General features: G+C 38.8%; 3 protein-coding genes and 4 pseudogenes across 5 annotated transcripts; 3 read left to right on the top strand and 4 right to left on the bottom strand.

The window, feature by feature from the left end:
• LOC107804462 (uncharacterized) overlaps positions 1-6,351 on the bottom strand; it is an 8,634-nt pseudogene extending 2,283 nt beyond the window's left edge.
• Positions 6,352-57,168: 50,817 nt separating this feature from the next.
• On the bottom strand, positions 57,169-109,409 carry LOC107804463 (uncharacterized; annotated as a pseudogene).
• Positions 78,855-83,816, top strand: LOC107763943 (uncharacterized; annotated as a pseudogene).
• On the bottom strand, positions 83,850-85,264 carry LOC107781360 (protein EXORDIUM-like 7; annotated as a pseudogene).
• On the top strand, positions 99,953-104,700 carry LOC107781359 (uncharacterized). 2 transcript variants are annotated; one of them, XM_075235122.1, is made up of 5 exons: positions 99,953-100,553; positions 100,686-101,561; positions 101,655-102,017; positions 102,108-104,096; positions 104,242-104,700. In XM_075235122.1, exons 2-5 carry the CDS (start codon positions 100,898-100,900, stop codon positions 104,589-104,591), a joined length of 3,366 nt encoding a protein of 1,121 aa, XP_075091223.1. In that variant the 5' UTR covers positions 99,953-100,553; positions 100,686-100,897; the 3' UTR covers positions 104,592-104,700. The 2 variants fall into 2 exon arrangements, with proteins under 2 accessions (XP_075091223.1, XP_016457538.1); XM_016602052.2 differs by lacking the exon at positions 99,953-100,553 and having other exon boundaries at positions 100,577-101,561.
• A 159-nt stretch (positions 109,410-109,568) lies between the features above and the next one.
• Positions 109,569-114,702, top strand: LOC107781357 (uncharacterized). 2 transcript variants are annotated; one of them, XM_016602049.2, is made up of 4 exons: positions 109,569-111,729; positions 111,859-112,335; positions 112,462-113,865; positions 113,970-114,702. In XM_016602049.2, the coding sequence occupies exons 1-4, from the start codon at positions 110,775-110,777 to the stop codon at positions 114,353-114,355; spliced, it is 3,222 nt and encodes a 1,073-aa protein (XP_016457535.2). In that variant the 5' UTR covers positions 109,569-110,774; the 3' UTR covers positions 114,356-114,702. The 2 variants fall into 2 exon arrangements, with proteins under 2 accessions (XP_016457535.2, XP_016457534.2); XM_016602048.2 differs by having other exon boundaries at positions 109,611-111,729; positions 111,859-113,865.
• On the bottom strand, positions 112,405-115,952 carry LOC107781358 (protein EXORDIUM-like 7). Its single transcript, XM_075235123.1, has 2 exons — positions 114,709-115,952; positions 112,405-113,198 (listed from the first exon to the last, which is right to left on the bottom strand). Exon 1 carries the CDS (start codon positions 115,726-115,728, stop codon positions 114,709-114,711), a length of 1,020 nt encoding a protein of 339 aa, XP_075091224.1. The 5' UTR covers positions 115,729-115,952; the 3' UTR covers positions 112,405-113,198.
• Between the last annotated feature and the right edge of the window lie 28,227 nt (positions 115,953-144,179).

Genomic DNA, 144,179 nt, shown 5'->3' with positions numbered 1-144,179 from the left:
TTGATCATAAACATGAGTATGCTTAACATGAACTTGATGAGCTTGAACTTGGTCTCGGACATATGCGAAATCTACAGCAACATGTTTCATGCGGGTATGAAATACTGGGTTGTGAGATAAATAAGTAACTCCAACATTATCACAGAAGATTGTTGGCATCTTCGGAATGGTGACATGTAACTCACGGAGTAAGTTTCGCACCCAAGTGAGCTCCGAAAGTGCATTGGCAACTGATTTATACTCTGCTTCGGTGGATGAGCGAGCCACGGCATGTTGCTTTTTTGATGACCAGCTGACTGGATTCGGACCAAAGAAAAGGATATAACCTGATGTAGATATTCTGTTGTTCGGGTCGCCTGCCCAATCGGCATCAGCATACACATACAGATTAGAGTCTGAGCTGCGAAGGATGCGAATGCCTGAACTTGCTGTTTCTTTGAGATACCGTAGTACTCTTTTAACCGTTTTCCAATGTTTATCAGTCGGAGCATGAATAAATTGCGATAATTTATTGACTGCATAAGATATATCAGGCCGAGTGAAGGACAAATACTGCAATTTGCCAAGGGTGCGTCGGTAGCACGTTGCATCAGTAGGGGGGGAACCATCGACTACCCGAAGCAGTTGACTGGAACATGTAGGAATAGAAACGGCTTTACAATTATCCATATCCAGTTCGGAAAGAATGTCCAAAATATATTCAGATTGAGAGAGAATGAGACCATCTGGTACTTGCTTAACTTCAACACCCAAGAAATAGTTTAAATGGCCAAGATCCTTCAATGAAAATCGATTTGCCAAGGAACTGATAACAAATTTAATCAATAGTGGATGATTTCCAGTGACCAAAATATCATCAACATAGACGAGCACATAAATAGTTGCAGCCGAATGCCTCAATACAAATAAAGAGGTGTCAAATTGACATTTAACAAAGCCCATCTTCTGTAAATGTTCATGCAAGGCAGTATACCAAGCCCGGGGGACTTGTTTGAGGCCATAAATAGCCTTTTTCAGTTTGCAAACATGGTATGGAAATTGGGGATTAACAAAGCCTCGAGGTTGAGACATAAAAACTTCTTCATCCAATTTCCCTTGCAGGAAAGCATTATTGACATCAAGTTGATGGATTGGCTATCTGTGTTGCACAGCTATTGATAACACTAGCCTTACCGTTATTGGTTTAACAACGGGACTGAATGTCTCATGAAAATCTAAGCCAGGACGCTGCGTGAACTCTTTTGCAACTAGACGAGCTTTGTAACGTTCTATGGAACCATCCGCTTTTCTTTTGATTCGGTACAACCATTTGAAGTCCACAACATTTGTGGTTGGATCTCGCGGTACCAATTCCCAAGTCTGATTTTTCATCAAAGCATCATATTCGGCTTTCATTGCTTGTCTCCACTCTTCATGTTTGTTAGCTTGTTTGAATGTTATAGGCGTAGGAGACAAATGGGTCAGAAAAAAGAATGTTCTTTTGGGCTTGAAAATATTATTCTGTGACCTGGTTATAATGCGAGTTGGTTCTGGTGGTATTGTAGGGGAGGGATCAATTGTAGATGGGTTTGTGGTATTTAGACTGTCAGAGAGTGCCGAAGTGGAGGTTGGAGGAGGGGCTTCTCTGGTGGTTGATAATGGTTGTTGGGATGGCATGTTGCTGGCTGTGGTTCTGCGTCTCTGATATGTGAGCAAAGGAGGAGGTTGTTGCTTATTTGTAGCAGTATTTTGTGAAGGAGAAAGTGCGGGGAGTTGCAAAGAAGAAAGAGCAGTGAGTTGTGTATTACCTGAATTCTCTGCAGCTGCTGGTACTTGGCTGTTGTTGTTGGAGTGAATATCTCTATTGGAATCAGTAGAATGTTGAAAGTTGGACTCTAAAAAGACTGGAATAAGCGATGGGATAGAGGGAGGTGGTATTTGAATTGTATTTGGACTGTCCTCTTTTGAGTTAACCACTTCCCAACATACTTTGGAAGTATTTTTTTGTAAATGTATGAACATTTTTTTAAAAGGGAAAATTTTTTCAAAAAATTGAACATCACGACTTATGAAAATTTTAGACTGTGTCGGGTCAAAGCAGATATGAGCGTGGTGAGTGTGAGAAATACCTAAATACACACACGAGGTGGATCTGGGTTCAAGTTTATTTTTGGTGTAAGGTTTAAGCCATGGGTAACAAAGACAACCAAAAACTTTTAGTGTGGTATAGTTAGGAGATTGACCAAATAACTTTTGGTAAGGTGACTGATTATTTAGGATGGGTGTGGGAAGTCGATTAATAAGGTAGACAACATGATGACAGGCAAAAGACCATAGTTCAGGTGGTAAAGATGCTTCATGAAGAAGAGTTTTAGCCGTTTCAATAATATAGCGATGTCGACGTTCAGCTATGGCAACACGTTGTGGTGTGTAGGGAGGTGAAATTAAGTGTTCAATGCCATTTTGCTGAAGATAGGGGTGAAGACCTATAAACTCACCCCTCCATCTGTATAAATTGAAGAAATTTTTGTTTTGAAGAAATTTTCTACCAAAGGATGAAATTGTTTAAATATCGATGCAACCTCACGTTTATTTTTAAGTATATACAACCAAGTATATTTGGTGTATTGATCAACAAAAATACAGTAATATAATTTTTTGTTTAGTGATAAAACGGGTGATGGTCCCCATAAATCACTAAAAACAATCTGAAGAGGAATATTACTGGACAAAGTGAGTCGTTGAAATGGCAAACGATGCGCTTTATTAGAAGAACAAGCATTACAAAATTTAATTTTCTTTTTTTGGTAGAAACAGGTAAAGAAAACTTTTTCAAAAAAAAATTTAAAATCGTAGAATGTGGATGACCCAATCGACAATGCCAGAGATGAAGTGGGGCTTTAATGGAGACAAGGCTGACTGATGGTGGTGTGGGTTGCAGATGCGGCCATTCATAGAGTCCATTTTTATTCTGGCCTTGTACCAGCGGCTTCAGAGTATGCAGGTCCTTCACAACAAAAGTAAAAGAAAAAAATTCAACAGATGTTAGGTTATCTTGGCAAAACTTAGCAACTGAAATTAGATTCTTTTTAATTGATGGAGCACAAAGAGTGTTAGAAAGCTTGAAAGCAGTTTTAGATGCTTGTATTTGAGTTGAACCAGTATGAGTGATGGGAATGGTTTTACCGTCACCCATGGATATTTCCTCATTTTCTGTATACTCTTCAAGGTTGTGAGGCTCTGCAGTAACATGGTGCGTTGCACCAGAGTCTAGAACCCAGGAGTTTCTAGTTGACTGCATGCTAGAAGCAAAGTTAGCTTTAGCTTCAAAGTGATTGTGCGACTTGGAGCGACAAACATCTGCCGTGTGCCAAATCTTTTGGCACAATTGGCATTTGACATATTGCTTAGATTGTCTCGAATTTTGCTGATTATTGGAATGCCATTGTCGAGGCTGAGATGATTTCCATGGCTGATTGTTGAAATGGCGGTTGTTCCTGTTGAATTGAGGAGGCGTGTTGGTTTTCTGGGCTACAACTGCTGTAATCATAGAAGATGATTTCTCAAGGTCTTGGTGTTTGAGGAAAAGCTCGTGATCTGTGAGCTTGTGAAATAATTCCTCAAAGCTCAGAGAGGAGTCTCGTGCGCATATCGCAACAGATATTTCGCGATACTCAGGGCCAAGGCCACTTAGAATTTTGACAACAAGTTCGTCATCAGTGACAGGTGAACCGACAACTTTGAGAGCATCAGAGAGAGAGCGGACCTCCTGTAAATACTCTGCAATGGATTTCGAGGCCTTCTTGGTGTTTTGCAATTGATCTCGCAAGCTAAAGATGCGAGTATGACTCTTGCTGGCGTAAGCCGTGTGAAGAAGTTCCCATGCTTTGTGAGCAGATGAACCTGTGGCAACAGTTGGAGCAATAGTAGGATCGACGGATGCCATCATTGCTTGTTGGATCAATTGATCCTGAGAGAACCAGATTTGATACTTGGGATTTGGTACAGTAAGATTATTTTGGATAATAGTAGGTGAAGGTGCAGTTATGGTTCCGTCAAGATGTCCCATGAGTTGGTGACCATTTAATAGCATCACAAGTTGAGCTTTCCAAGTTGAGAAGTTGAGGTTACCTTGTAGTTTAATAGGTAACTGAGCAACATGATTAAATTGTACCACATGAGTGGTAGCAGAGGCTGCAGGATTGCTGCTGGCAGCAGTAGCATCACCAGAGTTTATGACTGAAGCCATGGATGCAGGAAGTTTAAAGGGAATGAATTGGATCTAACTCGGTGGAGTTTATTGATGCCCTGATACCATATAAAGTTCAGTTGATAAGGAGGTCAAAGGATGATTGTATTGAATTTGATAACAAGCCTTAAATACATAAATTACAACAAACTAGAGCTGAAGTAAAGTTAACTGTCTTCTACAGAAGCTCCTATATAATAGAAACTAATATCTACTCCTAAAGATGCTCCAAATTATGAGGAGACTTATTCAAACTGTACCAATCAGTAACAAGAGATTAAGAAGATATTATACTATGGCTTAGTCAAGATAACCATAAGATAAGATGGTTAATACAGCCAACTCATTGTTTTGCAGACTCATCCTTGTCATTCCAGTAAGATTACCAATTTCTTCTGGAATGACGCCCTTCAGTTTACAACCCTGTCCTTCAAAAATTTGCATAGCAGAAAAATTTCCAACTGATGCAGGAAAAACACCATCTAACGGATTCTCAGCAAAACTGAGGACCCTTAATTTCCTACAGTTTGTCAAAGATGTCAGGAATCTCATTGCTGAATCACTGGAAAAATCGTTCCACTGCAAGTTCAGCATCTCAAGGTATTCTAAGTTACCAAGTGACTCAGGAATTGGGCCTGTGAAACTATTGATTCCGAGATCAAGACCTATAAGTCTTGAAAAATTTGAGATAGAAGCAGGGATAAAACCACTCATATGATTATATGCACAATTAAATTTTTCTATGCTGGGCATTCCATGGCCTAAATCTGATGGTAGAGTACCTCAAACAGGGGCCTATGTAGCATATAAGTAACAGGTTGAACTGAACCTATAACTTTCGATGCGGAGCATAAATTTATGTGTAAAATTTAATAAAATTTGAACCCATAACTTTAAAAATATAATGAGTTTAATGCTAAAAATCTTAAAGGCTGAATCCATAGAATTTAAATCCTGGATCCGCCTCTGACCTGAAAGCCTGTTTTGTTCAAGTGCTAGGTTCTGCATTGCTGATATGTTGAAAATACTTGCAGGGATAGAACCAGTAAACTCATTGTGGTATAATGACAGTGATCGTAGTTTCTTAAGATTACCTAGCTTCACAGGTATCTCTCCTATCAAGTGGGGAAAATATGAGTATCAATTTGATGGAAGAGAAAAAATAAGCAAACTTCAGTTTTTTCTTGTAAGGAAATATCACACTACCTCCCAAGTTTTGTACTCCAAGATATAATTCTGTAAGAGCTGTCAAGTTGGCTAACTCTCTTGGTACAGTTCCAATGAACTCATTATTAGACAATATCATAATATCAAGCTTTCTGCATTTTTCTAAGTTTGGTGGAATAACGCCACCTAGGTGGGTTTTAGAGATGGCAAGCACTTCCAAGTCAGGAAGATGGTCACATATAGTTGTTGGAACCTTACCAGTAAGATTGTTTTTGGAAAGAGCAATGATTTGCATTGTTGTAATGTTAAAGATTGATGGTGGTATAGGGCCTCTAAGCTGGTTATCTTGCAGAACTAGGATAGTCATATGACGAAGATCACCAAGTTCTCGAGGGATCTCTCCTTCGAGATAATTTCTAGACATACTCAACTCTTTCAGCTGTGTTAGATTGGAAAGGGAAGATGGGATTCCTCCGAAAAACTGGTTTTCGAATAGGTAAACAAAGCGAAGGTTTGGCAACAAACTTAAAAATTGATGGAATAGCAGCAATGAAGTTATTTCTTGAGCAACGAAACATTTTCAACCTCTGCAAATGAGCCAATTCTTCTGGAAACTCCCCATGGAATTTGTTGTTGCTGATGATGAGGGAAGCGAGAAATGAGAGGTTTCCAAGGTGTGGAGGAATAGTACCATAAAGTTGCATGCTAGAAATATCCAAAGCTGCGACTCTATGGTGGCGAGAGCTGCAAGTGATTCCAATCCAGCTGCATACTGGGCTGGAAGAAGACCGGTTAGTTGCTAAGATGTTGTTAGGATCAGAAGAAGAAATGTGAGATTTCAAGGCAAGAAGAGCAGCTTCATCAGTGCTGATATTGGGAAACTTAGCCAGTGAAGTATGGTGATGAAGCAAAATGAAAACTGCAAGAGCAAAGAGAAGACTGCAACTTTTGTCCATAATTATAAGAAGCAGGTTTCTCCTTTTCCTAAAACAAGAATGAACAATGCAAAGATCTTGGATGATCTATTTAATGATATAAATTCACAGGATACCAATATACTGTTGTTAGTGTTTGGAGTGTCAATATCAGAGTGGAAGTAAGTCAACCGCTGATGGAATATTTTTGACTGGTTGTGAGTTGTGGTCACAGGTGTCAGTCAACTAATGGACTAAACACTTGAAAAATTATGTTATTGAGTGGAAATGAATAAACTTATGGACTAACAGGTTTGAAAATGAAGTCCATATTATAAGAAAAATCAAATTATGGTGGATGTCTACTCTTCCTCCATGATCTTCTCAAATGTTTAATGACATATTCAATGATATATTTTTATGGTTAATGACATATTTAATGACATATTTTTCTTCACTTTTTATGCCTTTATAAAGGACTTGTAATAGATAGAAAAATATACACAATTGAAGAAGAAATACTCTTCCTTCTCTCTATCTCTATTTCTTGTTCATGTTTTACTAAATTGCTTTTATTTCATAACTTGTTCTTGTTCATGTTTTACTAAATTACTTTTATTTCATAACACGTTATCAGCACGACTGTGCTCCCATTTTTGTACACCCTCCATATAGGCATAGACTGTGCTTTGTGTTTGCTATCCTTATACCAACAATTCTGTGGCTATCAAACAAAATAAAGATAGAAGCCAATGGGCTGGATACTAATACAAGATAAGTTTTCATCTTTCTAGCTTATTCATATTTTTATTTTTATCTTTCACTAATCTCAAAATTTTTCTATTTTGCCATGATAACTCACAATAAGCTTTCAGTATTTTATTTCCATTTTGTTATAGCTTGAAAGTGTGCGAGCCCTGCATTGGCAAGTATAGTTTTTGCTTATTCTTTCTTGACGTCTGATATGAATTTTTAGTTATCGTTTGGCTATCCTTCAAGGGATCTATTCATGAACCAAATCAAAATGCATGAATATATATTTTGTTATTAAGTTTTGAAACAGGTACTCTCTACTCAATTCTTTAACTTATATTTAACGTGCTGAATAGTGCTTACATATATGTGCGCAGATATCAGACAACCAATGTGCCCTTTACCCTTTTCACGCTAAGATGAATGTTACTATGATAATATTTAATGAATAGAACTAAACTGGTACTATTCCTGCATAGTTGGTTAAATGCATGCATAAATAAACATAATATTGTGGCAGGATAGTTGTAAGCATAATAGATATTCTGATTTACAGTCAATCTTAGCCTTTGACTATCATCTATAATCCATATATTATGATGTGAATTGGATCGCATATGTAGATATTGGAAGTACTACAAGAATTATATATATGCTTCCAAGTCCTAGTCTTTATTCTTACTTTATTGATTTGCTTTATCGTTTACAAAATTGGTAAGTGTTCTAACAAATTATCTAATATTTATTTGAATGCACTTCTATTTGAATTCACGTAAATCTAAAAGTGATAACACTTAGAAGGAATGAAACGTTTTCGTCCTACAACCTTAAAAAGTGGTTATATTTTTAAATCTTGTTATAACTAATTTTGTTTATGTTTTTGACCACAAGATTGATAATTTAATCTTGTACTTTGGTCTATTATGCAATTAGTTAAGACATATTTAAGTTCTGGTGCACTATAATAATAAGAGTTAGGTTTGAGTCCCAACACATTTTGCCTAACATGCCTTTATATGGGTAAAGCATTGGATTTGAGTCACAATGCACAGTATAGATGAAAGAATTATGAAGCCCGCCTTACTTGATATGCTTCATTCAGTGAAGCGAATGTGGCAACAATATATGATAAGTTTGAAAGACGACAAAATAATTTTTCATGACTGTATGAATGTACGAAGACATGACAAGGGACGAAATAATAATTTGTCTTCATTATGGTAACTATAAAAGGAGAACAATAAGGGTTCTCGATGTAATCCTTCAAAAAGGTGAAGGAAATATTTACCATCAAAATGGTATGAAAAATTTATAAAGCATGTCACAATAATTATACTCCATTTTTTTTAAAGAGAATGTGACTTGTGATAAGCATTGAGAATGCAGACTCATTCCTGAAGGTGAATGTAGCAATATGTAATAAAAGTAATGAATAAATACAATGCATGATTGGATACATGCCACAACTCACCTCTAAGGGAGGTTTGAGACAAAGAAAGATAATGAATATTATTGTGTACTTACATGAATATATTATTGGTCGCATACATGTGATACGCCAAATATTTTGTCAAGCCTTATGAAAGTTATTAAAAGCAAAATTAAAGCAAGAAATTATTTTGCTTATGATGATTTTGAACATGACAATTATTATGATATGATTCTCTTTGTGAAGGAGACATTCATTATATGGATGGTGTGACAAAAGATCTTGTAGTACAAAAGCAGTTAAGAGCTTTGAAAGAACTAATTTGTTACTACCAGGATGAATCAAATTGTTCATGACATTAATATTGTAGAAAGTCTCAAAAGAAACATTTTGATTTACAAATATATTAGCCAAAGTGGTTGGCATATTGAGACTTTGAATAAAAAGAAGATTGAATATCTTTATATTACTATAATCATACCGGGTAAATATGAAAAGTTACCTGACTTTTCTTCTATTTGTAGTACACAAGTATAAGTATGATGATGCAATCACAAGCCACAAGTAAGCTAGAGGTTTACTAAAATAAATATTAGTTGGCATGACCGGTTGACCATCTCGGTTCAATTATGATGCGAAAAATTAATTGAAAATTACATTGGCATATATTGAAGAAATATAAGATTCTTCAACAATTGTGTTGCTTATTCTCATGATATACCAGTTGAGGTTGGGATTGAATCCCTTGATTTCTGGAACGAATAAAAGGTGATAAATATATGGGCCCAGTCACCTTCCACGTGGACCGTTTATTATTATATGATTTTAATAGATGCATCTATTCCATGGTAACATGTGCATTTGTTATCAACTTGCAGTTTGGATTTTGCAAGATTGATTGCTCAAATTATTAGAGCATAGTTCCAGAATATAAATTATGATGATTTATCTTGATAATACTGGTTTTAATCCAAGTTGGTTTAGCAGAAATTGTATGCCTCCAATTATATCTAAACCATTGGTTATGAGAACAAAACTGCCAAAATAAAATTTGGTATGTGATGTATTATTTAATATACAACAGCACTTGTACGCATCTAGCCAAGTTATGATAAGTTCTCCCTATCACAATCGGTTCAGGGTCAGGAACCAAATAATTTCCATCTAGAAATATGAATGTGCTATATGATTTAATTGTTCCACCACAATGCACAAAGATGGATCCCCAAATAAGGCTAGGGATATGTGTTGGTGATCCCAAGAATATGGGAGAAAATGGGCAGCTAAAAAAGTAATGCATGCAATGAATTATTATGAGTACATCTAGATCCTCGTATGCGAAAATATGAACTTGAAGTTCAAGTGATAATTCATTTGCAAAATATTACCAGGCGTATTTGCTGACCCAAGCTAAATGTCATATTCAGCTACTAATGCTCCAAATAAAATAAAGTTCATAATGAATAGAGTCTATGGCATGCATGAAGCATAATAGACTAATCGATTCCGAAGGATAAAACTCCTTGTAGAAGGAGAAGAGCAAATGTTCAAGATGGTTATAATAAGGAGGCAAGTGCTCTAAAAGAGCACCACGACATAACACTTCATAAGACCTCATAGGAGAGGCTCAGGTACCTGAAAATAATAAGATAAAAAGATCTCAATAAGTTATGTCTTTATTGGGTAATAGTAGAACTGATATAAAATGATCGTCGATGATATTGTAAATATAATGTAGCGCTCAATATTATTAATATTGACGAGGATCTTGAGATCAAATCTGTCATGAAATTTGGATAGTTTGGCCAAATAAAAAAATACGCAATGAAAACTGATTTCACCTGAAAAATATGAAGTTGGACGGATAGTCCCAACACCTAAAATTATAAAGCCAGTGGAGGTATAAATGTGTTCTTGTACGAGAAAAAGTCAAGTCGATAGACATAAAGACGACTTGTGTCACAAGAAGATTTGTAAATATCCAGGCGTTGATTATATAGAGACATGTTCCCCTCTGGTGGATGTCGCCATTTCAGGTTTTAATCTGGCAATACAAAAAAAAAACGTGATATGCGTATAATGAAAATCACTGAAGGATTTAAATTGTTCTGAAGCATATTAAGGTTTCCAAGAAATTTATTAAATAAAGCTTCAAAAATTCTTATACGGATTGAAATAATTAGGGCGCATGTGGTATAATCGCCTGAGTAAGTACCTGTTGAAAGAAGGGTACAAGAATGATTCAATTTGTCCTTGTATCTTTATAAAAAGATATGGATCTAAATTTGTTATAATCACCGTGTATGTTGATGATTTAAGTATCATTGGAACTCCTAGGGAGCTTCCTAAAGCAGTAGACTATTTAAAGAAAGAATTTGAAATGAAAGATCTTGGAAAGACAAAATTTTGTCTTGGTCTACAAATTGAGTATATGAAAGATGGAATTTTTGTTCATCAATCAACATACACTAAAAAGATTTTAAAGCGATTCTATATGGATAAAGCACATCCATTCCGACCTCATGAAAATAATGAAGAGTTTCTTGGTCCCGAAGTACCATATCTTAGTGCAATTGGTGCACTAATATATCTTTTTAATATTACAAGGTTTGGCATAACTTTTTTAGTTAATGTCTTAACAAGATATAGCTCTGCTCCTACAAGGAGACATTGGAATGGAATCAAACACATATTGCGATATCTAAAAGGAACTACCGATATGGGATTATTTTATGGCAATGATTGCAGTCCTGATCTTGTTGGTTATGCCGATGCTGGGTATTTATCTGACCCACGCAAGACTCGATCTCAAACATGCTATGTGTTTACATATGGAGGCACTGCCAATATCTTGGCGATCGACTAAGCAATCAATCGTGGCTACGTTATCTAATCATGTTTAGATAATTGCTATTCATGAAGCAAGTCGAGAATGTGTATAGTTGAGGTCTATAATATACCTTATTCGAGACAAATGTGGTTTGAAGTTTGACAAACTACCCACAATTTTGTATGAAGACAATGCAGCATGCATAGCCCAATTGAAGAGAGGATTCATAAAAGGGGATAGGACAAAGCAAATTTCACCGGAGTTATTTTTCACGCATGATCTTCAAAAGAATGGTGATATCAATGTATAACAGATCCGTTCAAGCGATAATATGGCTGATTTGTTTACCAAATCTCTACCGACGTCAACCTTCAAGAAACTAGTATACAAGATTGGGATGCGAAGGCTCAAGGATATGAATTGATGCTCTCATCAGGGGGAGTTAATACGTGTTGTACTCTTTTTCTCTTACACGATTTTGTCCCACTGGGTTTTTCTTGCAAGGTTTTTAATGAGGCAACCAAAAGGCATATTTCTAAACATGTGTACTCTTTTTCCTTCACTAGGATTTTTTTCCCATAGGGTTTTTTCCTAATAAGGTTTTAACGAGGCACTTTATCTATGGACATCCAAGGGGGAGTATTATAAGAAAAATCAAATTATGGTGGATGTCTACTTTTCCTCCATGATCTTCTCAAATGCTTAATGACATATTCAATGACATATTTTTATGCTTAATGACATATTCAATAACATATTTTTCTTCACTTTTCATGCCTATATAAAGGCCTTGTAATAGATAGGAAAATATACACAATTGAAGAAGAAATACTCTTCCTTCTCTCTATCTCTATTTCTTGTTCATGTTTTACTAAATTGCCTTTATTTCATAACTTGTTCTTTTCATATTTTACTAAATTGCTTTTATTTCATAACAATCCAAATGTTATTCCAACATAAATTATATTTTTGAACAAAGGTGCTGCATTATTGAGGACTGGTAATTTGGAAAATGGCATTTGGCGCTACATGCATTTATGGGTTGTGGCAATCTTCTCTTTACTCTATTCTATCTGGTCACTTGTGGAGTTGCATTTACAAGTTGACTATACGATGATACAAAAATTCTTTAAAAAATGAAGAGCGGAGAAGACAATTTGGTAAATATGAACCAAGAAATGGGATGTTGATACTAAACTTGATCCAGTTTCCCATTTGAAATAGAAGCAACGTCACCACTTTGAGGGCATAAGGGGTTGGAGGGGAGGGGGGAAGGGGGGGGGGGGGGCATGGTGCGAATCCTCTTGAAAGAGAGGGGGGCCTTCGGGAAAGAGTTTCTCATAAATTGTAACACTAAATGGCTTAAGCTCTTGGGACAAGAAACGAACACTAGACCTCAAACCACACTGAACCCGCTTGAATCATTGCACTAGAATATGTCGATCAACAAGTTGATTCAAACTGTGTCACTTCACTACTGTATAATCTTTCATATGCATAGCTGTATGCGGTAGAACCGAGCTCTATGCCTGATCGAGCATCTGGAAAAATAAGTCAAGGATCGGCACCTACGTAGGAGATTGAAGTCAAGATGTAACTGAGCTCGATATCGAGGATCGAAGCTCGAACAAGGCCACCAGGTTTGCCCTCGAGTTTATCGAAGGCATAATCGGTCTTGTTTCTAACAACCTCGAAGAAAAGCTTTGCCAACTCACCCGACAAGGGTCCATAATTCTCGCCATTAACCAATTATTATGGCAGATATTATGAAATTAGTCAAAAAAAAGGAGCCAACGGTCTTCAAAATCAAGGACTTATGTTTTTTATAGAATAAAATTATATCTTAAAAGGTAGGTCTCTCTTAATATATAAAGGGGACTTAGTGAATGGAGTAATTCAGGGGAGATACATTGTAACATACTTCAAAGAACAACATACTATTTTTGCCAGCTTTGTCCATATTATTTTGGCTTCAATAATATTCTAGTCTCAATAATACCACTCCTAGATTCGGAAGAATTTAACTTTGCAAGGCTTAAGTTGTTCGATCTGTGTGGTTTGCATTTGCTCTTCTATTTGTTTTCCCATATTAAATCTGATTTTTCACTTTGTATCAAATTATATCACGTATCCTTAAAATCACGTATAAATTTAATTGTTATTTGATTTTGAGGGTAAACAGTTTGGCGCCCACCGTGGGGGCTAAGGATAATAGTGGTTATTTGATATAAATCTCTATAACACACACAACTTTACACTTGCTCTTTAAAGTGTCTTTAATTTCAGGCTGAGAATGACTAACTCTCAACTATTTCCCCTGCTGCATATCGACAACGGATCTGGTCATCAAGGTGAAAATAACAACATGGAGCCCGGGGATGTAAGGCCACCCGCCGACCCCGTTGGGACTCGGGTCACAGATCCTATTGACGTTAATTCACATGTGGCCATCGACGCGAACCAACATACTGGTCTCAAGAACAACGTCTATGGTGGAACTCGATCTGCAGCTCAGAACACACAAAATATCGAAGAAGATGGGATCAACCTACGCATGATTTTCGAAATGCTGCAAGCTCAACAGGTGGTGATAGCTCATTTGCAGAGCCAAACGCAGGCACCGAGCAGGGTTGAATCCGGTACACCCCAAGAAGTCACCCACAGAACAGGGCCAGTCGTAGTAAGGTCAAATGAACGAGAGTCGGGGACTAATCCCGAAATTATAAAAATGCTCGAGGAACTGACAAAGATGATAGAGTCAAGGGAAAAGAAGATCGAAGCAAACGATAAAAAGTTCGAAACCTATAATTCCAGGGAAGACTAAATCCCAGGAGCACCCCTGATACTGAAGGGACTGGATTCTAAGAAGTTAGTGCAAAAACTCTTTCCTCCAAGCGCGGCCCCAAAACCTATCCCTAAGAATTTTTGTATGCTCGAAATACCTAAGTACAATGGAACGACCGATCCAAACGAGCATGTAACCTCTTATACATATGCTATCAAAGGGAACGATTTGGAAGACGACGAAATCGAGTCTATTTTGCTAAAGAAATTTGGGGAGACCTTGTCGAAGGGAGCCATGATATGGTATCACAACCTCCCCCCCTAATTCTATTGACTCATTTCCTATGCTTGCAGATTCTTTTGTAAAAGCACATGCTGGTGCCATCAAGGTCGAAACCAGGAAATTGAACCTTTTCAAGGTCAAACAAAAAGACAATGAGATGCTCAGGGAATTCGTGTCCTGCTTTCAAATTGAACGAATGGATCTGCCACCGGTCGCTGATGATTGGGCCGTACACTCAATATCCGAAGCTCGGTGGCTTCACAATAATTAAAGCAGAATCTGATCAAGTATCCTGCCATTACCTGGGGCGATGTACACAATCGGTATCAATCAAAAATCAAGGTCAAAGATGATCAACTCGGGGCCACTTCAGAATCTATTTACCCTACGAGGATCCTCGACAGAGTCAAGAGAGACTTCGATCGTGAACCGGGATCAAACAAGGAACATTACCGGGCATATAATAGAGATTAGAGGAGTAGTGGATCTGGGCGGAATCCCGTAAGAAGGGAAAGGAGAAATGAACAAAGTCAAATGAACCGGGGACTCATGACCAAAAACAGCTTCGACAGGATCGTCGAGACTAAAGAAGCGCCGAGGCTATCAGAGTAAAACTTCAACATTGATGCGGCCGCCATCGTATCAGCCATCGGGAAAATCAAGGATACCAAATGGCCTCGACCTCTACAATCCGACCTAGCTCAAAGAAATCCCAACCAGGTATGCAAGTATCATGGAACACACGGTCATAGAACGGAAAACTGTCGGCAGTTGAGGGAGGAAGTAGCCCGACTATTCAACAACGAGCACCTTAGAGAATTCTTAAGCAACTGGGCAAAGAATCATTTTAGGAACAAGGATTCTAATAGATATACAATTCAAGAAGATATCAAACCTCAACATGTCATTAATATGATCATCGGTGGAGTCGATATCCCACAAGAGCCGGTGACAAAATGCACCAGAATCTCCATCATCAGGGAGAAACAAACTCGAGATTACACGCTTGAAGGAGTCTTATCCCTTAGCAATAAGGATGCAAAATGGATCATGCAACCTCACAACGATGCACTGGTAATATCTGTACTCATAAATAAAACTAGAATTGAAAGTGTCTTGATTGATCCATGTAGCTCGGCCAATATAGTTTGGTCGATGGTCGTAGAACAACTTGGCCTGAAAGACAAAATCGTGCCTGCAGTCCGAATTCTAAATGGGTTCAACATGGCGTGTGAACCCACTAAGGGAGAGATAATGTTACCGGTTGGCACCGCCGGGATCATATGAGAGGCCAAATTTTATGTTATTGAAGGGGATATGAGGTACAACGCCCTCCTCGGTAGGCCATGGATCCATCACATGAGGGCAGTGCCCTCATCTCTTCACCAAGTATTGAAGTTCCCGACCCTAGGAGGGATTAAGACAGTCTATGGGGAACAACCGGCCGAAAGAGAAATGTTTGTCGTCGAATAAGTGATTCAGATATCAACATCCACTACATCTAAGGAACCAAGCTCGAACACGAGCCAAAAAGCCAAATAGCAATCACCGATACCGGTCGCGAACCGATTGGATAAACAAAAGACTAATGAAGACGATGATTATGGGGTTCCCCTATATTTCATAGCCCCCGATGACTCCGACGCAACAAAGTCAACGGTCGAAGAGCTAGAACAGGTTATATTGATCAAGAATTTGCTCGATCGGAAGGTATACCTAGGCACAAGTTTAATTCACGAGCTTAGGAAAAAAGTTATTCAATTTATTATAGTTAACATAGATTGTTTTGCCTTGTCCCATCTTGATATAACAGGGATTCCCTCGGAGATAACTACCCACAAACTAAGCATGGACCAAAAAATCAATCAGGTCAAGTAGAAAAGGAGACCCCAGTCCGAGGTTAAACACGCTTTCATCAAAGACGAGGTATCTAAACTCCTTTAAATAGGGTCCATTCGAGAGGTTAAATACCCAGATTGGTTAGCAAACATAGTGGTAGTCCCTAAAAAAGAGAATAAACTAAGAATGTGTGTAGATTACAAAGATTTGAATAAAGAATGTCCCAAAGACTCTTTTCCCTTTCCCAACATCGACCGTATGATCGATGCCACGACTGGCTACGAGATCCTCAGCTTCGTCGATGCCTATTCTGGGTACAACCAAATACAGATGTACCCGGGTAATTAGGAAAAATCTCCTTCATCACTAAAAATGACACATACTGTTATAATGTAATGCAGTTTGGGTTAAAAAATGCCGGTGCGACAATACTAACGCTTAGTGAATCGTATGTTCAAAGAAAAAATAGGGAAATCGATAGACATTTATATTGATGATATGTTGGTTAAGTCCCTGCGAGCAGAGGACCATTTAAAGCATTTGCAGGCAACTTTCAGCATATTGAAGAAGTACAATATGAAGCTGAACCCGGAAAAATGTGCGTTCGGAGTTGGTTCGGGTAAATTCCTCGGGTTTATGGTATCCAACCGAGGAATCGAGATCAACCCCGACAAGATCACATCCATAGAGGATATCACAATTGTGGACAACGTAAAGGCCGTACAAAGGCTAACCGGGCGAATAGCCGCTCTGAGGCGATTTATTTCGAGGTCATCCAACAAGAGCCATCGATTTTTCACACTACAGAAAAAGAAGAATAACTTCTCATGGACCCCGAAATGTCTACGAGCTCTGGAGGAGCTCAAAAGATACTTATCGAGCCCACCGCTGCTTCACACACCAAAGACAGATGAACAACTGTATTTGTACTTAGCAGTCTCGGAGATGAAACCCATATCAAGCAACTCCTGAAGTTATCCCTATCAGGTGGCATGCCTGACAGGTTAGCGATAAGTGGAGTCTTAGTTCGTGAAGAGCAAGGTACGCAATTTCTGATTTATTATGTTAGTAGGACCTTAGGTGAGGCTGAAACTAGGTACCCACACCTAGAAAAACTGGCGCTCGCTTTGATAAGCGCCTCTAGGAAGCTAAAACCATACTTCCAATGTCACCCCATATGTGTCGTAACTACTTACCCATTAAGGAATGTCATGCATAAGCCCAAACTCTCGGGCTGATTGGCCAAATGGGCCGTGGAAATAAGTGGGTACGATATTGAGTACCGACCTCGAGCCACCATTAAGTCTCAAATTTTGGCGGACTTCGTGGCCGACTTCATGTCGGCCCTAATACCCGAAGTCAAAAAAGAGTTATTGGTAAACTCAGGAACTTCTTCGGGAATTTGGACCCTCTTTACAGACGGGTCCTCGAATGCAAAAGGGTCCGGACTTGGTATCGTACTTAAGCCACCAACGGGTAATATTGTTAGACAATCTATTAATACCGTGAAATTGACTAACAACGAGGCCGAATATGAGGCCATGATTGCAGGCCTTGAATTAGCCAATAGTTTAGGGGAAGAGGTGATCGAACCCAAATGTGACTCCCTTATTGTGGTAAACCAAGTTAATGGAACATTCGAAGTCAGGGAAGAACGAATGCAAAGATACTTAGACAAGTTACAGGTGACATTGCACCGATTCAAAGAATGGACTTTGCAACATGTACTTTGTGATCAAAACAACGAAGCTGATGCCCTCGCTAACTTGGGATCGTCGGTCGAAGACCAAGAGCTTAAGACAGGAGAGGTTGTACAACTTATGAGATCGGTGGTGGAAGAAGGCCAGACCGAAATCAACTCGACGAGCCTAACTTGGGACTGGAGGAACAAATACGTGGAATATCTCAAGACTGGAAAGCTGCCCTTGGACCCTAAAGAATCGAGAGCCCTACATATAAAGGCAGCCCGATATATCCTATCCAAAGACAGAACCATGTTTAGAAGATCATTCGATGGCCCACTTGCAATATGTCTAGGGCCGGGGGATACCGAATATATTCTGAGGGAAATCCACGAAGGTACCTATGGAAATCATTCGGGCGCTGAATCATTGGTTCACAAAATAATTTGGGCTGGATATTACTAGATCGATATGGGAAAAGATGCAAATGATTTCGTCCGAAAATGTGATGGGTGTCAGAGATACGCTCCGATGATTCATCAACCAGGGGAGCTACCGCATTCGGTCTTGTCTCTATAGACATTCATGAAGTGGGGAATGGACATCGTCGGTCCTCTTCCATGGGCATCGGGTAAGGCTCAATTTATTTTATTTATGACTGACTATTTTTCTAAGTGGGTTGAAGCGCATGCATACAAAAAGGTTAGGGAAAAGAAAGTCATCGACTTCATTGGGGACCACATCATATGTAGGTTCGGGATGCCATCCAAAATTGTGTGTGACAACGGGAAATGATCGTATCGACACCTTATCGCCCTAGCGGGAACGGGCAAGCCGAATCAACCAATAAAACCATAATCCAAAACCTGAAGAAAAGGTTAACCAACGCTAAAGGGAAATGGAAAGAAATCCTTCCTAAAATCCTTTGGGCATACCACATGACTACGAAGTCCAGTACCGGGGCTACTCCGTTCTTATTGGTTTATGACATAGAAGTCCTAATACCGGTCGAAGTCGGGGAGTCAAATATCAGATTTTGATATGCAACAAAGGAATCGAATGACGAGGCCATGAATACGAGCCTGGAGCTATTGGATGAAAGGCGTGAAGCCGCCCTAGTTCGATTGGCTTCCCAAAAGTAACAAATCGAGAGGTATTACAATCGAAGGGCCAACCTTCGATATTTCAACATCGGGTACTTGGTACTAAGAAAAGTCACGTTGAGCACCTGAAACTCGAACAAAGGGAAATTAGGCTTGAACTAGGAAGGACCATACCAAATTATCAAGATCACCGGAAAAAGATCCTACAAACTTGGAACAATGAACGACGAACAATTACCGAACAACTGGAATATAACCCACTTAAAGCGATATTATTGCTAAGGTACGGCCCAAATTCTTTCATTTATTTATGTTTTAAACTGACACTTGCAGGCGACTTACAAAGGATGATACGAGATCCTAGGTCTGAAAGCATGCGTTGCACTCTTTTTTCCTTGGACCGCTTTTGTCCCAAATGATTTTTCTGGCATGGTTTTTAATGTGGTAACAAGTAAATCATGCTAACTTAGAATCGAAGGCTAGAAACAAACCGAGTGACAATGATCACAACAACATTCGAGGCCTCTCTTCGGTCAACCTCAAACGCTGGGGGGGGGAGGGGGGGGGGGCAAGATCCCCGAATATAGAATTTAACAAGGCATTTTGACTTCGTGATTAAAGGGGATCTCGATCAATAAAATTTATTGTAAGGGCCAAATGGTCGAATGAACCATTCCCTCTCAAGTCAATCGAGCCTCGACACTGAACATTTATACATGCACGACTATTATGCGCAAAAATAAAAGAGCCTTTGTTACATATAAACATATCATCCTCAAAAAGCATTTTTGCATTTCTCAAGAAATTCCCTACACTTAAAGATGTCGAGCCTAAGGGCAATCTAAATCCGAGTTCGAATATTCACTAGGGGACTGTCGATCGATACCGAGCCTAAGGGCAATCTAAATCCGAGTTTGAACATTCACTCGGGGACTGTCGATCGATGTCGAGCTTAAGGGAGATCTAAATCCGAGTTCGAACATTCACTCAGGGACTATCAATCGATGTCGAGCCTAAGGGCGATATAAATCCGAGTTCGAACATTTACTCGAGGACTGTCGATTGATGCCGAGCCTAAGGGCAATCTAAATCCGAGTTCTAACATTCACTCGGGGACTGCCGATCGATGTCAAGCTTAAGGGCAATATTAATCTGAGTTCGAACATTCGCTCGGGGACTAGGCATCGAGCTTAAAGGTAATCTTAAATTCGAGTTCGAATATTCACTCGGGGACTGCCGATCAAAAAATAATCTCGGACACTCCAAACTATCAGATTACAAGGGCAAAAGACGTATTAGGCAACGCCCTAATTTCAGTTGCCACGACCACCCCTTATCAGGAACAGTTATCCCAGGCATACCCGGATAACTTGGGATGACAAGCCCATTGGGCAACACCCTAATTGAAAAGGTTACGGCCATATTAACATGACTCAGAGACGTCCGAGGCTCGTAACAAATACAAGGCCTCTTATAACCGGTTCTAAAAGCTGCCCTCGGCAAGGTTATAAACCTAAGATATTTCGGAGAAAGATTTTCGGTTATACCTAACCCCTACAATGCCTTAACCTAGAAAGGTAGCAAAGGTTTTGTTCCAACCTTCTAACATAACCTCATTATTCCATGCTAAAGCATCTCGACCTTTGTAGATACAAATAAAGCAAAAAAGAAATTTGAAAGCCATGAAAGGGAAAAGACTTACATATATGCATCAAATGTTTTTACAAGGGCTGAATAGCCCCGTTACATATTATATACAAAGGCCAAATTTCCTTGACAAAAAAGACAGTACAAAAAATTCTTTTGAATGACCTAATCTTCACCGGGGGCTGCGTCATCATCTTCAGAGTCTTCCTCGCCATCGGACTAGCCCGTCTCTGCAGATTCATGGGAATACTCCCCGGGGAAAGCTAGCCTCCGAGCATCGGCTTCACATGTCTTGGCATTCTTAATTTCGTTCAATATGTCAAAATTCAGGGCATGAACTCTCTCGAGGGTCTTCCTTCGGGATTCCCACCATACATGCTTCACCATATTTTTTGTCTGCTCCTGAATAGCCTCGACATCAACTTTGAGCTGGGCCACCATTTTATCAGCTTCATTCTGGGCCATAATGACTTCTAACTTGGCAGCCTCGAGCTTCTTGGCCAGGTTCCCTTGGCCAGAAACAACTAGATTCAGCTGAGAACGGAGTTCCTCAATTGTTTTAGCCTGTGCCAAGTTCTTCTCCTTTGCATCACGAAGCTGAACCTCAACAGAAGCCAATTGTGCTCGGGCAGTTTCTTTTTTCGAGGCCAGACGGTCCATATTTTTCATCAATTCTTCGGCCTCGGCCTTCACTACATCCACCTCTGCCTGAAGTTGTCCGACCTGGTTGACCTTTTGTTGAGCCTGTAGTTTCAGATCGTTACCCAAAGTATATGAATCGTCATCGCTAAGATCAAATATTCGTATTACCTGCTCGAGCAAACCGGCATGCTCTTTCCAACCCACTTCTAACTCGACCTGAAACTTCTTATTAAGAAACTTATAAGTATCTTTCTTCTCGACAAGCTCCCGAGTCTCGGCCTCGTGATGCTTGAACTCCTACCGATATCGGAGAAAGGCCTCATGATGAAGCACCGAGGCCTACAAGCATAAAAGAAGATGTTATGATTATTCACTATTGAATCTAAGTATACAACAAAGGGATATGCGAAATTACCCGATTCAACGTCTATTGGGCTTCGTTGAAAAGGCAGGGCGCCTCTACCTCATTCATTTTGATTTGATCTTCTTCGGTCACCAAGCACTGAAGATAACTAGCAATTCCCACTGGGGCAGAAAGAACCAGGGCATCCTCCGAGATGGACATATAAATTTCTCACCTCCGAGTAGGATCAACACTCGGAGCAGGGAATTGGTTCACTAATTTCGGGCTCGAAGAAGGCCCTCCAGCTCCCGGGGACGGTATCTTCCTTGGTACCGGTAAGTCGCCCAAACTGGTAACATCCTCCGAAGCAGTGGAATCCAAGCCTTTGAAATAATTATGAAAAGAATCGGCTACTCCTTGATCCCTTTCGCCGAGGTGACCTTTCAATGCCTAGGCCTCATTTATCATAGAAGATGTGAACGAAGGAGACCCAGAAAGGTCAATCACCCCAAGCGCCTCCCTTGGTACATTATCTTCTAACCGGGATGTACCGGTCATATTTTCTTTCTCGACCTCACTGGCTCAGGCCAAATCGGTCTCAACCCTCTCGGAGATTTCAACCACTGTTTCTTCTACGACCTCCATGGCTCGAGGCATTTCGGAGCCGCTCCTCACACAGGCCACTAACTTAGAATCTTTTTCTTCCTAGGACTCATCCCTCAACCAATTGAGTGAGTCCGATGAGAGTTCTCGGGCGATGGTTTTCTTAGGTTTCTGCGCCAGTCGCTTCCTCGACCTTTTCCTTTCAGGGGATGAGGGACTTTGAGTTGTTCTTTTCTTCTTCTCTTTGCCATGTTTTGGAGCAGTGGGATCAGCGTATATATCGTCGTTAGCTGATGGAGGCCTTATCTCGACGTCTTTTCCTAGACTTGTAAGATGAAAATATAATGAATCAGAAATTGTTGACCAAAAAATAAGATCCGATGCATTATTAGGAGAAAACCCTTACCATGATTACGGGCCTCCCATCGACCCTTCAAGAGCTCATGCCATAAGCGCTCAGAGTAAGGCCTCTGTGTCGCAATGCCATCGACCCACTCTTTAAGTTCGGGAACAGGGTTCGACATCTGGGCAACAGCTGTATCATATAACATCGATGAGAAACCAAACGGAATGAAAAATAATAAAAAGAATACCGAAGGCAAAGCTAAACTTACGTTTCATGTTCCATTTCTCAGGGAATGGCATGTCCGCATCCGGGATTAAGTCCGAGGTCCTCACTCGAACAAATCAACCGAGCCAGCCCCGGTCTCGTCGATACTCGAGAACAAGGTCTTGGTGGATCGACGTGCATGCTTAATCAACCCTCCTCGGTAAAGTCGGGGGTTGTATAAGCGCATGAAATGGTCGATGGTGAATGGACATCGACCTTGCTCACAAAGAATCGAGGCAGGATAGCGATCCTCCAAAATGAAGGATGTATCTGCCCGAGCATCACATCATACCTTTTGCAAAAAGCTATGATAACTGGGTCTAGAGGACCCAATATGAAAGGGTAAGTGTAAACACTTAAGGAACCCTCCATGTATGTGGTAATTGATTCTTCAGGGGTAGGAACCACTACGTGTTTGTTTACCCGGTTGCAATCCTCTTTTACCTTATCGAGGATGTTATTCGTGATCGTACATATATACCTTGAGACCTGTTCACATCGACCCGGTACCATATGCGTATTCTCAACCTTGAAGTCAGCCACGGTAGGGCACCCAGTAGGGATATATGATCTCAGAGGGGGTTCCTCAGTAGCAGCGTGAGGAGCATTTTCAGTAGGTTTTGAAGAAGAATGTGTTTCTTTTTTAGGAACAGACTTTGAAGTCTTTGCCAGTTTTATAAAATGAAGGAAAAAGATTGTTGATGAGGGGAACCTTTGAGGTTGGCAATGAAAAACCCAGAAGATGAAGAAGATGAAGTTCCTATAACGCAAGAAGGATTTGAGTGTAAAGGTTTTAACAAATGGATTGGAGGGTATTTATAGGTTCCTCAAGCGGCGGTTCATCTCCCGAGGTAGCCGACCGTCAATTGACATATATTTAATGCCCGAAGGACCGGACTGACGGGATATTTCCACTATTCTTATCACCTACGTCTTGTGCCCATCGTCATGATTTATCGAAGTAAGGATCGAGGGTTCATATCATTTTTTATCGCCTACTCTCCAAAAAACGAGGGGACTATTTGTATGCGGTAGAACCGAGATCTATGCCTGATCGAGCATCTGGAACAATAAGTCAAGGATCGGCACCTACGTAGGAAATCGAAGTCAAGATGTAATTGAGCTCGATATCGAGGATCGAAACTCGAACAAGGCCACTGGGTTTGCCCTCGAGTTTATCGAGGGCTCGAACGACCCCGCTTTTAACAACCTCGAAGAAAAGCTTTATCAACTCATACGACAAGGGTCCATGATACTCACCATTAGCTAATTATTATGGCGGAAAGCACGGGATTGAGTCAAAAAGAGAGCCAACGGTCTACATAATTTCTTATAAAATAATGTCTCAAAATTTTCATCTCCTTATATATATATATATATATATATATATATATATATATATATATATATATATATATATAAAGGGAATTGAGTAATTCAGGGGAGATACATTGTAACATACTTCAAAGAACAACATACTATCTTTTCCAGCTGTGTGTGTATTATTTTGATTTCAATAATATTCTAGTCTCAATAATACCATTACTAGATTCGGAAGAATTTAATTTTGCAAGGCTTAAGTTATTCGATTTGCGTGGTTTGCATTTGCTCTTCTATTTGTTTTCCCATATTAAATCTGATTTCTCACTTTGTATCAAATTATATCATGTATCCTTAAAACCACGTATAAATTCAATTGTTATCCGATTTTGAGGGTAAACAATAGCGTAACCGGTATCCCAATTTGCACAAAATTTAAACTCAACGAAAAATAGGTAATGGCTATATCCAGTTGAACAGATAGTGTTTCTTTTTTCATAAACAGATGATGTTGATTCATAAGAAGCTGGACAAGCAAGAACATTTCCAGTTACTTAATCTTTGCCTCTTCTATAATTCTTAAGTACTATGTCCTAGTTCTTTCGTACTTGGACCTTGCAATATCCATCTTCTCTCCGTTTTGTAATATATCAACAATAATGCAGGGGTACTAAAAATAGAGGAATTCGGGAAGGGTAGTTATCTGAATAAATTATATTTTGTAGTGTTCATTATGATATTGTTATTAACTGCGGCTTTCTATGGATAAAAAAAACAAACTTTTGGTAGAATAAAGACGGATGAACAATCATGATGGAGTAATCTTGATTGTTATTGACAACATACTGCTATTATTCACATTTATTTCTTGTCTTCTCTCGCCCATATTAAGTAGTATATCACTTTACACTTTCATATATCATCAAAACTATTGAAATCAAGAAATGAGTTGCGTCCTACAATCCTTGATTCAGAAAACTCAATCTAGTGAAGAGATAGAGGTGGGCCCTTAATAGTGCTGAAGAAATGAAGGTTGTTGTTACCAACCTATATCCAAGGGGTTGTTAAATAATTAGAAGAGCTTCCTTACTATCTAGGAATATTCTAAAACTGTTGTTACCAATCTATATCCAAGTGAAAGAAGTCGTTAGGTATGCAGCCTAAATTATCCTGGAATTAAAGTCAAATAAATTCCAAAATCGGTAGTACAGATTTATAAGCTCTACAGAGAGTATATGCGAAATCTCACAAAACAATATTGTTTGGAAATGCAATGAACAGTAGTAAGAATTGAAAATCAGCAGAAAAGTGACTCTAAGGCCTGCGAGCTAGAACAACAGGTATACCTTGAAGTCTCCTCAATATTTGGCAAGATGAACAAAAAAGATTAAATGATGATGAGCTGATTATATAAGAGCAAGATGAACAAAAAAGATGATTTTATTAAATGATGATGAGCTGATTATATACACAAACAATTTATAGAGTCCCTGTGAGAAAGCTCCTCCTGCAGTGGTAACAAACCAGAAAACAAGAAAAATAAAATAACAAACTCCTCAAATGGTGGAAACAAAATAACATCCTATGCAGTAGATACAGTAGATACAATAATGTTACAAGGCAGTAACGGTAACTCCTAATACACCCTCCTCAAGCTAAATGGTGTGCAACAATACCTAACTTGGACAAATGGCGACGAAAGGAGTTTTTTGGAAGCGGTTTGGTGAGAGTATCAGCCAACTGGTCAGAACTAGGATTGTGCTTGAAGATAAGTCATTTACCGTTAACCTATTAGCGAACATAGTGAAAGTCAATGGATATATGCTTCATGCGGTTATGAAGAATGTTGTTCTGACATATGTAGGTGACACCAAGGTTGTCACAGAGAATTGTAGGTGCTGTGGGGATATGACATGAAGTTCCTTGAGAAGACTTTTTACCCAAGTGATCTCATCAATGACACTAGCAACAACCCGGTACTCTGCTTCAGTAGATGAGTGGGCAATGATGTGTTTTTTTTTATGACCAACAAACTGGAGTAAGGCCAAGAAAAATAATATAACCTGTGGTATAACTTCTATCACTGAGGTTACCGGGCCAGTTAACATCAGAAAACACGGAGAGAATAAGATTGTTGCTTGGAGAAATTCGAAGGCCATAATTAACAGTGTCTTTGAGATATTGAATGAGGCGCTTAACAACCTTCCAGTGAGAATCAGACGACGTATGCATAAATTGAGACAATTTGTTCACTGAGTAAGAAACATGAGGCCTAGTAAAAGACAAGTATTGCAGCTTGCCAATCACTTTCCTGTATTCAGTGGCATCATGAGATGGAGTACTATCATTTAGCAACAAACTTTGAGATGAACTCATGGGTGTGGGGACACCTTTGCATTTTTCCATCAGAAGATCATGGAGAAGGTCTGAAACCTACTTTGCTTGTGACAGAAAAAGACCTTTGGAATCTCGATGAATCTCAACCCCAAGAAAGTAGGATAAAGGATCCAGATCTTTAAGGGAAAAATGGGACGCCGACGAAGAGATAACCTTATGAAATATTAAATAGTTGTTTCCTGTAAGAATGATGTCGTCTATATAGACCAAAAGATAAACAACACTATTATTCATGGCGAACAAAGAGAGACAGATCCGAGTGAGACTTAACAAACCCCATGTAAAAGAGATATGATGTCAGTTCATTGTACCAAGCACGAGGTGCTCGCTTGAGAACATAAATGGCCTTACGTAACTGACAAACATGTGAGGGATGGGGTACATTTTCAAATCTAGGTGGTTGTTTCATAAAGACTCCCTCTTCAAGCGTGCCTTGTAAAAAGGCATTATTGACGTCCAATTAATGTAAGACCCAATTGTGCTGAACTGCAAGGGAAATAACAATATGAATGGTTGTAGGCTTGACAACTGGACTAAATGTGCAGTGATAGTCAAGACCCGAAAGCTGAGTAAACCCCTTGGCAACCAAACGAGCTTTGTACCCGTCAACCGAACCGTCAGCCTTCCTTTTGATCCTATAAATCCACTTACAATCAACAACATTCTTGTTAGAATCTTGAGGAACCGATTCCCACATTTGATTCCGAACTAAAGCATCAAATTCAGCTTTCATAGATGATCTCCACTCTCGGTGCTTTTGGGCTTGCTTAAAGGTATGAGGCGTAACACTATCAGAAAGTTGAACAAGGTAATTGAATAGTTTATTTGGGAAGAAAATATTGTTCTGTGATCTGGTCATTGGACGAGCTGGAGGAGGTGGCGGTGGTCGAGGAGAAGGAGTATGTAAAGGTGGTGAATTAGAAGACAAGTTCGAGGGTAGTGCAGGAGAAACTGTACAAGCAGGTGGCAGGTTTTAGGTTTTGTTTCGGCGATGGTAGGTGATAAGGTTGGGAGTTAGAATATTTGAAGGGATAAGAGATTGAGATGGTTGCAAAAAGCAGGGGAAGGAGAAGACAGAGAAAGTTAATTACCTAAATTCGTGGAATGCGCATGATTCTGGCCGGAGCAGATGGACTCACAAGTTTGGCCACCGGTACATACCGCTTGAGCTGGTACATGAGAAGGAAGTGCAGAAATATCAGGTGAAGAAGTTTGAATTTGAGAGGGAGTAGGAGTGTCAGCAGCAATTTCCCACGTGAGAGTAGAAAACTTATCTTTTATATCTGAAAATATTGTTTGAAAGGAAAAATATTTTCAAAATTTTTTACATCTCGTGAGATATAAATTTTAGAATGAATGAGATCAAAATATTGGTGTGCATAATGAACCTGCGAAAAACCCAAATAGACACATGGAATTGACCTAGGCTCAAGTTTATGTGTGGTGTAAGGCTTAAGTCATGGGTAACATAGACAACCAAAGGTTCTAACTGAGTCGTACTTAGCTATGACACCAAATAATTTTTCAAATGGTGATTTATGATTTAGAAGAGGTGTGGGTAGTTGATTGATTAAATAGGTTGCGTGTTGGCAGGAAAATGACGAAAACATTGAAGGTAAGGATGCCTCATGTAAGAGTGTTTTGGAAGTTTCAACAATGTGCCTATGGCGACGCTCGGCTATGGCCACTCTTTGCGGTGTATAAGGAGGTGATACAAGGTGTTCAATTCTATTTTTTTGGAGATATCGATAAAGACCTTTGTATTCACCTCCTCCATCAGTATAAAGAGAAATAATTTTCTTTTTGAAAAAGTTTTCGATTAAGGGATGAAATTTGGAAAAAATTTCTCGAACCTCATGTTTGTTTTTAATTGTGTACAACCAAATGTATTTTGTGTACTGATCGATGAAAATACAATAATATTATTTTTTATCAATGGAAAGAACAGGTGATGGACCCCGCAAATCACTAAAAATTATTTGTAGTGGAGAAGTACTATTTAGAGACAAATAATTGAATGAAAATCGTTAAACTTTATTTGAACAACAAGAACTACACAAAGTAAACTTGTTTGCTGATGAAACTAGCATAGAAAATTTATTCAAAACAAAGTTCAGAATTCTTGAATGGGGATGACCAAGATGACGATGCCAAATACGACTAGGAACCGTGGTAGTAGTGACTTCAACAGTAGGCTTGTTAACAGTGAAGTTCAGCCATTCATAGAGTCCATTCCTATTCCGGGCGGATACAAACGAAGTCCGCGTTTTCAAGTCCTTCACAAAGAAAGAAAAGAGGAAAATTCAATTGAGGTTAAATTATCTTGACAAAAGTTTGACATAGAAACAATACTTTGTTTGATAGCAGGTGCACACAAAGTGTCAGTTAGTTTTAAAGCTTTATTTGATGCAATTAATTCAGTAGAACCATGATGAGTAATTGGAATTTTTTTACCATCTCCCATAGCTATGACTTCCGAACCATTATATTCTTCAAGAATGGTAGGCTCTGTGGTGACATGATTAGTAGCACCAGAGTCGAGAATCCATTGGTTGGCTGCTGCTTGTGTACCTAAAAGAAAATTTGCCTTTGCCTCTAAATGATTATGAGACTGTGACCTGCAAACATTTGTAGTGTGACCTTGTCTATTGCATAACTGACAGCTATTGGTGGAATTGTTGTTTGTGTAACGCCCTTGAGCAGGAGCATTGGTACGATTATTGTAACGCCATTGTAAGTTGTTGTTGGGTCGACGAACAGTGTGGTTTTTGGAATTGGTGGATTTGTTGCGAGTTACCAAAGCAACAGTAATCGAAGTGGTTTCCTTCTTCAATTTCTCATGTTTGAGAAAGAGCTCATGATCAATTAGTTTGGCATATAACTCCTCGTAAGAGATGATGAAATCTCTTGCTCGTATTGCAGCGGAAATCTCACGAAACTTTGGCCCTAGACCACTCAGAATTTTCACAATCAACTCATCGTTGGAGATTGAAGCACCGGCTGTGGCAAGCTCATTGCAGAGAGAGCACACTTTATGGAGATATTCGGTGACTGGACTAGAGTCCTTGGATAGTCGTGCGAGCTAATCATGAAGGCTAAAGACTCGCGTTTGGGACCTGTTGGTTTGGGACCTGTTGGCATAAGCCATGCGGAAGGAGTCCCAGGCAAGTTTAGCCGTGGAGGCAGTAGTCACAATTGCAGCTATCGTCAGATCGACAGAAGCCATTATGGCATTCTGGATCAACTGATCTTGACGGAACCAAATGTTGTAGTTTGGATTCACCACTTGTCTATCATTTTGTGCGATAGTTGTCGAAGGAGTGGGAGAAGAACCGTTAAGATGACAAAACTGATTGTGCCCACGCATGAGCATGAAAATCTGGGATTTTCATGTCGCAAAGTTATGTCTGCTAACAAGCTTTATCGATAGCTATGACACAGGATTAAACTGAACAACAATACTAGAGTTGCTGCTATTGGAATCAACATTTGTTACATTAGGGGCTATTTTAAGTGTGAGCCTATGGTGGTAGTCATAAGATCGTAAAAAAACACGTGAGAGTCAAGGAGACTGCTATGATACCATATAAGAACAATATGAACAAAAAGATGATTTTATTAAATGATAATGAGCTTATTATATACACAAACAAGTTACAGAGTCCCTGTAAGAAAGCTCCTCCTACAGTGGTAACAAACCAAAAATCAAGGAAAATGAAATAACAAACTCCTCAAATGGTGATTGATGGAAACTTAAGATCCACCAAACTGTATAAAGAACCTGATTTTCTATCAGTTCCCATAGAACACACACAATAAGAGATAAGTAAATGACACAACAGAGTTTTACGTAGAAAACTCCCAGCTCACAGGATTAAAAATCACGACCTACACTCATAGGATTTCAACTTCACTAACCAAGAAACTTTAGATTACATCATATTATAACCTAGGAATTAAAATCTTAATCCCTCACTCACTTGTAATAACTCTATTACAAGCCTCTTTGTAATAACTCTATTACAAAGCTCACAACTCGACTAACTCTAACCAAGACACAAACCAAGGTTTATGATTTTACAAATAGTTTCCTACACAATGCTTCTAGCTAAGATAAATAAAAATTACAAGTAGATCACTCTAAAAAAAGTACAACACAACTAAGGACATATAATAACACAATGCAGGAAACTGGTCCTTCGTTCTGTTGTTCTTTGTTCTTGAAGTCTGGAAGTCACTTGCAAGATGGCAACACACTTGAGAGGAAACTTAATCAATTTTCAGATGTGCAAGTGTGTTTTGTTTTCCTTTGCTTAATGTTAATAATATCCAAGTGATGTCACTTGGATGATGGAAGCAAATATCCGGCACAAGGCATTCCCCATAAAATGACTGCTGGACTATTTGCACTATAGTGTGTGTGCAGAGGAACAATTGCAGTGACTTTGCAGCTATGAGGAGTTGACTGGTACAATCGGCAAGGGAACTTATGTCCATCTGTTCCCTCTGTCATCTCTTTGACTCTAGTTGTTGGAACTTGTGCAGGACTTAAGATTTGTTGTTCTTTGGCACTTTGAAAATGTGTAACACATTCCCGATATGATTCTTATCATAAAGTTTATTAGATCATCAAAATATAAAAAGACACATAACTTATCTCCCCTCTTTTTATGATGACAAACTTATGATTGAAGTTTCCCATGAGAACCAGATCACCATACAATATTTCATGTATTCCCCCTGAACATGTTCCCCCTCTCAATTAATTTTCCTCCTTTTGGCATCATAAACAGATTATTCACAAGTAACAAGAAAAAAGAAGTCCAGTATGGTTAACTCATGCCACATGTGTGCACACAAGCATGGCTAAAAATAGAGCATAAGAGTATAGCATGCATTGTACAAGGACATAATGCTCATTAATTTTAAAGAAAATAGAACAGAAATAGCAGTACCATTGTTACACAACCATTCACAAATCAAAAGAACTTAAAAGGATCAGCCACAAAAACAATAAAACAAAAATGGACCAAGGCAGGACAGACAACAATTCACTGGACACTGGAAGAGAACTATTTTAAGGAGCACTAGAAGGGGGAAGAAGGGATGAAGAGGCAAGGGTTCTAAGGAGAATATCCATTCGAGCATTTGCAGACACTTGCTTGTTAAGCAGTCGCTCCTTCAGGTCCTCGACCTGTTTCCTGAGATCTGTATTTTCCTTGGTTAGACGGGCAACCTCTGTGCCTTGTGCACTGCTGGAACCAGTTGCCTCCTGGGCCTGACTAAGTTGCCCTTCAAGAATGGCATTCTGTACCTTCAAACTCCTTATCTCCTCATTTGTAGCCTTTTGAGCATCAATCAATAGCGAGATAGTGGAATTGCTACCAACCCCCCTTTCTTATCAATACACTCACATTCCTCCAAAGTGGTATTTGAGAAGGTCTGATTGCGAGTTCCCACTGTTGATTTTTCCAAAGAGACTTTGAAGAAGTTAAACACCTTAGTGAGCAAGAACCCGTAGGGCAACCCATGATTACTATCCTTAAAGTCTGCCACTTTCTTCATATGCTCGATTATGAGACATAGCAGATTGATAGTGGTGTAGGCATCCAGTGCTTCCATGAGGAACGAGTCTTCTTTTGACGTAATGGAACACATTTCTACACGTGGAAGGAAGACCTTGTTCACCATCTCGAACAACAGTTGATACACTAGAAGGAGGGCCTTCTTGTGCACCCGTTCCCCTTGCTGCACAATATCATCCTTCAGAATGGCACTTCTGAAATTGGGAGAACAAGTCCCCTCAATGGATGAGATGCCTTCAGTAGGCACTCCTAAAATGTCCCCTAATACAACCTCGTCCATCACAAAGTCTACTCCTTTCACCTTCAAGCATATGTTATCATCTTCCACTGTGAACATGTATGCGTAGAAGCTACGCACTTCTTCCTCAAACACCTTGGGGCTTTCATTGGTGAATAAGTGTGTCCACTTTTAAAACTCACAGATGTCAACCAGTTGATGCATCTCTGTCATGTCAACAATGTCAGGAGCAAAGGTTCTCCCCAACAGTACCCTCTGCTTCCTGAGGTTTGCTCTACCTTCATCCTTGGACGTAGTCACATTTGCCTTCTTGGGGGAACCAGGTTCCTTGGTATCACCAGCTTTCCTTTTCACAGACTTTCTCACAGTTTTTTCTTTCTCTGCAGACTTCCCAGACAATTTTTTACCAGACTTCACAGATAATGTTTCACCAGATTTTTCAGATAACTTTTCACCAGACTTTTCACCCTTAACATTTTTCACATATGGCTCTCTCCTGGGCTTTGGAACCATATGATTCTTAGAGGACTTACGAATTAAGGAAGCTGATTTCTCATTCACCTCTTCATTTTCAACATCAACCACAAGTGCTGGAGGCACTTCCTCATCAATCACAAACTTTCCTCTTCTCACTAGCCTTCTCCTTTTCTTCTCTTCTTTGTTTTTCTTCAGAATAGACTCAATGGCTTCCTTTATTTGCAACCTAGTAGTAGGTTTTTTAAGAGTGGGTTCTTTGGGAACTGCCCTTCTACTCCTAGCCATAATAAAGCTTGCTATAGACATATTGTCATAGTCTTCTTCTGTAACACTCCTCAAATCTATAAATGTTTCGAGACACACTAATTATAGAATTAATTTTTTTTAATCTTGCCTAGGGTGCAAATATATATATACTTAAATAATTGGATATACAATTAGGGGAATGTTAATAATTTTAATATTATTAATTATTAAAAGTGGATATCATTAATTACTAGTTGAGTCAAAACAAAAGAAAAAGAAGAGAAAACAAAAGAAAAGGGCACGTAAAGGGCTTTTGGCAGGCAAAAGGCGTGAAAGCCATTGAAAAATAGAAGTCGACATTCTGGCTCAAGAAACAGAGGCATCAAGACTATTTACGCAGACAACGAAATTCTTGGGTTATTTACATATCACTAATTCTTGAACTCATGTATATAAAATTCCCTATTGTCAATTAACCTAAAGTAGTTGTAGGTAAGAATTGAATAGTTAATTCCCTTCTTCCTCTGTACCAACAGTAAGTTCCATGTTTAGGAGTGAAACTTTGGAATTAATTCAAATGCACTGGTTGTTGTAGAATCATTTGTTTGACGGGTATAAATTGGACTGGGGCCTACGTATTGGCCCATGGAGTTTTGAGGTGAGTTGATATAACCCTTTACTAAAGTGGTTTAACTCACAAAAGCACGCATACAAGGTGTTTAGTGAATTGCTTAAAAAAGTTAATATGTACTTAATTGGAGTGAGTGAGTACCTATTAGCTTAGAATTATTTTAGTTAAAGTTTAGATGATTTATTATGATATATGTGCTTAAATTTTCAGATTTTTGTATAATTCTTATAGGCCATTTTCATGTTGAAAAAGAAAATTTCATGAAGAAGCAAGAATCTTTAGAAATACTTTTGAATGATTATTTCATTCTTATGCCATACCTTACATTTAAGGATTCCAATATGAGTATGTTTAAAAGATTTAGACTTGAAAAGTCACAAGAAGAAGTTTTAGAAAGAAATGATTTTTGGGAGTATCCTCTATTCTGAGAAGGGGTCATCGTTCAGGCCGAGGGTCCTGATTAAGGCGTTGACTTCCTGAAACTACTTGTGCCAAAGTAGGGAGCACACGAGCCAAGGGTCTCGTTGCTGAGAATTTGCCAAGCTAAGGTATGGTACATGACCGCTGAGAATCATGAAACGAGTAGCACCTCGTGGATTGGGCCTATTCGATCAGGTTAGGATTGAATCCGTGCCGATCACACGGTGACTAAAACAGAAATAAGTCAGGATAGTTGGAACTACCGAAGTATAAAGTGAAGTATTTTTTTTATAAGAAAGAAAAAGGAAAGAATTTCTTTTAGAATATTCATAAACTGCTGTTATGCAATTATTTTAAAATTGTTCTTAGAAGCGTTATATTTTCCATGCATTTAGAACATTTGTTCGTAATGTATATTTTATTAAAATTTTGTCCCCTGTCATTGAGACTCACTGAGTACAATGGATGGTACTGAAGTTCTCTTTTGGGAACCTACATTGGTCTGCGGTACAATGTAGGCACCGATTTTACAGGCGAGCAGACTACGGGTTAGGACTTCCCTCACTTCCAATGCTATTGGTGAGCTCCGCTTTTGTTCGTGGAGTACTCCTTTGAGTCGTCATTATTTAGATATTTCTTTGTTTACTTATAGAACTGTCCAGGAAATCTCATGTCCTAAGCAGTACGTCAGTTTATCAGTAGAGGCTTCATAGACACAATCGGTGGGTTAAGATTAAGATGTTTTTGATAATAACTTTGCAATATTTCAGTAGTTACTACGAATAAATTTTTGGAGCTGGTTTATTTTAGATATTTAAATTAATTAAAAGTATTTGGTTAAAGTATTTCCTTTGTTGCATATAAAGTTTGAAGTTATAATAGATTTGATAAGCGCAGATGGTTCGCTCGGTCATGTTTAGTGATCGGGTGCCGGTCATGGCTTGTTCAGAAATTAGGTCGTGATAAACTTTGTATCAGGGCTAGGTTTATGGAGTCCTAGGGGTGTATGAAGCCGTGTCAATAGAGTCTTATTTATGGGTATGAAGTGCTCCATACTTATGAGTAGGAGGCTACCATCATTTAGGAAAAGTCTCATTTTTTTTCATACTTTAGATCGTGTAGTAAAGCCTACCTCTAAAAAATTATCTAATGTCTTCGTTTCTCCAAAACTCGCAAAAATGGATCGTACTCGCAACTCTGACACCGACACTCACGATGTTACTTAAGAAACTATTGCTAATATTGTGGCTCAAGGTAGAACTAAGAAGGCTTCAACTCAAAAAAGAAAGAGTAAATCCACAAAGGGGGTTCAAGTATCCCGGGTTGAACATGAAGAAGGGGTGGAGCATGATGAGCCAGTACCTCAGGATCCAGTGCCGCCCCCAACAACAGTTCCGGCTCAGACAACTATATCTCAAGAGGTGGGTCAGATGTTTAATGTTGCCAACAGTGCTATGGAAATATTTAAAGCCTTCATGGCTAACCAGAAGCAGAGAAGAGATGAGATTCCACCTCAATCAAATAGACAAAACAACTACGAGTCCTCAAGAGTGAATGAATTTTTAAAGCTGAGTCCTTCATTGTTCCATGGTACTATAGTTGATGAAGATCCAATGTTGTAGCTTGTGGGTGTCAAGAAAGCCCTCCGAGCGGTCAAGGCATTTGATGATGAAGCTGTGGAGCTGGCTGCTTACCAGCTTAGAGATGTAGTCGGCACTTGGTTTGAGATGTGGGAAAAGGAAAGAGATGAAAATGATGGTCCTCCTACTTGGGAAGAATTTGAAGAGGCATTCATGGCTAACTTTATCCCGGAAGAGGATAGGGAAGCTAAGGCTACAGAGTTTGAATAGCTCAAGCAAGGAAATAAAAGTGTGCACGAGTACTACATGGAATTCATAAGGTTGGCTAAGCATGCTCCTCACATAGTTAAGACAGGAAAAACAAAGATTCACAGGTTTGTTGGCGGTTTGGCTTACCACATTAAGGATACGACATCAGCTGCAGCGGTAGGAATGACAATCCTTTCCTCTGTTGTGGGATTCGCCAAGCATTTAGAAAAAGACAGACAACAAAGAAGAGAAGAACAAGAGCATAACAAGAAAGCCCAAATAGCGGGCGGGGTTTAATGGTACATCCAGCGGAGGTGGAAGGGGTTCCTCCAATAAGGATTCATTAACACCAGCTCAGTCTAGTCATCAGTCAGGTGGTGGGTCTTCCTTCAGACGTACTCAGAGTTATAGAAACCAGTCTCGCCAGAATCAAAATTTTAGGACATCATCCTCACATAGCCAGAGTCATGCTTAACAATATTCACAATAACAAGGTCTTTGTGGAACATGTAAGCGGCAACATTCAGGTCAGTGCAAGCTCGGGTTTCACGATTGCTATCATTGTGGAGACAGTGGTCATATAAAGGCAAATTGCCCAACGTTACGACATAATTTCAGTGGAGGATCAACTCATCCTTCTAGTTCCTCAGCTACTACAGTTGCACCACCTCAGGCTTGTGGTTCTCATAATCAGGTCGGGCATGGAGCAGGCAGAGGTACAGATCGAGTTATTCAGAGAGGAGGACAACCCCGTTTGTTTGCTACAATTGATTGTTAGAGTGCAGAGGCATTTGCAGAAGTTATTACAGGTATACTTCTAGTCTGCTCACATAATTCTTATGCCATAATTGATCCAGGTTCAACGTTTTTGTACGTGACTCCATACTTTGCAATTAACCTCGGGCTAGAACCGGAATAGCTTAGTGAGCCATTCTTTTTATCTACTCCAGTTGGCGAGTCGGTGAAATCCACGAGAGTCTATAGAGGTTGTATAGTTTCAGTCCAAGGTCGTAGCACCGAGGCCGATCTCATAGAGTTAGAAATGGTGGATTTCGATATGATCATGGGTATGGATTAGTTATCTTCCTGCTATGCTATGTTAGATTGTCGTGCCAAGATAGTCAGGTTCCAATTTCCAAATGAAGAAGTCTTAGAGTGGAATGGTATTTCAGCATCGCTTGTAGGTAAGTTTATTTCTTACCTTAAGGCACAACGAATGATCAGTAAGGGGTCTCGCCTATTTGGCTCAGATAATTAATCGAGAATCAGAACCACCATCTCTTCAGTCTATGCCAGTTGTTAGAGAATTTCCAGAAGTTTTCCCAGATGACCTTCCCGGACTTCCTCCTGAAAGAATCATAGACTTTAGCATTGATCTCATGCCAGGCACTCAACCCATATCTATACCTCCTTATAGGATGGCTCCAGCAGAACTTAATGAGTTGAGAGAACAGTTGAAAGACCTCCTTGACAAGGGTTCATTAGGTCGAGTGTTTCACCGTGGGGTGCCCCGGTCCTGTTTGTCAAGAAGAAAGATCGATCTTTCAAAATGTGCGTCGACTATCGGCAGTTGAATAAAGTTACTATTAAGAACAGGTACCCACTGCCAAGAATTGATGATTTATTTGATCAACTTCAGGGTGCAAAGTACTTTTCAAAGATAGACTTGAGGTCGGGGTACCATCAGTTGAGAATCAGAGAAGAGGATATATCTAAAACAACCTTTAGAACTCGCTATGGGCACTATAAATTTCTAGTGATGTCCTTCGGGTTGACAAATGATCCAGCTGCATTCATGGACCTCATGAACAGAGTTTTCAAGCCATTCCTTGATACCTTTATTATCGTGTTTATAGACAATATTTTGGTATACTCTAAGAGCAAGGAAGATCATGCAAAACACCTCAGGATAGCCTTGCAGACCTTGAAGGAGAATGAGCTTTATGCCAAGTTTTCAAAATGTGAGCTCTGGTTGCAGTCAGTGGCATTCTTAGGTCACGTGGTATCAAGTGAAGGCATAAAAGTAGACCCTCAGAAGACAGAAGCAGTCAAGAACTGGCCAAGGCCGACAACGCCAACTAAAATTTTGAGTTTCTTGGGATTAGTTGGTTACTATAGAAGGTTTATAGAGGGATTTTCCTCACTTGCAGCTCCATTAACTAAGTTGAACTAGAAAGCAGTTAAGTTCCAGTGGTCAGACGCTTGTGAGAAGAGTTTTCAAGAGTTAAAGAAGTGGTTGGCCACTGCACCTGTGTTAACCTTGCCGACAGGTTCAAGTGGTTTCGCAGTATGTTGTGATGTCTCTAGAGTTGGTCTTGGGCGTGTTCTTATGAAAGATGGAAAAGTTATTGCTTATGCTTCCAAGAAGTTAAAGAATCATGAGAAGAACTACCCCACACACGACTTAGAGCTTGCAACAATGGTGTTTACATTAAAGATATGGAGACACTACCTTTATGGAAAGCATTCTGAAGTGTTTATAGATCACAAAAGCCTCCAGTATATTTTCAAGCAAAAAGAATTAAATTTGAGACAAAGAAGGTGGCTCGAGCTATTGAAAGATTATGACATTAATATCCTTTATCACCTGGGCAAAGCTAATGTGGTAGCAGATTTACTTAGTAGGAAGTCAATGGGTGTCTTGACCCATCTTACAGTACAAAGGCGATCTTTGGGTTGAGAAATTCAAAAACTAGCAAATGATGGAATTAGATTGGATGAGACCGAAGAAGAAGGTATAACTGCTTATGCCTTAGCGCAATCCTCCCTTTTTGCACATATTAAGGCTAAGCAAGACGAAGATCCGTACTTAGTGAAGTTAAAATAAGGAGTCAGAAATAAAGAAATCACTGCTTCCACTTTAGAAAGTGACGGAGTTTTGAAGTTGAATGATCGGTTATGTGTGCCTGATATAGATGGTCTTAGAAAGGCCATAATGGAAGAAGCTCACAGCTCGAGGTACTCTATCCACCCAGGTGCTACCAAAATGTATCTAGACTTGAAAGGGTTGTATTGGTGGAAAGGCATGAAGAAGCAAGTAGCAGATCATGTGGCTAAATGTTTGAATTGCCAGCAGGTCAAAGCCGAGCATCAGAGGTCTGGTGGCCTAGCTCAAGATATAGAGATACCACAGTGGAAATGGGAGATGATTAATATGGATTTTGTATTAGGTCTACCTCGCACATACCGTAAGCATTATTCAATTTGGGTTATTGTAGACCGACTCACAAAATCCGCACATTTCCTACCAGTAAAGATGACAGATTCCGCAGAGTAGTATGTGCAGTTGTATATCAAAGAAATAGTCCGATTGCATGGTACTCCTGTTTCAATCATATCTTACAGAGGCCCTCAGTTCACGATGTAGTTTTGGCAAGCATTTCAGAAAGATTAAGTACCAAGGTCAATTTGAGCACCGCTTTCCATCCACAGACCGATGGTCAGGCAGAAAGGACCATTCAGACACTCGAAGATATGCTGCGAGCATGTGTTATAGATTTTGGAGGTAATTGGGATGATCACTTGCCACTTATAGAATTTTCTTATAATAACAGCTATCAGGCCAGCATTAGTATGGCTCCTTATGAAGCGTTGTATGGGCGAAGATGTAGGTCTCTAGTGGGTTGGTTTGAACCAGCAGAGGTGCCATTGATTGGTCCAGAGTTTGTTTGTGAGGCGTTAGAGAAAGTCCAGCTAAACAGAGAAAGACTGAAAGTGGCTCAGAGTCATCAAAAGTTCTATTCTGACAAGAGGCATCGTGACATAGAGTTCATGGTTGGTGACAAGGTGTTTTTGAAAGTTTCACCAATGAAAGGAGTTATGAGGTTTGGTAAGAAAGGGAAACTTAGTCCTAAATTTATCGGACCTTATGAAATTCTAGAAAAGAAAGGAAATGTGGCTTATGAGCTAGCGGGTTCCCGTTGAGTTGTCCTCTGTTCATCATGTCTTTCATGTGTCTATACTTAGAAAGTACATTCATGATGAGTCGCATATAATACCTGCCGATACCATAGAAATTAAAGAAGGCTTGACTTATGAAGAGGTACCTATAGAAATTCTCGATAGGCAAGTAAGAAAGTTGAGAATAAAAGATATAGCATCGGTAAAAATTTTGTGGAGTAATCATGATTCAAAAGAGGCTATGTGGGAGGTCGAGGAAGATATGAGGAAGAAATATCCATATTTATTTGAGGATGTAGGTATGTGAACCTAGGTTTGGTTTGGCATTTATATTTCATTTATTTAATACAAGTTAGCATGTGTTTATGTCCTTGCTAGATTATACTTAGTTGTTGAAGAAATTTAGTTTTTGTCAGAGTATATTTAGTCATTTAATAATTTAATGCCATGCTAGAGTATATTTAATTCATTAAAGTTATTTACTTTTTGCAGAAGTGTTGTGCTTTAGATTTTGGTTGGTTATTGTGGTATCTCCTTGCCGAAGTGTGAGTAATTAGTTTATGAGTTGTGTATGGTGCCTATGAATGGTCTGTTACGGTATATTTAGATGTTGTTGGTGTAGTTTTGGTATTGGTGACAGGGATATTATTTTTGGATAGTCCAATTTACAGGGGAGATATCTGTCGGATATTGTTTTCAAGGACTTAAGAATGACTGATAGCTTAAGAATAAGGTCCTAGCAACATTCGAGGACAAATATTTTTAAGGAGGGAAGATTGTAACACTCCTCAAATCTATAAAAGTTTCAAGACACGCTAAATATAGAATTTAATTTTTTTAATCTTGCCTTGAGTGCATAAATTTTTTTACTTCTATTACGGATTTAAACCCTTGTAATTGACTTTTGAGTTACTTATACAATTAGGGAAATATTAATAATTTTAATATTATTAATTATTAACAGTGGGTATCATTAATTACTAGTTGAGTCAAAAAAAAAAAAATAAGAGAAAACAAAAGAAAAGGGCACGTGACAAGCCTAAAGCCCATAAAAAACTCTTGGCAGGAAAAAGGCGTGAAAGCCATTGAAAAACAGAAGTCGACATTCTGGCTCAAGAAACAGAGGCATCAAGACTATTTACGCAGACAACGAAATTCTTGGGTTATTTACATATCACTAATTCTTGAACTCATGTATATAAAATTCCCTATTGTCAATTATCCTAAAGTAGTAGTAGGTAAGAATTGAATAGTTAATTCCTTTCTTCCTCTGTACCAACAGTAAGTTCCATATTTAGGTGTGAAACTTCGTAATTAATTCAAATGCACTGGTTGTTATAGAATCATTTGTTTGACGGGTATAAATTGGACTGGGGCCTACGTATTGGCCCACGGAGTTTTGAGGTGAGTTGATATAACCCTTTTCTAAAGTGGTTTAACTCACAAAAACACGCATACAAGGTGTTTGGTAAATTGCTTAAAAGAGTTAATATGTACTTAATTGGACTGAGCGAGTACCTATTAGTTTAGAATTATTTTAGTTAAAGTTTAGATGATTTATTCTGATATATGTGCTTAAATTTTCAGATTTTTGTGTAATTCTTATAGGCCATTTTCATGTTGAAAAAGAAAATTTCATGAAGAAGCAAGAATCTTTAGAAATACTTTTGAATGGTTATTTCATTCTTATGCCATACCTTACATTTAAGGATTCCAGTATGAGTATGTTTAAAAGATTTAGACTTGAAAATTCACAAGAAGAAGTTTTAGAAAGAAAAGATTTTTGGGAGTATCCTCTATTCTGAGAAGGGGTCATCGTTTAGGTCGAGGGTCCTAATTAAGGCATTGACTTCCTGAAACTACTTGTGCCAAAGTAGGGAGCACACGAGCCGAGGGTCTCATTGCTGAGAATTTGCCAAGCTAAGGTATGGTACATGAGCGCTGAGAATCATGAAATGAGTGGCACCTCGTGGATTGGGCCTATTCGATCAGGTTAGGATCGAATCCGTGCCGATCACACGGTGACTAAGACAGAAATAAGTCAGGATAGTTAGAACTCCCAAGTATAAAGTGAAGTATTTGTTTTTTATAAGAAAGTAAAAGAAAAGAATTTCTTTTAGAATATTCATAAACTGCTGTTATGCAGTTATTTTAGAATTGTTCTTACAAGCTTTATGTTTTTCATGCACTTAGAACATTTGCTCGTAATGTATATTTTATTAAAGTTTCGTCCCCTGTCGTTGAGACTCACTGAGTACAATGGATGGTACTGATGTTCTCTTTTGGGAACCTACGTTGATCTGCGGTACAACGTAGGCACCGGTTTTGCAGGCGAGCAAGCTATGGGTTAGGATTTCCCTCACTTCCAGTGCTATTGGTAAGCTCCGCTTTTTTTCGTGGAGTAATCCTTTGAGTCGTCATTATTTAGCTATTTCTTTGTTTACTTAGAGAACTGGCTAGGAAATCTCATGTCCTGAGCAGTGCGTCATTTTATCAGTAGAGGCTTCATAGACACAATCGGTGGGTTAAGATTCAGATGTTTTTGATAATAACTTTGCAATATTTCAGTAGTTACTACGAATAAATTTTTGGAGCTAGTTTATTTTAGATATTTAAATTAATTAAAAGTATTTGGTTAAAGTATTTCCTTTGTTGCATATAAAGTTTGAAGTTATAATAGATTTGATAAGCGCAGATGGTTCGCTCGGTCATGTTTAGTGATCGGGTGCCGGTCACAGCTTTTTCAGAAAATGGGTCGTCACATCTTCACTATCTTCATTTTTCTCTTCAGATAGAGATCACATCTCAGGAAGACAATGGTTAACGGCTCAACATCGAAGTGAGGAGAGAGAGAAAGATCAGTACTGACCTGGGGCTGTTTTGAGGAGCAGGGGGTTTCATCCCAAGTAGGAATAGAGGGCTCCTCTTGGGCTGAGGGATCATGTCCCTTGTTTGTCTCCCCAATTGTACTGACAGGTGCCAAATTTTCAAGGGGCACCAGTTCCCTACCCTCTTCCTGATGACCTTCACCTTCCCGCTCATAACCACCAACCAAACCTCCTTCTACAGCGATTAGTAACACGTTCTTAATGGCTTCTTGTTCATTTACCCCCAAAGTAGAGTAAGAGGATATAAGAGGAACATTACCTGTAGGATTGGCAATATTCAGATCAAAGCTTGGAACGGGAGTTGCTGAGCCTTCACTAGTACGAACCACATCTTGTTGGGCTTCAGGACTTTCCCCAACCTTCTGACAAGAAACTTCTTGACCTTCGTCTCCGTCTACTGTTTTGCCTTCTGCCATTTTTTCTGGCGAGGCAGAAAGAGAGGTCGTAACAATGAATCGTTTGGGGTTTTGAGTCTTACGACTACGGAGAGAACCAGAACTCGATTGGGTTGGAGAGGAAGTAGTAGGTGGTTGTTGGTCTGGTATGGGGTTTAGACTAGGTGACAGAAGGGACTCCGACCCTCATCTCTATGCTTCATGAGACAAAGAGACAGTGGGGACTACACTAGAAAAGTTTGAAACTTCTGGAGTTTGAGACATAGTGGAGATTTGTAGTGGGGACACAAGAAGAAAAGTGTTTTCTTTGAGAGAGAAAAAGGAATATTAGTTTTGATGTGGATAGTGAGGAAAGAGACAACATTTGGGGTTATTTAGAGGAAGTGAAGGACTAGTTACAACCGGGTACGAATTACTGGGTAGACGGGTCGTTTAGTAACGGGTATGACGTTTGAGTTCTAAATAGATGAGAGAGAGAGAGAGAATGAAATTTTTAATGACGTGGCACTTTTATAGCCATTTAAAAATGTGCATGAGAGTACAAATGAACTACTAACATGTGTCAAGGGAACCAGGTTCCCTGACTTAGTTTTGTAAATATGAGCCTCATCCTTTTACCAAGATGCAATGTCATTAGTTGCTTGTTTGCTCTGTAGTTTTCATGCGTGTCTACCTGTAACGATATAAAGATGAGTTAGAACTTGCCAGAAAACACTTTTTAATTGTTTTTACATGTTCATTCTTTCGTAGCCAATCATTGAGGGACCTGGTGCTCAGTTTAATTTTATCAACCCTAGTGCCAATCGATTCTTTTCAAAGTGCTCTCTGCTCAGTGCTTTGGTGAAGATATCTGCTACTTGGTCTTCTATTTTGCAGAACTTCATGCAGATAAGACCCTTTCAACATTGTCTCTGAGAAAATAATGGCGCACATCAATGTGCTTTGTTCTCTTATGCTGAACTAGGTTCTTTTCCAGGTTGAGAGCACTGGTATTATCACACAGTAATGGCACGCAATCAGAAAATACCCCTAAGTCCTCTAGTTGCTGCTTGATCCACAACAGTTAAGCACAGCAAGAGGTAGTTGCCGCATACTCAACTTCTACAATTGAAAGAGCCATAGAGTTTTGTTTCTTTGTCCCCCATGAAATCAAACACGATCCCAGAAAATGTGCCATGCCAGATTTGCTCTCTCTATCCACTAAATAACCAGTATAATCAACATCATCATAACCAATTAAGTAAATTGTTCCCTGAAGGATAGTAGAGAACCAGGTCATGTGTTCCTTTAAGATACCTTAGAATCCTCTTGGCAACTTTAAGATGATATTCCTTTGGACTGGATTGAAATCTAGCACATAATCCCACACGAAACACAATATCAGGTCTACTGGCTGTGAGATACAAGAGTGAACCAATGATGCCTCTGTACATGGTTTTGTTCACAGGAGAACCAGGTTTATCCATGTCCAGATGGGTGGCAGTGGCAATTGGAGTATCAATGGTTTTTGAACTTGCCATCTTAAATCTCTTTAGGAGCTCTTTAATGTACTTCTACTAGCTTACCATCATTCCGTTAGGGGTTTTCTTAACTTGCAATCCTAAGAAAAAATTCAATTCCCCCATCATGCTCATTTCAAACTCGCTTCCCATAAGCTTTGCAAACTCCTCACACAAGGAGTCGTTTGTTGCACCAAAGATGATATCGTCCTCATAAACTTGCATAATGAGCAGGTTCCTTCCCCTTTTCTTCAAAAATAAGGTGTTGCCAATTTTTCCTCTTGTAAAGCCATTTTCAAGAAGGAACTTGGACAACCTTTCATACGATGCGTGATGGGCCTGCTTCAGTCTATATAGTGCCTTGTCGAGTTTGAATACATGTTCAGGATGCTCCTGACACTCAAACCCAGGTGGTTGTTTGGCAAAGACTTCTTTCTTTAAATATCCATTCAGAAATGCCCTTTTGACATACATTTAGAATAATTTGAATTCCATATGAGATGAAAATGCAATGAGAATTTTGATGGCTTCCATTCGAGCAACTGGAGCAAAAGTTTCATCATAGTCGATCCATTTTTCTTGATTGTAGCCTTGAACTACTAACCAGGCCTTGTTCCTTGTTGTGTACCCAAATTCATCAAGCTTGTTTCTGAACACCCACCTGGTTCCTATGACCGTTCTACTTGAGGACCGAGTGACCAGGTGCCATACATGGTTCCTCTCAAATTGATGAAGTTCATCTTGCCTAGTAGTAATACAGTCAGCATCTTTCAATGCCTCTTTGTCTTTGATCTGGTTTGAATTCCTGAATCAAGAGGAGTGATCACATTTTGGAGAGGATGTGAACTTTTGTGCTTCCAGTTAGAGACTTGAATCTCATTGTGTGAAGATTCAGGTTCCTCAGAATGGGATCCATTGTTGTCATCTATGGATGGGTGAGTACCACTTCTTTGCTCAGCATCAGGAGTTCCTTGTAGGGCATCAACAACTCTATCCTCTGCTTCAGTTGTTGTGATGGAGGAACCAGGTTGTTTTGCATTAGCTGAGGGTTCTGTTGTATTTTCTTATTTGAATTCCTTGACTTGGATCATCAATTTTGCCTTTCTATTTGCCATATCAATGACTTTTCTAAGAACCTTCGACTGGTCTCCGTCTTGATCAATCTTATCATGTGAATTGTTCTGTTACACCCTATATTTTCGTACGTAAAAGTGCGTCGTGAGCAAACTAATGTAGGACCAAAAATGAAATAATATTTAAAAATATATAAAGTAAATTAATCATGTTACCTTGGAAGTTACAAATATTGAAGATCATGAACAATAAGTACAAAGAGGGTTGGCAGGTTCAGAAGCTAAAGGAATTGAAGAAAATAATGTTTCGTCGAAAGTCGACAAGTTGGGAATGTTATAACATGTACTTTTAGGGTGAGACTAGGGCTGCTTAACATGATAATGAGGTTATGTTATGAGTTATGTTAGTCGTATGATAGTCGTGTGTTATGTTTTGAAGTCAAGCGAGTGGTGGAACAAAAGTCGATGAAAGTCATCACAAGTTACGTTCATAAGTTTTACTGAAACTTTGGGTCAAATGTAACTGCGATTTTCTCCCAATATACTTAGTGTTATGGGGTGTTCCACACATCAAATTGAATATCTATGAGTATATTTTCTAATGGATTAAACCACTTGTCAATACGATATTAGAGTATATAGATATGAGGAATTTTGAAAGACTGCGCAGACTGTCACCTACTTGCTTAAATGAGAGTCCAAAAATGGGCCAGTTCGGGTCATCCAAAGAGGAATTTTTAAAGTCCTATGTACTTCATATATTAGACTGATAATAAGGCATAATAACCAAACATAAGCTCTGCAAAAATCCTCCCAACAATTGCCCACAAACCCTAATTGATTTTCTCTCCCTTTCAAGATCTAATTGGAGGTAAAACCTAGAGTTTGAAGAACCAAGTTAGGAGCTGAGTTATCCAACAAATAAGGTAAGTTTACTGCTATCTTTCATCCATTTTTTCTGCTATAAATTCATAGTAAGTCGTTCTATATTTTGTAAGAACTCACGGGACGATGATCGGAAGCCGTGAGTTCGAGTTATTCACTTGTAGCAGACTGTTTTGCGGACTGTTTTGTGTTGCTGTTGGGCTGCGTGTTTTACTACTGTTTGTGGAGTTTTGGAGGAGGAAGGGTGTGGAGAAACACCACATAAATTCAGGGTGGTGGGCTGGTCGTTCGTCGAAACATTTTCGGGCTGTTTGACACTACTACTGTGGTCATTTTGTGTATGAAGAGATTGGGGTGTGTTGGGCTGTTTTATAGTATTTTGTGGTGTATATAAGGTTGAAAAATAATGTATATATATTGTTATTATTGCATTCTTGTTTTGTTGGTATTATATTGAATTTTGAGGAAGTAAGGATTATAGGGGAGATGCTGCCCGTGTTAATACAAAATAAGCTTGTCGTTCGTTGTGCGATAGTTGTACCTTTCGTAACTTAATGATAGTATTATTATCGTTGTTGTAGATTAAGTTATGAAGAGGCGAGTTCAACTTGGTGATTGGAAAGATTGTGATAAGGTATGTTAAGGCTAAGCCCTTCCTTCATTTTGGCATGATCTCGTAACTACATGTGTTTGATAACGAGGCATAAAGAGAAGTTCATACTCCCAAATTTATTATTATCCTAGTCTCATAAGTTACAGTATTCTCCCTTATCGGGACTTTATAATCAGTTAAGTATTCTCTCTCTCTCTCTCTCTCTCTCTCTCTCTCTCTCTCTCTCTCTCTCTCTCTATATATATATATATATATATATATATATATATATATATATATATATATATATATTATAGTATTTTCACCACCATCGAGCTATAATCGATGGGCAGGCCCCTATTGAGCAACCTCTGATCAGATGGTAAGTTATATACCGAGCCTACTGTGGCTGAGAGCCTATGAAAGAGCCTAGGATGGCCGAGATACAGAGCCTAGTATGGCCAATCACCTATGAGCGAGCCTACTACGGCCGAGCAGTTACACGTACCGAGCCTTATAGGGACGAACATTTATTTTACTTACTATATTGAAGGAGTTGAGTCAGTATCAACAGGTAAGTATATCTCCAGAACATTTTTGACTCCAGTTACTTTCAGTTATTATATTATCAGTTCAGTTTCAACTTTTAGTTATGTTATTGCCTTACATACTCGGTACATTATTTTGTACTGATGTCCCTTTTCTGGGGACGCTGCATTTCATACGTGCAGGTTTAGATAGACAGACAAGTAGACCTCCTTAGTAGGTGTTTCCCGAGTTCAGCCTGATCGGTAAGCTTCACGTCCTTCGAAGTTATCGGGTCTAGGGTTTTGTGTACATCTTCTGTATGTATGTATATATGTTATGGGTAGGTCGGGGCCCTATTCCGATTACAATACATCCATCAGTAGAGGCTTGTAGACATATCCTGTCAGCTAGTGCAGTATGTTGGGCTTGTAGGCCTGGTATGTATATTTTGTTGGTTTGTCAGTTGTAGTAGTTATGACGGCCTTGTCTGCCCATCTTTATATTGATGTTTAGTCAGCGCTAGTTTCCGTTCAGTTTTATATTTTGCTTCACAAAGTGTCTTGCAATGTGGCCCCCAATGTGGCCCCATGCCAAATTATGACATTATATGTTCAGAGTCCCTTAGTCGCAAGTTACTACGCTAGGTTAGGTGAGGCACCGGGTGCCGGTCTCGCCCCCCAGGCGTGACATTTTCCCACATAGGTGGTGTGATTCATCAAAGATTACATGTATGATTTCTTCAATACATTGAGTCCTTTTGTTGTAGATCTTGTATGCTTTACTTTCTGAGGAATATCCAAGAAAGATTTCTCCATCACTTTTGGCGTCAAATATTTCCAGCGCTTCCTTACCATTATTGAGAATGAAGCATTTGCATCCAAACATTCTTATGTGAGTTAGCTTGGGCTTCCCCCCGTTCAGTAATTCATATGGGGTTTTGTTCAGGAGGGACCTGATCATGCACCTGTTCACCAAGTAACAAGCAGTGTTGACTGCTTCTACCCAAAAGCCTTTTGCTATGCCACTGTCAATTAGCATAGTTCTTGCCATATATTCAAGAGTCCTATTTTTCCTCTCCACAACACTATTTTGTTGGGGGTGTTTTGGGAGCTAAAAAATTGTGCCTTATGCCATTTTCAACACAGAATTCGTCGAATTTTGCATTGTCGAACTCTGTGCCATGATCAGACCTTATACTTAAAACATTATAGATTATCTTCACTTGAATCTGCTTCGCAACTGCAACAAAGACTGGAAAGGTTTCATCCTTGGTTCTGAGAACAAGGTCCATGTGAATCTAGAGTAGTCGTCAACTATGGCAAAGATGTACTTCTTTCCTCCTCTACTGGGCACCCTCACATTGATCCATACGAAGGAGATCAAGTGGACTTGAGGTGCTTACTTCATTCTTGGGCTTGAAAGAGGACTTGACTTGATTTCCTCTTAGACGAGCATCACACACCTTGTGACCTTTGAACCTTGACTTGGGCAGCCCACGGACCAAGTCCTTCTTGACCAACTTGTTCAGCAATGAAAAGATTGTATGTCCCAATCTTCTGTGCCACAGATCAGTATCATCATCAACATCACTAAGACATGTAAGATCCCCATGTGCAAGGACTCAAAATCAGCAACATAGATGTTTTTGTATCTTTTTGCCAATAGAACTACTACATCAGTCACGAGATTTGTGACTATGCAGGTCTTTGATAAAAAATCCACTTTGTTTCCTTTGTCACAGATTTGAGAAACAATCACTAGGCTATATTTCAAGCCATTCATATAGTACACATTCTCAATTGAGTGAGTGAGCGTCTTCCCAATTCTTCCTACTTCCAGAATGTATCCCTTTTTGCCATTGCCAAAGGACGCACTCCCTCCTTGCAGGGCTTTGAGTGAAAGAAAATCATCGATGCTTCCAGTCATCTTCTTAAAACAACCACTATCCATATACCATTTTTGGATGCCTCCTTTCATTGCTCCCTGCACAAGAAAATCAAGGATTAGACTTAGGAACCCAAACAAGTTTGGGTCCCTTATAGTGAAGAAAAGGGCGAATTAAACTTTTTTTTGTCTAAGCAGGCAATACACGTTTTTAGTAGAGGAACCAGGTTCCTTAGCAGTAGTTACCTTTTCAACAAAAACCTTGTTTTTCTGTTAGGACTGAATTCTAGCCTTACAATTTTCTTTAAAGTGTCCAGTGTTGCCACAGTGAGTGCAAAGCCAGTTATCAGGGATAGTAACGTACTTGCTATGTGGATTGTAGGGAGCCCTTTCCTTTTGGAACCCGACTCCCTGCATGTCCTCACCATTTCTTGTATTTATGGAAGTGATTGTATCAGAGGACAAGGTCCACTTTAGAGATTTTTATAGGTCATTTTTAACTCTACCTAGATCTTTTTGAAGTTGTCTGTTTCTTTCAAGTTCAACAACACAGACTAGATTTCACATATTTGAGTTCATTTTCAAGCTTAACGCGTATCTCACTTGCAACTTCCTTTCCCTTTTGGATGTTCCCAGAACTGTTTCCCCTTTTTAGTTCCTCTATTGTTTCTTTTATATCCACAACAACTACCAACAGGTCATCTCTCTTGTGTTCTACGTTTTTAATTTTTTTAGTCAGAACATCTTTTTCTTTCTTTAGAACCTCGATGATTTCTTTTAGGTCAACCACTACGACTAACAGATTATCTCTCTCATGTTCTACCTTTCCTAGTTCCACGGTTAAGGCATTTTTATCATTTATAATACTATGATAAGCATCAATTAAAACATTTACCAAAGATATAAGCTTCTTCTGAGAGTAAGACTTCAAATTTCTTTGAACGTCTAGAAAGTTTACCTCATCATCAGATTTTGCCATCAGGGAAAAAATGGAGTCATATTCAGCTGCTTCACTTTCAACTACCATCATGGAGGTTCCACCTTGTTCATCATCTTCTCCAGGTTCGATGGAAGAATCTCCCCATGCAGCAAGAGCTTGTTTCACAATATTTTCAGCGACATCTTTACTCTTGAATCTTTTGTCAGGAACCGAATTCCTCTTGATTGTTTTATCTGTGTTGTGCTTGTACTTGTCTTGCTTGAGGAGAGGACATTCCTTGATGAAGTGTCCTGGCTTCCCACATTTATGACACAAGTCATAACCTCTTAGCTTGTTGGAGCTGACCTTTTTTGGAATGCCTCCATTCCTGCGAACCATTTTCTGAAATTGCTTCATCAGGTAGGCCATGTCAGCATCCTCACTACTTGAGTCATTGTTGTCTGTCTTGCGGACCGGGTTCTTATTTTTTTTAGGCTCTCTTCTTTTATAGTCATTCTTCTTCTTCTTCTTCTTCTTCATTTCATAAGTCTTCAGATTACCAATGAGTTCATCAATGGGCAACTTTTGTAGATCCTTTTCCTCTGTGATAGCATTTACTTTGCTTGCCCCGGAACCAGGTAATACGTTGAGTATTTTCCTGTCAAGTTTGTTCCTTGGAATGATCTATCCTAGAGAGTGGAGCTCGTTGATGATAGAGGTGAATTGAGTGTGCATGTCTCGAATGGACTCATCATCTTTCATCCTAAAGAGTTCACACTCAGTGGTGAGCATGTCAATCTTTGACTGCTTGACTTGAGTTGTTCCTTCATGTGATGTTTGGGGAGTTTCCCAAATCTCATTGGCAGATTGACAAGCAGAGATTCTGTTGTACTCGTCTAGTCCAATACCACAGACGAGAATATGTTTTGCTGAGAAGTTCTTCTCTATCGCTTTTCAGTCAGCATCATTGTACTCCTTCCTCGTCTTTGGAACTGTCACTGCTGGCTCGCCAACAGTTTTCACGGAGACGAATGGTGTATCGTAGATAACATCCCAGAGTTCTGAATCTTCAGCCATGATAAAATCATGTATCCTCGTCTTCCACCATCCGAAGTACTGTCCATTGAATCTTGGTGGTCTGTAGGTTGATTTACCTTCTTCAAAGTTTGGTGGAGTAGCCATTTGCATTCTTTCTAGGTGTTAGCCTGATAGAAAGAACTTGCTCTAATACCGATTGATGGAAACTTAGGGTCCACCAAACTGTATAGAGAACCTAGTTCTCTATCAGTTCCCACAGAACACACATAATAAGAGATAAGTAAATGACACAACAGAGTTTTACGTGGAAAACTCCCAGCTCACAGGATTAAAAACCACGACCTATACTCGTAGGATTTCAACTTCACTAACCGAGCAAATTTAGATTACAACCTATTGTAACCTAGAAATTAAACTCTTAATCCCTCACTCACTTGTAATAACTCTATCACAAGCCTCTTTGTAATAACTCTATTATAAAGCTCACAACTCGACTAACTCTAGCCAAGACACAAACACAAGGTTTATGATTTTACAAATGGTTTCCTACATAATGCTTCTAGCTAAGCTAAGTAGGAATTACAAGTAGATCACTCTAACAAAAGTACAACACAACTAAGGACATTTAATAACAGTGCTGAAAACTGGTCCTTCGTTCTGTTGTTCTTTGTTCTTGAAGCCTGGAAGTCATTTGCAAGATGGCAACACACTTGAGAGGAAACTTAATCAATTTTCACATGTGCAAGTGTGTTTTGTTTTCCTTTGCTTCATGTTAATAATATCCAAATAATATCACTTGGATGATGCAAGCAAATATCTGGTACAAGGTATTCCTCATAAAGTGACTGTTGCACTATTTGCACTATTGCGTGTGTACAAAGGAACATTTACAACGACTTTACAGCTATGAGGAGTTGACTGGTACAGTCAGTAAGGGAACTGATGTCTATCTATTTCCTTTGTCGTCTCTTTGACTCTAGTTATTGGAACTTGTGCCCGACTTGAGACTTGTTATTCTTTGGCACTTTGAGGATGTATAACAGATTCCCGATCTAGTTCTTATTATAAAGTTTTTTAGATCATTAAAATATAAAAAGGCACATAACTTATCATGGTGAAAATAAAATGACAACCTATGCAGTAATGTTACAAGGCAGTAACTAACTCCTAATACATATGTGGTATCTGGATCTGCACAAAAATATGCAGAACCATAGAATAAGTACACTAAAATCAGTACCTAGTAAGAATCAAGACTAACCTCGGTAGAGTAGTGACGAGGTTCAAGTCAAGACACTCACTAGACATAAAACCTGTGCAGAATATCAATATAAAGCTAACAATGGGAAGTAAAATCAATAAATAGCAACAAATAATAAACATGTGATAACACAATAAATTAATCCAAATACAGTTAAAGTACAAGTGAATCAATTAATGAAAAACAATGAGCATTCAAATCCTTAAGTCGTTCCAACATAAGATTTACAAAAAGAATCATCCCGAGGTACCACACCTCATAATCATAAATCACGAGTCACAAATCACAAATCATCCTTATGATGCTGTGTGAGCTTCACAATAAAACATTTTCCCGAAATAGCTTCAGGCGCATAAGCCCCCTTATCTCGCCGCGTGTTCTTCGCAATGAAGTATTTCCCCTTACTAGCAACACACGCATAAGCCCCGTTATCTTGCCGCATGCGCATCAATATACGCACCTCCCTTATTCCGCCGCATGCACATCTTAGTCACAGCACAACAATAACAACCACCTGCACCTAACGTACACATATGCCACAATATCACCACAATAACAATACCAATACCACAACAAGATATAGTCACGACTCAATAACAATGTATACACGAATCATCATAATAATATAAGGGTACTGGGAGTGAATAACAAAATAAAAACAGGTTTCATATAACAAACTGTAACACCCCTGACTTTAGACAGAGTCCCACATCGGTAAAATACAAGAGAGATGTTGGGTATTAACAAGCCTTAGACCCCAGTGATGCATTTTAAACCTTTGAGGGCTTAGGCCCACAACGGACAATATCACTAGTGGGCTGGGCTGTTACAGATGGTATCAGAGCCACTCTTTTGTCAGCCTTGCCGATGGTGGGTTAGAGTTCACCAGGCAACCATAAGAGGGGGTGTATGTAACACCCCAAACTTTAGACAGAGTTCCACATCGACAAAACACAAGAGATGTTGGGTATATAAGTTAACAATCCTTATACCCTAGTGACACATTTTAAACCTGTGAGAGCCTATGCCTAGAGAAGACAATATCACTAGCGGGATGGGTTGTTACACAAATAACTCCAAATCAAGGCACATTAATAGCCTAAGGTCTAATCCGGTTAATTACCACACATACACCCGTGCACACACTCGTCACCTCATGTACACGTTATTCCACATAATAAAAAGTAATGCAATAAGACCAAATCCTAAGGAAAAGTATCCCCACACAAAGTTAGGCAAGATAGTTACCTCAATCAAGCTAAATCAATCCTCTAATAAGCCTTTCTCGCGTGAATCAACCTCCAAACGACTCGAATCTAGCAAAAATATCTTAATATCGTAAATAAAAGCCATAGGAAATTATTTCAAATAATAAAGCTTCGGTCTTTAAGTAAAATCAAAAAGTCGAGCCAAAAAGTCAACCTAGGGCCCGCACCCCACAACCCGACCAAATTCACAAATTCCGAGCACCTATTCATATATGATTCAAACTATACCAATTCCGACCTCAAATCGGCCTTCAACATTATTTATATCCAGTGTTACACTACATAACATTTGGTGCATCTAGATACAGTTCTTAAGTTACTGAGTGGGGACTGGGGGAGCACCGGGTGTTTGTAAAAAAAATCCAAGTATTCATTTGCACAGAACCAGGTTGATAGTATCATGGTCCTATCATTGATGTCGCGATGATGCATACTGATCCTTCTAAAATAAGTGCAACGGTGAGTTGGCCTTTATATACACATAGAGCCCATTTGGATTAACTGATTTGAAATAACTGATAAGCATTAGGTGCTGAAAAATACTTTTAAGTGCTGAAACTGATTTAATAAATAAGCAGTTATGTATTTGGATACAAGTGCTGAAATTGATAATAAGCTGCTGTAGTATTTGATAAAAAAAATGCCGATAAGCTCTTTTTCTATTAAAATGACTTAAATAATCTAATAATAGTTTACACTTATAAAGGCGTAATTTCTTCAAAATTTTAGATTCTAGATCGATTCAAATACAAAATATTCTATTGTCATTTTATTTTAAATACAACTGTGCTTAGATAATATAATTGACAAAAGTTTTTCAGTAAAAAATAAACCTAAATAGGACAAAATATTTGAAGAGAAACAAACACTGTCTTCATCACCACAACACTTAGAAAGCAATACACCAAAAAATTGATATTTCCTCATCATTTATTACATACAGTTCAAAGATTAATACATAATTATATTGATACAAATATGCAAAGGAATAGAGGATTCGTTTATCTTAAATAGTAATTGATTATCAATATAGGAGTTTTGTTCTAAAAAGAAATATTTTAAGGATAAAATAGTAAAAACTTTGGTCAAACTTAAAGTGCTTATAAGCTAAAAATTCATAAGATGGGGGTGACCAGCTTATGACTTTTGGCTTATTTTTGACTTATAAGCAATTTTAACTTTACCAAATGCGTAGATAAGCCGAAAAGTGCTTATAAGCTAGTTTGACCAGTTTATAAGCTTAGCCAAATACCATCATACTCCCTCCGTTCTAATTTATGTGAACCTGTTTGACAGGGCACGGAGTTTAAGAAAAAAATAAGACTTTTAGAATTTATGGTCCTAAACAATTCAAAAAGGGCCCCAGAGTATTTGTGTGGTTATAAAATCTTCTCATTAAGGGTAGAATTGTAAGTTTAAGCAAAATTATTTCTAAATTTAGAAAGGGGTCATTCTTTTTGGAACAGACCAAAAAGAAAATATATTCACATAAACTGGAACGGAGGTACTATTAGTGAATCAACCTCCGGACCGCTCGGATCTAGCCAAAATAACTTAATATCATAAGTAAAAGCCATAGGAGGACAATCCTGAATAATAAAGCTTAGATCTTTAAGTAAAATAAAAAGTCAACCCAAAAAAGTCAACCATGGGCCCGCATCCCAAAATTCGTCCAAATTTACAAATTTCGAACACCCATTCCGATACGAGCCCAACCATACCAATTTCATCCAAATCTGACCGGCCTTCAATACTACTTATATACAGTGTGATATTACATCAACATTTGGTGCATCTAGATACAGTTCTTAAGTTACTGAGTGGGGAAAATACCATGTATTTGTAAAATATTCCAAGTGTTCATTTGCACAGAACCAGTTTCATAGTATCTTGGTCATATCATTGATGTCGCGGTGATGCATGCTGATTCTTCTAAAATAAGAGCAACGGTGAGTTGGCCTTTACATACCAACATTAGAGAATCTAGGGGAGATTTCGGATTCGTTAGAACCTTTTACAATGCAAGTCGATGCTTCTAGGCGAGGGTTAAGGGCCATTTTAATCCAAGACTATCACTCCATTGAATACTCAAGTCAAGCTCTCAATACTGATCTTTTGACAAGAATTCCTAGTAACTTTCTGGCAATGATAATTTATCCGGTAGAACGATGGAGATCGATTTTCCACCCTCTATTATTTTCTTCTCCATCTGTCATAATAATATTACGAGATATCAGACTTGACCACCTTTTAGTCTTCAGTTCAAAAGTATAAATATTGTTAAAAAGAAATTATGACGCAGTTGAGGTTGTTCTTTCGATCCAACATTGCAATTTGTCATTGAACAATTCACTTGTTCAAAAATTTGAAAAACTTAGTCTAGTTAGAGTTTTCAAGTTGTAAAGGATGGATTATGAAAATAACTTGGAGTTTTAGGGTGTGTTTGGTACGAAGGAAAATATTTTGTGTTTGTTAGGAGACTAAAAATAATATTTTGTGTTTAGAAAAATAATTTTTTATGCTACTTTTTTACCCCCTTCCCCCAAATACCCATGTTTACAGGCTGACTTCTGTATTTCGGGCGTGTCATTAAAGGGCATTAATTACATAGTTTTTGTTGCATTATGAACTTGAACATTAGTGTGTAATCTGATTATAGCATAGTAAAGACATGCTTTTTGGTGCAAAAAGTTTGAATTTATTCGTAAAAAAGTAATTTGAATGTTCTTTGTTTATTACTTATGATTCTTAATTGTTTATTTCGTTAAAATATATTGCTTTAACTAATGGATTATGGTGACATCATAGAATATTATTCGGTGTTGTTCTGAAAGAGAGAGGAAAATGATGGACTATAATTAGACTAATGTAAATTCTAGCAGTTGGAAAAGGTAGGAAGAAAATCTGAAGCTCCATTCTAGCTGTCATATGGTGGGTCATTTGGAAAGAAATAAATTTGAGATGTCCTGAAAGCAAAAGAGAGAACATATACAAGCTGAAGTACAATACTTATCAAGCATCAATCTTGAGCTGATGGCCTAATTCCACCTAGTGGCGACTGTTGACAAACTGGAGCCTGATCTTTTTAAGTGTTGAAAAAGCATCTTCCATATTATGAGAGTTTGCAACATGTCTAAGAAAAGGTTATGAGAGTATAGCCATTTATCAAGTGTCCCATTCGGCATGTATTCCAATACTAATGCTCCGAAATCAAGGTTGGAGCAACTAGTGATGACTTTAGTAAGATTTCGATGGCGGAGGTTTCTTAGCATCTCACATTCTGTGTCAAAACTTTTGAATGCACCCTCTAATTGCACATTGAAAACCTTTGTTGCCAAAGGAGTACCATCCTTAAGTATCCCTTTATAGACCATGCTGAAACTCCCACTACCAAGCAAGTTGCTTTCACTAAATCACCCTGTTGCTTGTTTAAGTTTATAATAGGAAATTTTTTCATGCCCTTTTACCAGAGACACATCTGCTTTACTTGCATTCTTTTTTTTCTTTCGCAATCTTAAAAATACATATGCAAGGGCTAATGCAAGAAATAGCAGGCCCACTCCCAAAAGGACATACAAAGCCAAGATTGCTTTTTTCCTCTTTGACCTCTTAGTAGATTTGACGACACACGGTGACACATGAAACTTAGAATCGCCACAAAGAGCATCATTGGACAAGAAAGATTGACCTGTGGCATTTGCCAATTGAATCCGGAATAGGCCCATTTAATATATTATGTGCTAGAGAAAGTTTAATCAATTTATCAAGACCCCCTAATGTGTTAGAAATCTTTCCAGAAAAATTATTTTTTGATTGATCAATGAGTGTTGCAGCCTTTAAATTTCCAATCTCTAGAGGAATTTGTCCACCTAATAGATTGGATGAAATATTTAACTCTATCAAATCTTTAAGGCTCCCCAAGCTTGTTGGTAATCCTGAATTTATCCTGTTGTAAGATAGATATAGATTCATGTTTACCCGAAAAATCGGATATAGTTGAATTTATCAGTAATTCTAAGGATATGTGATATAGCCTGACATAAATCGTACGTAGAAGTGGAAATGTTTGAATTCTTGGCTATAGAAATAAGATATAAATTATTGAACTAGAAGAATGAGTATGTTGAGTAAAACAAGCTTAAGAGATTTACTCTTCAATAAATAGAAATGTGTCCGTCCTTTGTGCTTACAAGGATTCCCCCTTTATAGTAGAGGGATCTTACTTTATTTATAATAAAAAATATATAGTGGAGAACCCATGATGAATTGTCTCTTCCTCAATTCCTGCCAAGATTCTCTCCTTAGTTCGGTTGCAACGGCTCCTGTCTGCATGCTCGATATGGGCTCGAGCTTGGTATTGGATCGAGACCTCGGCCTTGAGTTCGAGTTCGACATTCGGGGTGGGTGTCAATCGATTTGTGCATCTCCTACAACCTTCTCTTTGCCCTGCGGTTCGATTTGGTCATGGGCTTGATAATGAACCCAAGCCGATTCCTCGGCCGGTCTTGGAGCTCGAGGCTTGTATGTACTATCCTCAGAACTCTTCTCGAGCTCTCACTTCGATCGCTTACCATTCGAAAAGAGGCCGAAATCTATTTCGACCTTATACAGATAGTCCCCTCGTTTCTTAGGAAGAATGTGGTGAGAAGCGATACGATTTTTGATGGCTCGATCGGATTATGCTCGATCGTGATGTATGTGATAGCTGTCCCGTCGATTTAGTCTTTCAAGGTATTTAATGCACGTCAGACGGTGGTCGGCCACCGCTGGTACTGAACCGCCACAATATAAACCTATAAATAGCCCTTCCATTTATCATTTACCACTTTTACATCTTCAATATCCCAAATTTTCTTACTCTTTCTGCTTCTATTTCGATGCTTGTGGAGCCACCTTCATCATAGTTTGGCACCATCAACCTTTCATCTTCCTTCGCTTTTCTTTCTCTTACACCAATGGCAAAAACTTCAAAAACCGTACCTCAGAAGGAGAAAGCTTTCTCTTCATGGCCATCCGGCAACAAGGTGCCGGTGGAGCCGCCTCCCCATGAGTACGTTCCTGGCCCGTGTACTCTGAAGATCGATTTTAAGGTTAAAAATCCTTCGTCTGTTCCGGGTCGATGTGAGCATGAGTCGATGTATATGTGCTCGATAATAGAGGACCATCTCGAGGCTGTGAGGAAAGACTGCAACTGGGGTTCCGAGGTTGTGTTGCACATTCCCTCCCCCGAAGAGAGCGTCATTACTCATATGGAGGGCTTTTTAAGTGTTTATACTTACCCCTTCACGTTGGGTCCCGTCGACCCAGTGATCATTGACTTTTGCAAAAGATATCAGATCACCCTCGGTCAAATTCATCCTTCTCTATGGAGTATAGTAACCTTACTTAGCTTCTTCTCCAACAAGGACGGGGGGTTGGATTTTACCCTAAATCACCTCATACGATTGTATTGGCCTCAGATCTTTCGAGGATTAACCAGGCTTCATCGTCGGGCATCGAAAGCTTTGATGTCGAGCATTGACGAAGACAAGGATCGGGGTTGGATAGGCCGTTATATTCGGGTGTGGACCCGTGACCTCATTCCGGAAGAGAAGATGTCGTTCCCCAAGGAATGGAATTTCGACCGTAAGTGGTTTTCATAAGGGGTTGCTTTTTGTATCTTTCTTCGATTCTATCGGACATTTTTTTTCGATATACAGCTGCCCCTTGGATGCCGCAAGCGGTACCCGACCTCGAGGATTAGGTTCAGAAGTTAGCCTCGACTTTCTCTTATGCCGAACGCGCTTGGCGTGATTTGTCAAAAGGCAGATGGGAGGCCAAGAATCACGGTAAGGGTCACGTCTCATGTTCTTCGAAATGATTTTTATGCTCCATTCATTACCGATTTCCTTTCATGCAGGTGTAACCAAGGATGCCGTTTTGAGGCCTTCGAGTGGTGAGGAAGGAACCAAGTCCCCAGTCCCGGAACCGGGGAAAGATAAGAAGCGAAAAGCCGTCTCTCGGTCAGAGGACCCTAAGCCCAAAACTCGAAGGGTGAGGAGGAAGGCAATCGCTCTTTCGACAGACTCGGTCCAACGACTGAGAGAAGAAGAAGAAGAAGATGATGCCTCGGCCTTGGTGATACGATCTACGAAAGCTATTGAGGTTGCCAGACCTTCTAAGCCGATGATGGCTATACCGGTCGGGGTCGGTTCCGGTACCCTGAGTCTCGATCAGAGCGTCCTGAGCAATTCACTTGGGACTATGATAGTGGGTCATTTGCCTTCTCTTCCAACCTTTTCTGAGGAGGCGTTAAATGAATCTCGAGAATTGAAGACCCTCGATATGGGCGGATGCTCTAGTGTGGGGGACCCTTTTCGGGATTGCTTTACTGGAGTCGATGATGCCTCCGACATTAGTGACGCTTCCCTTCTACTAGAAGAGGCCCAACATTTCATTTCTCGGGTAATGCTTTTACTGTGCTTGGTTTGTTCGTTCTTTTCTAAACTTGACTTGAGTTTTTTCCCTACTGTGCAGGCCATTAGCAGGTTTCGAGTCGACCTCAGCCAGTGTGAGGTCGAGCTTCAGAAGGTCTCGGGGCAGAGAGATGCTCTCCGGCTTCTTTGCAGCTAAAAGGATGAGGCTATAAAGGACCTCCAAGCAGATTTGGCTAAGTCTCGTGAAGAAGAGGCCGAGCTAGATAAGCAGGTGAGCCTCGTTCTGTTAGAGTATGGGTTTGACCCAACTGTGGAAGCTAACCCTTCGTAATCTCTGCTGCAGCGAAAGGTGAAAAAGATCATGTTGCTTGGGGAAGAAGTCGATCAAATCAAGGCCGAATGTAACCGGTAAAAAGAGACTATCGACCGCCTGGCTGCAGAAAAAGAAACCATCTTGGCCAAATTATTATCGGCCGATGTTCATCTTCGAAGCGTCAAGAAAAAGGGTTCGGCTCAGGCCAAGAGGATCGAGGACCTTGAAACACGGCTTGCTGAGGCCAAGGCGGAGGTTGAGTCGTCGAAAGTCATGGCGGACAAGTCCATTGCCGTGTATCAGGCTGATGCCGAGGCTGCTCAAATGAAGGCAAGAGAGGTAGCGGATACTACCGACACTCGAGCACATTGGGTTGCTGAACTTGCTAAGTGTCGGTCTCGGAGGGAAACCCTCAAGGAAATACACGCTCGAGGTTTCGACCTTGCTGAAGAGATAAAAATGGATAAAGAGCTCGAAGCTGAAGCCTTGGCTTCTGATGGCGATGATGATGATGATGAAGGTAGCAAGAGCGGGTCCGAAGATGGGGGGAGCCCGATAGAGAAGAGACCGCTCTCGATGATAATCCATAAGCTTAGCCCTAGCTTCTTCTATGTTACATTCATTTATGTAAACCACCTTTGTATATCTATGCAAATATCCTTTTCTTTTATTGCCTTGCTTCGTGAAGATTTCATTCGTGCCTTGCGGGTGTTTTTATGAGGATTTAGGTGACTTCATCAAATTTGGCCTTCGTAGCCTTTATGGCCGAGTGAGTATTCGCTCGAGCTCGAAATAAAAGTAGCTCACAGGCTTAGTGGTTGAGTGGGTGCTTGCCCGAACTCGCAAAATAAAAGTAGCCCACAGGTTTAGTAGTCGAGTGAATGTTTGAACTCGAAGCAATATAGCCTTTAGGCTTTGATAATTGAGTGAGTGATTGCTCGAACTCGAAGTAAGATAACCCTTAGGTTTTAATAATTGAGTGAGTGATTGTTTTGAACTCGAGCTCAGAATATCTTAGCCCGTAGGCCTTTTATGACCGAGTGAGTGATTGTTTCGAACTCGAACTCAGAATATCTTAACCCGTAGGCTTTTTATGACCGAGTGAGTGATTGCTCGAACTCGAAGTAAGATAGCCCTTAGGCTTTAATTTGTGTGAGTGATTGTTTCGAACTCGAACTCAGAATATCTTAGCCCGTAGGCCTTTTATGACCGAGTGAGTGATTGTTTCGAACTCGAAATCAGAATATCTTAGCCCGTAGGCATTTTATGACCGAGTGATTGATTGCTCGAACTCGAAGTAAGATAGCCCTTAGGCTTTAATTTGAGTGAGTGATTGTTTCGAACTCGAACTCAGAATATCTTAGCCCGTAGGCTTTTTATGACCGAGTGAGTGATTGCTCGAACTCGAAGTAAGATAGCCCTTAGGCTTTAATTTGAGTGAGCGATTGTTTCGAACTCGAACTCAGAATATCTTAGCCCGTAGGCCTTTTATGGTGGTTGGCCTTTAAGCCTGTTTGAATCATGAAGCAGGAAAATCTTTTCAAAGTGTGAGATATCTGAAAAAGAAGTTCTCCTTTATAAGTCATTACACATGTGTTTGTATCTTGTGACAGAGTCCGAACGAAACTACGTGGGCATGGTTCATTTTGACCATTTGGCCCTTACACTTTTCTCTATCGAGACCCTGTTTGTCATGAATTTGATATGGAGCAACTTTCTTGTGCCGAACTTCATTTATTTGCTTGGTAGCCCCCCAGTATTCGAGGTTGATTATGAAAGAGCCTCAGATACTATTGATTTGTCCCCGGGTAGCACATAGTTGTTGTCTCGTTAAAACCCTTATCGGAAAAATCAATTTGGGCTAAAAGCCGAACTTGAGGGAAAAAGAGTACAACGCGTGCTTTGAAACCAGAGGTCTTGATGTTTTTCGTTGAATTCCTACAATGAATTAGTGTCGAATGTACGTATATAGATGATAGAGGAGAAAATCATACCTTAACAGTAATATCGTTTGAGAAGCGATATGTTCCAATTGTTTGGTAACGGTTTTCCATCCATTGCTCCAAGTTTATAAGACCATTTCCCGACTATATCGAGGACTTGATAGGGTCCTTCCCAATTTGGGCCGAGCTTCCCTTCATTAGGATTTCGAGTGTTAACGGTGACCTTCCTTAGGACCAAGTCCCCGGCCTTGAAATAGCGGAGGTTGGTTCTTCTGTTGTAGTACCTTTCGATTCGTTGTTTTTGTGCAGCCATTCGAACCAGTGCCGCCTCTCATTTTTCATCTAATAATTCGAGGCTAGTATTCATTGCCTCGTAGTTCAATTCTTCCAATGTATGTCGGAACCTTGCGCTTGGTTCCCCGACCTCGACCGGAATTAGAGCTTCGAATCCATACACTAGGGAAAATGGGGTTGCTCTTGTACTGGATTTAGATGTTGTCCGATATGCCCAAAGAACTTCGGGCAAAATTTCTCTCCATTTTCCTTTAGCTTCGTTCAATCTTTTCTTTATGTTTTGGACGATAATCTTGTTCGTTGATTTGGCCTGTCCGTTCCCGCTAGGATGATATGGTGTAGACAATATTCTTTTTATTTTATGGTCTTCGAGGAATTTCATCACTTTACCGCCGATAAACTGTCTACCATTGTCGCATGTTATTTCTGCTGGTATCCCAAATCGACACACAATGTGGTCCCAGATGAAATCTATGACCTCTTTTTCTCTCACCTTTTCGAACACCTGTGCTTCAACCCATTTAGAGAAATAGTCAGTCATAAACAGAATGCATTTAGCTTTACCTGCGGCCGATGGTAGAGGGCCGACAATATCCATTCCCCATTTCATGAATGGCCATGGAGAAATGACCGAATGAAGCTACTCTCTGAGTTGGTGGATTATCGGTGCAAACCTTTGACATTTATCACATTTTCGAATGAACTCCTTAGTGTCCTTATCCATGCTATCCCAGTAGTACCCTACTCTGATGATTTTGCGAATTAATGGTTCGGCGCCAGAGTGGTTTCCACAAGTACCTTCATGAACCTCTCGTAAACCATAATTGGTGTCTCCTGGTCCCAAACATACTGCTAGTGGTCCGTAGAACATACTTATATATAATGTTCCATCTTCAACCAGCGTGAATCGAGCAGCCTTGGTTCGTAGAACCCTCGATTCTTTAGGGTTCGATGGGAGTTTTTCGTTCTTTAAATATTCAATATACTTATTCCTCCAATCCCAGGTTAAGCTCGTGGAACTTATTTCGGCATGTCTATCCTCGATTACATATCTCGAGAGTTGAACGACAGTCCCCGAGTCGATCTTATGTTCCTCGACCGACGACCCCAAATTTGCTAGTGCATCGGCCTCATAGTTTTATTCTCGAGGCACATGTTGTAGGGTCCATTCTTTGAAACGGTGTAGAGTTACCTGTAATTTGTCCAAATACCTTTGCATACTATCTTCTCGAACCTCAAAAGTTTTGTTTACTTGGTTCACCACTAGTAAAGAGTCACATTTGGCTTCATTGACTTCTGCTCCCAGGCTTTTAGCTAGCTCGAGACCTGCAATCATGGCCTCGTACTTGGCCTCATTAATAGTTAATCTAGTGGTTTTGATGGATTGTCTAATAATGCCACATGTGGGACATTTCAGTACGATGTCAAGATCGAACCCCTTCACATTTGAGGTCCAAACCCCCGACGACGTACCCGATTTTAACAACAGTTCCTTTTTAACTTCGGGTGCGAGGGTCGACATGAAATTGGCCACGAAGTCCGCTAAAATTTGGGACTTGATGGTCGTACGGGGTTGATATTCGATATCGTACCCACTGAGTTCGACGGCCCATTTGGCCAGTCGACCCGATAGTTCGGGCTTGTGCAGAATATTGCGAAGTGGGTAAGTGGTCAGAACGCATATGGAGTGACATTGAAAGTATGGTCTTAACTTTCTAGAGGCGCTTATTAGTGCAAGTGCTAATTTCTCTAAGTGAGGGTATCTAGCCGCTGCTTCCCCTAAGGTCCGACTTACATAATAAATAGGAAACTGTGTAACTTGCTCTTCTCGAATTAGGACACCACTTAGCGTGATTTCCGACACCGCCAAGTATAAGTACAACTTCTCATCTGTACTCGGAGTGTGAAGTAGTAGTGGGCTCGATAGGTACCGCTTCAATTTTTCTAGTGCCTATTGGCATTCCGGGGTCCAGGCGAAATCGCTCTTCCTTTTGAGTAGGGAGAAGAACTTGTGGCTTCGATCTGATGACCTCGAAATGAATCGGCCTAAGGTAGCTATCCGCCCGGTCAGCCTTTGTACTGCTTTCACGCTATCCACGACGGTGATGTCTTCGATGGCCTTAATTTTGTCGGGGTTGATCTCGATTCCCCGATTCGATACCATAAAACCAAGGAATTTGCCCGATCCAACCCCGAAAGCACATTTCTCGGGGTTGAGCTTCATGTTGTATTTTCTTAAGATCTTGAACATTTCCTGCAAATGAGTCAAATGGTCCTCTGTGCGCAGGGAATTAACTATCTTTTCATCAATGTAAACTTCCATCGGCTTACCTATTTGTTCTTCGAACATTTTATTCACTAGGCGCTGGTAAGTAGCTCCTACGTTTTTTAGCCCGAATGACATTACATTATAGCAATAGGTTCTATATTTGGTGATAAATGAAGTCTTTTCTAGATCCTTCGGGTTCATTCGAATTTGATTGTACCTGGAGTAGGCGTCGAGAAAAGTAAGGATCTCGTGGCCGGCTGTGGCATCGATCATTCGATCGATGATAGGCAGTGGAAAATAATCTTTGGGGTATGCTTTGTTTAGATCTTTATAATTTATGCACATTCTAAGTTTGTTCCCCTTTTTAGAGACTACAACTACGTTGGCTAACCACTCGGGATATTTTACCTCCTGAATTGATCCTATTTTGAGAAGTTTAGTTACCTCATCCTTTACAAATACGTGTTTTACCTCGGACTAAGGTCCTCTTTTTTGCTTCACCGGTTTGAACCTAGGGTGCAAGCTCAGCTGGTGTGTTGTTATTGATGGTGGGATCCCTGCCATGTCTAAATGGGACCAAGCAAAACCGTCTATGTTATCAATAAGAAATTGAATGAGTTTTTCCCTGAGTTCGGGGGTCAATCCCGTTCCCAAGTATACCTTTTTCTCGGGTAGATATTTGATTAATATAACCTGCTCCAGTTCTTCGATCGTAGATTTGGTGGCGTCGGAGTCGTCGGGGATGATAAAAGCTCGAGGTGTCAGAAACTCTTCCTCGCCATCCTCTATTTCCTATTACCGGTTCGGTCGAGACCGGTGGTTGTGATTGCCATTTGGTTTCTCGTCTATCTTTAGTGCTCGATCTTTCCGAGACCGATAGCATTGGCATCAGTATTACCTCATCGACCGCAAATATTTCCTTCGCAGCATGTTGCTCCTCGTGTACTGTTTTCACACCGTCCGACATAGGAAATTTTATTACTTGGTGGAGGGTCGAAGGCACCGCCTTAATATTGTGGATCCAAAGTCTTCCAAGTAGGGCATTGTACCTCATATCCCCTTCAATTACGTGAAATTTGGTATTTTGGATGGTTCCGGCTACATTCACTGGTAGAGTGATCTCCCATTTAGTCGTTTCATTGGCCATATTGAAACCGTTCAAGACTCGAGCTGCGGGAACGACTTGATTCTACAAACCTAGCTGCTCCACTACCCAAGATCGGATGATATTCGCAGAGCTACCTGGATCTACTAAAACACGCTTAACTTGAGCTTTATTTAATAGGATAGAAATTACCAGAGCGTCATTGTGAGGTTGAGAGATGCCCTCCGCTTCTTCAATTCCGAATGATAAAGTGCCCTCGGGTACATAACTTCAAGTTCATTTTTCCCCTGTGGCCGGTATCTTGCCGTACTTGATCATGGGCCCTTGCGGAGTATCAACTCCGCCGATGATCATATGAATGATATGCAGAGGTTCCTCTTGTTTATCCTTTTTGCTGGCGTCTCTTTCTCTGGAGTGATTCCTGGCTCGGTCACTGAGGAACTCTCGAAGGTGGCCCTCATCGAATAAGCGGGCTACCTCTTCTCTTAATTTTCTGCAATCCTCGGTCCTGTGGCTATGTGTGCCATGATACTTGCACATTTAATTCGGGTTTCTTTGGGAAGGGTCGGTTTGCATGGGTCTGGGCCACCTAGTGTCTTTGATTCTTCCGATCGCCGATATAATGCCCGATGCGTCGACGCTGAAATTGTACTCCGATAGTCGAGGTGCCTCTATAGGATCGCCATATTTATCGAAGCCACCCTTGCTCATAAGCCCCCGAGAATTTTGTCCTCGATCACTTCTTCAATTGTTCCGAGCGGAATTGTACGCTGAGCCATTGTTCATTCGATCTACGACGTACGGTTGATATCGGTCTTTGTTTGACCTTCGTTCTTTGTCGATATCCCTCTGGTTTTTAATAGCTACCCTGTTCTGGTGCATGGATCCGGAAGGAGCTCCCAACTGGTTGTCTTCGACCCTGATTTTTGACTGATATCGGTTGTGTACATCCGCCCAAGTCATTGCTGGATACTCGATCAAATTTTGCTTCAGCCGACGTGATGCTATTGAACTTTGCTCGTTCAACCCTTGGGTGAAAGCTTGGACGGCCCAGTCGTCTGTGACCGGTGGCAATTCCATGCGTTCCATTTAAAATCGGGACACGAACTCCCTCAACATTTCATTACCGTTTTGCTTTACTTTAAAGAGGTCCGATTTCTTTGTTGCAACCTTTATGGCACCATCATGTGCCTTTACAAACGAATCCGCTAACATGGCAAAAGAATCGATGGAATTTGGGGGCAAATTATGATACCAAATCATCGCTCCCTTCGAGAGGGTCTCTCCAAATTTCTTCAATAACATGGATTCGATCTCGTCGTCTTCCAAATCGTTACCTTTGATGGCACACATGCAAGAGGTGACGTATTCGTTGGGATCGGTCGTACCGTTATATTTGGGAATTTCGGGCATAAGTAATTTTTTGGGGATTGGTTTTGGGGCTGCACTCGAGGGAAAAGGCTTTTGGATGAATTTCTTCGAATCCAGCCCTTTTATCATTGGTGGGACTCCCGGGATCTGATCGACCCTGGAATTATATGTTTCTACTTTTTTATCGTTGGCTTCGACTCGTTTTGTGAGTTCCTCGAGCAATTTGGTAATTTCGGGAGTAGTCCCCGATTCTTGCTCGTTTGACTTCACTATGGCTGACTCCGTTCTGTGGGGGATTTTTCGGAGCGGATCGGGCTCCGACCTACTTTGTACTTGAGTTTGGCTCTACAACTGAGCTATCGCTATTTGCTGGCCTTGTAACATCTCGAAGATCATCTGTAAGCTGACTCCGATCTCCTCCACGTTATGGGCGTCTCTAGCTACGGATCGAGTACCGCCCTGAATGCTCTTTTTCGGTTCGGAACGTTGGTTCGCCTCAAAATCCACTTGTGAATTGACATCTAATGGTGCTCCGACTCGGATTTCAGGTACTCCGACTCAAGCTTCAGTGATATCGTTTAGTGGCCTTCCGGCCCTGGGTATCAAGTTGTTGGTTTTATCCTGAATGCCGGCTTCGTGGTCGAAAGGTAAAGCCATGAATCGAGGGTTTGCTATTGCTGACTCGGAGTTGTGAACTGGTGTGTATTATGGATTTGTGTCAAACAACCACTGTTATCCTTAGCCCCACGGTGGATGCCAAACTGTTTATCCGAAAAATCGGATAGTTGAATTTATAAGTAGTTCTAAAGATATGTGATATAGCTTGACATAAATTGTACGTAGAAGTGGAAATATTTGGATTCTTGGCTATAGAAATGAGATATAAATTATTGAATTAGAAGAATGAGTATGTTGAGTAAAACAAGCTTAAGAGATTTACTCTTCAATAAATAGAAGTAGTCTTGTCTTACAATGTGTCCGTCCTTTGTGCTTACAAGGATTCTCCCTTTATAGTAGAGGGATCTTACTTTATTTATAATAAAAAATATATAGTGGAGAACCCATGATGAATTATCTTTTCCTCGATTCCTGCCAAGATTCCCTCCCTTAGTGCGGTTGCAACGGCTCCTGTATGCGAGCTCGATACGGGCTCGAGCTCGGTATTAGATCGAGACCTCGGCCTTGAGTTCGAGTTCGACATTCGGGGTGGGTGTCAATCGGTTTGTGCATCTCCGACAACCTTCTCTTTGCCCTGCGGTTCGATTTGGTCATGGGCTTGATAATGAACCCGAGCCGATTCCTCAGTCGGTCTTGGAGCTCGAGGCTTGTATGTACTATCCTCGGAACTCTTCTCGAGCTCTCACTTCGATCGCTTACCCTTCGAAAACGTACAAAGGCCGAAATCTATTTCGACCGTATACAATTCCTCAAACTGGTAACGTTCCCTAAGCACGCTGGCACTGAACCAGAAAAATAATTTCCTGACAAATCTAATGCACCAAGACTCTTTAAATTGCAGATAACATTTGGTATGGTTCCTTCTATCTTGTTTCCATATAGGTAAAGTTCTTGAAGTTTCAACATGTCTTGGACAGTTTTTGGAATATGTCCAGCCAACTCATTGTTTTGCAGACTCATCCTTGTCAGTCCAGTAAGATTACCAATTTCTTCAGGAATGATGCCCATCAGTTTACAACCCTGTCCTTCAAAAATTTGCATAGCAGAAAAATTTCAAACTGATGCAGGAAAAACACCATCTAATGAATTCTCAGCAAAACTGAGAACCCTTAATTTCCTACAGTTTGTTAAAGATGTCAGGAAGCTCATTGCCGAATCACTGGAAAAATCATTCCATTGCAAGTTTAGCATCTCAAGGTATTCTAAGTTACCAAGTGACTCAGGAATTGGGCCTGTGAAACTATTGATTTCGAGATCAAGACCTCTAAGTCTTGAGGAATTTGAGATAGAAGCAGGGATAAAACCACTCATAATATGCACAATTAAAGTTTTCTATGCTGGACATTCCATGGCCTAAATCTGATGGTAGAGTACCTGAAAGCCTGTTTTGTTCAAGTGCTAGGTTCTGCAGTGCTGACATGTTGAAAATGCTTGCAGGGATAGAACAAGTAAACTCATTCTGGTATAATGATAGTGTTTGTAGTTTCTTAAGATTACCTAACTCCACAGGTATCTCTCCTATCAAGTGGGGAAAATATGAGTATCAATTTGACGGAAGAGAAAAAATAAGCAAACTTCAAATTTCTTGTAAGGAAATATCATACTACCTCCCAATTGCTGTACTCCAAGATATAATTCTGTAAGATCTCTCAAGTTGGCTAACTCTCTTGGTACAGTTCCAATGAACTTATTTTTAGACAATATCAAGATATCAAGCTTTCTGCATTTTTCTAAGTTTGGTAGAATAACGCCATCTAGGTAGTTGTTTGAGATGGCAAGCACTTCCAAGTCTGGAAGATGGTCACATATAGTTGTTGGAAGTTTACCAGTAAGATTGTTGCTGGTAAGAATAATCTTTTGCATTGTCGTAATGTTAAAGATTGATGGTGGGATAGAGCCAGTAAGCTGGTTCTCTTGCAGGTATAATGAAGTCAGGTAACGAAGAGCACCAAGTTCTTGAGGGATCTCTCCTATCAAGTGGAGGAAATATATGAGTACTTTCGACTGCGAGAGAGAAAAAAGGAAGAAGATTTCTGATTTCTCTTAAGGAAATATCATACTACCTTCCAAGTGTTGTCCTCCAAGAGCTAATCCTGTAAGAGCTGTTATGTTGCCTAACTCTTTCGGTACAGTTCCAGTGAACTCATTATTAGCCAATGACAAGATTTGAAGCTTTATGCATTTTTCTAGGTTTGGTGGAATAATGCCATCTAGGATGTTTTCTGAGAGGTAAAGCCCTTCCAAGTTTGGAAGATGGTCACATATAGTTGTTGGAAACTTACCAGTAAGATTATTTTTTAGAAAGAGTAATGATTTACATTGTTGTAATGTTAAAGATTGATGGTGGTATAGGGCCTCTAAGCTGGTTATCTTGCAGATCTAGGATAGTCATATAACGAAGATCACCAAGTTCTCAAGGGATCTCTCCTTTGAGATAATTTCCAGACATAACTCTTTCAGTTGTGATAGATTGGAAAGGGAAGATGGGATTCCTCCGAAAAATTGGTTTCCGAATAGGCAAACAAAGCGAAGGTTTGGTAACAAGCTTAAAATGATGGAATAGCACCAGTGAAGTTATTTCTTGAGCAACGAAACATTTTCAACCTCTACAAATGAGCCAATTCTTGTGGAAACTCCCCATGGAAAGTGTTGTTGCTGACGATGAGGGAAGAGAGAAATGTGAGGTTTCCAAGGTGTGCAGGAATAGTACTATGAAGTTGCATGCTTGAAATGTATAAAGCTAGGATTCTATGGTGGCGAGAGCTGCAAGTGATTCCAACCCAGCTGCAAACTGGGCTAAAAGAATACCAGTCAGTTGCTAAGATATTGTTAGGATCAACAGAAATGTGTTGGAGACGATGAAGTTTTGCACAAAAATGTCTAGAATTTTCTGATTAGGAAGTACAATTACTACATTGTTCCAAAATATTCTCATAGTGCTCAACACATTACACTATGTATTTTAATCTTTTATTACCATTATTACATTGTTCTAGAATATTCTCTTAGTGCTCAGCACATTACACCATGTATTTTAATTGTTTATTCCCATAGTGCTCAGCACATTACACCATGTATTTTAATTATTTCTTCCTTCCTTGTATTTATTTTATATACACCTTTATACAAGCTAATAGAACATTGCCACTTGGTAATATAGCATGTAGCCCTAGATTCATTCCTTTTGTATATAATCCTAGGTATGTACAGTGACTAAACACACATTTTATTGAATATACAAAAAAGTAATCTTCAAATCATTCTCTCATTTTGTCATGGTTTCAGAGCAGGTTTGATTCTGCTATCATTTTCTGTTTTCTCAGTCATAATTCAGTTTTCCTTCTCATTTGTCTTCTTCTCTTAAGCTTGTCTGCTATGGGTTCTTAACCACAGTTGGCTGATACTCTAGCTTCTCCTACTACCACCACCAATGCTCCTGCACCTACAGTTACCATTGCTTCAGGAGTGACTGACTCTACTCACCCTTAATACCTTCATCCTTCTGACTATCCAGGGATGAACCTTGTGTCCTCAGATTTTGATGGAAAAAGATATGGAGGTTGGAGAAGGGCAGTCATTATTGCCTTATCTGCAAAGAACAAGCTGGGATTTATCGATGGTACCCTGGTTGTCCCTAAGGTGGGTTGCTCTGATGGTAAGCACCCTTCACTTCCAACCAAGAGGTTGTGAGTTCGAGTCACCCCAAGAGCAAGGTGGGGAGTTCTTGGAGGGAAGGATGGCGAGGGTCATTTGGAAATAGCCTCTCTACCCTAAGGTAGGGGTAAGGTCTGCGTACACACTACCCTCCCCAAACCCCACTAGTGGGATTATACTGGGTTGTTGTTGTATCCGGAAAGGGAGCATGTTTTGTTTGACTTTTCCCCCCTTTTTCTACCAGTGCCAGCATGATTTAGGTTACATTTTTTCTTCTGATCCTAACAATATCTTAAAGGGTGGGACACCAAATAAAAAAGATAGAAAAAGGGGGGAAAAGTCAAACAAAACATGCTCCCTTTCCGGATACAACAACAACAAAGTATAATCTCACTAGTGGGGTCTGAGGAGGATATTGTGTACGTAGACCTTACCCCTACCCTGGGGTAGAGAGACTGTTTTCGATAGACCTTCGGCTCCCTCCCTCCAAGAACTCCCCACCTTGCTCTTGGGTGACTCGAACCCACAACCTCTTGGTTGGAAGTGGAGGGTAATAGAGCAACACTCTTGTGCAGCTTTCCATATACCCTACAAGAAATGCCAAACTAGCTGTGTAATATAAAGACGGCTGCAGCAAGTTACTATCCATTGTTCATTGTCAATAACTCTCCTGGTTACCTCTTTCTTATCTGAGCCTTGACGAACTTAGTCATTGGACTATACCTAAGAATAGCACTCTTTGACCCATCATTTAGATTTATCTACTAAATGCTTATCTCTTCTAAATGGTTGTTCAAGATTTGCTACTTTTACAGTCCAAGATCAATTCAACATGGCTTGGGAAAATAAAGTTGCTAGGAAAGAAATAACATTTGAACAGTTCCGCTTAGATCTTCGTGACTTTTGATGTTTCTAACATTTTTCAGAGAAACATGCTTTGAAAATTTATATGGTCAGTCAAAAATCAAGCACTTCTATCAACATCTCAATTCAAAAACTTCTGACGTTATCTCCAGATATTTGTTTCAGTTTGGTTAGTGTGTACACAACTCCAATATTTCTGATCTTTCAAGCTTTAAGATTACAGCTTTTTCATGGCCAGTGTGAAAGAAAGATTAATCAAAGGGATGACAACCTCAGAAAGAAACTCAAAGTTGACTTAGCGTTCCTTCTTAAGATCTAGTGATGCAAAATCACCATCAGACTTAATGTTCTTGTTCAGAAGAAAATTCCACTCGTTTCTGTGAAAAGTAGGTGTGATGTTCAGGTTCTTTTAAGTGTAATGATCGGAAACCCGGGTAGTGCGGAATTTAGCCGAACAACGTTATAATGACAATAACAAAGACAATGTAAGTTGATAACTGTTGAAATTGTCAAAAGTCCCACATCCGTGGATGACAATTTTGAATAGGAATTTCACCCTATAAAAGGAGGCCTAATGTTTAGGATTTTAAAAACACCTCTCATTTGCCCTTTTTTTATCTTCTTAAGACATTTGTATCTTCTCTCTTTAGTATTATTTCACTTGTAATTTTGGAGTGGAATAAAATATTGATTGTGTCCGAGGAAGTAGGCAAAATTGGCCGAACCTCGTAAATCCTGGTGTTCTTTTATTGTTGTCTTATTGTCTTGTTTATTATTTAGTGGTTGTCATAATTTTTGGTATAGTAGTTGTGATTCACACTATATACATTTGGCTTCCGCAACAATTGGTATCAGAGCCAGATTACTGTCTAAGTATGCTCTGTGGTTGCAGCATAGTCTGATCTTCCACATCAGAAAAGATCTATCTTGGTAACTGAGTCAAAGTTCTGCCTGAGTATGCTCTGTGGTTGCAGCTTAGTCTGATCTTTCACACCAGAAATGAAATAATCTTGATTTGTGTCGTCAGCTACTAAATAATATTTGTGTCAAAATGGGAGACAATAAACAAGAAGAATCTACATCAAGTGTCAATAATACGTCATCGTTGGCATCTTCGCTTATGACAAGAATTATGTCAAATGTGAAATTTACGGTAGAAATTTTTGACGGGTCAGGACATTTTAGGATGTGGCAGGGCGAGGTTCTAGATGTTCTTTTTCAACAAGGGCTAGATCTTGCCATTGAAGAAAAGAAGCCAGATGTTATTGGAGAAGAAGATTTGAAAATCATCAATCGTGTTGCTTGCGGTACCATTCGATCCTATCTTGCTAGAGAGCAGAAATATCCATACACAAAGGAAACTTCTGCACGTAAATTATGGAAAGCACTGGAGGATAAATTTTTGAAGAAAAACAGTCAAAATAAATTATACATGAAGAAGAGACTATTTCGCTTCACTTATGTTCCTGGTACCACAATGAATGAACATATCACCAGTTTCAATAAGTTGGTCACAGATTTGCAAAATATGGATGCAACTTTTGATGATGGTGACTTGGCCTTGATGTTGTTGGGGTCACTTCCTAATGAGTACGAGCACCTTGAAACTACTCTACTCCATGGAAATGACGAAACTTCTCTCAGAAAAGTTTGTTTGGCTTTGTACAGGTATGAACAAAGAAAGGGAGAAAAACAGAAGGGCGGAGAAGGAGAAGCACTAATTGTGAGGGGTCGTCCTCAAAATCAAACGAGGACTAAGAAGGGAAGATCCAAGTCGAGATCTAGACCCAGCAAATATGAATGTGCCTTTTGTCGAGGAAAGGGGCACTAGAAGAAAGACTGTCCGAAGTTGAAGAATAAGGCCAGACATAACAATGGAAAGGCCATTATGGATTCAAATGTAGCTGATTGTGATGATTCAGACTTCTCATTAGTTACAACAGAGTTATCAACTCCATCAGACATATGGTTGATGGACTCGGCTTGTAGCTATCATATGTGTCCCAACAAGGACTGGTTCGTAAATTTTCAAGAAGGAGAATATGGAGTCATCCACACAGCGGATAACAGCCCTCTTACCTCATATGGCATTGGTTCAATAAGATTAAGGAGCCATGATGGAATGATCAGAACATTAACAGATGTTCGATATGTACCGGGTTTGAAGAAGAATCTCATCTATGTGGGAGCCCTAGAATCAAAAGGGTTCAAAATCATTGCAGAAAATGGAGTGATGAGAATTTGCTCCGGTGCACTAGTGGTAATGAAGGCCAATCGGAAGAACAATAACATGTACCGCTATCGTGGTAGTACAGTTATTGGGACAGCAACAGTGACATCCAGTGATGACAAAGAGGCAGAAGCAACCAGGCTATGGCACATGCGCTTGGGACATGCTGGAGGGAAATCCTTGAAAGCTCTATCTAATCAAGGATTGTTAAAAGGCGTAAAGACTTGCAACTTGGAGTTTTGCGAGCATCGTGTCAAAGGGAAACAGACAAGGGTTAAATTTGGTACAGCGATCCATAATACTAAAGGCATTTTGGATTATGTACACTCTGATATTTGGGGTTCTTCCAAAACACCTTCATTGGGTGGGAAGCACTATTTTGTAACCTTTGTTGATGATTTTTCCCGAAGAGTGTGGGTGTATACAATTAAGAGGAAAGATGAAGTGTTGGGAATTTTTCTCAAATGGAAGACGATGGTGGAGAATCAAACAGGCAGGAGGATCAAGTGTATTCGCACAGACAATGGAGGTAAATACAAAAATGATCATTTCAATAAGGTCTGTGAAAATGATGGCATCGTCCGACACTTCACTGTCAGACATACACCACAACAGAATGGAGTGGCAGAACGTATGAACCGGACTTTACTGGAGAAGGTACGGTGTATGTTGTCCAATGCTGACTTGGGCAAAGAATTTTGGGCTGAGGCAATTACATATGCATGCCACCTCATTAATCGTCTACCATCTGTTGCTATTGATGGCAAGACACCTTTTGAAAAATGGTATGGAAAACCTGCTGTAGATTATGACTCTTTGCACGTGTTTGGCTCAATTGCATACTATCATGTGAAAGAGTCAAAATTGGATCCGAGAGCAAAAAAGGCTATATTTATGGGGATTACTTCTGGAGTCAAAGGATACCGCTTATGGTGTCCAAAGACAAGGAATATTATATTCAACAGAGATGTTACCTTTGATGAATCTTCCATAACAGATAAGGTGACAGTTGAAGATGTCAAACAAACTGGTGGTGCATCAAAGTAAGTGGAGTTTGAGGGAAAATTTATTTTTCCTACACAAGAAGCAGAGGAGGAAACTCATGAAGATTACCCTCTGGAAGAAGAGCCAGTAGAGAGGGAGATTCCAAATCAGGAACCTCGACAACGACTTGAATCAATAGCAACCAGCAGGCCAAAAAGGACAATAACGAAACCTGTTCGTCTCATAGAGACGGTTGCTTGTGCAACCTCAATTGTAGCTGATGGTGTTCCTACCACTTATAAAGACACAATCCAAAGTTCAGAAGAAGATAAGTGGAGGATTGCCATCAATGAAGAAATGCAGTCCCTTCATCAGAATCATACATGGAAATTGGTCAATCTCCCGAAGGGAAAGAAAATAATTGGGTGCAAATGGATATTTGCAAAGAAAGAAGGATTTTCTAACCAAGAAGATGTTCGCTACAAAGCAAGATTGGTGGCCAAAGGATATGCTCAGAAGTAGGGAATTGATTACAATGAAGTATTTTCTCCAGTTGTAAAATATTCCTCCATTAGAATTATGTTGGCTTTGGTAGCACATTTGGATTTGGAACTAGTTCAGATGGATGTAAAAACTGCGTTTTTACATGGAAACTTGGAGGAGGAAATCTACATGAATCAGCCAGAAGGATTCAAAGTTGCTGGAAAAGAAAATATGGTATGCAAACTTGAAAAATCATTGTACGGATTGAAACAATCTTCTAGACAATGGAACAAGCGATTTGACAAGTTTATGTTGCGGCAAGGGTACAAGAGAAGCAAATACGATCATTGTGTGTATTTGCGCAAACTTAATGATGGTTCCTTTGTATATCTTCTCCTATATGTTGATGATATGTTGATAACTTCCAAGAATTCGGAAGAAATTGATAAGTTGAAGATTCAACTGAAGGAGGAGTTCGAGATGAAGGATCTGGGTGAGGCAAAGAAAATTCTTGGCATGGAGATAATAAGAGATAGACGTTCAAAGAAACTCTGTTTATCTCAGAAAGAATATTTGAAGAGAGTATTACAGCGTTTTGGCATAGATAAGAAGACTAAACCAATTAGTACGCCACTTGCTCCCCATTTTAAGCTAAGTACTACTATGTCGCCAAAGGATGAAACTGAACAGGAGTATATGTCAAGGGTACCATACGCAAATGCTGTTGGTAGCTTGATGTATGCAATGGTTTGTACGAGACCTGACATTTCACAAGCTGTTGGAGTTATTAGCAGATATATGCATAATCCAGGAAAGGAGCATTGGCAAGCTGTGAAATGGATTCTACGGTATATTCATAGTACTGTAGATGTTGGGTTAGTTTTTGAGCAGGAAGGCAATCGGTCTGTAGTTGGATATTGTGACTCAGATTTTGCGGGTGATCTGGACAAACAAAGGTCAACTACTGGTTATGTGTTTATTTTTGCAAAGGCACCAGTTAGTTGGAAGTCTACTTTGCAGTCAACAGTTGCTTTGTCTACAACAGAGGAAGAGTACATGGCTATTACATAGGCTGTGAAGGAGGCAATTTGGCTTCAGGGGTTGCTAAAGGAGCTTGGTATTGAACAAAAAAATATTATAATTTTTTGTGATAGTCAAAGTGCTATTCAATTAGCGAAGAACCAAGTTTATCATGCAAGGACGAAGCACATTGATGTTCGGTATCATTTCGTACGAGAAATCATAGAAGAAGGTGGAGTCACGGTGAAGAAAATTCATACTACGGAGAACCCTGCTGATAAGCTGACAAAAGCGGTGACTGCGGTCAAGTTTCAACATTGTTTGGATTTGATCAACATTGTTGAACACTAAAGATTGAAGATGAAGACACAACCAAAATTTATTATTGAGAGAAAATTGAAGATGTGGAATTTTGCCAAGGTGGAGATTTGTTGAAATTATCAAAAGTCCCACATCGGTGGATGACAATTTTGAATGGGAATTTCACCCTATAAAAAGAAGCCTAATGTTTAGGATTTTAAAAACACCTCTCATTTGCCTTTTTTTATCTTCTTAAGGCATTTGTATCTTCTCTCTTTGGTATTATTTCACTTGTAATTTTGGAGTGGAATAAAATATTGATTGTGTCCGAGGAAGTAGGCAAAATTGGCCGAACCTCGTAAATCCTGGTGTTCTTTTATTGTTGTCTTATTGTCTTGTTTATTATTTAGTGGTTGTCATAATTTTTGGTATAGTAGTTGTGACTCATTCACACTATATACATTTGGCTTCCGCAACAATAACAACATCAATTAAAGCATATAAAGAAGGCACTAATTTAACGTGGTTCGGTGAGTGTGACCTACGTCCACAAGCGGAGAAGAGCAATTTCACTATAGCAACATGAGTACAAAAGAGTGTACAAAATTAGAGTAAATACTCTAATTAATCCCAAATCCTCCCGAGAGAATAACTTCATAAGATCACTCAAAAAAAAAGGAGATCACACAAGTGTTTTCCAACACTCAACTCTCTTACAAACAACTCTCAATAAGGGAGGAGAGGAAGAAAAGAAATAAAGACTCAAATCTTATTGGTGTGTTTGGAATGAGCTAGAATCAGCTCAATTTATAGCGAGAGGAATTGGAGTTGCTTGGCTATAATTTGGCCAGCAACTCTCAATTCTTATGGTCTTAAATTGGTCACCAAGGCCTCTTAGAACAAGGCCAAAATAAGGCCAGATCATTACATTAAGTTTCTATAACTTACTCCTAGAAAGCATGAATATCCAATGAGCCATGACTTCAAAACACATATTTGTGAAGAGTGTCTTCCAAAGTGTAATGGAGAAAGGCTGTATTCATCTTGCTGTTGTGCTTTTGCTGCTTCAGCAAATGAGTACTTGTTTGTCGATTGCCAATATCACTACTGATCAAACAGCACTTCTTACCTTGCGATCTCAATTTTCTTTATATAATTCTCATCACCTCTTAGCAAGAAACTGGTCCATTTTCACCCCTACTTGTAGTTGGATTGGAGTTACTTGTGGCTCTCGCCACCAAAGAGTCACTGCCTTAAATCTTTCTAGTATGAACCTTAAAGGAATGGTTCCACCACAGCTTGGAAATCTCTCATTTCTCATTTCCCTCGATATCAGAAACAATAGCTTCTATGGGAGTTTGCCTGAGGAGTTAGCTCGTTTGAGGAGATTGAAAATGATCAATGTCATGAATAACAACTTTACTGGTGCAATCCCATCATTTTTCGGTCTGTTACCAAACCTCCATTCCTTGTACCTTTCGTTTAACCAATTTTCGGGTAATATCCCTCCATCCCTTTTTAATATAACAAAACTAAAGTATTTAAGACTACGAGGGAATTTTCTTGGTGGAGAAATTCCTCAAGAAATCAGTAGACTTTGTTGCCTGACTTCCATAGACCTGCAAGATAATAAGCTTATAGGCTCTATACCACCAACTATGTTTAACCAGTCATCACTTAAACAGATTGGTTTAACAAAGAACAACCTTTATGGGAAACTTCCTGGAAATATATGTGACAATCTTCCAGATTTAGAGGCACTTGCACTTTCAAGCAATCGGTTTGATGGCTTGATTCCTCCAAATTTGCAGAACTGCTCAAAACTTCAAATATTATCATTGTCTCAAAATGATTTCACTGGAACCATACCAACAGAGATCGGGAACTTAACTATGCTGACAGCACTACAGCTTGGAGTTACCTACTTGAAAGGTATTATTTTCTTATGTTCATCTAGCAAGACATGCAAGTGCTTTTCAAGCATATATTTCCCCTCGAAGCATCTAAAATGGGATTCATCAATTTCGCGTGCTATTTAGTTTCAAGAGATGTCTTTCTATTTCTCCACATGCATTTTGGATGTTCGGTTAATTTTAATTTTTGTCCCTTTTCCTCACTGCCACTTCAATTAAATTCAGTCACTTGTGTGTTATTGAGTTTCCTAATTTAACAGGTGAAATACCAATGGAGATTGGATATCTTCAAAAGCTCCAAATATTCGGGTTGTATCAAAATAATGCTGAGTGGCTCAATTCCAGCAAGCATTTTCAACATTTCATCCCTCCAAATCTTGACCATTGTGGATTGTCAGCTTTCAGGGAGTCTCCCATTAAATGTAGGCCAAGGGACACCAAATCTCAATGAAATTTATTTGGGAATAAATAATCTCAGTGGCCTCTTCCCTGCTTCAATCTCTAATGCATCAAAACTCATTGCTCTAGACCTTTCAAACAACAGCTTTTCAGGCTCCATTCCTGATTCCCTAAGTAAGTTAGAATTCCTTCAACTTCTACAGTTAGGGCAAAACAAGTTGATCAACCAGAATCCCTCTTCAGAATTAACCTTCCTGACTTCATTGACCAGATGTCGAAATCTAGGAGAACTGGTCATTGGACAAAATCCTTTGGATGGCATTCTTCCGGCTTCTGTTGGTAATTTCTCGAGCTCTCTCAAAAAATTTTCTGCGTACAGATGCAAACTCAAAGGCATTATACCAGAAGAAATTGGAAACCTAACAAATGTATTAATGATATCACTATTTGGAAATGACTTAACAGGATTCATTCCAAAATCTATTGGAGGTATGCAGAAGCTTCAAAGATTTTTAATACAAAGTAACATGATAAGCGGGACCATACCAGATGAAATTTGCTACTTACAAAATATAGGAGACCTGAGTTTAAGGCAAAATAAAATGTCAGGTCCGTTGCCATCGTGTTTTGGGAATCTTACTGCTTTAAGAAATCTTTATCTAGCTTCCAATAGATTGAACTCCAATTTACCTGAGAGCTTGTGGAGCCTTCAAGATCTGTCACAACTTTATGCAGCATCAAATTCATTTTCTGGTATTCTATCTCCCCAAATTGGAAATCTAAAAGCTGTCACAAACATTGATTTAACATACAATGACTTTTCAGGCATGATCCCTAGCACTATGGGAGGTCTACAAAATTTGATTAATTGTTCTCTATCATACAACAGGTTAGATGGCCCCATTCCAGATTCTTTTGGGAAAATGTTAAGCTTGGAATTGTTGGATTTAAGTTATAACAATCTAACTGGTGAAATACCAAAGTCCTTAGAAGCTCTTGTGTACCTCAGATACCTTAATGTTTCCTTCAATAAACTCAGCGGAGAAATTCCATCTGGTGGTCCTTTCGTAAACTTCACCAATCAGTCTTTTGTGTCTAATCATGCATTATGTGGTGTATCAAGGCTCCAAGTGCCACCATGTCAAGTCAACTCTCCGCGAAGGGCGAGGAGAAAAAGAGTGCTTTTCTCGATCCTGTATAGTCTTTTGGGAATAACATCAGTATTTGTTGCACTAGCCCTTGGATTTCTGATTTCTCGAGCTCTCTTAAAGAAATTTCTGCACCTGGGTGCAAACTCAGCGGCATTATACCAGAAGAAATTGGAAACCTAACAAATGTTATTAGCATAAATCTATTTGTCAATGATTTGACAGGGTTCATCCCTAAAACTGTTAGAGGTTTGCAGAAGATTCAAAGGTTTTTTATACAAAGTAACATGATAAGTGGGACTATTCCAGATGAAATTTGCTCTTTACAAAATATTGGAGACCTGAGTGTTAGGAAAAATAGAATTTCAGGTCCATTACCGTCGTGTTTGGGGAACCTTACTAGTTTGAGAAATCTTTATTTAGCTTCCAACAGATTGAACTCCAGTTTACCCGAGAGCCTGTGGAGCCTTCAAGATCTATTGATATTTGATGCAGCATCAAATTCATTTTCTGGTGTTCTGTCTCCCCTAATTGGAAATCTAAAGGCTGTCACAAACATTGAATTGTCATACAATGACTTTTCAGGCATGATTCCTAGCACGATAGGAGGTCTACAAAATTTGATTAATTGTTCTCTATCATACAACAGGTTAGATGGCCCCATTCCAGATTCTTTTGGGAAAATGTTAAGCTTGGAATTGTTGGATTTAAGTTATAACAATCTAACTGGTGAAATACCAAAGTCCTTAGAAGCTCTTGTGTACCTCAGATACCTTAATGTTTCCTTCAATAAACTCAGTGGAGAAATTCCATCTGGGGGTCCTTTCGCAAACTTCACCAATCAGTCATTTGTGTCTAATCATGCATTATGTGGTGCTTCAAGGCTCCAAGTGCTGCCATGCCAAGCCAATTCTCCTCGGAGGACAAGGAGAAAACGAGTGTTTTTCTCGATCCTGTATAGTCTTTTGGGAATAACATCAGTATTTGTTGCATTAGCCCTTGGATTTCTGATTTTAAGAAGAAGAAGAAATAGAAATGAGCCGTCAGGATTAACTGATCAGGTATCATCCATGAGGGCCTACGAAAGAGTTTCATATTATGAACTTCAACAAGCAACAGATGGATTCAGCGCGGACAATTTGCTTGGTACTGGGAGTTTTAGCAAGGTGTACAAAGGAGTAAAGGATGGGATGACATTCGCAGTAAAGGTATTCAAACTGGAACTTGAAGGCGCATTCAAGAGCTTTGACACAGAATGTGAGATCTTACGCAACCTTCGCCATAGGAACCTGACCAAAGTCATAACTTCTTGTTCCAACTCTAAGTTCAAGGCCTTAATATTAGAGTACATGCCAAATGGCACCCTAGACAAATGGTTACACTCTCATGACTTATTCTTAGACATGTTGCATAGGTTGGACATAATGGTAGATGTAGCATCTGCCTTGGACTATCTCCATAACGGTTATTCAGAGCCAGTGGTGCATTGTGATTTGAAGCCTAGCAACATTTTGCTAGATCAAAATATGGTTGGGCATTTAAGTGATTTTGGGATTGCGAAATTGTTAGGTGCAGAGGATAGTTTTAGACAAACTAACACTATTGGGACCATTGGATACATTGCGCCAGGTACCTAAATTTCTCCTATTGCCTTTATCTTTCTCACATCATCATTTATCTGTCGAACTATTATGAAATACTTTGAACTGATGATTTCTCACTTGTCGTTGCAGAGTATGGACAAGATGGACTTGTATCAACAAGTTGTGACGTCTACAGTTTTGGTATCGTGATGATGGAAACATTCACAAGGAGGAGGCCTAGTGATGAAATGTTTACTGGAGATTTGAGCCTAAAACAATGGGTAAACGACTCGCTTCCTTCTGGAGTTACACAACTAGTGGATGCAGATTTGATGAGACCAAAGGAAGAACCTCTAAATGCAGAGATGCAATGCTTGGTTTCTGTCATGGAATTGGCTTTAAGCTGCACTTCAGTATCACCAGATGCAAGAATCAAAATGAAAGAAGCTCTTTTGGCACTCAAGAAGATAAGAATTCAATTGGTCACCAAGCTGAACTTTGAAGTAAGGCTGAATCCAGAAAGTTCACTCCAATAGAATTTGGAGAAGGCTTGTTATAATAAGAGTAGAATAAAGATAACAGGAAGCAACCTTTTGTTTCTGTCTGTAGGCCAATCTTATTTATTTGTTAGCAAGTCACCTTTATACTACCACCATGTGAATTGATTAGCATTATTTAATAATTTGAAAGCAGGACTAAAGAAAGTTATGGTGAATGAAGTATGCAGAATGCACATTTGGAAACAAAAAAATGACTCTAGTAATTAGCAGAACAGTTGGGGAAAAGAAAGAAATTACATAAAGCAAAAATACTTTAAAGGGGAATAATTTAGCTTGAAAACAACTCTGTACAAGAAGAACATCCTTTTAGCTAGTCAATCATGACTGACTTAATCCATGGCATTAGGACCAAAGCATCTCCTCCTAAGAGGGTTCCAAACCCACTGAACAAGAAATTTTCTCCCTTTAACTCCATGCAAATTGAAACCATTGCCCCATGAATCCTTATACACTTGCCCAACAAATCCACCACCAGCACCAGTCCCATAAACACCTAAGCACAAATCAGCAATCTCAGTAGGTGCAATAGGATCATCCCCAGCATACCAAGAATTCACAAGAGGGTTACTTGAGACCTCAGCAATCTCATGAGCTATCACACTGATCATTCCATCGACCCCCGGATCGCCATTTGGTGCTCCCATTAAGCTGTTTCCTCCATTTATTGTGCTTGGTGGTGGTTTCCCTGAATTCTTAGGCCAAGCAAAAGGATAAGCACAGAAACCAGGGCATTGTTTCCCACTATAACCTACCCAAGCATAAGGCACTGTCACTCCAAGAATTGATGGGAATGTGAAATAATGAAAACCACATACAGCTCTACAAAATTTTGAACTTGAACATCATAAGATGTTAACACTAAGTAAACTCCATTCCTATAATTCAAAGGTAGAGATTTTAGGTATGATCTGACTGCATTTTTAATCACATATTGCATAGATAATCTGCTAAGGTACTTTCCTTGTGAGTACTTGAAGTCAAAGAATTCACCAGACAGTGAAATGGTTGAGATGTTTTGGCCAGTTTGATCTGTGTAAAGTCGAACGGTTCGCCACCAATCAGCAACAGAAGGATGAGGTGCGTAAGAAGAAGAAGAAAATGAGTTGAGAAAGTCTCTAATGGTTGCTTGATGAGAAGGGTTCCATTGACCATACCATATTACATAAAGTTTAATAGGAGAAGAAAGAACAGGGCCCATATGGTATTCAAGATTAACAAGATCAGAAGATCCTTCATAGTTCTTATTTTCATTGTATGGAATCCAAGAAAAAGAAACAAGTGAGAAGCAAGAAGAAGATAGCAGCAACAAGAATTGGAGATAATGAAAAAAGTGAAACTTACTGTCCATTTCTCTAAGCTCTGTCAGTATGGAGATAAAGGGTTGCTTTTAAAAGGAGATTTCTTGGGATTTATATAGAGGGAATATTGATGAACTTATGGAGAGATTGGTAGATAGATTGGATTCTTCAAATTACTTTTATATTCTTTCTTTGGAGGGAGACAATGGAATTTGTTGTATCATAATATCATTTTTTACTTTGTTTCAATTATGGCCATGCATGTTACTAACTTACTACCTCTTTTTCTTTATTCCATCTAATGCCTAAAGAAATGGTAGTTGTCCCTGTATGTCTAACCAACCTTCTACAGTAATACATTTTGCACCAGCATTTATACCAATTCTGGTAAACATTGGGATCTGCAATGAAACATTTATTTACATTTGTTAAATATATACATATCCATTGATTGTATACAAATCTCACAGGGTTTTACCAGGGTTCCAGACTAATCCTTTCTTAAAGTATTCAACAGAATCCTCATAGTTTTTCACATAATATTAGGACTAATTGTAAGCTCTTTTTAAATATAGTTTTTTTTATTTATTCTATCGCTCTGTGATTCTCTCTCAAACCAATCGGTCAAGTTATTAATCTTAATTCAGGCACACTCTTATTAGTTATTCTGTTGAGCCAACTCTCCATCCCCCTTTCACCCCTCTTGACTTACCAATTTCTACAATAAAATTATCTATTTTATGCTGAGGTGGACCTATGTAAAGAGAAGAGGAGTCATCGGATCCCGTTAACATCGACAAAAATTCTAGATATATATATATATATATATATATATATATATATATATATATATATATATATATATATATATATATTGGATATTTTGTTTGGAACCCTTAAAATCAAAAGTCCGAGTACTGATTGAGCAGTCCGCTTATATGTCCCTCTCCTTTGAAATCTTGGGTTCGCCTTTGATTTTACGCACGGCTTACAAAGAAAAGGTAACCAGGCCAGAATCAAAATCTTTCTCGTTAAGGATTATTCTCTAAAGAAACAAATTGACTTATTAATCAGATGGCTTTACCAATGGTAAAGCCATAAAAGGTGGTAACATAAACCAAAAGTTGAGTCAAAATCATAAGTGTGAAACCATCACTGTGTTAAAGCAAGCATGTGATAGTGATACCCTTTCTTCTCATTTTGCCTTGTTTGTAGGGTAGTCATTATTCCTTTGTCAATATCTTTGACAATTTGTTTCCCCCATCCTAGGAGAAATGTCATATTCACACTTTATAAATGGTGGAGTAACATGCATTGACATCTATCTATCCCCCATTTTTCGACTTTAAACTGAGGCAATTGTCAAAGGGTATAAAAGAATAAATTTTCCATTTTTCACTTTCACCTACTATTTCCTGATTTTGCCCAATCTATCTATCATTAATTGAAGAAAAAGTGGAATTTTTCTCTTTGGAGAACAATCATAACCTTCACTTGTTTATTGCATAAAAGCTCTTTAAACTCTAAACTTATTATATTACGAGATTAATTGCAAAGCATATTAATTAGAACTTAGAAGCATATGTACATACTGATTGGAGAATTTGACAACTCTTGTTCTGTCATAAATTTAATTGGTTGATTACTTGTGGCTTCTAAGGTTAAGAGATCATTTAAGGAAATAACTTAATTTAAATGTTTTTAAAAAATAGCATATATGTATTCAGCAATTTTAACTTCGACATTTATTTAGAACTTCGTTTCTTCATCCATCTCGAAATTTTGAGTATATTTGCGCGTACATACTCAAAATCATCTTTGACTTCTATATATATATATATGCAAGAGAGAAGTTATTTAGTGTACCATTTTCTTCTATTGGACTTCTTATTCCAACATTTGCTCAGAAAATAAAAGGTGATGCTGCTTTACTTTCAATAATAGAAATCCATACAGCTGTTTGGCTAAAATTAAATTTTACTAAGTTTTTCTATCAAAATCAAGAATCTTAGGTAGTAGTTAGGACGCTCAAGGAGATCATTCTTTTGCACTAATATGAGGAATCAATTTATTCTTTATTCAGAAGAAATTACCTGAATTGGCCGCCATGTTTTTAACTAACGACTACTGAAGTGATACAATGTACTCAAACATTAAAAAAAAATCAAATTAAAGTTCACATGCAGAACTTAAATATATACTTATAGGAATATATATGACAAGTATACATTGATCACGTCCAACTATGCCTTATAAAAAGGACTAAGCAGTCGTTGCAAATATAATCCGGTTTACAAGTCCGGAGTCGAATTCCACAGAGAACTAAGGCTTAGCTACAACTATTCAATATTGCAAAGAAACACAAGTTCGAATAATTTTCTAGTTATAAAGATTATAATGTTTATTTTTATCTAATTAACTAACAAATACTAGAAAGCACTAAAACTATCAATTAACATGGATGAAATTCTATACAAGACTAAGGAGGTCTAGAGTTGTGATTTTTCCTATTGTCGGAATCTTTTCCGCTATGTTTTCTACAAATTTGCGTAAGTCTTCTCTATCGACCATGAGCACTCTAACTGTCGTAACTCTCTCCCGAGTAATTACCACAATTTACTAGACATATTCTCCCGAATTACGCTAGCTAGCATTAAGCACAGCTCACTCAGATTCCCTAAACCCACCTTTAAACCTCCGTATTGATCCCTCTCCCGAGTAATACATACTAAATAGGTACGGCTAATTGAGGACCCTTCAATCAACCACAAGAATAATATAGTTGAACAAATAGAGAAAATACTACGACAAATCTATATTAACGTAACAAGAAAATCATCCTTCAATAGGTTCCATCAAAACCCTAGATTAGAAAGTTAGCTACTCATACTCATATTAACAATATTCTAAATATTTTACATAATTAAAATACAGAGTAAAGATGAAAAGATGTACAAATAGATGATTCTAACTCCCAAGAGGTGATTCCAGCAGCTCTCCTTGCCTCTAGCTTCCCAAAAACGTGGTTGCTGATAGAACCTCTTGGCTGCTGAAACCACCCCCTTCCAAGTGGTGTTTTAGGTCTATTTATATGTGTAGAAGAAATCCTAAACGTGTGGGCCGGGTCCTAGTCAAAACCCGGAACAAATTAAGTCTTCAAAAACTCGGATTGGACCTGGCGTTAGGCTGGCCTCGCCAGGCTAAAGCCTGGTCCAGCCTGGCCTTAGGCTGGCCTCGCCAGGCTAAAGCCTGGTCCAGCCTGGCCTTAGGCTGGCCTTACCAGGCTAAAGCCTGGTCTCTCCTTTTCACTGTTCTCGAGCACACTTTCAACGTTTAAGTATCTCTTTTGCTCTACTTTCAGCTCCAATTCACCTACACATAAAATAGACTCCATTATGCACAAATAAAGTGTAATTTATCATTAAATCATGTAAAATGCAAGGCACATAATGTACGAAACTATGAAATTATAGCCACACATCAATACCCCACACTTAAACATTGCTCGTCCTCGAGCAATCAAACTACACTTATAGATATGGCCTTTTTATGCAATTCTCCTAACTCATTACACCAAGAATTTTTAAAATAGTTTAAGCACACAAGTGTGACATCCTCGCCTCAAGATTCGACTCACAAATACCATGCCTTATTCACAATTCACTTACTTACTCTAATATGGATGTCAACAACATTACCTTTTCTTTATGAATCATGTGCCCTCACCCAATCAAAGAGATTAGTTCCACACACAATGAATTTTAAGACCGTAGGAACTCTATATAGGAAGAATTCACTCGCTCTCAGAAATAACATTCATATGCTACAAAAGATGAACCATAGGCTTGCCTGTAGTGTAATACTCTACTAATCGAGTTCATTCAGTCTAAGATCAAGTAGGACTTTCATTGGTTGTAATGTAGGCTGCGGGTCGGGTAGGATACATTTGCATATGAGTGACTACACCTCCCTTAAGCACTTCAATACATATACTTTAACACACATCCCATACTTATGCCAAACCAAACATTCCACCTTCACTTCAATTTATATTAACTCCATATTTTTTTTAAGCACAATTACATCAAGAGTCACTACTATCAAAGGATATTTTTCACAGCAATATAGCTGATTTTTCTTTTCTTTCTTTTTCAATTCAAGTGGCTCTTACTTTTTCAAAACAGTGCACATTTCTCCTTATTTCATTAGTTCCATGCCAAAGCCGAACCAACCACCCCACACTTTAACTTTTACAAAGTTCATAACAATTCAAGTGCTCATGAGAGGTGAAAAGGTTCAAATATATAGTCGATTAAAACAAAGGAGTACGACTTGTAATGTGGTTACCAAAGAAATAAGATTATAGGCTCAACGGGGTTAACTACGGTACATAACATTTAGGTGGGTAAACTTTATATATCTGGCTTAACAAAGAAACGCCTATATCACTTCCTAGACTGAACAATACTACTATTTCGCTTTGCAAACACACGGGGCAAGTTCTAGACATCAAATGCAATGCATAGAATACATACAAAACCTCACACATACATGGCACATAACTCACTCAGGATTGGTTTCATCGCGACATTCCAGTCAAAGCAGTTAAGCAAATTAGGAATCTACGATTTAAGGTACTTATGCGAGAGTCAAAACCCGAGCCTAAGCGTCACAACCATAGTACTAACTATTCTCAAGGCATAACAAAGCTAAGAGATATTGCTTCAATTCAATTCATGGCACAATGGTTCCTATTCCTAAAAATAAATAAAACTAACTACACCCGGTTCAAACAAAACCCTTGGAAAAGAACCGCGGTACAAAGAAAAATCAAGGGGGAATTGCTACACTACCTAATAAAAGAAAATCTTTTTGTCTTTTTCCTTTTTGACTTAAATCCCTCAAAAAAATTGTCTAATAGATCCATCGTCGGAAAAAGTCCAATATTTTCTATTTTTGTTCTAAAAAATAATTCAATTAAACTAACATAATTAAAATAGCATAGAAAGTGACCTAGACAATCTCCCCACCCACACTTAAAATTGTGCATTGTCCCCAATGCACACCATAACTAATAAAAGGGTAAAAGAGACTCCCTGGTAGGCTAAAGGCCGAAGCACTAGCAACTCATGGGGTACTCAGACTTCTACCAGGCTTGGTCCTTCGTGCGGGTATCTCACACTTAGTTCCAACCATCTGGTTTGCTGTTCGTTGCATCCTTCTAATAGCTTTTCTTTCCATGCTCCTAGAAAATCAAAAATCGACACTACAAACATAATACAATTAAAAAAACATTAAAAAAAATTAAAAAATAAAATAAAAGAGAGCAATAAAGCTGGGTTGCTTCCCAACGAGCGCTTGATTTAACGTCGCGGCACGACGTGAACCGCTTTTTGCCTCCACCTCGAGCTTATGAATTGAACCCCAAGTTTTGCTTCAAGCTTATGATTATGCTCTTGAGGTGGTACAAATTCTTGCAAGCTAAAAATTAGATAAAGTCTTCTGCACTTTTTGGCTCTCGACCGAGGAGTGTTACCTTGCCTAGTGGCCTTGAAAATTTCAAAATATAAGACTCATCTACCTCTTCCTTTGACTCCTGCATTGGCTCATACAGATCAGTTTCCATTTCACCATCTGAACATACTGTAGAGAAGTGTTTGGAATGAGGTCTAACGTGCTCAAATATGTGAACTTCAAAATTGTCAACCTCCTCAACACCAATGACACTAGAGTCAACTAAATATGTATCTTCAATGTCCTTGCTTGACTCTAATATCTCTTCTACAATATTGGCATCATCAAATTCTAGTTGGTTGGTTTGGTCAAATTCTACTCTCAACTCCTCCATTATAATGGCAATTTCTGCAGCCCATTCATGATCTTCTTGGCTATTATCCACAATGTAAGCTTTTTGCACTTTACAAGGTTCACTTACTTTATTAGCTTGAGCTTCCAAATTGTGAATAGTTGCCTCTTGCCTTTGTATCTGCAGTAATTTCTCATCATATTGTTCCATGAGGACCTTTAACATATCTTCGATCTTTTTCAGGTCAGCTTTCCAAGATTCTTTGTTCTTATTCACTTCACATGAAAATGTAGAACCATTAAAGTAAGGGGTTGGGGGATGATAAGACATATAAGCACAACCATGAAAGTGATCATCTTGACCACCACACATATCACACACATTCCACACATAAGATTGAGGTGGTGCACATAACTCGCTCTCAGGAATATTTTGATAATTTTTCTATGGGTGATTTCCTCCACAATATGCATAAGGAGGATCAAAAGTAGAATTACCAACATCAAAACTGATAATTCCAAGATGCCATGTTTCTAAAATTAACAAGTAAAACAAAAAATAAAATAAAAAATAAAAAATCAAATACAAGAAAGCAAAAATAAAAGTTCAAACTTACAACCTAGCAATATATACACCTACAGCTAAACCGTTAGTTCCCCGGCAACGGCGCTAAAATTTGATCACGCCCAACTATGCCTTATAAAAAGGACTAAGCGATCGTTGCAAATATAATCCGGTTTACAAGTCCGGAGTCGAATCTCATAAAGAACTAAGGCTTAGATATAACTGTTCAATATTGCAAAGAAACATAAGTTCGAATAATTTTCTAGTTATAAAGATTATAATGTTTATTTGTATCTAATTAACTAACAAATACTAGAAAGCACTAAAACTATCAATTAACATGGACGAAATTCTATATAAAACTAAGGAGGTCTAGAGTTGTGATTTCCCCTATTGTCGGAATCTTTTCCGCTACGTTTTCTATAAATTTGCCTAAGTCTTCTCTATCGACCATGAGCACTCTAATTGTCATAACTCTCTCCCGAGTAATTACCACAATTTACTAGACATATTCTCCCGAATTACGCTAGCTAGCATTAAGCACAGCTCACTCAGATCGCACCAAGGTTTCGTTATCCCTAAACCCATCTTTAAACCTCCGTATTGATCCCTCATATATGTTTAGGAGTGATGTTGTTCAACAACTACCTAAATATGCACTCTCTCTCGAGTAATACATACTAAATAGGCACAGCTAATTGAGGGCCCTTCAATCAACCACAAGAATAATATAGTTGAACAAATAGAGAAAATACTACGACAAATCTATATTAACGTAACAAGAAAATCATCCTTCAATAGGTTCCATCAAAACCCTAGATTAGAAAGTTAGCTACTCATACTCATATTAACAATATTCTAAATATTTTGCATAATTAAAATACGGAGTAAAGATGAAAAGATGTACAAATAGATGATTCTAACTCCCAAGAGGTGATTCCACCAGCTCTCCTTGCCTTTAGCTTCCCAAAAACGTGGCTGCTGATAGAACCTCTTGGCTGTTGAAACCACTCCCTTCCAAGTGGTGTTTTAAGTCTATTTATATGTGTAGAAGAAATCCTAAACGTATGGGCCAGGTCCTAGTCAAAACACGGAACAAATTAAGTCTTCAAAAACTCGGATTGGACCTGGCGTTAGGCTGGCCTCGCCAGGCTAAAGCCTGGTCCAGCCTGGCCTTAGGTTGGCCTTACCAGGCTAAAGCCTGGTCTCTCCCTTTCACTGTTCTCGAGCATACTTTCAACGTTTAAGTATCCCTTTTGCTCTACTTTCATCTCCAATTCACCTACACATAAAATAGACTCCATTATGCAAAAATAAAGTGTAATTTATCATTAAATCATGTAAAATGCAAGGCACATAATGTACGAAACTATGGAATTATAGCCACACATCATACATGTATACATGGCCCGAAGATTTAGAGGTTTAAATGTACTTTTGTTTTAGGGTATTGCAAGCTATGCTATATAAATGTAACTACATGTAAATCTCTACGATAATTCAACTAATATTGTAAAATTTATTTATAGTGTCAGTGTTTATAACTAAATTCCTATTAGATTAATTAAGTCATCGTACACGCTTTGTATTCAAATATTAGTAATCCCGACATTAAGCTGCAACCTTCTTAGAGCTTAATTAGAAAATTAACTAGATGACATTAACATCAAATATCGAACTATTAACTGCCATTTCCCTTAATAGTTTCGCGCATCAAGCTTCTTCTCACTTGGTCGTGGGTGTAAACCTGGTTATTTGTTTCTTCTGTATTGTAAGTAACCGATAATGTTTTATATGCAAGTTATATGCAAGAAAATGATGTTGCATTGGTGGTGTAAATATTGCAAATACATTGCCTAATACTGCGTTAACTGGTAATAATCAAGATCTCCATAACTTTCCAGCTCATAGTACATTTGTCACATATAGTTGATCAAAAACAGAAAGAGCCCAACCCAAAAAATTCACATCCAAATGACTAACAATTGAATTTACGATTTCAATTTCGACCAAATCACACCAAATAAATTATGAGTGAACTCAAATTTGAAACAAAACTTCCGAACACAACATAAACCATTTCAAATCATCAATTTAGTTAAATAATACCAAATAAACAAGACACACTTAGTCTTCTTCAACACTTCATAATGACAAATATTAGAGTTTTTAACATTTAAAGCACATCATGAAATCAATATTTGAACTGAAAATTTAAGCATAAATAATCAACACTCAACTATTTTATCAGTAATCAACAATATTTGTCCCGTACTAGTATGCCAAAACGTAGTTGCACGAGTTCCGCATATAGACCTAATTCTAGTGTAAAAGAAACGAAATTGAGGTTTGTTCGTAATTTATATTTTGTGATTCATTCTTAGGAAGTATACATTGCCTGAAGATTAGAGGTTTAAACGTACGTTTTCATGGTATGAGCACGGGTATTGAAAGGTCTATTATATATAAATTGTAATATGGCCATTAATTTGGCTTCTTCTCAAGTGGGCCAAATTTTTATGATATTTGCCATGACATAATATCCAATGTAACAAAATTTGTAGATCATGACATTTGCCATGACATAATATCCACTATTAGGCCAATGATTTCTTGCTATAAATAGAGGAGCTTTTCCCCATTTGTAAACACACAAATTCAAGAGTTTTTCACTCTTATCTTTCTTTCTCCTCCTTTATTTCATTATAGAGTATTTTGTAAGAGAGTGAGTGTTGGAAAACACTTGTGTGAACCCTTTCTTTGGAGTGATCTTGTGAGGTTATTCTCTTGGGGTATTTGGGACTAATTAGAATATTTACTCTAATTTTGTACTCTTGTTGGTATAGCGAAATTGCTCCTCTCCGCTTGTGGACGTAGGTCACCTTGACCGAACAACGTTAAATTTGTGTCTTCTTTATCTTCTTTAATTGCCGTTATTATCAACTTGCATTGTCTTTGTTATTGTCATTATAACATTATTTTGCTAAATTTCACACTACCCGGTTTACCGATCCTAACAAATTGGTATTAGGGCCAAATCTAATCGGGTTAGTTTAAATAGCCAAAATGACTCTAACAAAGTCTTATGTTTAGAAATATGACCGAAGCGCAAACTTCGGAATGTGACAATTAAAGATGAAAGCTATCCTAATTCAGGATAGCTTAGATTTGGCACTGCAAGGAAATGAGAAGATGCCAGATAAAATGACGGACGAGGAGTTTGCCGTCATAGACAAAAAAGCAAAAACAGGTATTATTTTAAATCTTTCAAATGAGATTTTGCGTGAAGTTGCAGCAGAAAGCTCAACCAAAGGCATATGGGAAAAACTTAAAATCCTATATATGATAAAAATAGTAGAAAACAGGCTTTACCTAAAGCAAAAATTCTACACTTTTCGTATGGCTGAAGGTACCTCTATACTTACACATCTTGATACTTTTGATTCTCTTCTTATGGATTTAAGTAACATAGATGTTGAAATCAAAGATGAGGATCAAGTTGTGTTATTGCTTGTTTCCTTACCCCCAGTCGTTTAAACATATAAGGGATACTATGCTTTATGGAAAGGATAATATCTCTTATAAAGATATCAAATCTATTTTGAAATCAAAAGAACAAATAGATAGAGATATTAATGGGGAAACTAGTGGGAACCAAGGGGAAGGCTTATTCATAAGAGCCAATAAGAAAGATTTAAGTAGTGAGAAACCTAAATCAAGGTCTAAATCCAGATACAGAAATGTCATGTGCAAGTATTGTCATAAGAAATGTCACATTATTTCTGAATGCTTTAAATTTAAAAACAAAAAAAAGCATACAGAAAAGAAAAATGAGCATAAAATACTGACTTGCCGAAGTAAGTGTAGCTGCTGATGAGACTGAGGGAACTATGTTTTTAGCAACTAATAATAGTTTCAAATCTAACAATGAGTGAATTTTAGATTCTGGTTGTTCTTATCATATGTATCATAATCGGGATTTATTTATCACATATGAATCTATTGGAGGTGGAGTTGTCTTGATGGGCAACAATACCGCCTGCAAAGTTATTGAAAAAGGTACAGTCCGAATCAAAATGCACGATGGTGTGGTGAGAACTCTCACCGATGTTAGACATGTTTCTAACTTGAAGAAAAATCTCATCTCTTTGGGCACTCTAGAATTTCTTGGGTGCAAGTACACGGGTGAAGGTGGAGTTCTGAAAATTTCTCATGGTGCTCTTGTGATCATGAAAGCACGCAGATCTGGTATGTTGTATACTCTTTTGGGATCTACTGTTACAGGTGCTTCTGCAGTTTCAATATCAGATAAATCAGATTCTCACATCACCAAATTGTGGCATATGCGATTGGGGCATATAAGTGAAAAAGGTCTTTCCATCCTCAACAAAAGAAGTCTCTTATGTGGCCAAAGTACCGAAAATATGGAGTTTTATTAACATTGTGTGTTCGGGAAGCATAAAAGAGTCAGCTTCAAATCTCCAGCGATTCATAAAACAAAAGGTACTTTGGATTACATTCATTCAAATCGTTGGGGTCCTTCACGTACCTCATCAAAAGGTGGTGCCAGGTATATGTTAACTTTCATTGATGATTATTCAAGAAAAGTTTGGGTTTATTTCCTGAAAAATAAAAGTGATGTTTTCTTAAATTTCAAACAATGGAAAGTTTTGATTGAGAAGCAAACAGGAAAACAGGTTAAGCGGCTTAGAACAGAATAATGGCTTGGAATTTTGTAATGATAAATTCAATGAATTTTGCAAGAATGAAGGAATTGCTCGACATCATACTGTGAGAATGACACCTCAGCAAAATGGTGTGGCAGAAAGGATGAATAGAACTCTTTTGGAAAGGGCTCGTTGCATGATTTCAAATGCTGGGTTGACAAATGCATTTTGGGCAGAAGCTATCTCTATAGCTTGTTATATTGTCAACCGAGCTCCTTCTACACCTTTGAACTTTAAGACTCCAGAGAAAATGTGGTCAGGTACTCCTGCTAATTATTCTTATTTAAAGATATTTGGTTGCCCTGCATACATGCATGTAAATGATGAAAAATTAGAGCCAAGAGCTAAAAAGTGTATTTTCCTTGGGTATGCATCTGGATTGAAAGGATACCGACTATGGTATCTTGATCCCATGGCACCAAAATTTATAATTAGCAGAGATGTAACCTTTGATAAATCCTCTATGTTATATTCTAGAAAAGAATCTTCTAGTTCTTGTAATACAGATAAAGAAAAGAGTACACAGAAGCAGGTGGAGGTTGAGATTGTCATTCTTTCTGAGCCAAGCTCATCAACTTTGGAGCAAAATACAGTTGAAACTCCTGAAGTTGAGCCAGAAACTGAAATTCCTGAAGTTGAGACTCCTGAAGTTGAATAAGAAGAAGAGGAGTATTCTATATCCAAACATAGACCAAGAAGAGAAGGTAAACAACCATTAAGGTTTGGAGATTATGTTGCATTTGTTTTCTCAGTTGCATAGGAAACTAAAGAAATTGGGGAACCATCAAAATATTCAGAAGTAATTTCTGGTGCTAACTCAGCCAAATGGCTGATTGCAATGAATGAAGAAATTGAATCTCTCCACAAGAATGGTACTTGGTCTCTTGTGAAGCCGCTATCAGGAAAAAGAATTGTTGGTTGAAAATGGATCTTCAAGAAAAAGGATGGCATTCTAGGGGTTGAAGATGCGAGGTACAAGGCACGATTAGTTGCAAAGGGCTATAGTCAGGTACAAGGAGTTAATTTTAATGATATTTTCTCACCCGTTGTTAAACATAGCTCTATTCGTGTCTTGCTTGCCTTCGTTGCCATATATGATTTGGAATTAGAACAACTTGATTTTAAGACAACTTTCTTGCATGGCGAACTTGAGGAACAAATGTACATGCATCAACCCGAAGGATTTGAAATTGAAGAAAAAGAAGATCATGTTTGCTTGTTGAAGAAATCCTTGTACGGATTAAAGCAGTCTCCAAGACAATGGTATAAAAGTTTTGATTCCTTTATGTTGGGTCATGGTTATTCGAGGAGCACGTATGATAGTTGTGTTTACTTTCGGAAGTTAAATGATGGTTTATTTGTGTACCTATTATTATATGTTGATGACATGCTCATCGTTGCTAAGGATTTAACAGAAATTCACAATTTGAAAAGTCAGCTGAAAAGTGAATTTGAGATGAAAGATTTGGGAGCCGTTAAGAAAATCCTTGACATGGAGATCAAAAGAGATCGAAAAGCCAACAGGCTATTTCTGACCCAGAAGATGTACTTGGAGAAAGTCTTGGAGAGGTTTGGCATGAAAGATGCTAAACCAGTTAGTACCCCTCTTGCTGCTCATTTTAAGTTATCAGCTGCTCAGTCCCCGCAGTCAGAGGAAGAAGAGAGGTACATGATACAAGTTTCTTATTCCAGTGCAGTCGGTAGTATTATGTATGCAATGGTTTGTACACGTCCAGACATTTCAGAAGTAGTGAGTGTGGTAAGCCGATATATGGCTTGCCCCGGTAAAGCACATTGGCATGATCTGAAATGGATTCTCAGATACTTGCGAGGTACTTCAAACACATGTTTGGAGTTTGGGAGAAATACTAACACTTTGGTTGGTTTTGTAAACTCAGATTATGCAGGTGATCTTGACAAAAGAAGATCACTGACAGGATATGTATTTTGCATAGGTGGTTGCACTATTAGTTGGAAAGCTACATTACAATATGTAGTAGCTTTATCTACTACCGAAGAAGAATATATGGCAGTGACCGAAGCGATCAAACAAGCTTTATGATTGAAGGGTTTATTTGCGGAACTCAGTTCACACCAAGGTGGTATTACCATTTTCTGTGATAGCCAAAGTGCCATTCACTTGACTAAAGATCAAATGTATCATGAGAGGACAAAGCACATTGATATAAAGTATCATTTCATCCGAGAAACCATTGCTGAAAGAAAAGTCTCTATTCAGAAGATCAACACTAGAGACAATCCTGCTGACATGTTCACAAAACCTCTTCCAGTGTCCAAGTTCAAGCTTTGCCTGAACTTGATTGGCATTTATGAAGAATGATTTTGCCCATTGGATTTTTTACGGAAATGGTGGAGCAAATTTACTATATGTAAGCCGAAATTAGGCCAAGGTGGAGATTTGTAATATGGCCATTAATTTGGCTTCTTCTCAAGTTGGCCAAATTTTCATGACATTTGCCATGACATAATATCCACTATAACAAAATTTGTGGATCATGACATTTGTCATGACATAATATCCACTATTAGGCCAATGATTTCTTGCTATAAATAGAGGAGCTTCTCCCCATTTGTAAATGTACCAATTCAAGAGTTTTTTACTAGATCTTGCCTTTCTTTCTCCTCCTTTATTTCATTATAGAGTATTTTGTAAGAGAGTGAGTGTTGGGAAACACTTGTGTGAACCCTTTCTTTGGAGTGATCTTGTGAGGTTATTCTCTTGGGTTATTCGCTATATCAGGTCTGAAGGAACCTTAAAATTATCTCAAGAAAAGTACATACAGAAGGTACTAAGCAGGTTCAGTCTTCATGATGCAAAGACCATAAGCACTCCACTCGAAAGCCATCTTAATCTGTCGAAGGACCAATCTCCTAAGACAGATGAAGAAAGGAAGTACATGTCCAAAGTCCCATATGCTTCAGCAGTAGGAAGTTTGATGTATTATATGGTTTGCACTAGATCTGATATAGCCCATGCAGTTGGAGTTGTCAGTAGATACATGTCAAATCCAGGAAAGGAGCATTGGGAAGATGTAAAATGGACATTACGATATCTCAAAGGCACCTCAGGTATGACACTTTGTTTTAAAAGGAGCAATATTATCTTACAAGGTTTTGATGATGCAAATTTAGGCGGAGATCTGGATAGTCGAAAAAATACCACATGCTATGTATTCACCTTGGGTGGTACTGCTGTTAGCTGGATGTCTAGACTTCAGATAAGTGTTTCTCTATCTACCACTGAAGCAGAGTACATGGCAATCTCAGAAGCTGGAAAAGAGATGATTTGGCTCAAGAATTTTCTTAAAGAGCTAGGTAAAAAGCAGGACAATTGTGAGCTTTTCAGCGATATCCAGAGTGCAATTCATCTTGCCAAGAATCCAGTGTTTCATGCAAGATCGAAGCATATCCAGTTGAGGTATCATCATATCCGAGAGTTGATAGGTGAAGAAGCTCTTTCCCTGCAGAAGATACCAGGATCAAAGAACTCGTTAGACATGTTGACCAAAGTTGTCGGTGTTGACAAACTGAGGCTATGCACTGCCTCAGTTAGCCTTCAAGACTGATAGGGTGAAGGCGCCACCAGAGAATAACAAATCTTTATTTTAATTTCTTTCTTGATGTAACATAGGTTTGAGGGGGAGATTGATAGTAGCAAACCTATTGTTGTATGTGAAAGAAAGAAATGTAGACAAAACAAAAGAAAGTAAAATAAAAAAGAGATGAACTTATGATGTAAGCGCATACATCAGCATTCGTATGATGTAAGCGCTTACATCCTATGATGTAAGCGCTTACCTCGGCAGGACATTCAAATGCCTATAAAAGGGGTAATAATTTTCATTTGCAAATCATCCCTCAACTTGTTCTTTCTCTCTTCAATTAGTAAAGAGTTATTCTTTGTGTGGTCGTGGAGTAGGCAAAATTGCCGAACCACTTAAATTTTGTCTTATCTTGTCTTATGCAATTTATTGCTTTTCTCTTTTAAATATTTTTTCCTTCTATTAGCCTGACACGTTTCCCAAAAACAATACCAAGTTGTCTTCTCTGCTCTTCTTTTTTTTAAAGAATTTTCCTGTCAACTTGTAAATGCAACTCCACCAGCGACCAGATAAAATAGAACTTCCTGGTTGAGGATTTTGGCACATCACATAAATGCATGTAGGGTCGGCTCACCAAATGCCATTTTCCAGTTTTCCAGTCCTCAATAATGCAGCATCTTTGTTCGAAAAATATAATTTAAGTTGGAAAAACATTTGGAATTCATTTTCAAACTTGTTTAGTCCACAAGTTTACTCATTTCCACTCAATAACGTTTTAACATCATTTTTCAAATGTTTAGTCCATTAGTTGACTGACTTCTACTCAAAATGGAGATAGACTTGTGGCCACAACCTACAACCAGACAAAAATATCCCATCAGTGATTGACTGACTTCCACTCCGATATTGACACTCCAAAGACTAACAACAGTATGCTGGTATTCTGTGAATTTAATATCATTAAATATATCATCCAAGATCTTGCTTTGTTCATTTTTGTTTTAGGAAAAGGAGAAACCTGCTTGTTGTAGTTATGCTAAGAAGTTGCAATCTTCTCTTTGCTCTTGCAGTTTTCCTACTGCTTCATCACCATACTTCACTGGCTAAGTTTCCCAATATCAGCACTGATGAAGCAGCTCTTCTTGCCTTGAAATCTCACATTTCTGCTGATCCTAACAACATCTTAGCAACTAACTGGTCTTCTTTTAGCCCAGTTTGCAGCTGGATTGGAATCACTTGCAGCTCTCGCCACCATAGAATCGCAGCTTTGGACATTTCTAGCATGCAACTTCATGGTACCATTCCGCCACACCTTGGAAACCTCTCATTTCTCACTTCCCTCATCATCAGCAACAACACTTTCCATGGGGAGTTTCCAGAAGAATTGGCTCATTTGCAGAGGTTGAAAATGTTTCGTTGCTCAAAAAATAACTTCACTGGTGCTATTCCATCATTTTTAAGTTTGTTACCAAACCTTCGCTTTGTTTACCTATTCGGAAACCAGTTTTTCGGAGGAATCCCATCTTCCCTTTCCAATCTAACACAGCTGAAAGAGTTGAGTATGTCTGGAAATTATCTCAAAGGAGAGATCCCTCGAGAACTTGGTGATCTTCGTTATATGACTATCCTAGATCTGCAAGATAACCAACTTAGAGGCCCTATACCACCATCAATCTTTAACATTACAACAATGCAAATCATTGCTCTTTCCAGCAACAATCTTACTGGTAAGTTTCCAACAACTATATGTGACCATCTTCCAAACTTGGAAGGGCTTTACCTCTCAGACAATATCCTAGATGGCATTATTCCAGCAAACCTAAAGAAATGCATAAAGCTTCAAATCTTGTCATTGTCTAATAATGAGTTCACTGGAACTGTACCGAAAGAGTTAGGCAACATATCAGCTCTTACAGGATTAGCTCTTGGAGGACAGCACTTGGAAGGTAGTATGATATTTCCTTAGGATAAATCAGAAATCTTCTTCCTTTTTTCTCTCTCGCAGCCGAATGTACTAATATATATCCCCGACTTGACAGGAGAGATCCCTCAAGAACTTGGTGGTCTTCGTTACCTGACTTCGTTATACCTGCAAGAGAACCTGCTTACTGGCTCAATACCACCATCAATCTTTAACATTACGACAATGCAAAAGATTATTCTTAGAAGCAACAATCTTACTGGTAAACTTCCAACAACTATATGCGACCATCTTCCAGACTTGGAAGTGCTTGCCATCTCAAACAACCACCTAGATGGCGTTATTCCACCAAACTTAGAAAAATGCAGAAAGCTTGATATCTTGATGTTGTCTAAAAATAAGTTCATTGGAACTGTACCAATAGAGTTAGCCAACTTGACAGCTCTTACAGAATTATATCTTGGAGTACAGCAATTGGGAGGTAGTATGATATTTCCTTACAAGAAATTTGAAGTTTGCTTATTTTTTTCTCTTCCGTCAAATTGATACTCATATTTTCCCCACTTGATAGGAGAGATACCTGTGGAGCTAGGTAATCTTAAGAAACTACGAACACTGTCATTATACCAGAATGAGTTTACTGGTTCTATCCCTGCAAGCATTTTCAACATGTCAGCACTGCAGAACCTAGCACTTGAACAAAACAGGCTTTCAGGTACTCTACCATCAGATTTAGGCCGTGGAATGTCCAGCATAGAAAAGTTTAATTGTGCATATAATCATATGAGTGGTTTTATCCCTGCTTCTATCTCAAATTCTTCAAGACTTAGAGGTCTTGATCTCGGAATCAATAGTTTCACAGGCCCAATTCCTGAGTCACTTGGTAACTTAGAATACCTTGAGATGCTAAACTTGCAATGGAATGATTTTTCCAGTGATTCGGCAATGAGCTTCCTGACATCTTTAACAAACTGTAGGAAATTAAGGGTTCTCAGTTTTGCTGAGAATCCGTTAGATGGTGTTTTTCCTGCATCAGTTGGAAATTTTTCTGCTATGCAAATTTTTGAAGGACAGGGTTGTAAACTGAAGGGCATCATTCCTGAAGAAATTGGTAATCTTACTGGAATGACAAGGATGAGTCTGCAAAACAATGAGTTGGCTGGACATATTCCAAAATCTGTCCAAGACATGTTGAAACTTCAAGAACTTTACCTATATGGAAATAAGATAGACGGAACCATACCAAATGTTATCTGCAATTTAAAGAGTCTTGGTGCATTAGACTTGTCAGAAAATCATTTTTCTGGTTCAGTGCCAGCATGCCTAGGGACCGTTACCAGTTTGAGGAATCTTTATTTAGCTTACAACAGCCTGAATTCAGGATTACCTACAAGCTTGGGGAACCTTAAAGATTTGATAGAGTTCAATGTTTCATCCAATCTATTAAGTGGAAAAATTCCTCTAGAGATTGGAAATTTAAAGGCTGCAACACTCATTGATCTATCAAAAAATAATTTTTCTGGTAAGATTTCTAACACTTTAGGGGGTCTTGATAAATTGATTAAACTTTCTCTAGCACATAATATATTAAATGGGCCTATTCCGAATTCATTTGGCAAAATGTTGGCCTTGGAATTCTTGGATTTGTCTTTTAACAATCTTAGTGGTGAAATTCCAAAGTCACTAGAAGCTCTTATAAATCTCAAATATCTGAACATCTCATTCAATAAACTCAGTGGAGAGATTCCCACTGGAGGTCCTTTTGCAAATACCACAGGTCAATCTTTCTTGTCCAATGATGCTCTTTGTGGCGATTCTAAGTTTCAGGTGTCACCATGTGTCGTCAAATCTACTAAGAGGTCAAAGAGGAAAAAGGCAATCTTGGCTTTGTATGTCCTTTTGGGAGTGGGCCTGCTATTTCTTGCATTAGCCCTTGCATATATATTTTTAAGATTGCGAAAGAAAAAAAAGAATGCAGGTCAAGCAGATGTGTCTCTGGTAAAATGGCATGAAAGAATTTCCTATTATGAACTTGAACAAGCAACAGAAGGATTCAGTGAAAGCAACTTGCTTGGTAGTGGGAGTTTCAGCATGGTCTATAAAGGGATACTTAAGGATGGTACTCTCTTGGCAGCAAAGGTATTCAATGTTCAACTGGAGGGTGCATTCAAAAGTTTCGATACAGAATGTGAGATCCTAAGAAACCTCCGCCATCGAAATCTTACTAAAGTCATCACTAGTTGCTCCAACCTTGATTTCAGAGCATTAGTATTGGAATACATGTTGAATGGGACACTTGAAAAATGGCTATACTCTCATAACCTTTTCTTAGACATGTTGCAAAGATTAGATATAATGATAGATGTTGCATCTGCAATGGACTATCTCCACAGTGGCTATTCAACACCAGTGGTGCATTGTGACTTGAAGCCAAGCAATGTCTTGCTAGATCAAGATATGGTTGGCCATGTCAGTGATTTTGGCATTGCAAAATTGTTAGGTGCAGGAGACGCTTTTGTTCAAACTAGGACAATTGCATCCATTGGATACATTGCTCCAGGTATTATAACTTTTAAAGCTTCCTCATATCCTTAGAGTACCCAAAACATTAATTCCTTCCCTTGGATATAGATTGGTAAGCACAGTTTTAGAATAGTCCTAGATAGTAAGGAAACTCTTCTAATTATTTTCGACTATGATTGCAGAGTATGGGCAAGATGGAATAGTATCCTTGAGCTGCGATGTTTATAGTTTTGGCATCCTGATGATGGAGACGTTTACAAGAATGCGACCAAGTGATGAAAGATTTACTGGGGACCTGAGCATACGACATTGGGTTAGTGATTCTTTTCCAAGTGGAATTCATAAGGTGGTGGATGCTAATTTAGTGCAGCCAGGGGATGAAAAAACCAACACAAAGATGCAGTGTGTGTTATCTATCATGAAATTAGCTTTGAGCTGCACTGTAGTAACACCTGATGCAAGAATTAATATGGAAGATGCTCTTTCAACACTTAAAAAGATCAGGCTCCAGTTTGTCAGCAGTCGCCACTAGGTGAAATTAGGTCATCGGCTCAAGATTGATGCTTGATAAGTATTGTACTTCAGCTTGTATATGTTCTCTCTTTTGCATTCAGAACATCTCAAATTTCTTTCTTTCCAAATGACCCACCATATGACAGCTAGAATGGAGCTTCACATTTTCTTCCTACCTTTTCCAACTGCTAGAGTTTACATTAGTTATGAATAAACAACAATTAAAAATCATAAGTAATAAATAAAGAACATTCAAATTACTTTTTTATGAATAAATTCAAACAACTTTTTGCAACGTCTTTTCTTTGCCATCTTACTTTTTGTAAATATGTAAATAAACCAACCGATTGCGGTTGGAAAAGAAGTAAATTGGTCGCAAAAGTCAACGAATATTTCTCACAAAGATACCGACCACCGTCGGTCGGAAATAGTGGTCCCACAACATAAAAACAAAAATTCCGTCCGACATTCCGACCGATGTCGGACGGAATTGTTCAATCTTTGATCAAGACCTGGTCATACTTGCATATTATCTACCAAAATAAGTTTTAATTAAAAAATTTCAAGTATACCGACCGAAATCGGTCGGAAATTTGAAATTATTTTTTCCCGCCCATGGGCAATATATATATAAAATCTACCGATATATATATATATATATATATATATATACACACACACATACACACACACACACACATAATCTTGAATGTTTTATTCTTGATCACCTTATTAGTACTTTGCTCGGATACTTCATCAGTGGATAAATTAAAAATTCAATTATATTCGATTAAAACTTACTATAACACATTTTAAAACAAAGTGTATAGTTCTATAAGATGTAGTGCTATATTAATAATTAAGTTTTAGCAACAACAATATATGTATACTTATGTTAATATTGCATATGTTAATACTTAAGTGCGGTATGATCGTTATCATATGATGATCATCATGCCTGAGGGTAATGGGTAAGATTTATTTATTACTTATTTGTTTTTGCTGAATTATAATAGCTAGTTTTGTTTATTTAATGTAATTTCTATGTTTCACGTTCATACCTAATCATCGGACTACAAAGATAATCACTGAAGCTCTTGGCCGGTTGTATGATGCACCCTGTGCGACTTAGAGCGACTTTCCACCGGAGCTCGTGGAGCAAATTTTCAACCAATTTAAGGTTTTAATACAATTATTATCTATTTAAGTATTATATTAACAATATTTTCATCTAACGTTACACACTTCATTTGCAGACTAAGTGTGCCTCGGAGGACCGGCATAACAGTGCCATTGTTGTAAATTTTGAGTTCAAATGCCGTAAGAGACTATCTCATTCCTTCTATTCTGCTCGGAAGAAGAGCAAGAAGCCTTCATGGGTTCTACCGCACATATGGGAGGATCTGCTGAGGCAGTGGACCACTGAGAAGTTCAAGAAGAAGAGTGAACAGGGAAAGAAGGCTCGAGCATCTGAGAAGGGTGGCTCCTTGCACTGTGTGGGTGCAAGGAGCATGGGGACTGCGAGGAGACTACTGGTAATTCCTTAAAAAATATTTAATTATATATATCAAACTATATTTATATATTTTAATTTAGTTAACATGTTTTATTATATTTGTAGGGAAAAAATATGGGAGGAAGATGACTCATGATGAGTTCTTCATGGAAGCTCACATCCGGAAGAAGAAGGCACTGACAGATCCAACTAGATGGGTCGAGGACCGGGCGGAGACTACATATGTAAGTTTCATAACTACTATAACTTGAAATTAATATTTATAATATTATATAATTAATAATTTTCTATCTTCTAAATAAAGAGTCGCTACAAGATTAATGTGATGGAGTACACTCAGAGCTTGCCACCGAATGAGCAACGCGAGCGACCACCCGTTTCAGATGAAGAAGAGCAGAAGATATGGTTGGATGTTGTCGGTGGTCCTAAAAAGGGATAGCATACGGCCTTCCAGAGAGATCATTTTAGCGGTACAAGGCTGGATTGCAAGGTATATGGACTTCCACCCAAGGCGAGGCAATTGATAGGTCGACTATCTCGTCTATGGAGAAGAAGATCGCAAAGCTGACATTAGAGCTTGAAGAGACAAATGCCAGAGAACAAAAGAGAGAGAGACAATTTGATACCCTTCATGTTCAGCTAGAAAAGAGGGACCAACAATTTAATCTCCTTCAAGGTCAGCTGGCCAATCTTCTTGCTAGTGGTGCTTTCCCCATTCCCCGGTCTCGTGAGCCTTCCTCAGATGCTAATCCTTCTCGTCGTGATCCTTCGAACCATACCGACGATGAAGCTTCTAGTAGTGAAGATGGAGGTGATGCAATACAAAACACTCATTGAATGGTCTGTATTGCTAAACAAAGTATTGAACTTGTGAATATTTAGTTGGAATAGTTTTGAATAATGATTGTATTGTTGATATTATTTTTTTATTGAACATTTATATTGTTGTTGTGCTTGTTATTAGCATTGTTGTTGTGGTTGTTGTTATTAGCGTTGTTGTTGTAGTTGTTATTGTTATTAGCGTTGTTGTTGTGGTTGTTATTGTTATTAGCGTTATTATTGTGGTTGTTGTTATTAGAGTTGTTGTTGTGGTTGTTGTTGGTTAATTGTTGTTGTTGTTGGTTAATTGTGCTTGAATGACAGCAATGTAATGCTGTCATTATAGGATGGTTATTGGTTGTAATTGGCAGGTGGTGTAGCTAGCTTTAAAGCAGGCATATTCTGCCAGTTTTTTACCTAGAAAACCGACCGATTTCGGTCGGAATTCTCATATTAAAATTCAGAAATTCATAAATTTCGACCGACTTCGATTGGTAATTTCAATCTAAAATCTGCAGAAATTTGAAATTAACGACCAAGGTCGGTCGGAAATAACTTTTTTTATTTATTTATTTTTTAATTATTCCGACCGATTTCGGTCGGTCTGTTAAATTTTACAAAGAAATGCAAAATTATTATATATTTACATTACCGACCGGTCGCTATTGAAAAAAATAAATAAAAATCAATTTAACTATTACCGACCGATTTCGGTCGGTATATTTATTCTTCCAATAAAAGTTGTCGGTCAAAGTGGCCAACCAAAGGTTGAATTAACGACTGACTTCGGTCGGAAAATTGCGATCGTCTTCGATCGCAACACCTTAGTGACGACTATTGTTACGACGAATTAAAATCGGTCGGAAATCGATCGGTTTTCCTATATTTCCGACCGACTTCGGTCGGTTTTGTGGACAATTTTGGTCGAGTGAAACAAGAAATAAGAGATTTCCAAGGTGTGGAGGAATGGTACCGTAAAGTTGCATGCTATAAATGTCTAAAGCTGCGACTCTACAGGGGCGAGAGCTGCAAGTAATTCCAATCCAGCTGCAAACTGGGCTAGAAGAGACCAATTGGTTGCTAAGATATTGTTAGGATCAGAAGAAGAAATGTGAGATTTCAAGGCAAGAAGATCAGCTTCATCAGTGCTAATATTGGGAAATGTAATTGTAGCCAGCGAAGTATGGTGATGAAGTAGAATACAAACTGGAAGAGCAAAGAGAAGATTGCAACTTCTGCCCATAGCTACAGCTGCCAGGTTTTTCTTCTTCCTTCTTGAGCTAAAACAAGAATGGATGAGGCAAAGAAATGATGCTAGATATTGATCAATTTAGATCTATTTTATCTACTCTTCAGAAATAGTAAAAGCTTATTTCCTGGCTTACTCGCCCCTTCTGTTTAGTGCGAGAAATTAGGAATGGCAATGGGAAATCACAAAATCTTTAACAAGTTTAACAGCGCGTGGATGGGGCTGGGTGGCTTTGACATCAATTTTTTTTTAAAAGATCTCTGAATTTATAACCTAAATCATGCCGGCACTGTTAGTCTTGCAACTGTGTCCTCTGTGATATAAAATACCAATGATACAATTGAGGTTGTAGTGGGATAAATAAAATTTCTCCACCCTTGGTTAGAGGACTCGGGTTCGCAGTTTTTTAATGTTCGGCTAGTCAGTTTTTAAAAGAAAAAGAGAAACAAAAGGTGCCTATGTGTGCTGTTTGGTGGAAAAAAAACAAAAGTGACATTAAGAAGTGTTCAAAGAGATTCGAACCTCAGCCAAATATTCAGGAACATAGCTTAAGCTGGTTGCTTAGTTTGCCACTGGACCAACACAGATTTTGCTTATGGGTTCCAAACTAAAAATACTTATACATTTAATAAATTTATCAATACAAATACAAGGCTCGGGTAAAAGTTACTGGGTTCCCGAGAACCCACACTCGATACTATGGATCCGCCCCTGTGTATAGACCAAATCATGGGGCACGTGAACCCATAGTCTTTCCGCCAAACTAGGTATTTTATGCACGTATTTTCTAGAATTTATCTAATATTATATGTTGGTACCCATGCTTCAAAAAGATTAAATGCTGCACTTGGTTGTATATTGGGTTATTCATTGGAGTAACATGGATTGATTCCCACTTAATTCTTTTTTTCTACTTTTTTAGTGTGCACCCATGTTCAAGAAATCCTAAATCCACCCCTGGATATGGATAAAACTCTAGCAGGGAGGCTTCTCCATTTAATGGGCCTTATGCAGTACGGCGCGAATACCTGCTCCGCTTGCCATATACCCTACAAGAAATGCCAAATTAGCTGTGTCATATAAAGACGGCTGCAGCAAGTTGTTGTAGCTATACTAACGAAATCAGAAGACTTTTGTTGTGTGATATATAAATATAGTATATGGTGATAATGCTTTTTAAATGAATCATGCTTCTGTTTTATAGACTTCCTACATTTTTCTTTGGGGTAGTTGCCTGATTTGCTACCAATATAGTGTCGTCCATCTCTTGTTCTTTTTGGTTAAGAGTGTCACTTTTGAGTACTACAATTTTTATTAGAAAGTTGTCTAACTTTTTCCCCACCCCCCCAACCCAACCATTTATGGGCATTCTTTTCCTTTTAACTATTTCTGATTGAGGAGGACAGGGGGGACCCATTCAATATGACATCTGAACGGCTGCTAGCTGCACTATTGATTGTTGAAGTTCATTGCATTCTCGGAAGTGCAGTAAAGAGTTCTTTGCACTTTGCACTCTTATAGTCACTGCATTAAGCTCTGAAAACAACATTATATTCGCATAGACAATCATCAATACAGAGTTCACTTTAATCCAACATATGAAAAGGAACATTTTGCACCATTATAACTCTTTACCAAGTGTAGAAGCAGGCTTCAGCAAACTGGACTCTGTTCAAGTCCAAGAAAATTGATAGCACAAACAAGTGGATGATGAAGAAGAGAATGTCGATTGATATTACATGTAATTACATGAAAACTCAACTCAAAAGACTCGGAAAATTTATCAAAAGTATATATTTTACAACGGGAATGAAGAGCTGCAGAGCAGGGGAGAATGAAAACAAAACTATTGTACAGCGATTGCATGTTTACCTCTTTCTTACCTGATCCATGACAGATTTAAGTAATGGACTATAACTAGGAATTGCAATATTTGACCTGTCTATTGTTCATTGTCAATAACTCCCCTGGTTACCTCTTTCTTATCTGAGCCGTGAAGAATTTAGCCATTGGACTATAACTAAGAACAGCACTCTTTGACCCATCATTTAGATTTATCTACTAAATGCCTATCTCTTCTAAATGGTTGTTCAAGATTTGCTACTTTTACAGTCCCAGATCAATTCGACATGGCTTGGGAAAATAAAGTTGCTAGGAAAGAAATAACATTTGAACAGTTCCGCGTAGATCTTCGTGACTTTTGATGTTTCTAACATTTTTCTGAGAAACATGCTTTGAAAATTTATATGGTCAGTCAAAAATCAAGCACTTCTATCAACTTCTCAATTCAAAAACTTCTGACTTTATCTCCAGATATTTGTTTCATTTGTGTTCAGTGTGTATGCAACTCCAATATTTCTGATCTTTCAAGCTTTAAGGTTACAGCTTTTTCATATCCAGTGTGAAAGAAAGATTAATCAAATGGATGACAACCTCAGAAAGAAACTCAAAGTTGACTTAGCGTTCCTTCTTAAGATCTAGTGATGCAAAATCACCAGCAGACTTAATGTTCTTGTTCAGAAGAAAATTCCACTCGTTTCTGTAGCGAAGTAGGTGTGATGTTCAGGTTCTTAAGTTTCTATAACTTACTCCTAGAAAGCATGAATATCCAATGAGCAATGACTTCAAAACACATATTTGTGAAGAGAGTCTTCCAAAGTGTAATGGAGAAAGGCTGTATTCATCTTGCTGTTGTGCTTTTGCTGCTTCAGCAAATGAGTACTTGTTTATCGATCGCCAATATCACTACTGATCAAACAGCACTTCTTGCCTTGCGATCTCAATTTTCTTTATATAATTCTCACCACCTCTTAGCAAGAAACTGGTCCACTTTCACCCCTACTTGTAGTTGGATTGGAGTTACTTGTGGCTCTCGCCACCAAAGAGTCACTGCCTTAAATCTTTCTAGTATGAACCTTAAAGGAATGGTTCCACCACAGCTTGGAAATCTCTCGTTTCTCATTTCCCTCGATATCAGAAACAATAGCTTCTATGGGAGTTTGCCTGAGGAGTTCGCTCATTTGAGGAGATTGAAAATGATCCATGTCATGAATAACAACTTTACCGGTGCAATCCCATCTTTTTTCGGCTTGTTACCAAACATTCATTCCTTGTACCTTTCGTTTAACCAATTTTCAGGTAATATCCCTCCATCCCTTTTTAATATAACAAAACTAAGGGATTTAAGACTACGAGGGAATTTACTTGGTGGAGAAATTCCTCAAGAAATCAGTAGACTTTGTTGCCTGACTTCCATAGACCTGCAAGATAATAAGCTTATAGGTTCTATACCACCAACTATGTTTAACCAGTCATCACTCAAACAGATTGGTCTAACAAAGAACAATCTTTATGGGAAACTTCCTGGAAATATATGTGACAATCTTCCAAATTTAGAGGAACTTAAGCTTTCAAGCAATCGCCTTGGTGGCTTGATTCCTCCAAATTTGCAGAACTGCTCAAAACTTCAAATACTATCATTGTCTCTAAATGATTTCACTGGAACCATACCAGCAGAGATCGGAAACTTAACGATGCTGACAACACTGCTACTTGGAGATACCTACGTGAAAGGTATTGTTTTCTTATGTTTCATCTCCCTATATATGCAAGTGCTTCAAGCATATGTTTTTCCTCAAAGCATCTGAAATTGGATTCAGATTTTTAGTCACTTGTGTGTTATTAAATTTCTTAATTTGGCAGGTGAAATACCAATGGAGCTTGGATACCTGCAAGAACTCCAAATATTTGGATTGTATCAGAATAGGCTGAGTGGTTCAATTCCAGCAAGTATTTTCAACATTTCAACCCTCCAAATCTTGACCTTTGTGGATTGTCAGCTTTCAGGGAGCCTACCATCAAATGTAGGCCAAGGGACACCAAATCTCAAAGAAATTTATTTGGGAATGAATAATCTCAGTGGAGTCTTCCCTTCTTCTATTTTGAATGCTTCAAGACTCACTGCTCTAGACCTTTCTTATAACATCTTCTCAGGTTCCATTCCTGATTCCCTTGGTAATATCAAATTCCTTGAACTTCTACAATTAGGCCATAACTTGTTTATCAACCCGAATCCCTCTTCAGAATTAACCTTCCTGACTTCATTGACAAGATGTCGAAATCTAGGAGAACTGGTCATTGGACAAAATCCTTTGGATGGCATTCTTCCGGCTTCTGTTGGTAATTTCTCGAGCTCTCTCAAAAAATTTTCTGCGTACAGATGCAAACTCAAAGGCATTATACCAGAAGAAATTGGAAACCTAACAAATGTATTAATGATATCACTATTTGGAAATGACTTAACAGGATTCATTCCAAAATCTATTGGAGGTATGCAGAAGCTTCAAAGATTTTTAATACAAAGTAACATGATAAGCGGGACCATACCAGATGAAATTTGCTACTTACAAAATATAGGAGACCTGAGTTTAAGGCAAAATAAAATGTCAGGTCCGTTGCCATCGTGTTTTGGGAATCTTACTGCTTTAAGAAATCTTTATCTAGCTTCCAATAGATTGAACTCCAATTTACCTGAGAGCTTGTGGAGCCTTCAAGATCTGTCACAACTTTATGCAGCATCAAATTCATTTTCTGGTGTTCTGTCTCCCCTAATTGGAAATCTAAAGGCTGTCACAAACATTGAATTGTCATACAATGACTTTTCAGGCATGATTCCTAGCACGATAGGAGGTCTACAAAATTTGATTAATTGTTCTCTATCATACAACAGGTTAGATGGCCCCATTCCAGATTCTTTTGGGAAAATGTTAAGCTTGGAATTGTTGGATTTAAGTTATAACAATCTAACTGGTGAAATACCAAAGTCCTTAGAAGCTCTTGTGTACCTCAGATACCTTAATGTTTCCTTCAATAAACTCAGTGGAGAAATTCCATCTGGGGGTCCTTTCGCAAACTTCACCAATCAGTCATTTGTGTCTAATCATGCATTATGTGGTGCTTCAAGGCTCCAAGTGCTGCCATGCCAAGCCAATTCTCCTCGGAGGACAAGGAGAAAACGAGTGTTTTTCTCGATCCTGTATAGTCTTTTGGGAATAACATCAGTATTTGTTGCATTAGCCCTTGGATTTCTGATTTTAAGAAGAAGAAGAAATAGAAATGAGCCGTCAGGATTAACTGATCAGGTATCATCCATGAGGGCCTACGAAAGAGTTTCATATTATGAACTTCAACAAGCAACAGATGGATTCAGCGCGGACAATTTGCTTGGTACTGGGAGTTTTAGCAAGGTGTACAAAGGAGTAAAGGATGGGATGACATTCGCAGTAAAGGTATTCAAACTGGAACTTGAAGGCGCATTCAAGAGCTTTGACACAGAATGTGAGATCTTACGCAACCTTCGCCATAGGAACCTGACCAAAGTCATAACTTCTTGTTCCAACTCTAAGTTCAAGGCCTTAATATTAGAGTACATGCCAAATGGCACCCTAGACAAATGGTTACACTCTCATGACTTATTCTTAGACATGTTGCATAGGTTGGACATAATGGTAGATGTAGCATCTGCCTTGGACTATCTCCATAACGGTTATTCAGAGCCAGTGGTGCATTGCGATTTGAAGCCTAGCAACATTTTGCTAGATCAAAACATGGTTGGACATTTAAGTGATTTTGGGATTGCGAAATTGTTAGGTGCAGAGGATAGTTTTAGACAAACTAACACTATTGGGACCATTGGATACATTGCGCCAGGTACCTAAATTTCTCCTATTGCCTTTATCTTTCTCACATCATCATTTATCTGTCGAACTATTATGAAATACTTTGAACTGATGATTTCTCACTTGTCGTTGCAGAGTATGGACAAGATGGACTTGTATCAACAAGTTGTGACGTCTACAGTTTTGGTATCGTGATGATGGAAACATTCACAAGGAGGAGGCCTAGTGATGAAATGTTTACTGGAGATTTGAGCCTAAAACAATGGGTAAACGACTCGCTTCCTTCTGGAGTTACACAACTAGTGGATGCAGATTTGATGAGACCAAAGGAAGAACCTCTAAATGCAGAGATGCAATGCTTGGTTTCTGTCATGGAATTGGCTTTAAGCTGCACTTCAGTGTCACCAGATGCAAGAATCAAAGTGAAAGAAGCTCTTTTGGCACTCAAGAAGATAAGAATTCAATTGGTCACCAAGCTGAACATTGAAGTAAGGCTGAATCCAGAAAGTTCACTCCAATAGAATTTGGAGAAGGCTTGTTATAATAAGAGTAGAATAAAGATAACAGGAAGCAACCTTTTGTTTCTGTCTGTAGGCCAATCTTATTTATTTGTTAGCAAGTCACCTTTATACTACCACCATGTGAATTGATTAGCATTATTTAATAATTTGAAAGCAGGACTAAAGAAAGTTATGGTGAATGAAGTATGCAGAATGCACATTTGGAAACAAAAAAATGACTCTAGTAATTAGCAGAACAGTTGGGGAAAAGAAAGAAATTACATAAAGCAAAAATACTTTAAAGGGGAATAATTTAGCTTGAAAACAACTCTGTACAAGAAGAACATCCTTTTAGCTAGTCAATCATGACTGACCTAATCCATGGCATTAGGACCAAAGCATCTCCTCCTAAGAGGGTTCCAAACCCACTGAACAAGAAATTTTCTCCCTTTAACTCCATGCAAATTGAAACCATTGCCCCATGAATCCTTATACACTTGCCCAACAAATCCACCACCAGCACCAGTCCCATAAACACCTAAGCACAAATCAGCAATCTCAGTAGGTGCAATAGGATCATCCCCAGCATACCAAGCATTCACAAGAGGGTTACTTGAGACCTCAGCAAGCTCATGAGCTATCACACTGATCATTCCATCGACCCCCGGATCGCCATTTGGTGCCCCCATTAAGCTGTTTCCTCCATTTATTGTGCTTGGTGGTGGTTTCCCTGAATTCTTAGGCCAAGCAAAAGGATAAGCACAGAAACCAGGGCATTGTTTCCCACTATAACCTACCCAAGCATAAGGCACTGTCACTCCAAGAATTGATGGGAATGTGAGATAATGAAAACCACATACAGCTCTACAAAATTCTTGAACTTGAACATCATAAGATGTTAACACTAGGTAAACTCCATTCCTATAATTCAAAGGTAAAGATTTTGGGTATGATCTGACTGCATTTTTAATCACATATTGCATAGATAATCTGCTAAGGTACTTTCCTTGTGAATACTTGAAGTCAAAGAATTCACCAGAAAGTGAAATGGTTGAGATGTTTTGGCCAGTTTGATCTGTGTAAAGTCGAACGGTTCGCCACCAATCAGCAACAGAAGGGTGAGGTGCATAAGAAGAAGAAGAAAATGAGTTGAGAAAGTCTCTAATGGTGGCTTGATGAGAAGGGTTCCATTGACCATACCATATTACATAAAGTTTAATAGGAGAAGAAAGAACAGGGCCCATATGGTATTCAAGATTAACAAGATCAGAAGATCCTTCATAGTTCTTATTTTCATTGTATGGAATCCAAGAAAAAGAAACAAGTGAGAAGCAAGAAGAAGATAGCAGCAACAAGAATTGGAGATAATGAAAAAAGTGAAACTTACTGTCCATTTCTCTAAGCTCTGTCAGTATGGAGATAAAGGGTTGCTTTTAAAAGGAGATTTCTTGGGATTTATATAGAGGGAATATTGATGAACTTATGGAGAGATTGGTAGATAGATTGGATTCTTCAAATTACTTTTATATTCTTTCTTTGGAGGGAGACAATGGAATTTGTTGTATCATAATATCATTTTTTACTTTGTTTCAATTATGGCCATGCATGTTACTAACTTACTACCTCTTTTTCTTTATTCCATCTAATGCCTAAAGAAATGGTAGTTGTCCCTGTATGTCTAACCAACCTTCTACAGTAATACATTTTGCACCAGCATTTATACCAATTCTGGTAAACATTGGGATCTGCAATGAAACATTTATTTACATTTGTTAAATATATACATATCCATTGATTGTATACAAATCTCACAGGGTTTTACCAGGGTTCCAGACTAATCCTTTCTTAAAGTATTGGACTGAATCCTCATAGTTTTTCACATAATATTAGGACTAACTGTAAGCTCGTTTTAAATATAGTTTTTTTTATCTAATTCTATCGCTCTGTATTTCTCACTCAAATCAATCGGTCAAGTTACTAATCTTAATTCAGGCACTCTTATTTAGTTATTATGTTGAGCCAACTCTCCCTCCCCTTTCACCCCTCTTGACTTACCAATTTCTACAATAAAATTATCTACTTTATGCGGGGGTGGACCTATGTACAAAGAAGAGGGGTCACCGGACCCGTTAACCTCGACAAAAAATTCTCTCTCTCTATATATATATGGATATTTTGTTTGGAACCCTTAAAATCAAAAGTCCGATAGGGTACTGATTGAGCAGTCCGCTTATATGTTCCTCTCCCTTGAAATCTTGGATTCGCCTTTGATTTTACACACGGCTTGCAAAGAAAAGGTAACCAGGCCAGAATCAAAATCTTTCTCGTTAAGGATTATTCTCTATAGAAACAAATTCACTTATTAATCAGATGGCTTTACCAATGGTAAAGCCATAAAAGGTGGTAGCATAAACCAAAAGTTGAGTCAAAATCATAAGTGTGAAACGAAATGATGGATGTGTCACTGTGTTAAAGCAAGCATGTGATAGTGATACCCTTTCTTCTCATTTTGCCTTGTTTGTAGGGTAGTCATTATTCCTTTGTCAATATCTTTGACAATTTGTTTCCCCCATCCTAGGAGAAATGTCATATTCACACTTTATAAATGGTGGAGTAACATGCATTGACATCTATCTATCCCCCATTTTTCGACTTTAAACTGAGGCAATTGTCAAAGGGTATAAAAGAATAAATTTTCCATTTTTCACTTTCACCTACTATTTCCTGATTTTGCCCAATCTATCTATCATTAATTGAAGAAAAAGTGGAATTTTTCTCTTTGGAGAACAATCATAACCTTCACTTGTTTATTGCATAAAAGCTCTTTAAACTCTAAACTTATTATATTACGAGATTAATTGCAAAGCATATTAATTAGAACTTAGAAGCATATGTACATACTGATTGGAGAATTTGACAACTCTTGTTCTGTCATAAATTTAATTGGTTGATTACTTGTGACTTCTAAGGTTAAGAGATCATTTAAGGAAATATATATTATAACTTAACCATATATTAAGTTTACTTACAGAGCTTAGATATATTATAACTTAACAATATATAATGTTCAAAGTAGATAGGAAGAAGTTCTGTGACATAACTAACTTATTAATTTAATAAGAACATGCATGCATTAAACAAGTTCAGCGAAAAATGGACCTAAGTGTAATTAAAGAAATCAGGGAAAACTACACAGTATAGCCACTTCTAAAAATAATAGTAGACAAAAATGTATAATTTATATATATATATATATATATATATATATATATATATATATATATATATATATATATATATATATTCTATTTTGAAGGTATTCCACGTAAATCATATAAAAACTATATGTCAAAAGAATGAATTTATACTTATCTAACATTAACAAAAATAGAAAATATGAGATATAATTCCTTTAAGTTATATCAAACTTTTGTAACTAATGTCATGAATGTGTATTTTTGTAATTTTTACGGATGTGCTCTTTTAACTATATTAATATTGGCAAATTTTATAATTAACTTCAAAGAGTTCAATCAAAGTTTAAATTTTATCTTCATCGAATATTAATATTGCTAATCAACATTTCACTTAGGTTTCATACTTTATAATAGTATACATGTGCCTTAATAATTCGTTATATGCGACCAACATAATAAGCTACTTATATATGTAACGACCCGACCGGTCGTTTTGGACATTTATGCCTCTTTCTACTATTTGAAATCTTGAATACCTTCATACGATATTTTATGACTTGTGTGAATTGTCGGTTTTGGTTTTAAGGTATTTCAGAGTTAGTTTGGAAGAATGAAATCCAAGGCTTTAAAGCTTAGGTTAAAATAGTGACCGGATGTCGACTTATGTGTAAACGACCCCGAAATAGAGTTTTGATGATTTCAATAGCTCCGTATGGTATTTTGAACTTAGGAGCGTGTTCGAAAAATTATTTGTAAGCCCGTAGCTAAACTAGGCTTGAAATGGCTAAAATAAAATTTTAAGTTTAGAAGTTTGATCGGGGAGTTGACTTTTTGATATCGGGGTCGGAATCCGATTCTGAAAATTGGAATAGCTTCGTTATGTCAATTATGACTTGTGTGCAAAATTTGAGGTCAATCGAACTTAATTCGATAGGTTTCAGCATCGAATGTAGAAGTTAGAATTTCTTAGATTCATTAAGCTCGAATTGGGGCATGATTCGTGGTATTAGCATTATTTGATGTGATATGAGGCTTCGACTAAGTTCGTATGATGTTTTAGGACTTTTTGGTATATTTGGTTGAGGTCCCGAGGGGCTCGGGTGAGTTTCAGGGTGGTTTCGGACCATTTCTAGGCCATTCTTAATTACTGGTTTTTGTCTACAGAGGTGTGCATCGCGATCGCGAACATTTGGTCGCGTTTGCGAAGAGCAAACAGCAGTTTGGGGCCTTGTAAATCGCGATCACAGAAGCTCTTTTGCGATCGCGTAGAACAAAATCTCTGCAGCACTGACCCAATTTTGAAAGCTTATATCTCGTAATCTATAGGGAATTTAGAAATAATCCAAAAAAAAAAAGTTGTAGCGCTTGGTGTCTAGTTTTCAGAAAGTTATACCATTTGCAATTTGGAGTTTTGTACAAAAAGTTATGACTATTATACTAGAGGATATCTGGAAGAGCTGGGTACTTGTTCTTCGCGATTGCGAAGTATTTTCCGCGATCGTAAAAGGCAAATTTTGGGCTGAGAAAAGTTGTGCTTCACAATCGTGAAGCATTTTCCGTGATCGCGAAGAGTAAATGCCTCGACATAAGCTATATTTTGAGGTTTCGGCCATTTTAACACATTTGGAGCTATGGAGCTCGAATTGAAGCGATTTTTTAGGCGATTTTCACCATATGGATTGGGGTAATTGATTCTAACTCGGTTTTGGTTAAATTATATGAATCTATTATTGTTTTTATCAACATATTAGTATTTTGGGTTGAAAATAGTAAAATATTTTATAGACTTTAATTTGATGATTTGAGGGTCGAGTTGATGTCGGAATTTGATAAAATTGGTATGGGTAGACTCATGGTTGAATGGGATTTCGGATTTTATAACTTTTGTCGGGTTCCGATACACGGGCCCCACGGGAATTTTTTGAGTTAAATTTCAGATTTTTATGGAAAAATTATATTTTCATATGAAATTAATTCCAATAAATTTTTGTTGACTGAAACGAATTATTTGTGACTAGATTCGAGGCATTCGGAGGCCGATTTGCGAGGCAAAGGCATAGCAGAGTAAAGAATTTCATATTTTGAGGTAAGTAACAGTTATAAATCTGGTCCTGAGGGTATAAAAACCCGAATTTTGGGTCATGTGATTATTTTGGAGGTGACACACATACTAGGTGACGGGCGTGCACTGAGGGGATTATGACTTGGTCCGTCCCGTAAAATTGTAAAGTTGAATAACTTGTTGTTAGCTATATTCTCTCTATGTGTTGAAGAAATTTGATTGTAAATCATGTTAGAAATCATGCTTAGGCTATGTGATAGTACTGTTGGGACCCGCATTGGTAGCGTACTTGTTGAATTATTTGCTAATTGTTGTCTTGTACTCAATCATGATTTTACTTGCATATCATACCTCAGTCTTTCTTGATTTTTGTTGATACACTATGTTATCTTTGTTTGGGCTGATCTTTGTGATTTTTGAGAGCCCGAGAGACTAGAGAGGTTGATGACTGAGTGAGGCTGAGGGCCTGTCAGTGAGGTATGGATACTATAGTACATGAGTTATCCGTGCGGGATATTATAGCACGTGAGTTGTCCGTGCGGATTATAGCGCTTGGGCTGTAGAAGTCCCTATAACGACCCGACTTGTTGTTTTAAGAATTTAAGCCTCGTCTGGTGGCATAAGGCCCTGAGCAGCTTCTTATTATGTGTATTTACTTGCGTGCATGGTTGAATTTAGTTACCGGATGATTCAAAGTGATTTGGGACACTTGGTCCCTAAAAAGGAAGCTTAAGTCTTAGAATTTTGACCATAGTCGGAACCGTGTGAAGACGACTCCGGAATGGAGTTCTGTCGGTTCCGTTAGCTCCGTATGATGATTTTGGACTTAGGAGCGTGTCCGAAAAATTATTTGGAGGTCCGTAGTGGAATTAAGCTGGAAATGGCCAAACTCAAATTTTGGAAAGTTTGACCGGAGGGTTGACTTTTTGATATCGGGGTCGGAATCCGATTTCGGAAGTGGGAGTAGGTTCGTAATGCCGAATGTGACTTGTGTAAAAAATTTGAAGTCATTCCGAATTGATTTGATGTGTTTCGGCACAAGATATAGAATTTGAAATTTCAAAGTTTATTAGGCCTGAATTGGGGTATGACTCGTGGTTTTCGAGTTGTTTGAGGTGATTTGAAGGTTCGACTAAGTTTGCATGATATTTTGGGACTTGATGATATGTTTGGTTGAGGTCCCGGGGGGGGGGGGGGGGGGGGGTGAGTTCCAAGATGGTTTCAGATCATTTTTCCTTGTTTTGCAACTGTTGGAACTAATATCTGGTATTGTTCTTCACGAATGCGAAGGGTCTCACGTGTTCGTGAAGAAGGATTTTGGATGGCTGGGATTTGCCCATCGCAAACGCGAAGAAGGAGATGAGGAAAGCCTACGCGAACGCGAGTGGTCAGACGCGAACGCGAAGAGAAAAGGGAGTTGGGGCCCTGCCTGGCGTTAAGACTTCATGAACGCGACTCGTGTCTCGCGAACGCGAAGGGCAGAGGTCGGAAGGCATTGCGAACGCGAAGAAGGAATCTAGAGGAAAATCAAGATTTTTATAAAATCTTCCAAAAACAAAAATTTAAGATTCGGAGGTCGATTTGTTATTGGAATTCGATAAAATTAGTATGGTTGAACTCGTATCGGAATGGGTGTTCGAATTTTATGAAAATTATATCGGTTCCGAGAGATGGGTCTCGCGTTGACTTTTATTGACTTTTTGGAATAAAATTTTAAGTTGACGTATTATTATCTGGAATTGTTTTTGATGAATTTTAATGAAGTTATACAATTAATTTGGATAGATTTGAGCTGTCCGGAGGCTAATTCAAGCAAGAAGGCTATTTTGGAATATCGGCCTAACTTCAAAAAGGTAAGTGTCTTGCTTAACCTCGAGTGGGGGAATTACCCCTTAGGCATCGAGTCTTATGTGCCATTTGTAAAATGTGAAAAGCCGTGTACGCGAGGTGATGAGTACGTACTCGGCTTATATGTGTAAATATTTATTGAGTTAAAGTCTTGATTTAATTGGGTGTAATTGTACTTATTAATTGTTGAGTGATATTAATGGTATTCTTGTTGTCTGCTGTGCATATCACTGGTTGTTTCATGTTGCCCTATTGTTATTTGTTTCCTATTATTTTGTATATTATATTGCATAGGTTATTAGACTAGTGAGTGTCTTGACTGTACCTCGTCTCTACTCCATTGAGGTTAGTCTTGATACTTACTGGTACCGACCGTGACGTACTCATAATACACTTCTGCACATTTTTATGCTGAGCCAGGTATTGGAGATATCAGACTTGAGCAGAGTTAAAGTGCGATCGTAAGGATTCAAGGTAGAGCTGCTTGGCCGTCGCAGTCCCTTGAAGTCTTTTCATTTCATTGTACTGTTAATTTGTTATCAAACATTAGCGTATATTCGGTCCTCGTGATCATTTCATGTATTCAGTTAGAGTCCGTGACTCAGTACTACCAGTCTTGGGAGGTTGTGTATTGTAACTATTTCCGCTGTTAGTTTTAAAAAAATGGCTTCAAAATGTAATCTAAATCGGCTCACCTAGTCTTAGAGACTAGGTGCCATCACGACGCCTGTGGTGGGATTTTGGGTCGTGACAGCCCCTCCGGAGTCTGTACACCCCCAGTGAGCGCAGGTACCTATTGAGTGTTAGTGCTGAGGGTTGAGAGCCGAGTGACTGAGTTGTTGTGATGAGTTAAGTGATTGTTGCCCTGAGAGGCTGTACTTGTTTTTCATTTGTTGTTGTACTTAGTTGCTATCTGTCATTGTTGTGAAGTTTCTGAAAAATTTTATATCCCGATTACATGAACATGAACTGAATAAAACTAATTTGACTTAAACTGTCGGATTTGAAAGCATGTCTATTCTTTGCTAGAATTACTGAAAATGAACTATAACTGTGTAGCTCGTCACTATCTTCAGTTCCTTATTTATTATTGTTACTTGCTGAGTTGGTTGTACTCATACTACACCCTGCACTTCGTGTGCAGATCTAGGTGCTCCTGGACATAGCGGGTGTTGATTCTCTCGCACTGATTTTTCAGAGATTCAGAGGTAGCTGACGTGTTTCGCAGACCTTGTCTCTCTTTCCCTATCTCCTTGTTACTATATTTGGTCTCAAACTATCATAGACCATATTTTCCAGAATTGTATTCATATTAGATGCTCATGTACTTAGTGACACCAGGTTTTGGGAGTGTTTGTATCTGAAATTGTGAGGTCTTTTATTAAACTCAATTTATTATGTTTTTTTTTTCAAACTTTTAGGAAATGTGGTTTTATTGAGGTTGTTGGCTTGCCTAGTATCGAGATAGGCGCCATCACGGCATGTGAGATTTTGGGTCGTGACAAGTTGGTATCAGAGCCCTAGGTTATATAGGTCTCACGAGTCATGAGCAGGTTTAGTAGAGTCTTTCGAATCGGTACGGAGACGTCTGTACTTATCTTCGAGAGGCTGCCGAACCCTTATGAAAAATTCACTTTCTTGTATTCTATCGTGCAGAATTGATTCAACTTGAAACATAACTCTTTGAATTCCTTCCACGCATTTGTATGCGCACATGAGCACTCGGTATCAGTTGTGCATCGTCGGCTTGTGATTCCATGAACGATGTTTGAGATGTGTATTCTGTGTTCTGGTGATGGGCCAGTTTGGAGGACTTGAGGCCAGGTTTAGACCGTAGCTTAGGCTCGGTTGCTTCAGTTGTAACCTGTACATTTGGACTCATATGTCTGGTAATGTCCCTACGAGTGGAATTTGTGCCCCAATGAGCGGTGGAATGGCTTTGTGATGATTATGATGTAACTGCGGGATGTGTTAAGACGATTTAAATGTGACGAGAAGTGTTTCCTTGAAATGTAAAGGAAGGCCATTGGGTGCTTTATTTTTGTTTTGATGTGACGTACAGTCTCGGGTGTGAATGTTTTGAAAGATCTTTCACATTGTTAAATTTTGGGGAAAATTAAATTCTCGTGTCTGGTTAATGAGTTTGGACGCAGAAAGATTAAGTGATTTCATAGTAATTGTGGCTGCGAAAGGGTATAACAAGATGCCAGTTTGAGACTAAGCAAATGGGTTATCTCCTGCGGAGTAATCTATGTAGGTGTATTCCTTATGATGTGAATATAGAATTTCTTTTCTACCAACGGGGCGTATATGTTGAGACTTGAATTTGAATCTAGTTGAGAAAGTTGACTTGAGTGTTAAGAGAATGAATGCGAGATTAGCGGATGATTGAGGTATTTTATGGTTGGTATGTCTTGAGCTTGAGAAAATATTTTATTGAACTGACTGTGGTATTAAGGCAGTAATAAAGTATGGGTACGGTGAGTTATCAAGTATTTTAATCTATGGATTTGAGCCAAGTGGGGGAGCCTGCTATTGACAAATCAATTCATGGTTATGTATCAAATTCTTTTGTTTTGGTCTGAAGTATACTTGGGAATCAGTGATGACTTGTAGAGGTGGAGTTCGAGAATGACTCGAGTAAGGAAATTTTTGGATACGGGTTATATTGCGTTTTATGAGTATATGAAAATCGTGGGATGAGTGAGTTGTTATTTGTGAAAGATGTAGTGCGCACAGAGTATGAATTTGATAAGTGGTATTAAAGTAGAGTTACTTCTTTGAGTGTTGTTGTGCTAATGGGGCACGTGTCTTTTGGCCCATTTGGGTGGTGTAATGTGGATTTGAACAAAGGGGGTGACTCTCGAGAACGTTCTAATGAATTCGAGATTAATATGTAACAATTGAGAATTTTTGGCGGATTTGTTTATGGCTAAAATCTGAGATTTAAGTTGGATGGTGTCGAGACTTGTGGCATTTTTGTATATCATTACGGATTTTATATTTCGATATTAGGAAGGTGAATGAAATGTCCTTAGACTCAAATAAGGTATTTTCAGAGTGGGTGTTTCGGTTGTGGTATTTATAGGGGTAATTATGATGTGGTGAGACTCTACAGATGTTTTGGTAGCAATATTCTTGGGTTTTGGTGACCTACGTGATTTGGTCGAGTTAGAGGAATTTCGTTGATAGTTTAGTTATGTGCAAATGGATTTCAAATTGTTCTTGATGGTTTCTACCATAGTTTGAACCAGATAATTTCTACCGGTGTGGGAAACGTATTGTGTATTGTGATTTCCTCGTGGAAGGAAGCAAGAGGAAGGTTTAATTAAAGGGTTCAAACTAGATATAGTAAGAATCCGACTTGAGCTCATGTCAACTATTTTATTTGATACCTATTTGGACTTGAGAAAGCTAAATTTGGCAAAATCACTCACTAACTGAGAGGTATTGAGTGGGTAACGTAGAGTTGAGAGCTATAATATAACCCAATCAACAAAACAAGTATTAACGTCTTTATCTCATTAGGCAAACACATAGGTTATAGTCACAACCCTTGGCATTCAAACTATTTGGAAAAAACATCAAAAGCATTCATCTCTAGTTTATCTCTTTCTTAGGAGCGTGTCTGTATGTTGATTTGGAGGTACGTATGTCATTTTAGCGTCAACTGGCAAAAGTTGAAAAATTGGATGATTTTTGGAAAGGTTGACCGGGAGTGGACGTTTTGATATCGGGATCGGATTCCGATTTTGAAAGTTGGAGTAGGTCCATAATGTCAATTATGACTAGTGTGCAAAATATGAGTTCAATCGGACTTGGTTTGATAGGTTTTGGCATCAGATGTAGGCGTTTTAAGTTTTAAAGTTTAATAGGCTTGAATCGATGCGCAATTCATGTTTTTAGCATTATTTGATATGACTTAAAGGCTCGACTAAGTTCGTATTGTATTTTAGGACTTGTTGGTAGGTTTAGTTGAGGTCTCGTGGGCCTCGAGGTGGTTTTGAAGGGTTAACAGATCAAGTTGAAGCTTAAATAATGACTGAAGTGCACCAGTTCTGGTGTAACCGCACATGCGCAAGTTTGACCGCAGGTGCGGGCCTACAGAAGCATGAAGCCAAGAGTAGAAGTGGAACGGAAGGGGGTGGTCAGTGGTCTAATATGCGATGTGAAGGCCGGAGAAGCGGAGCCGCTTCTATGGAAGGATGATCGCAGAAGCGGAGAGTGAGGGAACTGAGGTGGCCAAGGTTTCCGCAAAAGCGGATGAGTGGGCGCAGAAGCATTTTTTGCAATTATGCCTTAGTCCTGTGAATCGTTGTAGAACTTCTATTCTCTAGATGTTATAGTTTCATAATCATTCAATATCCTATGAGCTTCAGTTATTACAAATAAATTTATTATGAATACATGTCTCAGTCTTCTTCTATTCAGCATTCCTGAGGCTGCAGTTTATGCTTTATGCATTTTTTGGGATGAGACCGCCCTTATGTATACGTATACTTGGCCCGAGGCCGCAACTTGTGCACATATATATTGGGCCTGAGGCCGTAGTTTAATATTCAGATAAACATGTGGTTCATCATTCAGAAGAGGGAGTATTTTCTAACTAACCGAGTATGTAATTTGCTGGTGACTCAGAGTTGATAATAGGATTCTTGTGCTTGTCACATGATGGCATGATAGATGTGGTATGTGTGCGGGATTAGGATTTACATGTACAAGGTGACAGTTTAGTCTTGAAAAAAGGTAACGAATGTTGGACAACATGGTCAGTTTCAGATATTTGGATGAATGTTATAACTTCTTGGTAATTCCTGAGAAGGGTGCGCATTTCAGAAGGCGCGTTGTGTTTTGACTTACGGATGTTCATCGGTATTGCAGTACTCACCTGATTGATAGACTGCTGATATTCAAATTATTGCTATATGGAACGAAAGAATTATGAAAGTATTCCTCATGGGATTATCGCGAATGGAAGATATGTTAGTCATTTTAGTGCTGGAGTTGGGATCAGTTACGGTGATTCATGTGTTCGATGAATTTGGAGACTAGGAGTTCTCAGAAGTATATTGTTTCGGGGTTGCGACGTATTTGAGATGACTATTTTATTTAAAACTCGGTGGAGGCACTAGTTGTTGTCACGACCCCATATTCCCTCCGTAGGAGGTCTTGATGGCACCTATACTCTAATACTAGGTAAGCCTGTCAATGCGGAATAATCATAAATATCTGAAATAAATAAACTACAATTCAAATAATTACAACTCCTAAAACCCGGTAGAAATAAGTCACAAGTTTCTAAAAATTTATTCTCAATGTCTCTATATATCAAGGTCTAAGGAAAAATAAGGAAGCAACATAAAAATGATAGAAGGAGACTCCGGAGTCTGCGGACGCTGGCAGATATACCTCGAAGTCTCCGTGCGCAGGTAACTCACTGACGTCTAGACTGGTAAGATGTACCTGGATCTGAACAAAAAGATGTACAGAAACGTAGTATGAGTACCCTACAATGGTACCCAGTAAGTACCAAGCCTAACCTCGGTAGAGTAGTGACGAGGTCAGGTCAGACCCTACTGGAGAATAGATAATGACATGGAAAAATGTTTAAACAATTTAATAAGATAAAATGATAATGGAAATAAATCAAGTAGTATGTCACATTTATTTACACCAAATAATGGCAAATAAATACCTCGTGGAAACAAAACAGAATTTCTTTTCAACTTTAAGAAAAATCACAATAAAAATCAAAGGCAACTACGTCCATAAATCGATATCAACAAGGGAACTACAGAGGTACCGCCTCATAGTCCCAAATCATAATTAAATTCACAATATCTCATTTCCTTATCTCACTGCAGGAGCCTTCACAATTTATTTTAAAGAAAATATTTTTCCCGAAATAGCATCCCGCGTTTCAGCCATCCTTATCACACCACATGACTTCTAGTAGTTCCCTCTACTAGCCACGTGTATCAAGCCACCCTTATCTTACCGCATGCGTTTCAATACCCCAAATCTTATACTAACACATGCGTATCAATATCACAATATATCACAATTTGCACCTCAAGTGCTCAAATAATTTAACGTGCCAACATAATTCAACAACAATGTTTTCCAAAATAAAGAGCTCACGGCTCCATCACAATGAGTACAAAAATCTTACACAAATATTCAGGAATAAATAATTCAGCAAAATAATATTTCAAAATCTTTAATACGTTGCTTCAATACAAAATTTAAAATGTCAAGTATTTCCTATTAATAATATTTAAATTTAAGAAAATCAATTTCAAATATTGCACAAAATAAAAGGAACCAAGTTTCAACTAAACATGTAAAACATAATCCTCCACATTTAGTTCGTGTATACACGCGTCACCTCGTGTACACAACTTTCATCACATTACAATTAATACCAATCCTAGGGAAAATTTCCCCCACACAAGGTTAGACAAGTCACTTACCTCGACTTGCTCCAATTTAACCAAGTAGTATGCTTTTTCCTCGATTTTTCAATTCTGATCGACTCGTATCTAGTCATAATTAATTCGATACAGTCAACAAAAATTATAGAATTAATTCTGTAAGAAAATACTATATTTTTCAATAAAAATCCGAAATTAACTCAAAAAATGGCACGTCTCAGAATCCGGCGAAATTACGAAATATGAACGCCCATTCAACCACGAGTCTAACCATACCAAAATGACTAAATTCCAATAACAGTTCGACCCTCAAATCCTCAAACTTATCCAAGTCGGTTTTCTAAATTTTCCAACTTAAATCATCAATTAAATATTAAAAACAGTAATAGATTCGGGTAATCTAACAAAGATTGAGTTAAGAACACTTACCCTAACGTTTTCTCTGAAAATCTCTCAAAAATCGCCTCAATCCGAGCTCCAAATCGTAAAAATGCTGAGCTTAAACATTTTATCCAGTGGTTTCTTCTTCGCGAACGCACTCTTGTCTCGCGTTCATGAAGCACAAAAATGTGCTGCCCAACTTTCCTCTTTGCGAATGCGACCAACGCTTCGCGAACGCGAAGCTTTGCAAACTCAGACCTTCGCGAACACGTCCCTTACCTCGCGAATGCATAGAACAAAAGACTGGGGTTCCTAGCTGCCTCACTCTCCTTCGCGAACGCGACGCCACTCATGCGTTCACGATGCACACACTGCCCTACTCTTCGCGTTCGCCTTCTCTCCTCCGCGAACGCGTAGAATAAAAATTTCACCAGCCCAGAACACTCTTCGCGAACGCGAGGATCCTCTCGCGAACACGAAAGAGGAAACCAGATAAATTACAGCAGCAGATATCAGCCATCTCACCAAGGGCAAAAATGACCCGTTAACCATTTGGGGCTGAGCCCCCCGGGACATCAACCAAATATACCAACAAGTCCTAATACATCATTGTAATGACCCGACTTGTCATTTTAAGAATTGACATCTCGTTCTGTGACTTAAGGTTTCGAGCAGCCTCGCAATATGTATTATGACCCGCGTGTGTAGTCAAGTTTGAATTACGGATGATTCGAAGTGATTTGGGACACTTAGTTCCTAAAAAGGGAGCTTAAGTCTTAGGATTTTGACCGTAGTCGGAACTGTATGAAGACAACTCCGGAATGGAGTTCGTCGGTTCCGTTAGCTCCGTATGATGATTTTGGACTTAGGAGCGTGCCCGGAAAATTATTTGGAGGTCCGTAGTGGAATTAAGCATGAAATGGCGAAACTCAAAATTTTGAAAAGTTTGACCGGGGGGTTGACTTTTTGATATCGGGGTCGGAACACGATTTCGAGAGTTAGAATAGTTCCGTTATGTTATTTCGGACTTGCCTTCAAAATTTGACGCCATTCCGGGTTGGTTTGATAGGTTTCGGCACGAGTTTTAGAAGTTGGAAGTTTTTGAAGTTAATAAGTTCGATTTGTGGTGCGATTTGTATTTTCGGCGTAATTTATGTGATTTGGAAGTAATTGGACGGGGTCGCGATGGGCTCGGTGTGTTTCGGAGTGGTTTCGGACTAAATTGAAACTGTTTGGACTGCTATTGCTGAAGTCTGATTTCCTTCTTCGCGAACACGAAGAAAGTCAAGCATTTGCGAAGAGGAGTTTGAGGGGCTGATGATTTGTCCTTCGCGAACGCGAAGCTGTGAATGCGAACGCGAAGAAGGAGCTGGGGCAAGCCTTCGCGAACGCGGCCCAGGCAACACGAACGTGAAGAAGACAAGGAAGATAAGGGGCCTAGGGTCGTTTGGCCTTCGCGAACGCGAAGCTTGGAACGCGAACGCGAACGCAAAGGATTTGGTCAGCTGGTCATCGCGAACTCGACGAGGACTTCGCGAACGCGAAGAGGAAATGATGGGGCAGAAGCAGTTGGCCTTCGCGAACGCGATGCTTGTCACGCAAACCCAAAGAAGGATTGGAGGCAGCTGGATTTTTGGCCTTCACAAACGTGAAGAAGGTGTATCTGAGAAGAATTAAAAGTCCCAAAAACGGGGGTTTGAGTTCATAACTCAAAATCAAATTGGGAGCTCGGTAGAAGGCGATATTTGGAGAGATTCTTGCATGGGTGTTTGGGATAAGTGATTCTTATCCAGTTTTGATTAATTTTCATGATTATGTCTTTGAATCCATCATTTAATTCGGACTTAATGGAAGAGAAATCAAGATTTTTGTAAAAATTTTCAAAAATGAAAATTTAAGATTTGGAGGTCAATTTGTTATTGGAATTTGATAAAATTGGTATGGTTGAACTCGTATCGGAATGGGTGTTCGGATTTCATGAAAATTATGTCGGGTTCAGAGAGGCGGGTCCCGCGTTGACTTTTGTTGACTTTTTGGAATAAATTTTTAAGTCGACGTATTATTATCCGGAATTATTTCTGATGAATTTTAATGAAGTTATATAATTAATTTGGATAGGTGTGACAATGTGATGTGATTGTTATTTTATTATTTATGAAATTTCGTGAATTTGCTAGTTTGATAATTATTGGAATTTAATTTCATTTTGGATTTTTCCCTCTGCAAATAATTAACTAAATGAGCTTAAGAAGAGGTGTTTATATAATTATTGAAAATTTGATCTTTTATGAAGACTTTGCTTTATGTTGAGTAATTTTTATCTCTATTGATTGTTTTTGGGTGTTGTACACATTGTGTGGAGTATTTGGCTATTTGCTGTGAAATTAATTCACTTGGTTGTAGCTTTGAAATTTGGTTGTGGTCATTGGGAAAATTATGATATGGATTGATTTTTGTTATGTTGTTGTAATAATATCCCGTGTAAATTATTGTGTTGTGTGAATTGTTATTTTGGGGAGATAAGAGTGGCATTTCACCGTTGATATTATATGGTTATAAGGGTGGCATTTCACTGTTGTGTTTGTTGGCTATTGATATTGTCTGGGCGGAGCGATAAGGGTGGCTATATGAGCGATAAAGGTAGCAATAGGAGCGATAAGGGTGGCCATTGATATTGTTTGGGCGGAGCGATAAGGGTGGCTATATGAGCGATAAAGGTGGCAATAGGAGCGATAAGGGTGGCTATTGTCAGGGACGATATGTGATGATGTGGGGTTGTGGTGTTGAAAATTTTCACGTGATGTTGTGATTTTCTTGTGTTTATTTTTATACCTTGTGCAACTTGTCTTATTGTTAGTAAATTGATAATAATCTGATTTTGTTGAAATTGGGAGCCTGTGGCTATTTCCAGGCGGTTTATCAAATGAAATGTGGGCACGAGGTGCCATTCATTGTGATATGAAATGGGGATATTGGCACGTGAATTTTCCGTGCAGTTGTGATATAAAATGTGGGCACGAGGTGCTGTGATGAAATGATAATGATATTTGGCACGTGAAATGTCCGCGCAGTTGTGATATGAAATGAGGGCACGAGGTGCCGGGCAAATATGATGATTTAATTATGGGCATGAGGTGCTGTGGAAATATGAAAATGGGCTGAGACCCGTATTTACAAAAAATATAAAAATGGGCTGAGACCTATATTTTTGATGATTTTGAAATGAGGTGTCACATGGCGACTTTTTAATTGAAAGAATTATATTCAATATATTTATTTGGAAGGATTTTTACTTAGAAAGTATTATATAAAAGAATTGTATATTGAAAGATATTTATTTGAGCAAATTGTATTTTAAAAGATTTATTGAAAGAATTATATTTGAAAAATAATTATTTGAGAAAATTATATTATAAAGAGAGTTATCTGGAAGAACTATATGAAATACATTTATTTGAAGGGCCTGATTTAATTGGGGGTAGTTGTGTTTATTAATTGTTGAGTGATATTAATGGTATTCTTGTTGTCTGTTGTGCATAATACTGATTGTTTTATCCTGCCCTTATTATTATTTAATTTTTGTGCAGAGCCAGGTATTGAAGATAACGGACTTGAGCAGAGTTAAAGCGGGATCGTAAGGATTCAAGGTAGAGCTGCTTGGTCATCGCAGTTCCTTGGAGTCCTTTCATTTCATTGTACTGTTAACTTCTAATCAAACAGTATTGTATATTCGGTCCTCGTGATCATTCCATGTATTCAGTTAGAGTTCGTGAATCAGTACTACCAGTCTTGGGAGGTTGTGTATTGTAATTATTTCCGCTATTAGATTTTAAAAAAATTGCTTCAAAATGTAATAGAAATCGTCTTACCTAGTCTTAGAGACTAGGTGCCATCATGACGTCTATGGTCGGATTTTGGGTCGTGACAAGTTGGTATCAGATCTCTAGGTTCATAGGTTCTACGAGTCACGAACGAGTCTAGTAGAGTCTTGCGGATCGGTACGGAGACGTCTGTACTTATCTTCGAGAGGCTACAAAACTGTTAGGAAATTTCCTTTTCTTTCATTCCTGTCGTGCGGAATTTGTTGAATTTGGAATTTGAACCTTTGTATCTCCATTTTCTCTTAGATGGTGAGGACACGTGCTATTGGGTTAGCTGAGCAAGCATCCGCACATACTGCTAGGGCTGCAAGAGGCCGAGGTAGAGGTCGAGGAAGGGCACGTGCTGTGACTAGAGCACATGTCAGAACAATAGTTGGGGAGCCACTAGTAGCTCCAGTTAGGGGACAGGTACCAGAAGCACCTGTTGTTACCCCAGGACTTCAGGAGACTTTAGCACAGTTCCTGAGTATGTCTGGTACATTAACTCAGGCGGGATTGATCTCTATTGCACCAAATATTCTGCAGGCTGGGGGAGTAACTCATACTCCTATCACAACTCCAGAGTAGCAGGTTCACGTTGGTCAGGTTTTGGGTGTAGTACCGGTACAACCTGTTATTCCGGTTCGACCTTAGGTTTGGCCCGAGGCATCAGAAGAAGAACAAAAGAGACTTGAAAGGTTTAAGAAATATGATCCACCAAATTTCAGTGGCACAACTACAGAGGATGCCCAAGGATTTCTGAAAAATTGTCACTGTATTCTCCGCACCATGGGTATTGTGGAAGTGAGCGGAATTTCCTTTACTACATTTCAACTGTCAGGTGCATCGTACCGGTGGTGGCAAATCTATGAAGAAGGTAGACTAGCCGATGCCACATCACCAACTTGGGCTCAATTTTTGGAAATGTTCTTGAGAGAATTTGTTCCCCAAACTCTCCGAGATGCGTGGCGCACAGAGTTTGAACGGTTACGTCAGGGCACTATGACAGTATTAGAATATGCTATCAGGTTCAGTGAGTTAGCCCGTCATGCACCTATCTTAGTTCCTACAATTAGAGAACGGGTCCGCAGATTCATTGAGGGGCTCGATTATGATATTAAAATATGCATGGCTCGAGAATTGCAAACTGATGCTCCATTTCAACAAGTAGTGGAGATTGCAAGGAAAATTGAGGGAGTTTTAGGCGAGGAAAGGGAGTCTAAGGAGGCCAAAAGGTCTCGAAAATCTGGAGGGCTCAGTGGATTTTACTCTTCAGCTAGAACTAATTATAGCGGAGGCTCGAGCAGTCGGTCAGCTCAGTCCGCACATCAGATTACTCGGGAAGCTCCATTTTATAGTGCACCACCGATATGAGATTCTTACATTTGTTATTCCAGTTATCCGGCACAGACTTAGTACGAGCAGCCGCGACCTCATAGGGGTTGTTATGGGTGTGATGATACTAGGCATATCATGAGAGATTGTCCCAGACTTGGGAGGGGTGGATTTCATCAGAACACTCCAACTACAAGCTTTATTCCAGTTGATACTCCACGTGTACAGTCAGCTAGAGGTGGAGGACGGGCGGGCAGTGGATGCCTAAGAGGTGGAGACCCGACCCGTTGATATAATCACTATGATTTGGCTGAGGCCAATACACCAGATGGTGTCGTTACAGGTACGATCCTGATTCTGTTAAAAAAAAGATATTTTCCTTAATTTGATTCAGTTATGAATATTGAGGTGAGTCCTCCTATTATGCTCCACTTATGGGTGAGCTTCGTAAATTTGTAACCCACTTATATATTTATCCCTGTTGGGAGATTTGAAGGTGTGAGCCCGTGTTTGTCATTTATTTTTGTACACTATTGAGGGCTATAAGTCCAAAAGTAATTTTTATTATTCATTACAGTGGGTTTAATGTGTTTCAGAATAATTGATTCCAATTTTTATGAATTATACGCCCTTCCGGTATGAGGGTTCATTATATGTTATGAAAATTGTTTATGAAATATATTGAAAAGAAGAAAGAAAGGAAAGTTAAAATTTCAGCTGGCACAATGTGCAAAATACTTGTGATTCGGAGTTGAGGACGAGATCCTCGCATTTTATATATGATGTGAAATAATAAAACCGGGCTGCAAGCTGCGGTGGAAGTTATGTAAGGACGAGGTCCTTGTGGTGAAATATTTATGAGTATAAAATTCTTCCTAGTGAAATTTAATTTGTGCAATAATATTAATAGGGAGTCATGCATGTTAGGCTTATTTGATAATGCTTTTATATTTTCTGTTCATATTCATCCATTTTTGTGCTGTAAATATTGAGTTTTAGCCTATGAGGTGAGTGCCCAGGTGGCGTTAAATGTGACTCATTAATCCGAGTAAGTAATCATGAGGTCTTTATGCCTTACGTTCCGTAGTCAGTATTGTGAAAATTTGAAATGAGGTGATGATTAATATGAGATTAATTGATGATGTTGGAATTAATTATGAACAGCTTTTAAGACCAGAGATGTGGTGATTAGCATACATATGATGTGCTTCATGTCCTGATATCATTATGATCAGACAATGCTGAGATTAATGTTATTGATATATACCCTGTGGTATTTTGTTGGGTTGTGGATATGTTGTTAGGAGTTGTTTGAGTGTTACTCTGGCAGGTGGATAGGCCCAATTACAGGGGAGACTCTACCGAAATTTCTGAAAAAATTGGGGAGTTAGTAAAATTTGGGGGATTGAGATTTGCAAAGGAAGAGATAAATTATGTTATGTGTTTGAGGGCGAATGATCCTAAGCGGGGAATAATGTAGCACCCTAGAGAAAGTTTTGAATTACTTCAACACTATTGAGAAAATTTATATGTGCATAGGCACGAGTTGCTATAGCCAGTTGAGACTAATACTGTGTGTTGTTGTGAGAATTCAGGCATTTTTGAAAATGATTGGAGAGTTAGGGATTTTGCTTTAAAGCTTATAAGAATGGAGAAAAGAAATAATCTCAATTGAGATGGTGTTGTCGGACACGTGTTAAATTGCGGGAATATAAAATCATTCACAATTATGTGTACAAGAATATACTCAGTAATTTAAAGTCCTCAGAAAGATTCTTAGCACGTTCGAGGATGAACGTTTGTTTAAGAGGTGGAGAATGTAACGACCCGACTTGTCGTTTTAAGAATTTACGTCATGTTCAGTGACTTAAGGTTTCGATAAGCCTCGCAATATGTATTATGACCCGCGTGTGTGGTCGAGTTTGAATTACGGATGATTCGGAGTGATTTGGGACACTTAGTTCCTAAAAAAGGAGCTTAAGTCTTAGAATTTTGACCGTAGTCGGAACTGTATGAAGATGACTCCGGAATGGAGTTCCGTCGGTTTCGTTAGCTCCGTATGATAATTTTGGACTTAGGAGCATGTCCGGAAAAATATTTGGAGGTCCGTAGTGGAATTAAGCTTGAAATGGCGAAACTCAAATTTTTGAAAAGTTTGATCGGGGGTTGACTTTTTGATATCGGGGTCGGAACATGATTCTGAGAGTTGGAACAGCTCCGTTATGTCATTTGGGACTTACGTGCAAAATTTGACGTCATTCCGGGTTGGTTGGTAGGTTTCGGCATGCGTTTTAGAAGTTGGAAGTTTTTGAAGTTCATAAGTTCGATTTGTGGTGTGATTTGTATTTTCGACATAATTTGATGTGATTTGAAACCTCGACCGAGTCCATGATATGTTATGGGACTGGTTAGCATGATTGGACGGGGTCCCGAGGGGCTCAGGTGTGTTTCAGAGTGGTTTCGGGCCAAATTGGAGTTGTTTGGACTTCTGTTGCTGAAGTCTGGTTTCCTTCTTCGCGAACGCGAAGGAAGTCCCACGTTCACGAAGAGGAGTTTGAGGGGATGATGATTTGTCCTTCGCGAACGCGGCCCAGGCAACGCGAACGCAAAGAAGAAAAGGAAGATAAGGGGCCTAGGGTCGTTTGGCCTTCGCGAACGCGAAGCTTGGAACATGAACGCGAAGGAGTTGGCCAGCTGGTCATCGCGAACGCGACGAGGACTTCGCGAACGCGAAGAGGAAATGATGGGGCAGAAGCAGTTGGCCTTCGCAAACGCGATGCTTGTCACGCGAACGCGAAGAAGGATTGGAGGCAGCTGGATTTTTGGCCTTCGCGAACGCGAAGAAGGTTTATCTTGGCAGAATTAAAAGTCCCAAAAACGGGGGTTTGAGTTCATAACTCAAAATCAAATTGGGAGCTCGGTAGAAGGCGATTTTTGGAGAGATTCTTGCGTGGATGTTTTGGGTAAGTGATTCTTATCTAGTTTTAATTAATTTCCATGATTATTTCTTTGAATCCATCATTTAATTCGGATTTAATAAGAGAAATCAAGATTTTTGTAAAATCTTCCAAAAACGAAAATTTAAGATTTGGAGGTCGATTTGTTATTTGAATTCGATAAAATTGGTATGGTTGAACTCGTATCAGAATGGGTGTTTGGATTTCATGAAAATTATGTCGGGTTCCGAGAGGCGGGTCCCGCGTTGACTTTTATTGACTTTTTAGAATAAATTTTTAAATCGCCGTATTATTATCTAGAATTGTTTTCGATGAATTTTAATGAAGTTATATAATTAATTTGGATAGATTTGAACGGCCCGGAGGTCAATTTAAGCAAGAAGGAGATTTTGGAATGTCGGCATAATTTCAAAGAGGTAAGTGTCTTGCTTAACCTCGAGTGGGGGAAATTCCCCTTAGACATTGAGTCTTATGTGCAACTTGGATAATTGAAAACCATGTACGCGAGGTCACGAGTACGTACTTGGTTTATATGTGCAAATTTTATTGAGTTAAAGTCTTGAACATATTGTGTAGTTAATTGGATAATTATTGGCATATATTTAATCATCTACTTGTCGTGCCTAAACCCTTGTTGTTGACTCTGTTGTTATATAACAATGTGATGTGATTGTTATTTGATTATTTATGAAATTTCATGAATTTGCTAGTTTGATAATTACTAGAATTTAATTTCATTTTGGATTTTTCCCTCTGCAAATAATTAATTAAATGAGCTTAAGAAGATGTGTTTATATAATTATTGAAAATTTGATCTTTTATGAAGACTTTGCTTTATGTTGAGTAATTTCTATCTCTATTGATTATTTTTGGGTGTTATACACATTGTGTGGAGCATTTGGCTATTTGCTGTGAAATTAATTAACTTGGTTGTAGCTTTGAAATTTGGTTGTGGCCATTGGGCAAATTGTGATATGAATTGATTTTTGTTATATTGTTGTGATAATTTCCCGTGTAAATTGTTGTGTTGTATGAGTTGTTATTTTGGAGAGATAAGGGTGGCATTTCACCGTTGATATTATGTGGTTATAAGGGTGGCATTTCACTGTTGTGTTTGTTGGCTATTGATATTGTCTGGGCGGAGCAATAAGGGTGGCTATATGAGCGATAAAGGTGGCAATAGGAGTGATAAGGGTGGCTATTGATATTGTCTGGGCGGAGCGATAAGGGTGGCAATAGGAGCGATAAGGTTAGCTATTGTCAGGGACGATATGTGATGATGTGAGGTTGTGGTGCTAAAACTTTTCATGTGATGTTGTGATTTTCTTGTGTTTATTTTTATACCTTGTGCAACTTGTCTTGTTGTTAATAAATTGATAATAATCTTATTTTGTTGAAATTGGGAGCCTGTGGCTATTGCCAGACGGTTTATAAAATGAAGTGTGGGCACGAGGTGCCGTTCATTATGATATGAAATGGGGATATTGGCACGTGAATTGTCCGTGCAGTTGTGATATAAAATGTGGGCACGAGGTGCTGTGATGAAATGATAATGATATTTGGCACGTGAATTGTCCGTGCAGTTGTGATATGAAATGAGGGCAGGAGGTGTCGGGCAAATATGATGATTTAATTATGGGAATGAGGTGCTGTGGAAATATGAAAATGGGCTGAGACCCGTATTTACAAAAAATATGAAAATGGGCTGAGACCCGTATTTTTGATGATTTTTAAATGAGGTGTCACATGGTGACTTTTTAATTGAAAGAATTATATTCAAAATATTTATTTGGAAAGATTTTTACTTAGAAAGTATTATATAAAAGAATTGTATATTGAAAGATATTTATTTGAGCAAATTGTATTTGAAAAGATTTATTGAAAGAATTATATTTGAAAAATAATTATTTAAAAAAATTATATTATAAAGAGAGTTATCTGGAATAACTATGTGAAATACATTTATTTGAAGGGCTTGATTTAATTGGGTGTAATTGTTTTTATTAATTGTTGAGTGATATTAATGGTATTCTTCTTGTCTGTTGTGCATATCACTAGTTGTTTTATCGTGTCATTATTATTATTTGTTTCCTATTATTTTGTATATTATATTGCACATGTTATTAAACTAGTGAGTGTCTTGACTGTACCTCGTCTTTACTCCATTGAGGTTAGTCTTAATACTTACTGGGCACTACTGTGGTGTGCTCACTCTACACTTCTGCATATTTTTGTGCAGAGCCAGGTATTGAAGATAACGGACTTGAGCAGAGTTAAAGAGGGATCGTAAGGATTCAAGGTAGAGCTGCTTGGTCGTCGCAGTTCCTTGGAGTCCTTTCATTTTATTGTACTGTTAACTTTTAATCAAATAGTATTGTATATTCGGTCCTCGTGATCATTCCATGTATTCAGTTAGAGTTCGTGACTCACTACTACCAGTCTTGGGAGGTTGTGTATTGTAATTATTTCCGCTGTTAGATTAAAAAAAATGGCTTCAAAATGTAATAGAAATCGACTTACCTAGTCTAAGAGACTAGGTGTCATCACGACGCCTGTGGTGGGATTCTGGGTCGTGAAAATCATACGAACTTAGTCGAGTCTTCAAATCACATCCAACAACACTAAAAATACGAATCACACATAGATTCAAGCGTAATAAACTTTGAAACTTCCAATTTCTACAAACGACGCCGGAATATATCAAATCAAGTCCGATTGACCTCAAATTTTGCATGCAAGTCATAAATGGCATAACGGAACTGTTAAAATTTTCAGAACTGGATTCCGACCCCGATATCAAAAAGTCAACTCCCCGGTCAAACTTCCAAACTTAAATTCCTATTTTAGCCATTTCAAGCCTAATTTCACTACGGACTTCCAAATAAAATTCCGATCACGCTCCTAAGTCCAAAATCACCATACGGAGGTGTTGGAATCATCAAAATTATATTCCAGAGTTGTTTGCATATAATTCGACATCCGGTCACTATTTGAATTTAAACTTTTATTTTTCTTCAAAATTCCATATCTCGGGCTAGGGACCCCGGAATTTGATTCCGGGCATACGCCCAAGTCCCAAATCACGATACGGACCTACCGAAACTATCAAACACTGATCCGAGTCTGTTTGCTAAAAATATTGACCAAGGTCAACTCAGTTGAGTTTTAAAGCTCTAATTCACATTTTAATTCATTTTTCACATAAAAACCTTTCGGAGAATTTTACGGGCTGCGCACGCAAGTCGAGTAATGATAAATAGTGTTTTTTGAGGTCTTAGAACATAGAATTAATTATTAAATTTAAAGATGACATTTTGGGTAATCACATTCTCCACCTCTCAAACAAACGTTCGTCCTCGAACGGAGTTAGAAGAAATACCTGAGCTGGTGAATAAGTGTGGATAACAGTTGCGCATATCATGCTCGATCTCCCAAGTCGCCTCTTCGACCGGATGACCCCTCCACTGAACCTTCACGGAAGAAATATTCTTTGACCTCAACTTTCGAACATGCCTATCCAAAATAGCCACTGGTTCCTCAACATAAGATAGATCCTTGTCCAACTGAACCGAACTGGAGTCTAACACATGAGACAGATCGCCGTGATATTTTCGAAGCATGGAAATATGGAATACCGGATGAACTGCAGAGAGACTAGGTGGTCGTGCAAGTTTGTAAGCCACCTCTCCAACTCTCTCATGAATCTCAAAAGGCTCAATATACCTAGGGCTCAACTTGCCATTCTTCCCGAACCTCATCACACCCTTCATAGGCGAAACCCGGAGCAATACCCGCTTACCAACCATGAATGCAACATCACGAACCTTCTGATCCGCATAACTCTTCTGTCTAGATTGGGCTGTACAAAGTCGATCCTGAATCAACTCAACCTTTTTCAAGGCATCCTGAACCAAGTCTATACCCAATAGTCTAGCCTCGCCCGGTTCGAACCAACCCACTAGAGATCGGCACCGCCTACCATAAAAGGCCTTATACGGAGCCATCTGAATGCTTGACTGGTAACTGTTGTTGTAAGCAAACTCTGCAAGTGGTAAGAACTGATCCCAAGCACCCCCAAAATATATCACACACGCACGAAGCATATCCTCCAGTATCTGAATAGTGCGTTCGGACTGCCCGTCCGTCTGAGGGTGAAATGCTGTACTCAACTCTACCCGAGTACCCAAATCATGTTGTACTGCCCTCCAAAACCGTGAGGTAAACTGTGTACCCCGGTTAGAGATGATAGATACCGGTATGCCGTGAAGTCTGAAAATCTCACGAATATATACCTGAGCCAGCTGCTCTGAAGAGTAAGTAGTAATCACGGGAATGAAATGAGCTGATTTGGTCAACCTATCCACAATCACCCAATCTGCATCAAACTTCCGCTGAGTCTGTGGGAGCCTAACAACGAAATCCATAGTGATCCACTCCCATTTTCATTCTGGAATCTCTAATTTCTGAAGTAATCCACCCGGTCGTTGATGCTCATATTTCAACTGTTGAAAATTTAGACACCGAGATACATACCCCACTATGTCTTTCTTCATCCGCCTCCACCAATAGTGCTGTCTCAAGTCCTGATACATCTTTGTAGCACCTGGATGAATAGAGTACCGTGAACTGTGAGACTCCTGGAGAATCAACTCACGCAAGCCATCTACATTAGGTACACATAGCCTGCCCTGTATTCGTAGTACATCGACATCTCCAATAGTGACTTCCTTGGCATCACCGTGCTGAACTGTATCCTTAAGGACAAGCAAAGGAGGGTCATCATACTAATGCTCCCTGATACGATCATAAAGAGAAGACTGAGAAACCACACAAGACAAAATTCGGCTCGGCTCGGAAATATCCAACCTGACAAACTAGATGGCTAGGGCCTGAACATCCAAGGCTAAAGGCCTCTCTGCTACCGGTAAATATGCTAAGCTGCCCAAACTCTCCGCCTTACGACTCAAGGCATCGGCCACTACATTGGCCTTCCCAGGATGATAGAGAATGGTGATATCATAGTCCTTAAGCAACTCCAACATTCTCCGCTGCCGCAAATTAAGATCCTTCTACTTAAACAAATGCAGTAGACTTCAGTGATCGGTGTAGACCTCACAATGGACACCGTACAAATAATGCCGCCAAATTTTTAAGGCATGAACAATAGCTGCTAACTCCAGGTCATACACAGGATAATTCTTCTCATGCACCTTTAACTGTCTGGACGCGTAGGCAATCACCCTACCATCTTGCATCAACACTGCTCCGAGACCAATACGCGACGTGTCACAATATACAGTATAAGACCCTGTACCTGTAGGTAATACCAATACTGGGGTTGTAGTCAAAGCTGTCTTGAGCTTTTGAAAGTTATCCTCACATTCCTCGGTCCACCTGAACGAAGCACCCTTCTGGGTTAATTTGGTCATAGATGCAGCAATGGAAGAGAAACCCTTTATAAATCGGCAATAATACCCTGCCAAACCAAGAAAACTCCGAATTTCCGTAACTGAGGATGGTCTGGACCAATTCAACACTGCTTCAATCTTCTTCGGATCTACCTTGATCCCCTCTCATGAAACTATATGACCCAAAAATCCCACCGAATCAAGCCAGAATTCACACTTTGAGAATTTTGCATATAACTTCTTTTCTCTCAAAATTTGAAGCACAGTCCTCAGGTGTTGTTCATGATCTTCTCGACTCCGGGAATACACCAGAATGTCGTCAATAAATACAATGATGAAAGAATCAAGATAGGGCTGAAATACACTATTCATTAAGTGCATAAATGTTGTTGGGGCATTAGTCAGCCCAAAAGACATTACAAGGAACTCGTAATGACCGTACCGAGTCCTGAAAGTAGTCTTTGGGATATCTGGCTCCCGAATCTTCAATTGATGATAGCTTGAACGCAAGTCAATTTTAAAGAATACCCTGGCACCCTGAAGCTGATCAAATAGGTCATCAATACGTGGCGATGGATACATGTTCTTCACTGTAACCTTGTTTAGCTGGCGCTAATCAATACACATCCGCATAGAACCATCCTTCTTCTTTACAAATAAGACAGGAGCACCCCAAGGCGATACACTAGGCCGAATGAAACCCTTATCAAGCAATTCATATATTTAATTCTTTCTACTCTGCTGGGGCCATACGGTATGGTGGAATAGAAATGGGCTGAGCACCCGGTAATAAATCAATACCAAAATCAATATCCTTGTCGGGTGGCATACTCGGAAGATCTACTGGAAATACATCAGGAAAATCCATTATTACAGAAACTGACTCCATAATAGGATTATCAATATTAACATCTCTCACATAGGCTAGATACGCATCATACCCCTTCTCAACCATTTGTTGAGCTTTAAGAAATGAAATAACCCTGCTAGGAACACGATTCGAGGTACCTCTCCAATCTAGCCACGGTAGACCTGGCATAGCCAACGTCACCATCTTGGCGTAACAATCAAGAATAGCGTGATAGGGCGACAACTAGTCCATGCCCAAAATAATATCGAAATACACCATACTGAGCAATAATAAATCAGCTCTGGTCTCAAAATCACTGATAAAAACTAAACACGACTGATACACACGGTCCACAATAATAGATTCACCCATGGGTGTAGATACATAAATAGAAGAACTCAAGGAATCACTTGATTCGCCCAAATACGGGGCAAAATAAGATGATACATAAGAGTAAGTGGAGCCTGGATCAAATAAGACTGATGCATCTCTATGTCATACCAGAATAATACCTGTGATAATAGAATCAGATGTAACGACATCTGTCCTAGCAGGAAGGGCATAATATCTGGCCTGGCCTCCCCCTCTAGGGCGACCTCTACCTGCCCAACCTCCACTTCTAGCTGGCTGTGCAGGTCGAGTGGCAACTGGTGCAGTAATCATGGCCTGAGAAGCCTGAGGACCCTGTGGAATAGGTGGGGTCTGATAAATCTGTGGAGGTGCACCCCTCCTAAATCTGGGGCAATCTCTCATAATATGGCGAGTGTCACCACATTCAAAACAAGCTCTCGGAGGACGTGGCTGCTGGGACTGGCTCGGGCCTGATCGACTAGACTGTCCGCTGAAAGCACCCCGTACAGGAGGTACAGAAGACACTGGTGGTGCATAATATGGAACCTGAGGTCTGGGAGTAGTCGGAATACCACTGGAAGCTGGAAGTGCTGAATGAATAGGACGGCTCACATAACCTCTACCATGACGGGCTGCAACTGGGGCACGAGAATTATTATATGTGCCAGAATCTCGAGGTCTCTTAGCTTCTCTATCTTCCCTCTCTCAAGTCCGCATACCTTCCAATCTCCTAGCAATTGACACCACCTGTTGGTATGTGATATCCATCTCTAGCTCTCGGGTCATACTGTATCTGATACTAGGGTGGAGACCCTCAATAAATCTGCGAACCCGCTCTCGAACAGTAGTAACTAGGGCTAGTGCATGCCTAGCCAAATCACTGAATCAGACCTCATACTCTGACACAGTCATAGAACCCTGGCGCAACTGCTCAAACTCTGCGCGCCATGCATCTCTAAGACTCTGAGGAACATACTCCCTTAAGAACATATCTGAAAATTTAGTCCAAGTGAGTGAAGATGCCTCAGCGGGACTATCCAACTCATATCCCCTCCACCACTAGTAGGCTGCTCCTCTAAACTAGAATATCGTGAAAGAAACCCCACTGGAATCCACAATACCTAGTACGAAGGAAACAGTGACATTCCTCTAGAAATCCCTG

The sequence above is a fragment of the Nicotiana tabacum genome, chromosome 17 (genome assembly GCF_000715075.1).
Source record: "Nicotiana tabacum cultivar K326 chromosome 17, ASM71507v2, whole genome shotgun sequence".
NCBI classification, from domain to species: Eukaryota; Viridiplantae; Streptophyta; class Magnoliopsida; order Solanales; family Solanaceae; genus Nicotiana; species Nicotiana tabacum.
This window is presented reverse-complemented; position numbering and strand designations above follow the sequence as displayed.

Coding starts and splice junctions, on each gene's coding strand:
- LOC107781359 (XM_016602052.2), top strand. CDS start 100,649: ATGCTAAGAAGTTGCAATCTTCTCTTTGCTCTTGCAGTTTTCCTACTG. Junction 102,018..102,107: donor TGGAGTACAGCAATTGGGAG/GTAGTATGATAT, acceptor CCCACTTGATAG/GAGAGATACCTGTGGAGCTA. Junction 104,097..104,241: donor CATTGGATACATTGCTCCAG/GTATTATAACTT, acceptor CTATGATTGCAG/AGTATGGGCAAGATGGAATA.
- LOC107781358 (XM_075235123.1), bottom strand. CDS start 115,728: ATGGACAGTAAGTTTCACTTTTTTCATTATCTCCAATTCTTGTTGCTG.
- LOC107781357 (XM_016602048.2), top strand. CDS start 110,775: ATGACTTCAAAACACATATTTGTGAAGAGAGTCTTCCAAAGTGTAATG. Junction 111,730..111,858: donor TGGAGATACCTACGTGAAAG/GTATTGTTTTCT, acceptor TTAATTTGGCAG/GTGAAATACCAATGGAGCTT. Junction 113,866..113,969: donor CATTGGATACATTGCGCCAG/GTACCTAAATTT, acceptor TTGTCGTTGCAG/AGTATGGACAAGATGGACTT.